The sequence below is a fragment of the Cibotium barometz genome, chromosome 4 (genome assembly GCF_041138505.1).
Source record: "Cibotium barometz isolate CiBa-2024 chromosome 4, ASM4113850v1, whole genome shotgun sequence".
NCBI lineage: Eukaryota > Viridiplantae > Streptophyta > Polypodiopsida > Cyatheales > Cibotiaceae > Cibotium > Cibotium barometz.
The window spans coordinates 23,812,396-23,956,574 of NC_141049.1; the positions used below are offsets into that span (position 1 = coordinate 23,812,396).

At 42.4% G+C, this 144,179-nt stretch overlaps 3 protein-coding genes across 6 annotated transcripts; 2 read left to right on the plus strand and 1 right to left on the minus strand.

Moving 5' to 3' along the window:
• Positions 1 to 680: 680 nt before the first annotated feature.
• Positions 681 to 4,534, plus strand: LOC147639059 (uncharacterized). The gene is made up of 2 exons (XM_086786962.1): positions 681 to 1,653; positions 1,757 to 4,534. Exons 1-2 carry the CDS (start codon positions 1,264 to 1,266, stop codon positions 4,208 to 4,210), a joined length of 2,844 nt encoding a protein of 947 aa, XP_086643088.1. The 5' UTR covers positions 681 to 1,263; the 3' UTR covers positions 4,211 to 4,534.
• Positions 4,535 to 28,794: 24,260 nt separating this feature from the next.
• Positions 28,795 to 30,787, plus strand: LOC147639060 ((R)-mandelonitrile beta-glucosyltransferase-like). Of its 2 annotated transcripts, none has more exons than XM_086786909.1 (2): positions 28,795 to 29,460; positions 29,598 to 30,787. In XM_086786909.1, exons 1-2 carry the CDS (start codon positions 28,914 to 28,916, stop codon positions 30,515 to 30,517), a joined length of 1,467 nt encoding a protein of 488 aa, XP_086643035.1. In that variant the 5' UTR covers positions 28,795 to 28,913; the 3' UTR covers positions 30,518 to 30,787. The 2 variants fall into 2 exon arrangements, with proteins under 2 accessions (XP_086643035.1, XP_086643027.1); XM_086786901.1 differs by having other exon boundaries at positions 28,799 to 29,460; positions 29,592 to 30,787.
• Positions 30,788 to 38,092: 7,305 nt separating this feature from the next.
• Positions 38,093 to 75,441, minus strand: LOC147639061 (putative phospholipase A2 homolog 1). Of its 3 annotated transcripts, none has more exons than XM_086786939.1 (5): positions 75,289 to 75,441; positions 75,170 to 75,209; positions 39,348 to 39,467; positions 39,070 to 39,259; positions 38,093 to 38,914 (listed from the first exon to the last, which is right to left on the minus strand). In XM_086786939.1, the coding sequence occupies exons 1-4, from the start codon at positions 75,379 to 75,381 to the stop codon at positions 39,081 to 39,083; spliced, it is 432 nt and encodes a 143-aa protein (XP_086643065.1). In that variant the 5' UTR covers positions 75,382 to 75,441; the 3' UTR covers positions 38,093 to 38,914; positions 39,070 to 39,080. The 3 variants fall into 3 exon arrangements, with proteins under 3 accessions (XP_086643065.1, XP_086643058.1, XP_086643050.1); XM_086786932.1 differs by having other exon boundaries at positions 38,093 to 38,893; positions 75,289 to 75,440; XM_086786924.1 differs by having other exon boundaries at positions 38,093 to 39,259; positions 75,289 to 75,440.
• Positions 75,442 to 144,179: the final 68,738 nt, after the last annotated feature.

The following is a 144,179-nucleotide window of genomic DNA, read 5'->3' on the forward strand; positions in this document are numbered from 1 at the left end:
GCATTAAGCTCCATTAGGTGTGGACTAGAGTGGGATAGTTAACTTACACTAACACACTCACACACTTCACACAAGTGTTCGGGAAACTATTTCACCTAAAACTTATACAATTCAGGTTTCTAATATTAATTTTATCATTTCGATTCCCAAAATGGGCTTCAAATTTTAGGCTTGAATTATTATGATTCTTCTCTTAAGTCCCAAGTTTGAACAACTAGTCCCGGTAAGGATGAAGGCCTTGAGGCTTTGCTCGGTGCTGGTGTGGTGCCAGTTCCAATGCCGGTGCGTGCTCGAAAAAACCACATTTTTCAACCAATGAAAATAAGGACAACACTTAAATCTATCCAATTTTTGTTTCCAAAATCTCTACTAAATGCTGGTTTTACAAGTAAAATATTTAAAAAATCATTCCTTAAAATAAAGGCTACTTAAAATCTCATCCACTTTCTCTTAATTTTGGCCAGTAAAAATACACTAGAATGCCCTCCCATGGGGTCACAAAACCCCTTAGTGATGGGATCAACCGTGGAAACCTGGCCTCGTCTCACGGGCAAGGCCAACGAGGGTTGTTAGATCTTCGGCACCTTTTTGTAACAAAAATGCAAACTTGGGCCAATTTGGAAAGTAGACCAGCACAGGCTTAAGAAGGATTCGAACCTAGGTTGCCACGTGATCCCTTTATATGCATTCATGCTCTAGACTGACGACCGTTAAGCCTTAAGCTTATCCCCCGGGGGCAGTCCAACCGACCGATAGCTATCCTCCGGCCAAGATCGGTCAGGACAGCCCTAAATTGCGAAGCCCGATGGGTCTTTATTAACCCGCGGGAAATAAGATTGCCTTTTTTTTCCCTTCATGTGCCGACAACCTGAATCCTGACTTGAACAACTAGTGCTCGTAAGGATAAGGGCCCTGGGGCCTGCACGGTGTGTCGACTGGCTCTAGGTAGGGCCATGCAAAAAAGGCTTTTATCTCTGCTTGACCATAGTTAAGGTCTTATCAGCCAACTGTGGACACAGTCCGTCCCTCAGCACGGGGTCTTTAGGCCCCGGTCCCCTACAAGTTGGAATGTTGTAAGTCGTTGAGAGTCTTCTGCTCCCTGCACGAGTGAAGACCGGTCACCGCCCTGCGGTAGCATCATGCTTAACTATTAGCTTGCTGAGAGAGAGAGAGACAGAGACAGAGAGAGAGAGGAGATTCTTAGGGTTAGGAGATATTAAGTTGAAACTGCTGGAATTTTAGATCAAGCTGCAAGCCTTACGGATGGCAAAGCGCATGTGGATGTTGATGCTGGCATGCACGGCGATGCAGAGCTGCTGCCTAATTTGTTGCAGCGCCGTAGCGGTTAATAATACAGTGGGCAACAGCGGTGATCGGCGTTGCAAGGAGACTCAGAGACAGGCACTGCTGGAGATTTGCCACAACGTGGGCTTCTACAACCTGGATGCAACCTTGTGTAACGACACGAGGAGCGGCACGGACTGCTGCGACTGGCCAGCCGTCTCGTGCAACACGGCTGGTCTCGTCGTGTCGCTAGACCTGAGCTCGCTAGATTATATATACGGGCCCGATCCTGAAAAGAGCTTCAGCTTCAACGCAAGCCTTGCATCCGTCCCTTGGCCTGTGCCGCTGGCCAAGCTCGGGTCTCTGCAGGTGATAAAATTAGTGTAATTATGATAAATTGTGCCGTCATGTTTGTCCTCCCCCACTACTCACCCTTATCTTCTTCTTCGTGTTGCAATTGATGATAATCTAGGTGTTTAGAGCTTCGGATGCGAATTTTCAAATTCCTCTGCCCCCGGAAATTGGATTGCTTTCTGAGTCCCTCACCACACTTGACCTTTCCTCGAGTGATTTACGCCCTCCTCTGCCTTGGCCAGCGCTCGGAAACCTTTCCAAGCTCACCCACCTCGACCTCTCCGGCCAGGATATCCTTTCTGGGGCCGAGCTTTCATGGCATCTTTGCAACCTAACACACTTGCAGTACCTCGACCTTAGTCAGAATGGAATCGGAGGCTCCATCCCATCTTGTCTAAGCAACTCGCTCCCGCAACTCTCTGTTCTACGTCTGTTTTCCAACCAGTTGTTGGGCGGCATTCCAGACGGGTGGAACTCAAGCTCCCTCCTCCTACTAGATCTGTCTTACAACTTTCTCTCTGGCAACATCCCGCATTCGCTTGGAGAGAACATGCATGCTCTGCAAGGACTGGGTCTACAGAACAACCACCTCACAGGCAGCATACCAGAAAACATCGGCCATCTGCTGCAGCTCACTGAACTCTTTCTAGGAACCAATGCACTCACAGGCCACATCCCAGTAAGCATCTGCAACCTCACCCAACTGTTGAATCTGGAATTGTCAGAAAACTTCCTGAGTGGCACAATTCCTAGAGAATTGGGCAGAGATTTTCATAATCTAGTGCAGGTGACCAACCCGATTGGAAACCTCTCTTCCAGCCCCTTGCTAGGTCCAGCTACATCTGACTGGGAATGGGGAATCCATTTCCACTCAAACAGTCTAACAGGTGATTTACCCTGGTCCCTGCTTACATGTGGCATTGAAATTCTGGACGTTTCATGGAATCACCTGAGCGGAAGAGTGGTTGCAGATGAGTACAAGACTGGCAATACCTCCAACCTTTATTCCTTGAGTCTCTCCTCCAATAGGATGACAAGCGATATGCTTTCTTGGATTTCACATTTTACTTCTCTCCAAGAGCTAGACCTGTCTTCTAACTATCTCACAGGCCCTATTCCTTCTTGGCTGTGGCATCTGGCTGCCCTCTCAAACATCAATCTTTCTATGAACAGGTTCAGTGGAGGTTTAGCCCTTGCAAGAATGTGTACAATGCCTTTTGTGGATGTTCTAGATGTTTCCCACAACCAGTTGGAAGTTCTCATGAACAGCTTTGAGGGCGCCTCATACAACATGAGCTGTAGACATTCCCTCGAAGAGCTGGATGTCCACTCAAACAATATATCTGGGGAAATCCCTTGGCCTTTCCTTACCAATATCACAGGGGCGGTCTCTCTCTTTTTTTCTCATAATAGCTTCACGGGTGCTATTCCGGAAACCATTGGGAGTATAAAGATTTACGAGATGGATCTTTCTCACAACAATCTCACAGGAAGGATTCCCTCGTCGCTAGGGAACACAAGCTTTGCTTATTTGCATCTTTCCGATAATGCGTTCTCAGGTGAGATACCATCAACTCTTTGCTCGCCCGTTGATCTGGCAAATGCGAAAAGTATTAAGCTGGACAGCAACCTTCTGAGCGGCCCCATTCCGGAGGGGATGGGAAGCTGCAAGCTGCTGGTAGTGTTGGACTTGGCTCATAACATGCTGGAGGATAGGCTTCCAGCGTGGATTCAGCAGATGCAATATCTGCGTGTACTGAGTCTGGGTTCTAATCGGTTTTCTGGCCCTTTTCCCAGCACTGTGTGGAACACAACCCAGCTTCAGATCTTGGACCTCTGTTGCAACAATTTCTCTGGAAGCATTCCTGCCGGGAGCCTCGCGCTCTTGAATGGCTTCCGCCACAACTCCAGAACTGTCAACCAGCCTTCTAGTTCTGACACCCTCTACAATGAGAGCATCACGATAAATGCCAAAAGCGAAAGCCTTCCATTCACATACATCCTCACAGCCACCGTGTCTCTGGATCTTTCCAACAATGCCCTTGTGGGCAGCATCCCTCCAGAGCTGTCCTCCCTCAGTGGCTTGGTCTTCTTGAACCTGTCCAACAACCACTTCACAGGACCCATTCCGGAAAGCATGACCAACCTAACACAGTTGAACTCATTAGATGTATCAGGCAATGATTTGGTGGGAGAAATACCGGTGGCCTTGTGCTCCCTCACATTTCTCAGTTTTGTGGACGTTTCTCACAACCAACTGACGGGCCCCATCCCTCAGTGCAACCAGTGGAACACTTTCACACAGAAGCAGTTTCTTGGCAATGAGGGGCTGTGCGGGCCTCCTCTCCCAGCTGCATCCTCCTGCCTAAACAGCACAGGAAACTCGACCAGTACTACTCACTCATCCTCGGCTGAAGGTACAGATGGTGGGGATAATTTTCTTGACACCTTCATCCCAATCTTCGTAGGCTTCTGCATCAGCTTTCCAATCTGTTTGGCCATTACCATGCTTTGGCGGCCTGTAAGTCATCCTATCTCCAAAGCCTCTAGGTGGATTCTTGGATATGCCTAAGTAGCCTAACTGCAGATTTGCCTTGAGTTGTTGTAATGGCACTCCTGTGTATGGTTCACACCCATGCTCATTTACCTACGTGCACATAGGTTCATGCACCCGATACCTATCACTGCATAACAACCTACTTCACCTATATATAGACACCAGGTTTTAGAAAAAAAAAATCCTCAACCATATGTAGATCCTCCTCATTACAAGGGGAGGCAGTACTGGAAAATTTGAGAAAGTTGGTTCCTTTTAACCGGTCAAGTTCCCTTCTTTCTAAATTGTAGCAAGCAAATAATATTTTTCCTATAAATTACAATGACTTATTCCTTTCAATTGGAGTTTGCAAAAGTATACATAAGAAAGCTCACAAAGAGTTTTGAACTTATATGACCATGTGGCATGTAAGCTCGTTGTATCATCCTTGATAACGCTCTTTCAAAGATGAATAAACTTGTATGCAGGCCTTGAACCCCAAACTAACCAAAATGGCTAGACTCCTCAAACTAACCAAAATGGCTAGACCACTGACATATCATCATTAACAACAAGTGCAAAATTACCTTAAGTTTTAGATAATACATTCATGTCAGGCTGAGGACAATAAACATAAAATTGCTTATCTCGTTTCTAACAAAACTTTCAATTGTTGTCACATCATCAATTTTCTTCTCGAACATGTGACTTAAAGTAGTTAGTCCTCTCAATATGTCTGCTATAAAATGCAAGCAATAAACACACTCAAAGTCGGATATTTCATTATAAATATGCAATGCATCTTGCTACTCCTTGCACATGGTAGAGAAGGAAGGCTAAATTTCAAAAGCAAATTTGGAACTTTCACTATCAAACCTCCAAGGCTCGATGGGCAACTTGCAAGCCGTTGTGGAATCTAGATCGTGCCCCCTCCATCAATGGGGGGCACACCCTTGGTGCTGCATCGTTCTCCCAACACAATGGGGGACCATTTTCCAGCTTCTCCAACATGCTGTCAATCCTTCAAGAAATAGGCCATATGATTCCTTCCTGGCTCTACAACACAAGCACCTTCCACTGCTGGAGGGCTCCGATTTGACACAGCAACTTCTTCAAATGCAATGCATGCAACAACAGAGCATGCACCCTCGCAGGCCTCCTTTGAGGCTACATTTGCCACCACAGCGCCTCTGATGAGGGAGGACTCCTTCCTGGCTCTACAACACAAGCTTCCTCCACTGCTGGAGGGCTCCAATTTGACACAGCAACGTCTTCAAATGCAATGCATACAACAACAGAGCATGCATCCTCGCAGGCCCCCTTCGTGGCTACATTTGCCACCACGACGCCTCTATCGAATGAGGCCTCGCTTCTGTTGGTTTTTTTGGCTTCTTCTCGCCTGGTCACACGCGCCCTTCATTTGGCTCTTACACGCAACTTAGTCATGCCGTCTGCTGGCAACTCCTAGTGGGTGGGCTACTCAAAAATTGGCTGCCCTCCTGTGTATCGATGCCCCTGCAACCTCTTCTACAGACACCGTCTCGGCACCCTGCAGACACCATCCAGCCTCCACACTCCCCTGCGGTGTTCCTGCTGAAGGGTTTCTGTGCATCATCGGTCCAACCGAGGTCTCTACGACATGTCCACAGAGGTGGACCCAAACCCCTACATGCTTTAGGTGATATGTTCCCCTTTCTTGCTAATAAGCTGTTTTCTGGGTTCATCTTTTGGTCCCCCATCATCCTGCATCCACGGTCGAGCTTCTCTACAACTGATGCCCATCGATCTCTGTTTTTCAGAACAAGGGGGGAATCTACTCTAATTGGTGAGATCCACTCTAGCTCTTACTTTGTTTCTTCTTTTGGGTTTACTTCTCTGTTCGGTTTCATCGTTTCCTGTATTACAGAATCACCGACTCTGCTCCACCCAGTCCCCACTCGGACACCCATCTCAGCTAACCCCCCTCCACCATCCGCAGGTAAGCCGTGTAACCAGCCTGCATCTTCTGATGCTATTGCTTCATGGTATTATGTGTGCCGACCGCTGCGAGCTCCACTCGCGCTCGGCACGCATCGTCTCTGGCATTCCGTTCCTTCAAATATACAAAGTCGGGGGAATATCTGGAGTACTCTTCTGCGCATCGACTTGACCGCGCTTCCACAAGCAAACTGCGCGCGAAGATGAAGCTGTTGCTGGCTCTACATTTAAACCACTGTTTGGTTTTAGACAGACGGGAGTGTTGAAGTATGCTTCACACCCACACCCATGGACATATATGCACCCAACACCACTTTGTATCACCCATCTCCAGCTCTATACATTGGTAACAATTGCTGCATTCGCAAGTTCATGATGAGGAGTTTGCACAAAAATATGATGTTAAAATAACCTTCAAGTTCCAAAATATACTCCTTGTATTAACAACTCTCAAAACAATGAACTTGTGTCTTTATCAATTCCATTGATTATATTATTTTTAAATCTAGTAGAACGATTTAAATAAAATAATAGATACGTTTTATACTTTATTATACTTTATTTTGTTATACGTCTGAGTTATTTGCTTATATTATTTAATGCTTTGATGTAGGAATCATCTATCTTTGAGAGAGAATAATACGGCAAACTTGTGCACCATTTTCGAGTGATTCAAGATTCTAAAATACATAATCTTCTTACTTTCTTGTTTAAAAATGGTATTTTTATTTGGTTTTAATTGTATGGTCTTTTGAATAGATGGATAGATTCATGTTAGAGACACACTACAACAAATAGGGAGGTATAGCCGTGTTTCTATCCATGTGGGAATCAAAGGATTTAGAGATGGAAAAAATCATGTTTCCTTATAAACACAATTGCTAACATGCTACAAGTTTGTAGGATGAGTCGTGTTCCAATTATGTTTATGACCGTGTTTATAACCACATTTTAACTGCAAAAACAAAAAAAAACACCAAAACTACATTTAATATCCAAAATACAAAAAGTACATTTATGACATATAGGATATATACAAAAAGAGGAACCATATTCTCAACCATGTGTTGTAAATTAAAAAACCTATCCTACAGTGCACTATTCATCTTCATCCTCAAGCTCGCCTTCATCATCATCATCATCATGCTCCTCATCATCATCATGCTATATAAAATAGAAAAGAAATGAATTGCATAGAGAACTACAATGTTTTTAGAAAATAAAAAAGAGAATATGAAAGAATATTAAATTCACCTCAATAGGAGCTTGAACTATTGCCCCTTTTCAAGAAGCCATTGCCATGTTTCTTTTTCATCATTGATGATAACCATATTCTTAGTGAGTGGTTAGTTTGTGCTTTCTAGAAAAACAATTAATCATCTTAAACAATTTGTAAATGTAACCACTCCATAGGTTAACATGGTTTCACCCGCCCAACCTACTGTAAGGCGCACTTTGCTATCTTACTTACTCTAATGAACACTTGTCCTTTGTAAGGCGATGTTGTACAACAACAATGGAACATATAAAGCGGTCTTACCTTGTGCTTAATGTCAAATTAGGAAATTCTAAAGACTCCGTGTACATATTTGCTTAAGACTAATAATAGAGGTCGGACTATTTTTAAGTTTGATCGGCCTATGTGAAAACTAGTCACTTATATATAAGTCATTTTTATAATAAGCAATGGAAAATCATTCCCTTGTAATGGAGATCTAGTCACTTATATAGAAGTCATTTTTGAATAAGCAATGGAAAATCATTCCCTTGCAATAGAATACTTTTGGGCTCTTCTCTATTTTTACTTGCATGTATGCTATTGGGTCTGACTTACTTGATGGATGCATGCTAGATAAGTTTGTTTCTAGGTTTTCCTCTTGCATTAGCTTCTTCTTCTTCCCTTGCTTTTGTGAGAGAGAACCATCATGAAGGCTATTGCCTCCATCTAGGCATAGAGAGTTCTTCCTTCACCTAATTGGCAAAGGAGCATTTCAATGTAATAACGAAAATGAGGACGTGAATGGATGAGCTAGCACATCCACATCATGAAGTTGTAATTAATAGCTCTAAGGCAAGGCCCAACGGTACATGATTTAACAAGGCTAAGGTAAGCTCTTGATTTGAACATATTTGGCACTACCCAGGCCTATCTGCCGAGGTCTAGCCTAGGGCTTGGCTCTTTTGATCCATCCATTCCAAGGCTATTGAGATTACTCAATAATGTCTAGTGTTGATTAGGAGGCCACACTCCAAAAAACATACGGTTTTAGAGTCTTGGATGTCTTTAGGTTGTTGTTTTTAGGTTGTTGCTTTTTATTTCATTTCGAAGCTTGTTGCATGAAGGCATTCTATTTTCATCTCTTACAAGAGTGAAATCCCGATTTCATTGGTGATTTGCACAAGTTTAGAGCCCAAAAAAGGCTTAGATTTCATGCATTAAGCAAAGAAATAGCTTAGCAATTGTGACTAGGAGTGGAATCCACTTCAAAAACATAAGCATTAAGCTCCATTAGGTGTGAACTAGAGTGGATAGTTAATTATGTTCATGCCTTTCATAAAATTTTATGCGTTATCGAATTAGTAGCCTTTCATAAAATTTTATGCGTTATCGAATTAGTAGCTTAGAAGTATGCAAATCCAACAAAAAAACAATAAAAAACACTTAATTACTTGTATAACCATCATTACCTAGGATTAGGATCCTTAATTGTCTCTCATCAAGTTCGAAAACTCCAAAAGCCAGGCTAAACATCTCTCACAAACCCACACAAAAAGACGTGAGCCTCAAGATGTGAACTTAGACACTCGAGCCTGAATACATGAGTCTAGAGGCATGAACCTAGATATGTAAGCCTGTAGTAGGCGTGAGCTTACAGACGTGAACCTACATACGTGAGCATATAGACATAAGTTTGGAGACATGAACTTGGGCGCATGAGCTTGCAAAACAATAGCATGCTTACAGACGTGAGTCTAGAGATGTGAGCTTGTAAAAAAAAAAAACATGTCCAAAACTAGTTTAAGACCTGCTCCAAAAGCACTAAAGACCTGCTCCAAAAGCACTAGTTTAAGACCTGCTCCAAAAGCACTAAAGACCTTTGATGTGAACATGATTTAGAATAATTATTGGTGGAAATGATAGTAGTACAATCGACTAATAGCGCATTAAACCACAATTTCTCAAAAGCCTGATAAGCCTTTGATCCCAACAAATGAATCAGCACTCAACAAAGTGCTCCCTTGTTAATAAGTAGGCTAGACTTCTTTGGATTCACTTCAAGCGAGGAGATTTGGAAAGAAATGAGCCAACAAAATAAAGACGTGTGGAGGAAAAATGGAACACCTAGAAACAGGGGCGTTCATGATCCTTCAAGCTTCAGATTTACAAATTGGTTTTATAAATATCACTATAAACTTTATGAAAAGGACACTAGCCAACCGTCTTTTTGGGCGAAGCTCCAGCGAAGGAGTGAGAGAGGGACTAGGAACCTCAAGGTTCGCTCCCTTAAGAAGTAGTCAAACCATGTCACGCCATAATGTTTCAAACATGTGGTGTCGACCCTCAGTCAAGTGAACCACGACCACAACCATGACCAACAAGCAGCCCAAGGTAGCCTAACAACCATCGTTATGCTAATACCCTAAAACAAAGGGTTTCGTACAACCCACCACCTTACATTCCACCACCACCATATGAATACACAAAAGACATGCTTAGGATGGCATTTAAAATGGGAAGGGGGTTATTATGACGACAAACATAGCACCTAGAGGCTCAGAGTTGGGCGAAGCCAATCCACATCTCAAGGATGATGACCAAATTTGATGAAACTAGAGATCCTATTCCATACGTGGAGAAGTTCGATCAGATTTGCGAGGCTATGGGATGGATTGATGATCTCGTCGAGATTTGGTCGTTCAAAATTTGCCTTAAAGGCAAATAAGGCTATTGTGGTCTCTAAACCCACTTGAAAAGGCGAGTCACTATGAGGTCTTGAGACACACTTTCATTGTGGGATTGTCCAATGCAGGCAAGCATTGCATAAATCTATAACGTCAAGTAGGAGGAGGGAGAAAAAATGTGGGATTACATTTCTAGAACCAAGTGCAGCACCCACAAAAGACAGGATGATTTATCGTCATTTAGCCTGAAGAGTAAGAGTATTCATGACCACCTCTACCAATCTAGACACTATATCTTTGATGAGTGGTACGTCAAGGAAATAGACCTTGTAGATAATCTATAGTCGTCCACCCGAACAAAGAGATCGGGTGCATATCATCCAAAGCCTTCGGCCAAGGGTGTCCAACTAGCACTAGCTAATTGGACTAAGACTCTAGCACTAGCTAGATTCTTAGTCAAGTACATAAGCATGGACAAGTTAGCAGAGAATCTGCTAATTTTTTTAGGCTAGAAATAGTGGTAGGGCTAGTCCCAGCAACCTCAAGTCCAGCCCACACTTATTCCCATGAAGAGATATGGTTGGTGCGCAATTTGCTACCAAAATCATACAAGTACAAAGTGTCTAATGTTGAGGCCTACATAGCAACAATTTTATGCTCACTAGCACCACGAGAACCATGACATAGCTCATTGTTGGTACTAGGGAATCCTAGGTGGGTGAACTTCAACACCATGACATATGCTCACACCAAGGAAACCATTGTTACTACCAATGAATCCTAGTTAGGTGGACTTCGACACCATGACATATTCTCCCTTGCAAAGGAACCCATTGGCCTTGCCACCCCTACGACACTCCTTAGTAGGCATAAGCTCCAATGCCTATCTATCAAAACCCTTTACACCGAGAGGTGTGTATAGACCCCCTTAGTTGCCATATCCACCTCCGATACTATCACCTTAACTCATTCCCCCACATGAACCAAGAACCCATACCTGCATAACAATACTTGGTGCCTCTTCCTTCCCGCACACATAGAGAAATCCATGAACACGAGAGCTGAGTCTTACTAACCAACAAGATGCATATGAGCAACAACAATATGACCCCTATGGGTGTTCTAAACAAGATTCTTGCATAGGCTATGTTAGAGAAAGAGAGACCCACAAACCCGCAAGGAAAATTAACCCATATATTATGAAAACCTTCCAAAGAAACTCAAGGCGTACCCCAACCCCATGTTAGAGAAAGAGAGAATGAAGTAAGCCCAAGAGCTTGTGAGAAAGGTGCAGACTGAACTAGAGCTAGTGCTAAAGCAAGTGGTTGAGTACAAACTACTAATCCCACCTAAGTATATCCTAGACCCTATCCTAGAGCTAATCATAGAAAAACCTAGCAAGGGAACCTTTGAGTTTTCCATAGGTGTCAGTCAGACCCATAACCATTCTTAAGAGGCCACAAATAGAACTAGCTTCAGAGCCTCTACCTCTGGAACCAATCCAACATGTCCCACATTACTAGATGTGGACTAGTGGGAGGTGAAAGTTGGCATTCCATGGGTCATCATTTGTTAATGTGATTTTTCCTTCGAGGTGGTTGGGGATGACCTTATTTCATCCCCCCTTCATAGGTGCCACCTCCTAAGAAAGGATCACAATGAACATAACTTGCACATTGGTAGGTCCTAGCCCACTTATTGCTCTGAGAATGAGTATGAACGCTAGTGAGAGTGAGTAGACCCAGCAAGTGTGAGTATCACTGCATGGGACATAGCTGGCTCACAACCTTCTTGTCCTTAGAAGTTTGAGTTCTGATAAGTTCTCTTTTGCAAGGAAATTCCCAACTTTGGAGAGACTTATCGGATTGGGTGAATAGGAACTTAAGAGTCCACATATCTGAACCTAAATCTAAAGAGGAGAAGGATGAGCCATGCCCCATTGAGCACCCTCCCTGCATAAAACCAAAACCAAAGGACAACCAAAAGTGCTCATGAACAAGAAGTTGGAGCGTTCATGATTGAGAAACTAATCATATTTATTATATACACAAAGGCAACAAATCCTTGAAGATAAACATGATGAAGACATGGAAGAATCATCCCATGAGTTGAGGCATTCTTGCCAATGACACAACTATCCAAATCGCTTTGGTCACAACATGTGTAAATATTGCAACAAGTTTTTTGGATAATGAAGATAAGAACCAGGACTACGAGCCTCTCTGAGAGCTTGACGACTCTGAGGATTAGATCCATGTTACACTCTTTCACAAAATCTTGGAACAAGGTTTGCACAACTCTGAGGATTGGATCTAATCCTCAAAGGATTGCAAACTCTTTAGATCCATGTTACACTCTTTCACAAATCTTGGAACAAGGTTTGCCCAACTTTGAGGAGTGGATCGATGTCTTGGCAAACCATGGATACTCCTCCACAAAATCTTGGAGCAAGGTTTGCACAACTAGATGGGACGAGAATAACCTCCCCATTCACTTAGTGCAGCGTCCCTTTGGAGCCCATAGCTCTCCTTAATCTAGCTGGAAACATTCCTTACGTGAGAGATGTGTATGATTCTACTAGGTGTTTTCCCTTCATAATTCTTACAAGCAGGTCACATCGAGTGACTCCTCAATGCCTCAACGACATTTCATGACCTCGATTATGAAGGTAATTTCTCTATCTTTTTCATAACTTCTAATCTAACCTATTCTCCCAAGTTAACTTGTTCTAATATAATTTGGTTTCATTTTGGAAAGAACCCGCAAGCTCGGGTCCACTTTGCCTCCCACTTTCCAGTGTTTGATCCTTCTCTACTTAGACCAGTTCTATAGACTCGGCCTAGCCTCGTTCAATCCCATGGTCTAGCCTTTTGACCACACTGGAGGGGATGTGTACTCACACCCCGTAATCAAAATTATCCTTTAACTCACGTATACCACTTAATAGAGTTCACACACGCACTCCTCTAAAAGCAAATCCTTTTTTATGAAAGCACTCCTCTAAAAGCAAATCCTTTTTTATGAAAGCACTCCTCTAAAAACAAGCCCTTTTTATGAAAGCACTTCTCTAAAACAAATCCTTTTTATGAAAGCAACTTCATCTTTCCCCAACACGCACTCCTCTAAAAATAAATCCTTTTTATGAAAGCAACTTCATCTGTCCAACACGCACTCCTCTAAAAAAAATCTTTTGTCCAAAAATAATCACAAGCACATAACACTAAATAACAAATCACATTATCACAAGCACCTAACACTAAATAACAAATCACATTATCACAACATCATCACATATCTCCTTGCACCATGACTATGGTCCTCAGACAAGACAGTACACATTGCTAAGACCAATCACTCCTAGATCTCTGTGTGCAAACTAGAGCATGGAGGAGCCCATATGTCTCACATCCACCACAGTCATGAAATCCCACTATCCTAGGAGCTGCTTCTACCAGTTGTCACCTATCCTATAAGCTAGCACACTTCAATAGCTAGCATACAGGGGCCATGTATGTCTAGTATCATCATGCATACTTAGCCACCAGGCACACAACCCTACCGAATCAATCCTAAGTTGCTTCCTTATCCATGACACCAATTATGCAAGGAGCACGCCCTCGTTTGATGGAGAGGGGTCAAGGTCTTGGATGATCTCCTTCATGCAAGATGCACCCCCATGAACAACATCCACACAGTAATCCATGAGCCTGCATGGTACCTTCATAAGATTCCACAAATAAACAACACATATATAACACATGAATACACTATCCAAGAAATTATTCCAAGACATGATTTCAAGTAATATGCATCATACACATAAGTGAAGCATGTAAACCATCGCAAGTTTGACAAGAAATCACATGAATACAATGTCCAAACAATTGTTCCAAGACATGATTTCAAGTAACATGCATCATACGCATAACCAAAGCAGTGTAAACCATTGCAAGTTCGACGGTCACAACTCTCTAGTCAATACTATGGTGGATAAGTCAAATTCATCTAGCCACACGTATCTTGGAAAGGTCTTCTTACGTGGTCATAACTGGATTTCTAAAGAGCTCACAACTCTTTTCCTCTGTGATCTTCTAAGGTCATTATCATCTCTGTGTAAGGTCAAATTAAGATCCTTTTTTATTCATTCTCAATCTAAGTCTATATCCTTAGAAATATTCTCAAGTTGGAAAATTTTATGTTGAATTTAACTGTGTCTATTTTCTAGTTTCTTCCTAGAATTGGACCGTTTTCCCACTAATTTCTAGCGAGATAAAAAAATGAACCTAAACAAGGTTTATTGGTGACAAACAAGTTTAACATGGGCTTTTTGTTCCTCATATCTAAGGTCAGGATTTACGCATCTCTAGGGTAATATTTTATTGATATGTACCCTTAATTTATGAGGTAATAAGTGGCTCTCTCTCTCTCTAAACTCTAGCATAATTAGTAATCTAATTTAACCCTACAAATCAATTAGATAAGCCACTTTAAAATATAATTAGTAATCTAATTTAACCCTACAAATCAATTAGATAAGCCACTTTAAAATATAATCTCCTTTATAATGATTTATTTATTTTAAACCCTCAAATTACTATTGAATCTACATGTGCATGTGCATCAAGGTTTTCTCTTTCGACAATATTTGATTCAATCTTAAGAGTAATTCTCCTAATTCTAAGGTAGGGTCAATTCTCTTGGCCTAACCAAGTTTAGTGTTTTTTTACTATGTTTTTTTTGTTTTTTTTGCATCATAACCAACTTGTTGTTTTCTTTTATTTATAGATAGATTCATGTACATGATATCTATCTTAGTCCCAAGCTGTATATGGTTTTGACAAAGTCTCTCTGAGTAATGATCATTTCTATCATATTTTATTGGCTTTCGGATCTCTTTATACTTCACTGGTTTAGGGTTTTCTTAGGTTGTTTGGTGATGCTTATTATAAGCTCTAATACATTATTGTTGCTTATGTTCATAGAAGTGTTCTATCTGTTTAGGGTTTCAAGAAGTGTTCTATCTGTTTAGGGTTTCATAGGAGATAAGATGTGTTTAGGGTTAGTAATAATTTTGATGGACATTTTCATTATAGGAGAGATAATAAGGGTAACTGGATCTGCAACAATCAATAGACTGAGTTTTTCATGTGTTTAGGGTTAGCATTAATGTTCATTCTTAATGTATTTAGGGTTAGTATTAATGTTGATTGTTAATGTACATGGATTTTATTACAACAGAAGAGACAACCTACGATGAGAGGAGTGGCTCGGCTTATGCTTTATGACATATTGATGTAGGGTTTTTTTATGTTTTGTCTTTATGTTTATTTTCATAAGAGCAAGGTTGTGAGCAACAAGGCAATGTAAATCAAAGCAGTGTTGCTATTTATTTCTTATTATTTTAATCTTTATTTGTTAACTGGATCTGCAATCAATAGACCAAGTTTTTCATGTTTTTAGGGTTAGCACTAATGTTTATTGTTAATGTGTTTATGGTTAGTATTAATGTTGATTGTTAATGTACATGGATTTTATTACAACAGAAGAGACAACCTACGATGAGAGGAGTGGCTCAGCTTATGCTTTATGACATTGATGTAGGGTTTGTTTATGTTTTGTCTTGATGTTTATTTTCATAGGAGCAAGGTTTTTAGCAACAAGGTTATGTAAATCAAAGCAATAGGTTTCTATTTATTTCTGATTGTTTTAATCTTTATTTGATGTGCTTACAATCTTAACACATATATTTATTAATCATGTGAGCAACAAGGTTATGTAAATCAAAGCAGTAGGTTGCTATTTATTTCTTATTATTTTAATCTTTATTTGTTTCTTACAATCTTAACACAGATATTTATTAATCATGCAGTCTAACTTTATTAATTTGGTGCTTTGTTTTTTATTATAGATGTCTTCAAGGAGGAGTAATATCAATAGTATTCACACTGTAGAGGTGTTTAATAGGAGAGATGATGAAGGTAACTAGATCCTTGATCAGTATAGTAAGTTAAATTGGATAATGCGAGTAAGTAATCGTAGGAGTTTCAAGGTCAAGCTCAAAGATGTAACAGACCCCAACAAACAATAGAAAGGTAGAATCATAGAGTTTAGGAGATGCACCAATGGTATTATTACATTCAGCATTTTATATGCACAAAGAGATTTGAGTGCATCATGACTACTTCAATGCAAGACATAAGCCTAACAGTAAATTTATATCTCTGTGCTTTGTGTTCTTGTGCTTTCAGTCCATGGTTATTAGATAGAGTTTTAATACAAGCATGTTTGTTGCTTCCAACTTTATATCCATCTACTCTACACCATGAATGGTAGAATATAGAGTGTTTAAGTGGAAAGCTAAATGTTTTACATGTAGAGATAGGTGCCTTGATCTATGACAACAAGAGTGCAAGTGAATTGGCATCTCAGAATGTTTACTTTTATGATTTATTTTATGTTGTAGAGAGACATAGTTTGGAGTACATTCCACTACCACCGTTGTTTATCTAGGAATGGTATAATCCTAGCCTAGACATGTCAGAAGCATGTAGGGTCAAGATAAAAACTGATGTTCATGGTGCCATGAAACCCTCCACATGCTCTAGAGATGTGCATCTAAGTTGGTTTATTCGCACATTTGTTTGAATCATGTGAAGTAGTGAAGAAAACTAAGATGACTTACCAATGCAAGTGCCCATCTGAGGATTAGATGACTTAGTTACTAGGTGAGTCATGGCATCTCAAGAGAACTCACCACTTAGTTACTAGGTGAGTCATGGCATCTCAAGAGAACTCACCACGATGATATCATTGAGTGCAGAATCACTGTGTCAGATGTTACCTTTAGGTAAAATTGCACTTATATTGATTTTTGATATTTTTTACTTCACAAGTACTTATGTTTTTTACTTCACAAGTACTTATGTTGATTGTTGTTGTTGTTTTTATGTTTTTATGTTGGTTGTTGCTTGTCTTTTATAACAAGTACTTCATTGCAAGACAAACTTTGTGCATTCGCTTTAGGTATAGGAGGTGGCAACTTCTAGGGGGGGAGTGAATCAGCTTGGACCAAGACATGCGAGATGTCACCCATATGGTTATTCTTTGGGAGGGCCATGACCCTTTCAGCGTTAATGTAAAGAGTCATTGGCCCCTTAGTTTTCTGAGGCAAGAAATCCAATTGATGTCCAATGATCCCCCTTGTAACTTCTATTTTAAGTTGGGGATGGTAGGAATGTTGAGAGTTAGAGTGAACATTGCAAACATACAAGTAATGTGTTGCTCCACACATCCTTGAGATTGTGGAGTCAATGTAATTCTTATTCTTCCAAGTGAATATAAGAAGTTGTTTCTCTAAAAGTGTTGTTTCTCTAAAAGTGTTGTAAATTTAATTTTAGTTCATTTTAATGAAGTGTTGTGGTTTTTCAAGTCTAATGTGTTTCAAACCCATGAATATGTAAGAAAATAATGATAAGTATAAGTAAGTACGAATGTAAATTTAAGTATAAGTATATATTTAAGTGTAAATAATAATATAATTAACTATGCTAAAATAGAAGTATGATTTATTATATTTTAATGAAGTGTCATTGACTTTTAAGTCACTAGATATAAGTAGATGTAAGTATAAAACTAAATACAACTTTAAGTATATATTTAAGTGCAAATAATAATATAAGTAACTATGTAAATAATATGATATAATAATAATATTATGATGTAGCATGAAAAAGAATTATGATTTATGATTTATTATATTTTAATGAAGTGTCCTTTATTTACAAGAGTATAAACATAAAGTATTAAAATAAATATAAGTTTATAGCTTTTTAGAAGTACAATAATAAACATAAGTATAAATTTATTTAAAATATTATTGATTTGAGTGTAAGTATAAATTTGAGTATAAGTTAAATCATACTCATTTATACTATCTATTCTCTAGCTCTCCCCCCACTACCCATCATGGCCGTCTCCCCTACTTTCGCCCACGTGGATTAGCAGCACTTGCTATGCTCACCTTGGGGACTAGATCTACCCCAGGTTTTGCAAGAGTTTAGACCTTGAGGCTGCCATTACCACCTTAGACCCAGACTCCACCTTGTTAGCTTTATTTTGCATAGCAATCAACGAATTTACCTACTCTATCCCAAACTCCACCTTGAGTTGGATTTCTTTGTAGTTCCTCTTTGGCATGAAGAGTGGATCCAACCACGAGAAGGCGGTGAACAAAGCTCTAGCGGACATCTCTGCATTACCGCTATCACGACCTCCTATGAAGAGCACATCCCACTCGATCTCATTGATTGGGATATTACTTTTGCTATCTACATCTTGAACTCTAATGTTCAAGAGCCTGAGGATGATGGCATCCTTGTTCTCCCACTGGTAGAATACATAGACAAAGACCCAGAGGAGACCGCTCTAGACCCTGTCATTGAGGCTGCAGAGAGCTCTCGCGTGACACTTACATCCATCCAGCCTCACAAAACCCAAAGTCACGACCCACCACTAGCTTCATTAAGTGCCATCGCCATTGAAGGGGTGGAGTACCTCCTCATGCAGGATGTGTTGGAGCTCTTGGAGTTGAGGAAGGAGGAACTCTACATTATAGTTATGCGAGATGTCATTGAGGAGTTTGTGGACTTTGATTTCCAAGAAGCCCTACTCTACAGGTAGATGACGTAGGATGATATGATGATATTAGTGTAGCTGACATCTCTGCTGTCATCGCTGTCCAGAAGTAGATTGAGGATGCAGCTATATGAGATTTCAGATGAAGAGGCACCCTTGTAAAAGGAGCTCGACAAAGTAGAGAAGGTAACTTTATTTTACCAGAGGCTCCCCAAATTTGATATATGGGGCCTGTATGGCATGTAAACCCCACACATATGATGCCATGCCCATTAGAGGCCTGTAAGGGCTCTGTCCGAAGGCTCGCGTGAGAATGCCTGGTTATAATCCCACACATATGATGCCATGCCCACCATCAGAGGCCTGTAAGGGCTCTGTCCGAAGGCTCGCGTGAGAATGCCTGGTTATAATCCCACACATATGATGCCATGCCCATCAGAGGCCTATAAGGGCTCTGTTCGAAGGCTCGCGTGAGAATGCCTGGTTATAATCCCACACATATGATGCCATGCCCACCATCAGAGGCCTGTAAGGGCTCTGTCCGAAGGCTCGCGTGAGAATTCCTCGTTATTATAACCAGGCATTCTCACGCGAGCCTTCGGACAGAGCCCTTACAGGCCTCATGGGCATGGCATCATATGTGTGGGGTATTGTATAACCAAGCATTCTCACTTGAGCCTTCAGATAAAGCCCTTACAGGCCTCTGATGGGCATGGCATCATATGTGTGGGGTATTGTATAACCAAGCATTCTCATGATGCGAGCCTTCGGACGATAGAGCCCACCATCAGAGCCCTTATAGGCCTCTGATGGTGGGCATGGCATCATATTTGTGGGGTCTACATGCCATACAGGCCCCATAAATCAAATTTGGGGCCATTCTATAAAAAACATCTTCCTATCCCATGCATTGCATGATCAATGTTGACATTAGTTTTTATTAGTGAGCAGAAAATTATGTATCTTGATGAATTTGCATCGAGGCAGAGTGGAAGGTCTAGGGGCCAAGGAAGGGTTTATGACTTTGCGTTAAAGGAGTATATTGGCAAACTTGCCAATGATGTTATAGTCTTCCATAAGAGTTTCTCTCCACGGTATGCAGATAACTTTTTGAAGCTGAAAGCACTTACAAAGGGTTCTTCATTCAAATTTATTCGATTAATTCAAGTTTGGAAAAAGTTGTTCTACTTTGACACTCAAAGTTGTTTTATTTGTTCTCGACTCAAAGGTGGGGCCCCTTACATTCTATGGTGGCCCATGGCATTGTTGTGGGGGTACAAGATCCCACCGTCATCAGGGCAGAGCTTGAAGGGTTCAATGTTTTGATTCCAGCCATCAAGGCTATGATGCTTCATAATTTCATATAAGTATTTTTCAAAAATTTATGTTGTAGAAAGTGTTTAGAATGCTTTGTTAGGAAATCTAATGTGTTTTGAAAAAAAATTGTGTTATAAAGGAATTTTTTGGGTTTTGGTCATTTTCAGGTAGTTGCCATTTTCGTGGGTGAGTTTTGATTAGGTTAGAGGTGGAATTAGGAGAAGTTTTGTATGAGAGTTTTTCCATTTTGTATGTAGAACAACTTTGCTCACGTGAAAATTTTGTGATTCGCATTATTTCACGTCCGTTTGGTGACTCCAAAGTGGTTTTTGAGTGGTTTTGTGCTAAAAATGTGCCTAGGTTTACATGTTGAGACATTGCAAGTCCTAAACGGAGGTCAAGGGCAAAGATTTAGCCTCGGACGAACAAATACAAAGTCGAAGAGGAGGATGGAACATTCGAGAGATGAGCTATCGAGCATCCTCATCGGGTCATTGAGTGCGAGTGGCGCACCATGAGAAAGGGCCGATTTTTCGATATTAAAAAAAACGTAATCTCATGGGACTGATGACCGCGTGTGAAGAAGGCTTCTTGAACACACTACATTGCCAAAAATATGGGACGCGGTTCGAGAAAGCCCAAAAAGGGCTACTTTTGGCTTTTCGTATGGGAAGAAGAGGAACTTAGGAAAACCGAAGAAGAAGAAGATTGTGAGTGCGAGAGAGAGTGTGTGTGAGTGTAAGTGCAAGTTTTTCATGAGAGTAAAAGTGCGAGTGAGATAGCTTGGGGGTGATCGGCAGGTGGTTCAAGCTCTTTCTTCCAAGAGTGCTTCATATCAAATTGTTGTAACTTTCTTGATTATATACAGAGTTGTTCTCTTTTTGCCTTGAAAATTTGTGCAAATTCTATTTTCTTTGAATTGTATTGTGATTTTTTAGCCGAAGCCTTACAAAGATGGCTTCAGAGTCTACAGAGCCTAGTAGTAAGAAGCCTAGGATATAGCCATGATGCCTATGTAACCTTTGATGACTATGTTTTAATGACTGTAAATTTCTATGCTATGAATAGAAATTTGGGTTGCGGAGTTTTTTGTTTAATACATGTGTTGTAATGTATTTTATTAGTCGACTCAAGAAAATAAATTCAAATTACACACGTAACTTAAATGAAAATTGTAGCCATTTGAAGACACAAATAAAGCAACAAATTGTATAAACTCAAATTAAAAGAGACTTATTTACACCACAAGATAAGAACAAAAACTTTGTATATTTCATTAAGCTTTACATAGCTTTTGAGAATTACATTTATCTGAAATATATACAAATATAACTAAAGATACTGGCCTAGAGGATCTCTCCACTGTCACATGTGTTGCACCAACCGCATGTCCTTTTTAATGATGGTGACCCTCTTCGGATCGAAAGCTACAAAGACCGTGTCACCAAAAAAATCCGCTTTGTATGCCTCTGCAGCCTCCTAGAGTGCCCCCAAGGCCTGAGCTATCCATCTCGTAGTAGTGGGCTTGATGCTGCGAGAACCCAGAACCTCATGTCATGATGAAGTTGTAGATCCTGCATGATCTCTTGCACCACATGTTGGAAGGACAACTTTGGCAAGAGTCGTTTGGTATTACCTAATCTCACAGAGAGCCACACTGCCAGGCCTCCACCTAGGCTTGCAATGTTACTACACGGGCGATGGTTGGAGGGGGGGGTACTCCACGTCCCACCTTGGGGGACTAGACTCTCTTTGTAGTGTTCTTGGTGTGAGCCATGCTCTTGGAGAGGTGACGGAGAGAAATGAAAGATGAGAAATGAGGTGATATGAGGGTCACTTCCATATTTATAGATGGAAATTTATTTTTTAAAAACATTTGTCTAATATATAAATATGATAATTTTTAATTTTAAAAAATACTTTTGCTTATCAAAATGAGCTCAAATTTTATGTGTACATAGAATTATAATAAACCACCTCTTACATAAAATATCAGCCCCATGAGAGGCCTGTAGGGTCCTTGTTCGAAGGCTCACGTGAGAGACCTACTTAAAAAAAATAAGGCCTCCACAACGAGCCTTCGGCAGATAGGGGCCATACAGGCCTCTCATGGGTCTAATATTTTATCTAGGCTATGTAAACCTTATGATATATGCACAAGAAAAAATTTCAACCTATTCTGATCATTACACACCATGCATCAAGCTTTTCTTGAAAAAAACACTATTATCGTATAAAAACACTTGCACATGGACTTGCTTGCACATGCACATGGACTTGCTTGCACATGCACATGCATGCTCATGATGTAAGCCACATGATCTATGCATAGAATAAATTTCAGCCCATTATGATCACTGCACACCATGCATCGATTTTTTCTTGAAAAAATTATAAATATACACATGCACATTCGAATAAAAAAGCACCTACACATGCACATGCAATTTTTTTCCCATGAAAATATAAGAATACACACTGACATTGAAAATGAAGAAAACCTAATATATCCAAATCAATGGGCAAATTCGATACATCACATCAAGGACACAACATTGGAAATAAAGAAAACTTAAAATATCCAAATCCAGTACATCGCGCATCAAGTACAACTAGTTAAGTAGAACCGAACCAAAAAAATGATACATGAGAATTTACATAGCTCTTCAAACCATGCCATGGTTAAGGTTGAATGCATAACTATTGTTCCTACCAATAAGATAGAGATCCGAGGGCTTGAGTGTGATGTGACGGGCATGGATGGCTATAACAACTAACCATCCTGCATGAGGTCCACCAAGTATCTTTTAGTCACCTCTTGAAGAGCAAGCAACGCTTGGGCTGACCATCATTCTACATTACGTGCTTGATCTCTTGAAAAGTACCTGTAGTGATTTTCCCTTTGTAGATCTTGCAATATTTCTCGCACCAACCCCGAGAAAGGTGCCTTGGGTAATCAACTCAGGACTCTTCTAGAACCTCTTAATTTCACGAAGAGCGGCAGTGCCTGGTCTCCATCTTCTCTTCTTATGCGTTGGTGGACAAACATTACTAGCGGGAGTAGCTTGACCTTCATCATTGTCGGTGTTAGTATGTTCACTAGATTCAGATGAACAAACTGGTGTCTTGGTAGGCATGTTGTCTTTGCTTAGTATATGCGCCATACTCACAAGCTAGAAGGAATGGAGGAATGGAGAGAAATTAAAGAAGTGCCTTCATTTATAAATGAAACTTACTATAAGTTATTGACACTTACTTTTGAAGAATATCAACACTTTGAAAAAGTTATCCATGTTGACTTTAGCAAATACTTGTTTTGAAAAAGTTATCCATGTTGACTTTAACAAACACCTATTTCTTTAAAACATTAGATTGCTTCAGTAGTCTCATAAACATAAAACAACTATTTCATTTTAACATTGGATTGCTCCAATACTCTCATAAACATAAAATGTTATTTCTTAATTACAATTCTAAATCACTTCCACATCACCACTTTGTATTCAATGTTTTCATTTGCTACCGACTCTCTCTTGGGTTGTCAACCATTCTGTATGATGTTCTCTAGCCATGCTATTTTCATATCTTGCTTTCTTCACTTCATATATTGCCCTGCAAAATAGCTTTTGTATAATTGGATTTAGACTTTAATAATTTATCCTCATACCTTATCTCTATTCTCCTATATCACCATTGGAGCCTCATAGGATCTCACCAAACTTCCTTGTTCAGCAAAGTATGGACCATGAGCCTCAAGTATGTGTTGCATTCAAAAACACAAGATCTACAGTTAATAAACTCAAAATATTACATTCACATTTTAATTATAAAAACAAAATATTACATTCACATTTTAATTATAAAAACAAAATATTACATTCACATTTTAATTATAAAAACAAAATGGAGACCACTCTGACCATATAGTGTGTAATGCAATTTGAAGTCCATGCCTTTGTCATTAAGTTATGAAAGTTTACAACTGCCTTTGGCATCATTAGAATTGAATGTCATCTTTTGTAAAAGTGGTGCCAATTTATCAAGTGCAATCTACACATTTGTCTTTGCTATCCACATCCATCTCCCATTGCTCCAATCATGAACAGCCATGTGTAGTTTTTTCCATGCTTTATACTTCTCCGGTTGTTTTACAAGCAACTTACCATCTTCATCTCATGGTGGAGATAAGAATTTCCTAGCCTTTGCTCCCCCAAAACACGGTTTGCATGACAAATTTTCACTCTTTCCTGACTTTTTCTCATCCTTTTTTATTTCTACTTGGCCCTGGTGTGATCTAACATCAGATAAGACTTGTTCTATCTTCTTGTATATTGCATCAGCATCTGAAGCATGCTGCATCTTGTAGGCAAAACACACACACCAAATTTTCTATTATACTTACTATGCAATGCAAGGTGTAAAAGTGGACCCTTGTTAAGGGTATTTCTAAAATAGGATCCCACTTAGGATCTAATGGCACCAACATTCCATTCCTTTCAACATATTGGTCACGTGTTGGAGCACCATATTACCCTATCCTTGCAATCCATTGTTTCTTCCCATCCTTGCCTTTCTTTCTAGATTGCATGTAATATAAGCAAGGGAACTCAGTTGATGTTGAATTTGAAAAACCAAACACACATTTTAACAACTTCACTCTCATTCAAGCTTCAAAACAAATTGAAGCTTACCTCTACACTCTTTGGTGATAGACATCTTGTAGAAGTTCACCATTGTTGCTTGTAGCTTACATACATCCAATATAAAGTTATTGTCTACATTTGAAGGGCACTTCCTTTGATCCAGACTTAAGCATCTGTGTTTGTTCCAAATGTATTGGCTCACCAATTGTATCTAAGAATTTTGCATTAAGATCTTTCCATGCCTACTTCACATGGAACGGTTTAGGCACGGGTACCACCCATCTTTTGTTAATAACAACCTTAAACCCTACATCCAATTGCTTATAAATCAGAGCATAGGCGTTAGAGCTAATCCCTCACATATGCCTTGAGCATCTGTAGCTGTGAAGGTATTGCTTACTTTCTTCAAGCGTACTCTTGCAGCATCATCACCAATGGTTTTGAATCAATGTAGACTTCATAAGGACCTTTGCAATTGCATCATCAACCTCTTCACTTGGATTGTTGGAAAACATATTCTTCATGTTTGCACATTATGCATAGACCCACCGATTATATTTCCCACTCCCTTTGTTAACTGATAAAGTGGTTTGAGCAACCTCACATACATGCTTCTTTGGTTTTCATTGAGAGTGTTGAACAACAGCCTTTGCAAGCATTGCTACCATCTTTTTGTTGTCTTTCTCCAAACCTTGCATTTTTCCATGTAGTTCTTCATTGTCTACCTCGACAACATGCACCACATTTTTCACATAACATGCATCGCATCTTGTAGAGTGTGATTCTCTCTCTCCTTTTCACTTAGTTATTTTGCAAGCTCCTTGATCCTTGCATCCATGCCCATCATGGTGCGCTGAACACATGTGTAAACACTATGAGCTTGCATTGCTAGCCTCCTAGTGTATCCCAATAACCCTATATTGCCTTCACCACACACATACTTAATGAAAGATGTAAGCCCACTAAATTGTGGAGGACTTTGGGTAATTGGATTGGGTGGATAAATACACCCCTTAACCCAAAGAGCGACATGTTTTTTTCCTGCATTTCTCTCTTATTGTATTAGCTCTGGTTGCTTTTCACTTGTTGTCATTCTCTTGTATAGTGGTGTATACTCAAGTCCCAATTAGAAGTGAATGTCTCTCTTCTTGCTGTCATTCTCTTGTATAGTGGTGTATACTCAAGTCCCAATTAGAAGTGAATGTCTCTCTTCTTGTTCCGGGCTACATCCTAAAATTAGCATTTGGACAAAACATAGTTATTAACCAAAAATTAGCTTTGGACAAAACACAATTGTTAACAAAAAAATAGCTTTTATACATTTGTACAACTCAAAAATTTAACAAATAACACAACTTTAACCAGAAATAATGAATCTACATATCCATAACTATATTAATGATATATATATAGACCTCCCTCTCTCACCTTGAGTAAGACAAAACTCTTCTCAACTTCTTTATCAAAATCTTCTGGAGCTGCCAATGAGCTCGGTCATCCTCGTCAGTTTTTCGTGCTTATCTATTTCATATCCCGCTATTAACACGGCTTATCTGTTTCATATCCCGCTAAACACAACCAATTTCAATTGCTGAAAAGCAAAGAAATAATTATTTTCCTCATGTTTACTTAAGGAAATAAGGCAACAAATTCTTCTTTCTATATTTATTTCAGACTGCACTGACTTTAAAAAACTACGTTATTCAATATTAATGTGCCTCTTTAACAAAAGCTCTTGTGGAGAATTATTGCAGGCTCTTCTGAAACGAAGAAGCAACGATCTGATCTGTCTGTCTGCCAGTGCCTGAAATTCCCTACTGCTAAAAACGACAAGCTTATTAAGGCTTCGATAACCATACACATCAGCAATGGTGACATTGACGTCTCAAATTGGGAGCCACTTGAAGAATTTAAACGCATGGAGTGTGTCAAGGGATTATTTGCACTAGAGAAAGGTGGCACACTCAATTATCTGCACTTCCAAATCATGGCCCCATCTTTGATAAATATAGGGAAACTAATTAAGAGGTATATGCAATGGGATTTGTTTAAGCCATAAGGAGGTTTGGTTATGTGTAGAGCACTTCATCAGGTACGTATGCATACTTTTGAAGGTATGCTAGGGTATTGTATGAAAGATATACACAAGAACCATTTCAAGTTCTTTTGTCACAATGTTTCATCCGAAGAAATAACTCATGGGCATGAGTTATATGCTTTGTATGGTCAAGGTGATCTAAAGGATAAGGTTTGCTTGACACCAGTTAACATGTTCATAGAGCATGCCTATGTATTCAGGGAAAATTACATTACTAATAAATTAGGCGCGACACTTGAAAACACTCTACTTCGAATGTTACAAGGTGGAAAATATTATCCCCCTGCATCATGGATAATACCAAAAACCAATAACGGCATGGAGAGGAAAAGAGCTTTTGCTATTTGGAAAGTCATGAAAACAGCACACTTGACGCAATGTCTTGATGTAGAAGATACTTAAGTCTATGGAAATGATAGAGAAGTTGACGATTTGAGAAGCGATTATCGCAATCAACAGTATGAGGAAGAAACTAGCTGGCAACACCCGATCGTGGTTGATGGTGAGGACCATGAGAAGAAAAAGACTTTAGCAATGCATACTTTTTAGTGTAGCAAAAAACAGCCAAGTTCAGACAAGTAATTGTTGATGGACAAGACTTTGTGCCTCTATTGCCTACTACTTGAAAATACATTGGGTTGCCAAAAGAAGATGCTTGCTTTTTATAGACTTCTAGTCTCTCTTGTGCGTTTGGATGTCGAAATACACTTTCTTTACCTGTTTGCATATACTTACATTTGCCTTGTAAGTTGCAGTTTGTGAGGTTTGCTCATGCACAAAGCACTGAATATAATATATTTTCTTAATGAAACCTTTGCATTGGTCATTTAAACCTTTGCTAAATTTACGATATATTCTCGTCTTCATGGTTTCCCACTTCTTTTTTTGAAACAATAATTATATAGATTAATATTATCAGAAGATGCCCTTTATAAAAAGTCCTTTTCTCCTACTAACACATCCCTTCTCTTAATTACATCAAGTAAAGACTTTGAAGCCAAATAGACCACAAGAAAATTCAGAAACCTTCTATTTCACTGTTGAGTAATCTGCGGATCAGGTCTCACTTTTTATCCTCCCAGACAAAGGAAGACTGCTCCCATGAGATGTGATACCCTAGTTGCATACAAGCAACAATCATGACCTTAGAAGTGTAGGCCTTAGGGGATTGCTTCTCCAAGACCTCTTCTCTTGTCTAGATTTTCATCACTGGCCTAGTCCCCAAGGGGTTCTCAATGCCACAAAAGTATAGACTGGTTACTTCTCTTTCAAGTACCACCTCCTTGTTTTTGGCCCAAACTTAGGTTGTTTTCACAAAAGTATAGACTGGTTACTTCTCTTTCAAGTACCACCTCCTTGTTTTTGGCCCAAACTTAGGTTGTTTTGCTTTCACATCAAAACCTCAATATTCTTGTTACATCATGACAATTGTTAGGGGGACCTAGTATGTACAAGAGTCTCCTCAACCATAGAACATATCGTCTAATCCCAGCTTGTAGGGCCTAAATTAACTGTACCATAGCATCATCATTCAATTTATTAACATAATATACTAACTGGCATATATGTACACATTTAAACATCAATTCTAGTACATATACCCCAAGTCTAGTCTCTTTCTGAAAAATTATATTGTTTCTAGAATTCCATATCTCCTAGAGGCAAGATTATGTTAAAGACCAAGTCAACAGCCCTATTAGTAGCTACCAATCTACCAAGGACCCATGAGGCAGAATTGGGAAATGTGTCTCAAGAACACGGTTTCCCACTTCTTATTTGAACCTGTCTTAAATTTATCTTAACAGAAACTTCACTTCTTCGGCTAATATGCACGGGCAAAACGAAAATAAATTATTGACACCAAACAAAATGTGCTTGCCTTTATTCTGATAGAGAGTTTGCCTTTATTGTGATTGGTTGGGAAAAACATCATCACGTGTGTGTGCAAAGGTCCGTGGTGACTCCGCACAGATCTGGGCCATTGACTTGAGTGTTGGGCGGCGGAGCTCAGGGGAAGGTTGGGCGAACACGAAACTTGGTTCTTATCTGCTTGCTGAATAGATATATTGGCCGGCTGTGGCCACGAACCCATCGCCGGTCCCTTCTCCCTCACCTGTCTCTAATTAAGCCCAGCACCGAATCAGCTTCTCTTCTCTGGTAGTGAGACATGGATGCTCCTATAGTCCGGGCCTTTGCTAGTAGTAGTAACAGTACCCATGCTTTGGTTCTTCCGATGCCTGCACAAGGGCACATCAATCCCATGCTTAATTTCTCCTTCCAGCTTGCGGTGCGTGGGTTTATCATCACCTTTGTCAACACAGAGAAAGCTCACAACCGCATGCAGCTCGACAATATTACTCAATCCCAATCTGAGTCTGAGCGCCATAATGCTCCTCTTGGCGTGGACATTCGATTTGCAACTATCCCTGATGGATCCCAAGAGCCCTTGCCCGGACAAAGCGACCAGTTCCCGATTAGCAGCATAGTTCAAATCTTGCAGGGCATTGCATCGCAGCAAGGGTTGCTCGAGGAGATGATAATCAACTCTAGAGCTACACCAAACCCCATCACTTGCGTTATTGCGGATTCATTCTTTCCTTGGACGCAAGGTTTAGCTAATAAGCTAGGGATTAAGAGGGTGCTTTTTTGGACTTCTAATGCAGTGACATTGGCTGCTGCAGTGGAGCTGAAAAGCGGGAAATTGCAAATCACAGGCAAATATTATCACAACTCCATTTAAATTTTTTCCCCAAAAAAGGAAAAAAACTAAATTCGTCTAACATCACAACTGGGTGGACATCTGCATAGATGAGTAGATTGATGAGGTTTGTTCGTGTAAATGCAGATGCAGATGCGGATGCGGATGCGGATGACCCCAATATTGAAGTGTCCAGTGAAAATGTGACAGCTGGAGTTCCACTGAAGTCATCGGATTTTTTGGCTGCTTTACCATTTCGTGACCCAGAGCGTCTGAGAATTTTCAAGGAGAGGTTGGATGGTGTGGAGGGTACAGCTTGCATTGTGCTCAACACGTTTGAAGCGCTGGAGGCCCCTAGCCTTGAGGCCTCCGCTCCTTCTTCATGTGAAACAAAAGTGCTGTGCGTAGGGCCCCTCTTGCCACCTGGCAGCTTCAACGACAGCGCAACCTTGATCAGCGCCAGCTTCTACCCAGAAGAAAGCATGTGCATCCCATGGCTTGACCAACAAGCGGTGGGTTCTGTGCTCTACATCTCCTTTGGCAGCATTGCTTCGTTGTCCACACAACAACTTCAAGAGCTTGCGCTCGGCATCGAAGACAGCAAGCAGCCGTTCCTGTGGGTTGCACGATGCAGCCGTGAGCTCTTCCCGGAAGGCTTCCTCGACCGCACACATGGTCGTGGCCTTGTAGTTAACTGGGCTGCTCAGATCCAGGTGTTGGGGCACGTGGCAGTTGGTGGCTTCTTGACGCATTGCGGGTGGAACTCCACCGTGGAGAGCATTCACATGGGGGTTCCCATGCTGTGCTATCCGATGTTAGCTGACCAGCATCTTAACACATTAATTCTAACAAAGGTTTGGAAGCTTGGGATTGGCATGCAGAAAGGGAAAGAAGACGATGTGATAAGAAGGGTTGAGGTCCAAAGGGCTATCACTGCACTCATGCACTCAGAAGAGCTCCGCCTAAAAGCCGCCACATGGAAGGCTGCCGCTCGTCGTGCAGTAGAACAAGGTGGTTCATCCTACTCCGCACTTGAAACTCTCATCCACGACCTCACAAAGGAACAACTATAAGATTGATCAATTATGCCACGTTTTTGCCAAATGTGTTTAATGGGTGTACAGGTCTTTGCTTGTCAAGCTATTTCTATTGTGATTGCAGCGAAGGACTTATAGAAAAGAAAAAAACTTGGGCATGCGCGCTCGGCCCAACTAAATGATTGTAGGATGAGTGATGGCCCAAATTAAGGGGCCTAGTGGCAATCTCCTTGTTCAATCTTTGGCCCTTCAAATATTGTAATGTTTTTTAGTAGTTGCTTTTTTTTTCCTCCTTATTTATATAAATGGCTTGCGTAGTAATGGTAGACACACATCTCTTTAATTTCCTCAAGTCAAAGTTAGAGGAGAAGACGTGTGTTATTCTGGCTTCTACTTTCTTGGTGTCCTTTACTTAGCCAACCCACTTTACAAGCTAGTTCAAAGAATCTTAGGATTGTAATTTGAGTCTTAATAAGAAGTTTGCAATTTGTCTTTTCTCACAATTAGTTGTAAAAAGGTTGCACCTTGCAAGTGATCAAAACTATGCCCACAGGTTTCCACTTCCCCTTTAAGCCCGGAATTGAGTTGAAGGCAAATAATTATTTATATGTTATATCGCATATTCACAACCCTTATCATGGCTGCATATTGTTACATTAATTATTTAATCAATACAATGATCCTAGCATTAAACCTTAGATTACGGTGTGTTTTGAGGGAAGTATGCACGTGCATTTTATATTATGCACACATGTGTACCCACCCCAATATCAAGCTTGGTAAGAGACTTATAGACCACCAAGCAAAGCTCACGAGCTTCACCTTCTCATATAGAATGTTTGCTTGCTAAGTGGTCCTCCCGTGCTAGTTCTCACATTAAGGTGGCTCTAATTACCCTAGGTGGTGTAATCTAGTAAAGAAATAGCTTGTGTGGTTAGTAAACAAATCCAAGTCATTCACTTACAATGCCTAGACTTGCACAAAGATAATAAAAGGAAGAAGGGAGGAAAAGATTATGTGATCTAAAAGAGGGAATTGCCTTCCTAAACCTAAGCAACACCTTCCTAAACTATAAGGAATGGCATGTCCACACACACTTGCATAAGGGAGAAAGAAAGTGGAGAGAACACTCAGTTCTATTGCACAAATGGAAAGATTATTACAACATGAGAAATTTAATGTATGTATTCCATTTCTCATTAGGCTACACAAGAATATGTGACTCAAAGGTGCTTATTTGTTGGTTTTAGATCCTTTACACATAGTTCGCCTCATTTATTTGTTTTTCGCATGATACAAGCTTGATACCCAAGATATCTAGACATCCTTTAGACACTTATAACATGATACAATCTTGACGCCCAAGATATCTAGACATTCTTATATTAACATGAAAGATGCTTTTACAACATAATAGCGTGATACAATCTTGACACCCAACATATCTAGACATTCTTATATTAACATGAAAGATGCTTTTATAACATAATAGCATGATGATAATTTTCTCGACATAATAAAGCTAAGCATTTCAAAAACATCCTTGGCACTTATATAGATCCTCATTAATGGAAAGCTTCATGTTAATTAAAGCATAAGACCTTACATCACGCAAAAGATATCAACTTCACATCCTTCAAATGTGTGGCATATTATTCGGAATCCATGAATTTCATCATTGCTTTCTTTATCTCCTCTCTGCTTAAAATCTCATTAACCCCTTTTTCTCTCTCAAACCCACTCACCACACTTTGATTCAATCAAGGGTTGGTCTACACAACATGGATACCCCCATGAAGAAGCTCTTTACTATACGGAGTTCCACCTACATGGTGTCAAAAAGTGAGTTACAACTAAGGGATAGCCAATTTTTTTGGAAAGCAAGGAAGCACACTTTTTACATGACATCAAATTTTATATTTAAAAAAATCACGTTAAAGTGAGCACTTATAAAAAATCATGTTAAAGTGAGCATTGATATAAAAATATGTAACATACACATTGTAAATATATCACATTAAGCACAATGTGACATGCATTGCAAATATAGTTCAGTTAGTTCATTATGATTCCATTTAGCTGTTATATTTTATTGCTACGAAGTTGTTACTGCAAATTAAGCACCTTTTACTTAGAAAATGAGAAACTGAATTCAAAATTGAAATCTTAAGCACGGATTTCCCTCGATAGGGAAGGGATTTTTCTACAATTGAAAGGAGTAATCGAAGTGGCCTAAATTGTGTTGTACAGTTTTGAAATTTGGTAGCTTTGAACCAAAATTAGCAACATTCTGAACATCTAAACAATAGACGGAAAGAGCCCATAGAATCATGAGGCAATCCCAAACAATTTCACTAAAAAAATCTCAGCGGCCCGAAAGACGCTCCCAAACACGTGCGGTGGGCCCCTCCATGACCCCCACTTGAGTGACATACGATGCCTACGAATGCCTCCTCTCAAACACCCAAGAGCTCGTACAACCCTTTTAGACCCCCTCCTGGATAGGTGGTGTGCGTAACCTCCCCTTGCCACCTCCACTCTAACGTATATAGCCATATTTGGTAGTGATTTGTGTGAACACACTAGCACTAGCCGGGGTGCTTTTTCCCTCTTTAGGAGGTTTTTCTCCCCGTGCTAGTATACACCCATCTTGGGGTATACTTATCATATTTGAACACCACACATTCATAAACGATATCATCTCATTGTGTGCTCCCTTGACCTCCTTCTCCACTGCGCATGCGTATGTGTGTGTGTGTGTGTGTGTGTGTGTGTGTGTGTGAGCATTCCTGTAACCCTATTTCCAACATTTGGTATCAAAGCATATGCTCATGTCCTTGTGTTGTTGCCTACTCTTCTCACCAGGCAACTCTGTCTTCTTGAACCGGATCAAGGAACCCTTCTGGGAAAGAAAAGAAAGTGGACCCAAAAGTGTGTAGTACTACGCTCCAATTTTTTGGTCAGATTTCCATTCCAAGCGCGTTTTGAGGGTCGTTTGCGTGGTTTTTTGTTTTGTACAAAGATCTTCGGGGAGCAGATTTATAGTATTCTTTATTAAATTCTAGAGTAGTATTGTCATATCTACTACATATGGGTGTACAGATACACGGGAGAGCATCAATAGTAGACACTCACCACACTCGAGCTACACTTCAACGACATCGATCTCTACATCTTACGAGTAAAATTTCTTTATAGTATTCTTTATCAAATTCTAGAGTAGTATTGTCATATCTACTACATATGGGTGTACAGATACACGGGAGAGCATCAATAGTAGACACTCACCACACTCGAGCTACACTTCAACGACATCGATCTCTACATCTTACGAGTAAAATTTCTACTCACTTTACACTGCATTTCTTTTATACATCTTACATGTCTCCATTGTGAGCAGCCACCTTGGTTGCATCAAAGACGCACTTAACACTTTGAAGGTTGTGTGATTACTTACTTAGGTATTATTTGAAATGGAAAACTATGATGTATTTTGAATGTTATCTGGCAAAGGATAAGCTTGACGGGACCAACAATCTGTTGTGGTCCTACATGATGTATGTATTTGTAGCCAAAGTGCTATGGAATGTTGTGGTTGGTACTAAGAAACCTCTTGGTTCCTCTGATGAATATGATGCAAAAGGCGCATTTGCCGACATGGACTCCGTTTCACATGGTGCATTACCACAGGATAGCATACCTCTTATGAAGAAACAAGCAGAGTGGGATGGAAGAGATACGTAGGCACATGCGTTGCTTGCTTTGTCAGTCAAGAAGAGTATCATTCCTCACATTCGGTCACCCAAGACTACTAAACATGCTTTGGATGCACGTGCATCATTGTACCAAGTACATAATGAAGCACGTATTACTTATTTACTCAAGCAATTAGCATCAGAGCATATGAATGAGAGAGACTCTATGGATAATTTTCTTACAAAAATCAAAGATTTTAAGGACCAATTGGTCAATGTTAATGAAGTTTATCCTAACAGTTCATTGGTGCCTACTGTCTTGAATACGTTACCTGACTTCTTGTATCAAAGTTTTTCTTCTACCACATCAAACTCATGATTGATGATTGAAAGGCAATCCAAATGCCTTGAAGTTTCAGGAGTTGGTTTCTATTCTCTTGCACAATAAGAGTAATCCAAGCAAAACAAATTTTTCATACATATAAGAGATCAAAAAGTGAATGGAGGAAGAGAAAAAAAGAAAGACTCAGGCATGGTTGTAGAGTTGATGTGTTAGCATCTAATGCAGAAAGCAAAGAATCTACAAACCATGCATATGATGATTGGGCTTTCATGATACAATACAGTTTTGACCATTCACACAAAGATGTATGCATAGCTATTATAAATGTATACGTCTAGTATTTTGATAGTGGTTCTAGTATTTTGATAGTGGTTCTAGTAAGAACATTTCTCATCGCAATTATTCTCATTACTTGAATCTGCTCCATAGAGAAACATTGTTACATGTGCAAAACAACTCCTCATATCATGTAAAAGGATTTGGTAAAATTATTCTCACTGCTATAAATGGTGAAACAATCGCGCTCTCAGATGTATTATATCTACTAAGAATCAAGAAGAACTTGTTATCTATCTTTGTCATTAATAAGGCTTAGTGGTTCAGTTTGTGGATGACATATATATTATTCATGATTATAGCGATAATACGATTATTTCTTCTAGTACTTTATCTCATAGTCTTTATAAGCTAGATGCATATGAAAGACAAAAGCATGCTATATGTATAGTCTTTACCACAAAGACAAGGGTGATGCTAAGCTTTGGCATGCATGCTTTTGTCTCTTCAACTTTGGCAGTTTGTTGCGTTTGCATAAGCATGCATGTGTGCTTGTGTGTATATATGTGCATGAATCTATACACATGTATGTGTGCATACGCACATATTTGCATGTGTGTGTGGGTGTGTGCAAGTGTGTAAGTATACGAGTGTGTATGTGCATCATGTGCACTTGTGTGCGCGCACATATATGGGTGTGTGTAGACGCATGTGCATGTGATTAGGTGTGTTGATTTTGTGTACACACATGAGAGTATGTGCGCGTGCTCTTATATATATACACGTGTGTGTCTGTGTACGTGTGCACAAGTGTAGGTTACGCATCTATGTGCCTGTGTATGAATGCACGTGTATGTATGCATGTGTATGTGTATATGTGTATACATACACGAGCTTATGTATGCATGTGTACATGTATATGTGCAAGTATGTCTGTGTGCAAGCTCGAGTGTTCATGCACGTGTATGTGTGTACATGTGTGGTACAAGTGTGCGTGCAAGCATGCAAGAGTGTATATACGTGCATCATGTGCATGTGTGCAAGTATTGTACATACATGTACATCATTTGTGCACATGATGTACATACATGTGTGCACACGTGGGTGTGTGTACACGCACATGCATGTATGTATCAATTTTATCTGCACGTACAAGTGTTTGTGTCAATTGTGTTATTTTTAATGTGTCCATGAGTGAAAGTGTGTGTATATGCATGCATGTGTGTGTCAAGTGTGTGCACGCTAACTATGTGTATCCACGTGCGTGCGAGTGTGTGCCTTCATGTGTCAATAGTGTGTACACACACGTCTCTGTGAGTACACTCTCATCTATTAAAACCTTAATGAAGGTGACACATTATCCTCACATTGAGACTGTGTAACGACTCTATAAGTGCACGAGTATGATTGTGCTGACAATAATTAGTATACCATGTGTGGTTATATATACATGTGCCTATATATATATATATATATATATATATATATATATATATATATATATATGTGCACGTGTATGTGCCTATGTGCACATACGCAAGAGAGTGCACGTACGTAAGAGTGTGCATGCATCTATGTGTACGCATGTATGTGTATGCATATACGTGCACTTGTGTGTACATGTGTACATACATACAACATGTGTGTAAACTTGAGTGTGTAGACACTTGTATCTGTGTTGTGCATGTGTATTGCACGTACAAGTGTTTGTGTCAATTGTGTTATTTTTAATGTGTCCATGAGTGAAAGTGTGTGTATATGCATGCATGTGTGTGTCAAGTGTGTGCACGCTAACTATGTGTATCCACGTGCGTGCGAGTGTGTGCCTTCATGTGTCAATAGTGTGTACACACACGTCTCTGTGAGTACACTCTCATCTATTAAAACCTTAATGAAGGTGACACATTATCCTCACATTGAGACTGTGTAACGACTCTATAAGTGCACGAGTATGATTGTGCTGACAATAATTAGTATACCATGTGTGGTTATATATACATGTGCCTATATATATATATATATATATGTGCACGTGTATGTGCCTATGCGCACGTGTATGTGCCTATGTGCACATACGCAAGAGAGTGCACGTACGTAAGAGTGTGCATGCATCTATGTGTACGCATGTATGTGTATGCATATACGTGCACTTGTGTGTACATGTGTACATACATACAACATGTGTGTAAACTTGAGTGTGTAGACACTTGTATCTGTGTTGTGCATGTGTATGCACGTGAGTGTGCTTCATGTGCACATGTACAAGTGTGCACACATGTTTGTGGATGATTGGATGTGTATTGATTCTATGTGCACTTATGTGAGTGTGAATCAATGTATATACATAATCGTGTGAATGTGCATATAACTATGTACGTGCCTATGCGTGTATATGAGTGCATGAATGCATGCAAGTGTGTGTACGCGCACAAGTGTACATGTGTCTGCGTGTGGATACACATACACATACACATGTATGTGTATGTGTATGTGTTGGTGTGTGGGTACACATGTGTATGTGTACATGTATGTAAAATTTTTGTTAAGAAAATATTTTTCGAAAATAGAAATGGTTATTGCTTTTACTTTTTTTTTCATTTGTGGGGATGTGTGGTGAGGTGTGCTCACTTATTATAATCCTCAAATAGATACACCTTACATATAATAATGGGATGCTCTATTTCTAAACAATGATGATAGCAAGAAAAGTGACGTTTTCATCATTTAAGTAACCTCCCTATAGCACTGCCCTCTCTTTACACTTAAATTTGAATTTGAAATGGAAATAAAGCTTGTCTTTCACTCTTTAACTCTCCCTTCTTACACATGGTAAAATGAGATGGCCACATAATGGCACGTGGGTGAATGATATGGCAAGGGAAAAATAGTGAGTAATAGTGCAGGATGCAAGCAAGCACTTTGTACATATTAATTTTATATTTCTAAATATATAAGAACTATCCTTGGTTTATCTTTCCAAATATCCTATTTGAATGAACTTTTCAATTGATTTCCTTTTTAGATCAAAGTACAACATTTAACCTTTACTTTATTGATGTTGCCTACTACGATGTCCTAGTTTGTTAACACTTTCAAGGGAAAAAAAACTATATGGACATATCTTTAATGGCAGTTGCTTGTCCTAGTTAAATATATCGTCTCCGATGAGTAAGTTACCAACGGAGGTATGGTATTTTCATTTAAAAAACATCACGGAGCATCTCTAACACAAGGTTCGGACCATATCTAGTAATCGCAGGCGCTGTAAATCAGGATAATTGGAGGAATGTATCCCACACTTATCGGCCATGATGGGCAGATAATAATTTCTAAACGGTATTGAAGGTACAGCCTGCATTCTGGCGAACACATTTGAAGAGATGGAAGCCCCTAGCCTCAAAGCATGTACATGCCAAACCCATGTGTGAATTACGTGGGACCAATCACACCACTTGCCCTTGACAACAATGCAACCCTAAGCACAAGCTTCTACCAAGTGGCGGCAAGAAGACACTTCCTGCCTCCACTGGCCTGACAAACAAGAGACGGGTTCCATGCTCTACATCTCATTTGGTAGTACAGCATCCTTGGCACCACATCAGCTTAGAGAGTTGGCTGCTGGCATTGAGGAAAGCAAGCAGCCATTCCTATGGGGAGCACGAGATTAGAGCAGTTGGTTCCCCGAAGAGTTCCTTGAACAAGCACGTAGCCGTGGCCTAATCATTGAGTGGGCCCCACAAATCCGAGTGATGGGCCACATGGCAGTTGACACACTGGTGGATGGAACTCCACATTGGAGAGCATTCACATGGGCGTTCCCATGCTGTGCTACCCTGTCTTTGGAGATCAACATTTCAATGTGTTGGTTATAACAGAGGTCGGTCCCACTGCTAAGTGCTTACGCCTCCGTTGTCACATCAAGAATGACTCTTTCCAAAGCAATATTGGATGACCCTCCTTATTGAAGTGCACGGTCAGAAGCTGCCTTCAATGCAGTCGCTCTTTGTCGAAGGCTCTCATGCATGAGAGCCGTGACAACCTTTTGGACGACCTCCTCCTGCACCATGCCGTGGTCTCTCTTTTGGATAGTACCCCTTGCTTCCATAATCAGTTTTTGGCCTTTAAGGTTGCAAATTTCAAAAGAAGGATTTTATGCTTTAAAATTGACCATGAAATTCAGTTTCTGCAAGTGTTGTGAGAACCATTGGTACAAAATAATGGAGTAACTAATAATTGAAATATTTAATTAAATATACAAATCAATTGTAGGATACACCCACATCAGCTACACCATGGAAGGACGACCACCCAATTGGGTAAACATGATGGCCATATCCATACCCTGAGTCATCAGAGGTATAGCAACCTCGTATGGACATTTCCTTGAGAAGCCTTTCCTGCCAGACTTTTCTACCTTCCGCATGCACTTTTTGAATTTTTCATGACAATTAATATGCAACATGCCTGCCAATAATGATCATATCCATTAATTAGAACCTTAAATCTTGCATTTATTCTTTTCCATCCCTAGGATAATGGTGGCTGTGCTGACCTTTTTTCTCCACGCATGTATCATGCTGTTTACAGCAATTATCCAGTTCATCACATGGTTTTTCACCAGCACATCCTGTCCAACCAACTCCACAAAACTTGCCATAACGTATTCCAAGAGCTGCAAACCAGCATAGCAGTTAGAAAGAGTAACTTAGAAGTCAATGCATTCTATTTAAAATATCCAAGACAAAAAATAAATAAATAAAATTTGAACTGTCAAGCCCATTATGCTTGGCATCCATAATTAAAATGACAAAAGAAAATAGGCACAAATAGATATAGTTGGATGTTTTTAAAGGCAAACGAGAGGAAAATCTCTCTACAGGGGCATTACTGGCTGAAGAGACAGAGATTAAAATCTGCAAGGGGCCAAAATGGCCTATGAGACCAAGGTACAATGTATATGCAATCTGTCATAGAAGATGCATGAAGTATCCCTAAAAGCCGTAACAATAAAGAAATACAAGACGAACAAGGCAGATTATGTAACAAAGCATATGCCTGACTAATTCAATGCTTGACCTTTACAGCTACAACGAGCTGGTTGGCATGATCTGATGGCTGCAAGCTCACCGTGTGTCAAAGTAATGGGGTTACAAAGGTGGCTCAGAACCTCGTCTTTCAATAGAAGAGATGATGATCCCCCTGTGTGTCCATAAAACATGTCCACAACCCTCCTCTACACTCTGTGGTCTCCTCAAGGTTGGCTCCACAAAAATTGGATCTGTGGGATGCTGTAGATCTCCAAGATGTCCCTAGACACGTCACCTATCTATCTCACAGTCTTAATGAGGAAACCTTAGGGCAGAGATCATTATTGGGTGTCCTTGTGTCTCCTTGCCATTATCTGACTCTCTAGCTTGATGCTGCCAAACATTCTAGAAAAAGAACAGTGAGAGAAAGATAGATAGATGTATTTATCGCCTTTTGAGGCCAATTATGGCTTATGCGACCCAATTAAAAATTACAAAACTTTCCAAATTTATTAAAAGACGAAAAAAATGACAACTAGCCCACGATGACTAGGTACTGATGCCTTGATCTGTGTGTGTGGGATATGAACCTCTCACCACAAGAAATAGGTTTGTAAGCTTCCCCTTCCTTCCAAGAGGCTATGGCTATCTTCATCTCATCTTTCCATGGAGCTACATATTTCTTAACTCTTGTTTCATTGCCATCAATTCTTGTTACACTTCTACAATCCAACCTAGGCAATGCATTTCCTTGAGGCAGAGCACAGTAGCTCCAACATGCAACACCATCGCACCCACATCAGGAAAATCGTATCACACATCCACATGGCGTGCAAAATGTTGTGCATCCACGTGGCTTGCTGTAAACCGGCGGCCTTCAGCCTTCAAACGAAACCAAAGGGCGGTGCAGAGCCAGAGTGCTCCTGCAAACAGCACACGAACACCGATTGGCCCCAAAACCTAGTGGCGCCCTTTGCGGTATTTCTTTAATTGATTATAAGAGCTTTGATTACAATAAGGCTGGAAACTCAGCCGTCATAGTAGAACTCCTGAAGCCTGCAAAGACCCTGCATCATGGCTTCTTGTCCACTCGGCATCCACAAAACAATCGCTCCATCCTAGCCGCCCAGCCTGCGAATACCATCTCTCCTCTTGTGGGGGCCCGACTATCTCAAAGAAATCTCTTGCGACTCTGTCCCCGGCCTAAGTCCAGAATAAAGCTCTGGCATGGTATTTGTACTTGACCCTCCTCTCCTCAATGGATCTAATCTCCATGAGGGCGGCAGCAAGCTGACTCTCCATCCATGGGCTATATGGGGAACGCTCCTAAAGCCGTTGCAAAGAGGCCAGACCCCTCCTCAGACTCCGCTCCTGCTCTTGAAATCCCTCCAATCTGCTCTAGGCTGCCTTCTCCAAGAAACCGTTGATCTCCCCTAGGCCAACATCCAATGTGCACGTAGCAGAGCCTGAGGTAAAGTCCAGTCTCACCTAAATCTGCTCTTATCCTGCTGCAAATCTTAAGAGTCTTAAATGAGGCTATCCGGAATCCTAGAGCTCGCATGCCTGTCACTCATGCCTCCAGGGGTCCTCTAGGGACAGAATAACCGAGGCCACCAAGGCAAAGGTGGACGTGGGGGAGCTTCCATGTCCGGTACCTCCACATCCGTCACTCCTTCGCCCGTCCCATCCGGCTCCACCTCAGGCGGTTCCAACTTCCAATCAAAGAGGCCAAGGGAGGAGAGCTCTCCGGTAATGAGGCAAACCACCATCGGTGCAAACATTAACAACCTCACCTATGTGAAAGCGAAGATGAAAGCCACGAATGAGGAGATTACATGCACGGTGATAGACTACAATCTCTCCTTCAATGTGCTCAAGGTTCCACAATGGCACAAAATGGTGAAGGCAATTGCAAAGGTGGAGCCATCCCATGGTGAATGGCATGGTATTGTCAGAATACGCAGCAGAGATGATGACCAGATCTGGGAACACGAGCAAAAACGCAGGCAGAAAAACAGCACAAGAGAGAGAGAGAGATGTAGGCGTGTAACTCTGCTCTGATATACACAAGAAGATCCCGAATATGATACAAATAAGGTATGGGGGCTGGGGGCCTATTTATATGCCCCCAGGTAGGCAGTCGGCCAGCAGCAGATCAAGCCCACGACTGCATACATCCAGTCGGCCAGCATAACAGAGGTCCACGACTGATGTCAAGGCAATCGGCCAGCTACTGATCCTCCAGCCGCCTCAGGGCTGCCTCCCAAGCCTCAGAAAAATGGGAAAAAATAGGGGAAAAATGCGGGGAGTGAGGAAAAATGATAAAACACCTCATAAGGGCGGGCACACCCACAACAAAGGCCCTGGTGTATAAAACTGGACAGGAGATGACTTCTAACACCCCCTCTCAGCTCCTGGCTGTGAAACCAACCACAGGGAGCTGGGGTGCCGCCTGAGCAAATCCTGAGAGAGCGACTTCGTGAAGAGGTCCACCGTACTGTCCTCCGTCGAACAGAACTCCAGCAAGATGTCATCAACAACGATCTGTTCACGAACAAAGTGCCTCTGGATGACCGTGGGTTCCTCCAGTGGAAGCCCAAACCTGCAATGCAACCTCTGCATCCGCACCACCTCACAAGCAGCATCACTAGCAGCCCGGTACTCTGTCTCTCTCCGCGACAAGGCAAAAGATGACTGCCTCTTACTGCTCCGGAAAACTGCTCCTGGGCTTGAAGTAGATCCCTTCGTGTCCGAATCTCCTCCCCAAACCGAGTCACTCCATCCAACAATCCCCCTCCTGTGTACAAGAGTCCCTGATCCTTCGCATGTCGCAGAAACCACAGGAAACGCAATCCTGCCTCCAAAAGAGACATCCGCAACCATGAGCTCAACTGCCTCATCAGGAAGCTCCCGTCCAATCCGGTGTCCATCAACCAGATCAATGAACCCTACAGCTTCTGAGTCACAGAGACATCACACTGCTCACAAGGATCAACACCTGTTATGGTGCACAAACAAGTCCTGGAAACCTGATGAAACCTATCAACCACCCCCTCTGAATCCGGAACCACAAAGCCTGGAGAAACCACCTCCTTCTGCAAGTAAGCACCTGTCACCTGCCTGGCTTTCTGAAAGGTCCCCGTGGAAAGAACATCCTCAACTACTGGAAGTTCTATGTCCCGAACACTACGAGACATCAAAGCGTAAGTGACCTGTTCATCTTCCTCTGACTGACGAACACAAGAACTACCAACATCAGTACTGGAAAGTTCCTGCCATCTGCTGCCATCTACTGGCAAGCTATCCACCACCTGGTCTCGAAAAGCCCACACCTGCAGCGTATCCACACTTAAGTGGCCATTACCAGACTGCCACTCATCACAAACCTGAGGACCTAGGAGAGAGAGTGCTGAAAGCCTGTAAACTCCATTCTCCACTCCACCTTCCCAAACCACTTGGCCTGTTGCTTTGTCCCGGAGAGCAACAAAATGCTCATCAAACTCCACCCGTACGCCAGTCTTGCAAACCTGATGCACTGACAACAGATGAAAGCCAAGTGCCGGAACATACAACACCTGGGAGGAATGCTTCCCCCCTCTGCCATCGGGAACTATCTCCATGTCGACGAGTTCAAGTTGACAATGGACACTCTTAAGAGTGTCCACAAGAAGCGAGATCTAGATGAGGAGGCCATATATGCCGATCTCTACAGGTAGCTAGAGAAGATTGACTGTCGAGTTTCTCGTACTCATAGAGGTTACGCAGCTAGAGGTGGCACACGAGTAGGAGGTCGCGGATGCATTGTTCGGTGCCTTACTTCCACCCTGACGGCTACATATGTGAGACGTGGCTCTGGTTTGACTTCAAGGAGCACTTTAGCACTTGTTGTTGAAGAAGAGGATACTCCTATTGCAGGCATCAGAGAGCCCAAGTACGATGACAAGGGCAATGTCCTTAGCGAGGGGATTTTGGGTTGGCCTCTGATGATGGAAGCACCTCTAGCAAGGGCATTCCTTCCCCTAGTGATTTCTCTGAGGAGGAGGACTAGAGTCTAGAATCTAGTCTCTAGAGTCTAGACTTTAGACATTTTTGTACTTAGTGTTGTGACTAGTCAGTGGTCACAACACACTTTTTTGTATTTCCTATTGTAGGCCGTGGACCACGACTCTTATTTATGGCATGTTCAATGTTCATTGTTCATGACTCTTGAGTTTTTGTACTAGTTTATGTCACATAACAAATTACAACTTCTCTAGAATTTGCATCTCTAAATGTGTACAAATATCTTTTTTTCAAGTGTTTTTTATAGTGGATCGTACCTCAATCAAACTTATTTTTCAAAATTAAAAAGTCCCGTACCAGTATCATTTTTTCATACCTTCGTTTCGTACAACTATGTCATTGATCACAAGAGGTACCTATAAGAGGGGGGAAGAGGTACTGCAACAGAAGTATGCATGAACACAAAAAGCAGCATCTCAAGGTTGGAGGCCACCTTCTCCTTATCCTGGTCTCTGTGGGCTGAGCCTCCAAGCTCCATCCTAGCCAATGGCCATAGATGGGTGAGTGCGTCGGTGATGCAAAGATTGTGAAGATGATGACATAGCTCAACTGCTTGATCTTGGATGGCGGCAGTTACCGACTCTAAGTCCCACTCCGTCCCTAGGGCTGCACTCAAAGGGAAAGAGAAGATTATCGCCCCATTCTCTGGCATAGAGGATATGGAGTGGTGAAAAACCACACATATCCGAATAGATGCTACTGTCTCCTCAAACATATATGTCCCTTCCGTCGGAGGACAACGGAAGAAGTTATAATCCACATGTTGCCCTAAGATCTTGGGGCGCCCACCTGGAGACTCTAGCGGGCGAGCCCTCACCAAGGAGGCGGTGATGGTCATCTCAACCGGCTCAGGGAAACGGTGAATCAAGCGGCGAACGGAACTCGTCAGCTGCCTCCACCGGGTCGGGGGCTGCTAGGGGGGAGACAGGAGTGCTCTAGAGGGAGGGGGGAGGGGGGAGGGCAAGCTCCGATACGGAGGACGGGGCTAAATATGCAAGCCGAGCGGGGCGTGCAGTGACAGACTCAACCACGTGTCCAAGAGATAAAAATATAAAGAGAGAGAGGGGAGAGAGGGGATCTTGCACAGTACACCACATTGAGCGGGGAACAGGCCCCGCCCCCTTTCAGGAATTTATTCAAAAACAATCCATGGGCACGCTGGCCAGGATCCATACAATCAATGAATACAAAACAAACAAATATGCCGATGTAGGATATCCAAGTCGATGTCAATGTCGATGTCAGGGCACGAGATCTCTAATGTTGTGCACACCACGAGGATGACCCACAAGTATCTCTCACCGGGCTAGTACCAAATCCAAGTGATTCATCGCTCTTACTAGTTAGTAGTTAGCATATTAGTATTCATTTCAGTAGTGACCACTAATTAGTCACATATTCAACTCGTAGTTACTAGCGGCTAACCTTGCACTTTCACGATTTATGCTCAAACATTTATGATGTATATTATTTTGTGTGGCTATTGGCATTTGTACTAAGATTTCAAATTCAACAGGACTTCATGTTGTATCCTCGCTGCTCATTTTACGTTTATAGAGAATATATGTTTGAATTTTAATTGTTTTTTGCGCAATTCTATGTATCGGTATTGCTAAATTATGAATGGTTTATAATATGATTTTTTTTATTAGATATACATTATTTTAAAAAAGTGAACTACTTATCTCGATGCATACTTTACGTACTCGTACGCATACCATACCGTACCGCATCGTACCTAAAGTACGCAACCACTATGTAAAGCTCAATAGTTTAAGTTTAGTGTTCAAAAGGTCACATTCAAGCGACATTTCATTGTTTCACAACTTTTGGGGTTCTCGGCATCTAGTGGCTCCGAGAGCACGTGCCCATTCCTAATTGGCAATAGGACACCTTCACAATTGTTGACTATTTACCTGAGCATATCATAACTTGCAAGGATAGGAGCATTCAAGGAATCCCTCTCATTTCACATGTACAAGCCCAAAGAGCTCTCAGAAAAGAAGCTGTGTGCATTGATTTATGTTCGCGTCCAACAGTTTGATGTTCAACCAGCAACACCCTTAGAAAAGAAGTTGGTGGGTCTCCTTCCAAAGTTCCAAGACATCACGTTGAGAGACGACCTCCCACCCAAGCTCCCAATGAATGCAAGTCCAATGAATCCAAATCCAAATCCAAGTCCAAGTCCAGATGCAAGTCCAAGTCCAAGTCCAAATCTAAGTCCAAGTCCAAGTCCAAGTTTCAGATCCAAATTCAAGTCTAAGTCTAGATCCAAGTCCAAGTTCCATAACCAAGTTCCATGTTCATGTCCAAGCTTCATGCCCAACCTATATGTCCAAGTTCCATGTTCATGTCCAAGCTCTATGTCCAAGTCCAAGAAACACTCGCTCATCCCATGAATAATCTCCACAACTCCTATAGCCTTGTCCATGAAGAAAACCATGGAAAAGCTCTTTCTCACAAGAAAACTAATATAAAACCAGTTTTAATGGTTTTTTGGGCGATAAAAACATTCCAAAAGTAGTTTTCAGGGTTTTTGGAGCAGTTTTAGGGTTTCTGAAATTTGTCCGTACAGTTAAACTCGGACTGTGAAAGTAAACTTGGACCGATTCTAGTTTACTTTCAGAGTCCGAGTTTTACTTTCCAGGCAGAGCATTGTAATTTCTGCACAGCAAAAGTAAACTCGGACTATGAAACCAAACTCAGACTGGTCCAAGTTTACTTTACCAAGCGTTGTGGTTTCTGTCCAGCAAAAGTAAACTCGGACTAATCCGAGTTTAATTTATTAGTTGCTTTGACAATGCATTCATGTTTTTGTAGAGAGTCTAAATTGGATTGTGTACCTTCAATTTAGATTCCAAAAGAAATTCGTGACAAAGTATACACATCTATGTGTAATCTCTTGCACACCATCATAGAAGAAGAGTTCGAGATACAGTACAGTTAGCTTCTAGGGCGGTATTCAGCACACAACAATATCGTGCGGTATGTAACAAAAGTAGATGTGTAATCTCTTGCACACCATCACAGAAGAAGACTTCGAGATACAGTACAGTTAGCTTCTAGGGCGGTATTCACGACAACAATATCGTACGGTATGTAACAAAAAGATGGTGTGGTCACAATTGTATATTGAGAAGGAGGTGGCCTAAATTTGGACGATTGTTTCATTATGGAAATGTCGACACCACCAACTTGGTGGGAAGATTATGGACAGGGGAATGTCTCAGGCATCTTTGTCTCCAGGGGAGGACGTCCCGAGAACGGCGGAACAACCACTTCCTCTCGGGGACGGGCTTGGCATGGGACACCCAGAACGCGCTTTTTTGGCTATTTTTTTCACCTTTTTTCGCTTGTTTTTTCACCGTTTTTTTTTTTGCTTTTTCTTGCTGTTTATCACCATTGCTTCTGCCCGTTTTTTCCCATTGGTGGTTACGCCCGTTTTCTCCCGTTGGCACTGTGGCCTGCCGTCACCCATGGGGATTGTGCTTGGAGCCGCCTATAAGGCTTGAGCTCTCCACCAGGCATCGTCTCGTTATTTATAACGGGATGCTACAGTGGCCGGGATCAGGAGGACTGACATGCTTCCCACATGGGGGTCATACACGGACCGGAGGCACGGTGGTAGACTACATTATGGGGTCTTTGGAGGCATCACAGCTTGTCACCTCATTCTCCATTCCACCTCGTCCTATTGGGGCAGATCATACATACTTGGCATTTTCACTAGCCGGATCACCAGTACCACCAGCCCCCCACATACCGACGCCACACACTACCATCTACTTCACACATGACATGGCAGACATATACACTGGCAGAGTAGAGGATGGGCTCCTACTCATGGATCCCCTGGCATCTATGGATACCATTACAGCCCAGCTCGCATCACTCCTACACACGGCTGCATTACAGAGCTTCCCACATCGTGTACACTCAGGAGAGCCTGCGAGACCTGGGACTATGCCCCAGAACAGATGGTATGATGACGAGTGCAGAGCCCTATACTCACGACTCCGCATACAGAGAGCCTTGGGAGCCATCACAGAGCAGGAGTCGAGGAGAGAGATGAGGAGACTTACTCGCCGCAAAAGGCGGGCCTTCGCAGAGATGCAGGAGCTAGAGATCTTTCATTTCTTCATGAGTAGAGATAGCCCTGTCTCATGGCGGCACTTCAGAGAGCCCCGGACCCCGACACCTATTGCAGACCCACAGACATGGCACACATATGCAGAGGGTCTATACCATGCCCCACAGCAGCCACCTATACCTCAGCCACAGGAGCCTCGACCTACCACAGCTAGCTTCTTTACCCACTCGATGGTACAGGAAGCTATCCGCCGCCTACAGCATGGACGGGCCGCCGACCATATGGGCCTGCAGGGTGAGCATCTCATATATGCAGTAGATTCTTTAGCTCCTTTTCTTGCACACCTGTTTAACAGGGCACTAGCAGAGGGTTTGCCTGCGGAGTGGACGATGCACACCATTGTGCCGATTCACAAAACAGGGGATATGCTCGATCCGAGCAACTACAGGACGGTTATGGTTGGCCACGTGCTGGCCAAACTCTATGGTGCAGTGCTGGAGCAGGAGCTTAGCTTATATGCTGAGCGAGCAGGTTTACGCTCATCAGGGCAGGCAGGCTTCAGGAGAGCTTTCTCTACCACTGACCATGTATTCACTTTGAGATGTATGATTGATCAGGCCAGAGTGAGGAAGAGAAAGCTCTATTGCTGCTTTGTGGATTTCCGCAAGGCATTTGACACAGTACCACGAGAGAGGCTCTTTCAGCGCCTGCAGTCTCTTGGCATACCAGCAGATATGACATGGGGCATCTATGCATTATATGAGCAGGTTTTTGGGCGAGTCAGATGTCCAGGAGGTATGTCCGAGACTATTGCTAGCACCATTGGTGTGAAGCAAGGATGCCCACTTTCCCCCACGCTATTTGGGTTATACATTGATGAGGTGGCTGACTTCATTACACGGGGAGGCGGAGATGGAGTTGATTTAGCAGGTACCTCAGTACATATTATGCTCTATGCTGATGATATTGTATTAGTGTCTGAGTCCCCAGGTGGTCTACAGCAGCATCTAAATGCACTCCATGATTTCTGCACACAGAGGGGTCTTACTGTGAACCTTGGGAAAACCAAGGTTATGGTCTTTCATACATCGAGACAGGGCAGGAGTCAGCTGACATTCACTCTCGCAGGATGCCAGGTGGAGGTGGTGACATCATACGTGTACCTAGGGGTTACCTTCTCTGCAGCAGCCACACGCTTTACCATGGGTTCAGCAGCCAGAGCTAGATTGACACGGGGATATGCAGCATTGGCTATGCTAGAGAGACAGTGCCACCAGGCGCATTTTCAGGAGCCCCGGACGAAGGGGTGGCTATTTGACACATTAGTCACACCGGCATTGATGTATGGAGCAGCAGTATGGGCGCCAGGCCTTGCTACCCATTGGTGGACACAGATAGAGAGACCACAGGCCCTCATGATGGCACGCATGATACGCAGCAAACCGTCAGTACCTCATGACATTATCCGAGCAGAGTTTGCTGCGCCTCCTATGATGGTAGAGGCCATATTTCAGACTATATGCCTGCTAGACAGATTCAGAGAGATGCCACAGGACAGATTATCATACAGAGCTTTTCAGGCATCTAGACAGTTGGCTGAGGCAGGAGACAGAGGATCATGGTATGCACAGGTCACACATTGGTTCTCACAGCATGGCCTAGACATGGATCATCTACCACCATTCCAGTATGACAGGGATGCACCACATATCCGTCTCTCTCATAGTGAGAGGAACAGAGTATTGAGACAGGATCTATGGCAGCTCTATACACGAGAGACATGGATATCGCCTACACAGCCTCTTCCACCGAAGATGCTATACTACAAAGATCACTTCATGAGTATCACTGATGATGGATTTATAGAGAGGCCTAGATACATGGAGGGCTTTTTACCACACGGCTCCCGAGTGGCTATTGGTCAGCTCAGAGTTTCATCACACCGATTGGAGATTGAGACTGGCAGAGCAGCACGGATCCCCCGAGAGGAGAGGGTATGCAGATTGTGCAGAGAGGAGGTGGAGAGTGAGGAGCATTATGTATGCAGATGCAGAGCATATACAGCCATCAGAGAGAGATATCCCATTTTATTCAGAGAGCCACATTCCCTACGCCAGATCTTTGAGGCAGCAGACCAGCGCATACTGGGGAGATACATTCTAGACATACAGCGCCACAGAGAGACATTATTACAGGCTCAGACAGCTCCAGAGGGGGGGCGACAGACACAGATTACTACATTTTTTCAGAGATCCATACCCCTCCCAGCCCCTACACGGCAGGGAATTACTCTCCAGAGAGCAGAGACACTTAGAGCCCGCAGGAGACAGAGGACACCTGGCTTTCGGACACCACGCCTATACCAGAGAGAGATGACAGAGATCAGAGCTCAGTTTCACAGAGAGGGTGCGGAGCGACTGGCTCGCTTCAGAGCACACCCAGGCATGTTCTTCAGGGAGCTGTGGACACCCCCTTCACTGATGTATACCATTTTATACCCCCAGTATGGTACAGGATGGAGCTAGCTAGGTTGCATATCATGATTGTATACTCCATGCATATAGCTTTGCATTCTCCTAGTAATAGAGCTCCATCCCCTGCACACCCAGATTCAGCTTTTTTTATTCAGTACTTTTTCATTTTGTTGGGATGACAGAATATACCCCATACATGTACTCCGATTTGTCTCATAGGCCGAGTTCGGTCTTTTGGAAGACGTTAATAAAATCTTTCTTTCTTTCTTTCTTTCTCTCTCTCCCACTCTCTCACTCTTGGCCAGCCGCCTAGGCTCTATAAGGCTTAAGCAGCAAGCTCTCTCTCTCTCTCTCTCTCTCTCTCTCTCTCTCTCTCTCTCTCAACCCGCAAGCGTTCTCTAGGCTCTAGGCTCTTAACTTTTAAGCCTTAAGCCTTAAGAGCTCTCTCTCTCTCTCTCTCTCTCTCTCTCTCTCTCTCAACTTTCACCCTCTCTCATGGCATCTTCTTCATCACAAGCAACCTTCGGCTCCGCACGTCGTGGTGGTGCTAGAAGAACCGACGGTTGGTCATGGTGGGAAGAGGTTAATGCCAACCGCCCTAGAAGTGGAGAAGGTTCATGCCCGTGGTCTTGCAAGCTTTGCTCCTATAGGCGGACGAGTGGGTCAGACAAAGTGAGAACCCACCTTATGCATGAGTCCGGGCACGAGGTTCGATTTTGTATGGGAATCACATCAAAGAAGAGAAGGAAGCTTCTTGAGCGCATTGCCGAGCATGAGGCTTTGAGGGCTGCAAGGCCAACACGTGTGGCTATGGATCCTGTAGCATTTGTGACACCATCCGAGGAGTCTGTTTCAGGGTCTGGGGGTGCATCTACCACATCTACACCACGGCCACATGGTGTAGGTTCCTTTATGATGCCCACACCCGCGCGGCGACAGAGTACACTTGAGGGAAGTTGGGATCCTAAGAATAAGAAAGAGGTTGATACACTTGTGGCTCGCTTCTTCTTCCATGACCATATTGCTTTCCATACTACTAGGTAACTTATACTTGTACCAAGACCTGTACTTGTTGTACTAGGTGCCTCATGTTTCTTATTTGTGTAAACTTAAAATTTGCTAAATTAAGTTCAAAGTTTTCTTTAAGTTTTGTGCAGAGCAAGAACAAAGCATGTTTATGTCAGAATATGCAGCGAAGATGAAGACAAGATCTGAAAACACTAGAGCAAGTGCACTGCAGAAAAAAACATAGAAAGAGAGAGAGAGAGAGAGAGAGAGAGGAGAGAGAGAGAGAGAGAGAGAGAAAAAAAGAGAGGAGAGAGAGAGAGAGAGAGAGACATCGCCAGCGCCATCGCCATCGCCAGCGCCAGCGCCAGCGCCATTGCCATCGCCAGCGCCATTGCCATCGCCATCGCCAGCGCCATCGCCATCGCCATCGCCATCGGTGGTCATCCCGATCTCACAATGGACCTGCTCTTTTTGTCGCCAGAGCCGTTCCTGCAAGCTCTCCGCTAAGCACCCGCCGCCATCCAGAAGGGAGAAGGTCCTCGGCCTGCATCACTTCCACGACCACCCCATCAACTTGCTGTCCTTGTTACGCCGGGAAGGTAGGTGCGCTCAAACTCGTTCTGTGAATCCCCTGCTGGCATGGCGTCTTCGCCGGTTCTGAGTTTCCACCAGGAGACTCCTCCACCACCTCTTCGCCAGTTTGTGATTCCTGACCGTGTTATGGATGGAGCGGACTCCTCGAGCCGTATTTTCAGGGAACGAGCAGTTGTTGGGCGCATCACAGGTCGCTCCATCACCCGTGCTGCCTTGCGTGACCATTTGCAGTCTGCTATGGGTACCCACCAGGGTCGTGTGCTGGAGGTCTCCTATCTCGGACGCGGGATCTTCATGGCCTTACTCTCCGATGCAGCCTCTGTGGCTGCCATTTGCGCAGTGGTCCCTATCCTAGCTGGGGGGCGTGCTTTGTATATCTTGCCTTGGTACCCTTCCTTCACTGAGGACGAGTTCGAGGCCAGGCAGATTGCTCCACGCTTTCCGCTCACGCTCTCTCTGCCTTCGTTGCCCCGTCAGTTCGTACAGGAGGACTTTGTCATTGCCTTAGCCTCTGACTTGGGGATTGTTGTTCCAGGCTCCGTCCGTTTATCAGCAGGTCCTCCTCGTGTGCAGCTTTTTGCTTCCTCTGCCATTCCGGACTCTATTCTTGTTACTGGCAGAGGATCTTGTCGTTTTACTCAGCGTCTCCTCGTCACTGGCCGACCTGGTCAGTGTCTTCGGTGCCATGAGATGGGGCACCTGGCTAGGCAGTGTCCCACTCTCCCGTCGCCTCGTCAGCAGCGTCCTACCACTGTCCAGCCGGAGCGCAAGGGGAAGACTCCTATGCAGCCAGATGTTCCTTCTTCGAGTCGTCCACCACCCCTTTCCGCTCCTGCTCCAGTCGACGAGTGGAGGCCCGTTCAGCGCAGTCATAGTTTCCAGCAGAGGGAGCGGCGTGTTCCTCCAGTTCCGCCTTCTCAGCTAATCCCTGCGGCTAGACCTCTTTCACCGGCTCTCTCTTCAGTTCAGGGCACTCAGTTTTCTCAAGGTCTCGGTCAGCAGACTCCTCCTGCAGCGGCAGGTCTTCTGACCCCCCCCTCCCCTCGGTTGCCTTCGCCTCGGGCTTCCCAGCTGGCTGCCATGCAGGTTGATGCCCCCCCCCCTGCTCCTCTAGCTCTTCCTGCGCCCCCGGTCTCCATCCCGCCCCCTTCGCTTCCTCTTCCACCTCCACTGCCTCCTCCTCTGCCTTCCAGAGTGCCTCGTGCATTTCTAGACTTCAGCCCGCCAGCTTGGGGTGCAGCGCGTGCAGAATGCAGCGGCCATGGCTTAGGCCCTTTCCTGATCAGACTCTATGTCTTGCAGCCATCAGCGAGAGTAAGTGCTGGTTTGCAGTTTGTTGGGGGCCCTTCAGGTCCGATGCACTCTTTTGTCTTACCCTTCGGAGGCTCTGAGGTTTGGTCAGAAGAGAGTGTGTTGCAGTTTGTTCGCTCCCATACTTTGTCACAGTTGCAGGGTTGGCTTGGTGCCCGTCTTGACGCCGACTGGCTCTCTTCTCTGTTCCCACGCTGCTGTGGCGCGTTAGAGTGGTTGGATGCCGAGTCCTGCTTCTGCTTGCCAGTGGTTATATGTTTACAGGACTCCTTCTCGATGCCATCCTCTATGCAGATTTGGGGCATCAAGCGGGTGGCTTCAGTCTTGCGATGTGCGCAGACTGTGGTTAGCCAGTGGCTCGGGGATGTTCGCTTCTTTGCAGAGGGGATGAGGATTCCTTGTTTACCTCCACAGGATGATGCTTTGGAGATGACAGCCTCTTCCAAGAGGCAGAGATTGTGATGCAGTCACTTTTGCTGGCTATATTACATGATGTTTTTTGATGCAGTCATTTTTGCTGGCCATATTACATGATGTTTTTTGGTGCAGTCATTTTTGCTGTCGCTATTACATGATGTTTTTTGATGCCATGATTATAGTTGTACATGCTCTTTCACGGGATGTATTGCTTCGGTCAGCTTGTTGGCTGTACATGCTCTTTCATGGGATGTATTGCTTCGGTCAGCTTGTTGGCTGTACATGCTCTTTCATGGGATGTATTGCTTCGGTCAGCTTGTTGGCTGTTCACTGTTGTGGTTGCCTTATACCTTTGGTTTGGGGTCTGCTGACTCCTTGCTCGTGGGTGTTTGATTTGGATATACAGTTTTTTCCTCCTCCTTGGTGCTATGCATATCCTCTCTTGGAATGTTAATGGTTTATGCACTTCGAGGATAGTTGGGAACAGAGCTTCCCGACTAAAGCGGGAGATTGCTAGCGCCACTTCGCCATCTGTAGACATCTTGCTGCTTCAGGAGCATAAGCTGGCGCATCCCTTTGGTCACCTCCTGGGCTCTGGGTCCCGCTCTTACTGGTCGCCGGCCATTGGGGACTCCGGTCACAGTTGTGGTGTTTGCATTTCCGTTAGCTCATCCTTTGTGGCTTCGGTACTTCGGCATGGTATTCTGGTACCTGGCAGAGCGATGTATGTGATTGTGAGGATTGCGGATTCTCGGATTGGCTTCTTGTCGATCTATGCCCCGACTCTTGCCAGAGCTCGTTCAGCTTTCTGGAGCCTCTTAGTGGATGCATTGTGTCCTTTGCTTTCCTCGGTAGATTCATGGGTTGTTGGAGGTGACTTTAACAACATTGAGTCTGCCCGTGACTTCCAGGCAGAGGTCGCCCCTGTGTTGACCTCTATCGCACCTTCAGAGCAGGATGCCTGGGAGAGGTTTCTTCTATGCATTCGAGCTGTTGACGCGTGGTATACGCCTTCTTTTGCCCACTTGCCTTGCTCCTTGGCCTTTTCTTGGGGTCTTCGCCGTCAGCAGGGCCGATTACTGGAGAGACTGGATAGATTTTATGTTGGCAATTGGGCCTCCTTCCTGGGCGGCTCCACTTGCATCTGGCCTGGCACCTCGATGTCGGATCATAGCCCTGTCTCATTGACTATTTCTTTTGAGCGGCCTCATGCAGTCCGCCGAGGGTCTCGCATTCCGGACAGGCTACTCTCTGGTAGCGATCTTTCTGCTTCGGTTGCTCAGATCTGGGGAGCCGATCCCACTTCGCAGTCCTCTGCAGTGCAGTTCCTACATGCTGAGTTCCTTGCCACCTGTATCAGAGAGTCTAGTTTTTCTTGCCGGGCGGCCGCCTCCGCTTGTCGTCGTGAGGTGGCCCAGCGTGAGCGATCTCTGCTTGCACCATTAGCATCGGTGCAGCGTCTCTTGCAGTCCCATCCAGGAGATGCACATTATGCTGGTATACATGCACAGTTGCTTGATGAGATCCGGTCAGTTCAAGAGAGGAGGTCTGAGTTTTCTGGTCACGCAACTGCGGCTCGTTGGGTAGCGCTCGGTGACCGAATGAACAAAGACTTCTTTGCATCACATAGAGAGCGACCTTGTGGGACTGCTCTTCGTGCAGTCTTGGATGACCATGGGCATTTACAGACTCACCCAGATAGAGTCCTGGAGATTGCTACAGTCTATTATGCTGATCTATTCAGTGCTGATCCGTTGACAGATGACATTCAGGCGGCCAGAGCTACTGTATGGTCCCACACGCGACGTTCAGTCACTGCGGACATGTCTCGTTCCCTTTGCTCTTTGTTCACAGTCCAGGAGTTACGCGAGGCGGTAGAGGCTCTTGACCCTGCTTCTTGTCCGGGGGATGATGGCCTCTCTAGACAGTTCTTCATTACTCATTGGGATGCAGTTTCAGGGCCCTTGCTGAGAGGGCTTCAGGAGATTTATGATTCTGGGACCATGCCTCAGTCTCTTTGCTCTGGGCTCATATCTCTTATACCTAAGGGGGGGGATGGCACGCTCCTGCGACAGTGGCGCCCCATTACTCTCCTTCCTACGGTATATAAGATATTAGCTTCCATGCTGGCAGTGCGAGTGAGGCCCTTTCTTCCAGACATCATTCATGGATCACAGACTGCTTTTATCCAGGATAGATGTATCCTGGATAATATCTTTTGCTACCATCAGGCGGTAGAGTGGGCTCAGTCTACTGGCACTCCCCTAGCATTGCTTTTTCTTGACTTTGAGAAAGCATTCGATAGGGTGGATTGGTCCTTCCTAGAGGGTACTCTTGCTCGCATGGGGTTTCCGCAGCAGTGGATCACCGGAGTATCTGCACTTTACAGATCAGCAGCCAGTGCAGTGACTATTGGGGGTTTTGTTGGCAGATCTTTTGACATCTCTCGCTCTGTGAGACAGGGATGCCCCCTTGCAGTCTTTCTGTACTTATTTGTGGGAGAGGCACTTTCTGACTTTCTTCATGCCCGGCAGAGAGATATACAGGGAGTCACCTTGCCACTTACAGGCGAGCGTGACCTGATTGATCAGGAGTATGCTGATGATACTTTGCTCATGGTCCGTTATGCCATTGCTGTCCTTGATGTGACGCGTTCAGTTCTTGATGTTTATTGCTTGGCCAGTGGTGCTCGCATTAACTGGCACAAGTCATATGGTATGCTGGTTGGCTCTGAGGATGTCCCGTCTTGGGGTGTGGCAGAGGGGTTTACATGGTTGCAGCGGGGTCAGTCCTGTCGCTATCTGGGTTTTCAGGTGGGACTGGATATCTCTCCCCAGCAGCAGTTTGCGCCGGTTTTGCAGTCGCTTCGCAGAAAGCTCTGCCACTGGTCTTCCCAGCACTTGTCTCTTGCAGGGCGGGTCCTTGTGGCCAATCAGGTACTGTTGGCATCTGTTTGGTACATTGCTTCCTGCTGGATGCTTCATACGGGAGTGATGCGGCAGGTTCGCCGCCTGATTCGCAACTTCCTGTGGAGTGGCCATGATGGCACTGTTGACACTAGAGCTAGAGTCCGTTGGGAGACGATTATCCGGCCCATTGCAGAGGGGGGCCTTGGCATTATTGATCCAGAGATGCAGTGTCGTGCTTTGCTTACCAAGTTCATTGTCCGCGCCTTGTTTCCGGGCAATGAAACTTGGAAGCTTCTTTTCAGATCGGTTTTGCACACAGTGACCCCGCAGTTGGGAACCCGCGATGGTCATTCTTGGGCTGCGTGTATACGCTATATTTTTTCAGATTCTCCTCTGCGTACTGCCCATCTGTCACCCTTCATGCGCTCCATTTTACAGATATGGATCTCCATGAGACAGGGCATGCATAGACGTTCTCCTGCCTCTCTGCCAGAGATTGAGCGTCAGCCCTTGATCTGGAATCCCCATGTGTTGGATACTGAGGGTCGCCAGCTTGGCCAGAGGACCCACATTGACTGGGCGGCTTGGGATAGCGGCCCGGCTGCTTCGATGCATGCTTGGTCACAGACGCGGCAGCTGCCGGCAGATTTTATTGGGGAGGAGTTCTCCATAGGCAGGGGTATTCTGCCTCGGATTGCAGAGATTGATGCAGCTATTCCAGAGCTTTGGGATCGTGCCATTCGGGGTTTACATGAGATGCCTGAGCACTCAGGATGGTTATGCATGTTTGGCACTGCAGGTACACCCTTTCTTGTTTGGAGCTCTCATTGTTATTGGCCTATGGTTTTTATCCCTATGGGCATGCCAGATGCTTTTGGCCATGTCAGATTACAGTTTCATGGTTTGGGCTGTCTAGAGGAGCTGCGTCAGGCTGACTGGACTCCCATCCGTGTTGTTGGCTCTTTCAGGAAAAGACGGGAGGTGGACCCGTCTTTTCACATTGGTATGGCTGCCCGTTGGCGATTATGGATCTGGGAGGGACGGCCTCTTTCGCAGCTGACTTGGGACCCCGGGGAATGGGAGTGGCCTGCTGTGGAGACCGGCGCTAGGCATACTTCCTTTTTCGGGTATACTGTTCGGATTGGGAGGCACTGCTTGCTTCGACGACAGTTACATAGACCTACGCGTTCGGGCACTTGGCTACATGCAGGTCTCTCTCATGCCTTCCTGGCACAGTACTGGGTATCTATTTGGAGGCTGAGGATTGCTCGGCGGATCACTCTTTTTTTTTGGTTGACTGCTCATGCTGGTCTTGCTGTCGGCACTTGGGGTGCCTTGATGGGCCATGATCCCATTTGTATATGCTGTGATCACCAGGTTCAGGAGTCTCAGACCCACTGCCTCTGGTCGTGTCCTATGGCTTCCTCTGTTTGGCGAGCAGTGGCTCTTCTCCTCAGCAGAGCTGGTCAGCATGCAGGTTTCCTCAGTTGGGGGTCTGTGTTATGGCTCCTTCCTTGGCCGGGACCTCATGTGTTCTTTGAGGGTGAGGGCACTGATGCTGTGCTTATGCTTACGGCGACGGGGTATCGGAGGGGGTACCTCAGTATGATTCCTCCTGACGCCTTGCACATGGAGCATTGGCAGAGGGATGATGTTTTTATGGTGATTGCCGCGATTGCGATGTGGAACATTTGGAGAGCTCGTTGTCTCCATGTCCTTAGTCACACGCGGCAATCGACACGTGATACTCTTGTCCTGATTTGGCTCGATCTTATCCGTGCACTGCGTTCCACGTATGATGATTCCTGTCGGCCTTCACAGACAGCTCAGGACAGACTCCAGGCCTTCATTCGTCGTTGGGGGCGCACGGGTCTCTTCTTCAGGATTGTTGGAGGACATGCTAGATGGGAGTACTCTCCCCCACAGTGGTTCATATTGCACACATCACATCATCCACCGTGATGTAGCACCGACTGCTCACAGGCTTCACGCCTCCCACTGCACAGTTTGTATGCCCCCTCAGTAGGCCACCTCTGGCACTTTGGGGTTTTTTCATACCCAGTATTATAGCTCTGTGTTTCCTCAAAAAAAAAAAAAAGAGAGAGAGAGAGAGAGAGAGAGAGAGAAAGAAAGAAAGATTTTATTAACGTCTTCCAAAAGACCGAACTCGGCCTATGAGAGAGAGAGAGAGAGAAGCGTATAACTCTGCTATATACACAAGAGAAAAATCCCGAAATCTGAATACAAAGTGTGGGGGACCAAGGGGCCATTTTATATGGCCCCCATCAGCCAGTCGGCCAGTAGAAAAGACAGCCGACCACCCCCTGAATGTACCTGACCAGAAGCACTCCAGTCGGCTGCTATAAATCATGTCGGTTGCTATAAATCAGTCGGCCAGCAGCAATTGAGTCGGCCAGCTCCTAACAATCATGCTGGATACCACACAGAGGCAGGTGGGCAGCCGATAGCCCTCCACACAACAAGAAAAAATGAAAAAAATAGGGAGAGTGGGGAAAAATGAGAAAACGATAAATCAGGCGGGCACACCCACAACAAAGGCCCTGGTGTAAATATGCAGACAGGAGATGACTGCTAAGACCCCCTCTCAGCTCCTGGATGTGAAGCCAACCCCAATGAGCTGGAGTGCCGCCAGACATAGCCTGAGGTAGAGACTTCGTGAAGAGGTCCGCCACATTGTCCTTCGTCGAACAGTAAAGAAGCAAGATGTCACCAGCCAAGATCTTCTCACAAACAAAGTGATATTGTATCTCTATGTGCTTGGTCCGGGCATGGAAGACCGGGTTCCGAGCAATAGCTATACAGCTCTGGTTATCGCACTAGATAACTATGGACTCCTTCTGTGGAAACCCAATCTCGCCAAGCAGCCTCCGCAACCACACAACCTCACAAGCGGTGTGCAATTGACGAAAATGAAAGAACGGACTGTGGCATTGACATGATCCCATAACTGTGCCTGTGCCTCGCGTTCCTTCCGAATAGAGGGTAATTCCCCTTCCTCTAACTCCAGCCGTGGAACCCCAACAACAATGAAATCAGCAAGGTCGTAAGACTCCAAAACAAATTCCATATGCCGTAGTTGTTCTCGTCCAACTGACGGTCCATTGAGAATGTGGGGAGTGTTGGGATCTTCACATGCTTCTCAGCCATTCTCAAGTAAATCTACCCTTACGGGGGTGTAACTTGCAAGTGGCTATCCAGCAAATCAGCCCGCCTTCCTCTTGCTTCTCCTCTTCCCGTACGGCCCAAAACAGTCCTCCAATCAGCAACACAAACAGCCCCTCTCTTGCTCACACAGTTCCCAAGATCTTCCAAGAGCCTAGAGCTCTGATACCATGTCAGAATATGCAGCGGAGATGAAGACCAGATCTGAAAACACTAGAGCAAGTGCACTGCAGAAAAAAAACACAGAAATAGAGAGAGAGAGAGAGAGAGAGAGAGAGAGAGAGAGAGAGAGGCGTATAACTCTGCTATATACACGAGCAAAATCCCGAAATCTGAATACAAAGTGTGGGGGGCCAAGGGGCCATTTTATATGGCCCCCATCAGCCAGTCGACCCCTAGAAAAGACAGCTGATTGCCCCCTGAATGTACCCGACCAGCAGCACTCCAGTCGGCTGCTATAAATCCCGTCGGCCAGCAGCAACTGAGTCGGCCAACTCCTAACAGTCATGTTGGATACCATATAGAGGCAAGCGGGCAGCCGACAGCCCTCCACACAACAAGAAAAAATGGGAAAAATAGGAAAAAAAATATGGACTGGGAAAAAATGAGAAAACACCTAAATCAGGCGGGCACACCCACAACAGAGGCCCTGGTGTAAATATAAAGACAGGAGATGACTGCTAACAATTTATGCTAGCCATGCTCAGGAAGTTTTCTTAGTGTGGTTGTTTTTCCGTGTGTGGTAGTGCTAACCGCACACTCAGAACTTCTGAGAGCCAGTGAAGGTTAGACACACTAGGGAATCTGGGAGCAAAGCTTATCTAGGAGAACCAGGCGAAGTTCCCTCCGCGGTGTACCCCTTTGCCTATGTTAGTACGGGCGTGCCTGTTGGTGCACAGTCCCGGAAGACCAGTGAAAGGCAGGTGTGCACCCAGTGAAGGAAGGAGTGTGCCTGTGACTTGGGACTTCTTCGACTGTCCAAACTTCATCGACAAGTACCCAATTTGTTTGAGTTGTATTCACTCCATGTGAGAAGAAATCTGGCCTATTGGCCCGTGACACTTGTACATATAAATACTCCAAGAAATACAAATGTATTGAGGGGGGGCCCTTTCCGGCCCCAGTGCTAGTGTCTAAGTGTTATTGCTCATTTTCAATATTAATGTTGCTAATAATGTCCATTGTGTCAGAATACGCAACAGAGATGATGACCAGATCTGGGAACACGAGCAAAAGCAATGCAGAAAACACAAAGAAGATCCCGGAATGAGAGAGAGAGAGAGAGAGAGAGAGAGAGAGGCGTGTAACTCTGCTCTATATACACAAAAAAGATCCCGGACTGATACAATATGTGGCAAGGGCTGTGGGGCCATTTTATATGGCCCCCATACAGCAGTCGGCCAGCTGTAGGGCAGCCAACAGGACCACAAACTCCACAACCAACCATCATCACCAGTCGGCCAGCAGTAGGGTGTCGGCCAGCTCATCTGGGAGGTCGTGGACCTGAAGCAACAAAACCAGCCATCACCAGCATGTCCAAATGCAGTCGGCCAACTTCAGGTGTTCTCCTTCCACCACGGGGCTGCCACCCAAGCCACAGAAAAATAGGGAAAAATGGGAAAAAAAATACCAGGAGTGAGGAAAAATGAGAGAACACCTACAAGGGCGGGCACACCCACAACAAAGGCCCTGGTGTCAACATAAAGACAGGAGATGACTTCTAACACCCCCTCTTAGCTCCTAGCTGTGAAACCAACCACAAGGAGCTGGGGTGCCGCCTAAGCAAATCCTGAGATAGCGACTTCGTGAAGAGGTCCACCGTACTGTCCTCTGTCGAACAGAACTCTAGCAAGATGTCATCAGCAACGATCTGTTCACGAACAAAGTGCCTCTGGATGACCAATGGTTCCTCCAGTGGAAGCCCAATCCTGCAATGCAACCTCTGCATCCTCACCACCTCATAAGCCGCATCACGAGCAGCCCGGTACTCTGCCTCTGTCGTCAACAAGGCAAAAGATGACTGCCTCTTACTGCTCCATAAAACTGCTCCTGGGCCTGAAGTAGATCTCCTCGTGTCCGGATCTCCTCCCCAAACTGAGTCACTCCAACCGTGGAGTCGGACTCCATCAATCAATTCCCCTCCTCTGTAAAAGAGTCCATTATCCTTCGCATGCCACAGAAACCACAGGATACGCAATCCTGCCTCCCAAAGAGTCATCTGCAACCATGAGCTTAACTGTCTCATCAGGAAGCTCACGTCCAATCCGGTGTCCATCAACCAAATCAATGAACCATTCTGCTTTCGAGTCAAAGAGGCATCACACTGCTCACAAGGATCAACACCTGTTACGGTGCAAAGCCAACTCCTAGAAACCTGCTGAAGACCACGCAAGGCCTTCTGAAACCTGTCAACCACCCCCTCTAAATCCGGAACCACAAAGCCTGGAGAATGCACCTCCTTCTGCAAGTAATCAACTGCCACCTGCCTGGCTTTCCGAAAGGTCCCCGTGGAAAGAACATCCTCATCTACAGGAGTTTCTTTGTCTCGAATACTATGAGACATCAGAGCATAAGTTACCTGTTCAATTTCCTCTGACTAACGAACACAAGAACTACCAACATCAGTACTGGAAAGTTCCTGCCAACTGCTGCCATCAACTGGCAAGCTATCCACCATCTGGTCCCGGAAAGCCTGCACCTACAGCGTATCCACACTTAAGTGGCCATTACCAGACTACCACTCATCACAAATCTGAGGACCTGGGAGAGAGAGTGCTGAAAGCTTGTAAACTCCATTCTCCGCTCCGCCTTCCCAAACCACCTGGCCTGCTGCTTTGTCCCGAAGAGCAACAAAATGCTCATCAAACTCCGCCCGTACGCCAGTCTTGCAAACCTGATGCGCTGACAACAGATAAAAACCAAGTGACGAAACATACAACACCTGGGAGGAATGCTTCCCCCCTCTGCCATCGGGAACTATCTCCATCCAGCCCTCACTGTGAACGGGAATAGTGGATGTATCCCCAGTAAGAATGTGACCAGAATACCTGCAGAGATCCTGTAAATCTGAACGGGAAGGAGTCGTGTACCTGGAAGCACCACTATCTAGAATCCACTCCCGAGTATCCGCTGCGGAGACTCCTCCAACCTCCTCCCTGCCTGAAGAAAATGAAACATCGGTGTCCATCACCTCCAGGTGCACAAAAGCCGGAGTCTTCATGATTGCTGCTAAGGAATCTTTACCCTTCTCGGTCTTCCGCTTGGAACACTGCCTCCAATAGTGGCCTTTCTCACCACAATCATTACAAGTCCTCTCTGCCTTTAGTTTCTCGTGGTCAGTAACAGACTTCTTCTCAGAAGGCTTCTCCGATGAAGCCTTCCCTTTGCCCGTGTTACGGCCTTTCAACCGTTGGCCAGTTAAGGCCTCCGAGCCTCCACCCTGAGGAGGGTTCGTGAATCGTTCCTCCTGGTCAAGGACTGTCAAATCCCCATAGGATCTCCTCATAGAACCCTCTTGGTACGAGACTTGAAACCTGCAAACAAACCAAACAAACAAGGAGGGGGTGCAGGCCTGACTCACCTCCCAACCATGACAGCTGTGGGCAAGCCCACAGACTTGGCTGTCCCCACCGAGCCACGAGCTGCTAACTAGATGGACGTACCGACCAATCTCTACCTCGTGACGTCCCATACCGCCACGAAGCTACCCTCGCGGACCTCGAGACTGTTGTCGGCCTCGGCTGCATAAAGCAGGTGCACGTCTGCACTAGATCCAAGCTCCTGACCATAGAGCTCTCACAAATCACGCGAGACTCTCTATGACTAATGACTACCCTTGGCCACCCTTTTATAGGCTCTTGGCCGGTCATCGGGCGTCTACACTTGGACGCCCGCCCGTCCATACTTAGGTACCTGCTCGTTAATCTATCCCTGCCTAGCTCCAAGCTTCCCCAAACCTCGAAGCTAGTCTTGTGTTCGTGTGCACGCACACGATAGATACACACTGTGCACATGACAAGGACCATGGGCACAAGCTCCTCCCACGTGATGGTGCTAAGCCTGCCACCACTGGTAATCAAAGACGAGTAAAATGCTGAGTATTGAGAGGGCAAATGCGACAGCAACGTTATGGCCATGTCCTCTGACAATATCTCCTTCCCAGCCTGAAGAACTTCCTGCTGAAGAGCCTGCAGCTTGTTAATATGCTCCCGCATTGTCAATGACCTTGCAAGGCTCATAACCCGCATCTATACTTCCAAGGAAATCCTCTTCATGGGCGATACCCTATTGTAAAGAGAGGCCAAATGCTGCCATATACCTCTGGCCAGTGTCATATGCTTTACATGATTGATTACCTGCGGTGTGCAGTTGAGGAAGATAAACGAACGGACCCTGGCGTTGACACAATCCCACATCTGTGCCTATGCCTGTGCCTCCCAGTCCTTTCGGATCAACGGTAACTCCCCTTCCTATACTTCCGGCCGTGGAACCCCAACAACGACGAATTCAACGAGGTCGTAAGACTCCAGAACAAATTCCATCATAACCTTCCATATGCCGTAGTTGTTCCCATCCAACTGACGGTCCACCGGGAACATGGGGAGTGTAGGGATCTTCACATGCCTCTCGGCCATCTCTAACAGATCTGCCATTGCGGGGATGTACTCTGAAAAAGGGTGGGTGGGTGGGAACAAAGAAGAACTTACACCTCCAAGTAGCTGTCCAGCAAATTAGCCCGCCGTCCTCTTGCTTCTCCTCTTCCCAAACAATCTCGTACAGTCCACCAATTAGCAACACAACAGTCCCCCTCTTGCTCACATAAATCCCGAGAACTATGAAGAGCCTATGGCTCTGATACCATGTCAGAATACGCAGCGGAGATGATGAACAGATCTGGGAACACAAGAGCAAACGCAATGCAGAAAACAATAGCACAAGAGAGAGAGATAGAGGCGTGTAACTCTGCTCTATATACACAAAGAAGATCCCGGAATGATACAATATGTGGCAAGGGCTGTGGGGCTATTTTATATGGCCCCCATACAGCAGTCGGCCTGCTGTAGGACAGTCGACAGGACCACAAACTCCACGACTAGCCATCATCACCAGTCCGCCAGCAAAAGGGTGTCGGCCAGCTCATCTGGGAGGTCGTGGACCTGAAGCAACAAAACCAACCATCACCAACATGTCCAAATGCAGTCGGCCAACTTCAGGTGTCCTCCTTCCACCACGGGGCTGCCACCCAAGCCACAAAAAAATAGGGAAAAATGGGAAAAAAATACGGGGAGTGAGGAAAAATGAGAGAACACCTACAAGAGTGGGCACACCCACAACAAAGGCCCTGGTGTCAACATAAAGACAGGAGATGACTTCTAACACATTGATGGTATTAGTTAAGTGCTCTAAAAATGTGTATTTTGTCTTCCGATTTGTAGACCTCCTGTAGGGAGCGGTTACATTGGTATCAAAACCGGTCGTCTCTCTTCCTCAAGAGAAGACACAGTGTTTTGAGATCGGAAGCAAGTACGGACACCTGACTCAATGGACAGCCAAGGCAATCCTTTGGAGGTGCCGGATTCTAGAGGTCAATCAAGTGCTTCAGGTGATTCTGAAGCATTGCTTGGTAAGCACAAGCCTCTTGACAAGGAGACCTAGCATCTCAACGGTTGAGGTCTTTTATACACAAGGAAGAGGTATCAGTCACTTCTCGCCATGCATCTACTCCTCATGGGACAGGAGGCAACAAGTATGTGCATGTTGGAGCTAGTGGGCGACATGATGGCCTTGTGCATGGAGAGAGTGGTCGGCATGCAAGCCGAAAGACTTTGCCCATTGAGTTGTCTCATGGTGAGACATTGCATCATTTGGGAAGGTCACATGCATCTAGGCCACAGATTCATAATGCACATGCCACCGTGCCTCTTGAAACATCTTTGCTTGCCCATGAAGCCCATGCAGAGAGGGCTGCCCCGTTGGATAGGGGGAAGAGAAAAAGAGAAGAACATGTACCACATCCCAAGAAGCTCAAGGAGTTCAAGGCAGGGGACAAGTCCGTGAAATTTGATGCCTTTCATGGAGAGTATGATGCCTCTAAGGTGTTGGCTTTTGTGGCACAGTTTGACATTGCTTTTAGTTATGAGGACTTCACTGAGAAGTCCAAAATTCATCATGCAAGCATGTTTTTGAAGGGGACAGCTGCCCATTGGTGGATCATTGAAAAGACCACCAAAGATCCCATTTGCACTTGGAAAGAGTTTAAGGACAGATTTTATGCCCAATTCTTGCCTCCTAATGCGGAGCAAACTCTCACCCAAAAGTGGGATAGACTTGGGCAAAAAGATAATGAACGTGTGCAACAGTAAGTCAATAAGTTTTGGAAAGTGTTGCGTGAGGTAACTCCCTTTATGCAACTCTCCAAAGATGAAAGGAAGAGGAAGTTTCGCTCCAGATTGCAACCAGCTTATCGTTCGGGCATTGAATTGCACCCGAAACACACTGTTCAACAGCTCATAGCATCTGCTCTTGCTACGGAGCAATTGGTGCTTAAAATTAAGCAAGATCAAGGAGGTTCCAAAGGCAAAGAGAGGGCTGTCCCAAACCCCATCCAAAGACACTGCATCAAAGAAGAACAAGTTTGGCTTGATCCCCGAGCAAAGGAAGCAATATGCCAAAGAGGAGAAATGCTTTTCTTGTGGAAGTAAAGAGCACATGTTTAGGCAATGCCCTCCCTGCAAGCCAAAGCATGAAGACAAGCCACCAAAGGCAAATGTGCATGCCATACCCGATGTGCAGGGTACCACCAAGCATGATGGCAAAGAGAGAGTGGTATGCAAAGCTTGGGGACAAATCAAGGATCAGCCTGCCTTATTCATGTTTGATGATTATGCAACAGATAATTTCATCTCTACACAGATGGCAGCCGCCTTGGGCATAGAGATTAGGGACATGGGACCCCAAATTGAAGCAGAGGCTACTTTTGTTGGCAAAGAGGTGTAGGTCACGCCTCTTATTGGAAAGTTGCACATTCACATACAGGGATATTTGGATCATGAGCATTTCTTGATTGCCCCACTCAATGGATGTGATGTCAGAGTCACATAGGGACGGGGGACGGGGACACATTGCCTCTAAGAAGAGGAACCGCCTTGAAGTGCAAAGGGCAAGTGATTTGGTTTTTGTGAGCGCTAACTTGCGCATGCTATGTGCGACAGCAACAGGGAAGGCGGATCCCTTCACCAAATGGGAGATGACACTGCACGATCCTGCAGCTCAGGAGCATCTTGAGGAGGTAGAGGAGGAGCTATAGCCTGAGGGGGAGGAGGAGGCTTCAAATGGCATCGACGACTTCGACTTCCAAGCCTCCCGCCAGGCTAGCACTTCAGGAGCTTGAGGCTTGACTCTTGAGCCTTGAGCCATCTCACCTTTTTTGTGCCCACTGCCAATGGCCATGATCTATTGTGATCTATCTAGTATCCCTATTTTGTACCCACTCTTTTTTGTAACCCTCACTGCCCATGAGGCATGTACTTATCTCTTTGTATCTATCAGACTATCAATCACATAATCAGTGTGCCATCGATGTTTTATTAGCGCATTTTGCTCAAAATGACTTGTTTTTTTGTCTATTCGGTGTAAAATTTTGTTCAAAGTGTGTCTCTATATATATGTCATGCATACAACTCCTAAATTGCTTTTAAAAAAGAGGTTTTTTTTTGTCGTTCCCGACCCCGTCCCCGGGATGGCACTTCCCCGTCCCCGTCACGCTCCAAAGTTGCTCCAAGCAACTAGAGCCCTGGCTAAGGATGCGAATAGCCAAGCGCTGCAACTCCGGCCCATCTGATCCGTAATCCTCCCACCAAAGAGGAGACCCAATCTTGAGGCGGTCAAGCTGTGCATCTAAACATCCAAAAGATCCCTGCCGCGTTCTGTACTGAGATAGCTGGTCTCTGATCTTCCGCCTGATGGTAGGGTCAGGCTCTCTGATTTGGGTTCCTCTCCACCTCCATTCGCGTCGGTTGCTCTCGTGCTCTCACCACATCATGAGGATCAACGGCAACATGTCGCCCTCTCTTTGCCGCCTCGGCCGCCTCATAAACCTTGAGCTTCTCAAGAAGCTCCGCTCGCTTCTCAGGAGTAACGCGTGCGCAAAATTGCACTTGATGACCGGCCTCGTGCAAAAAGTGAGCTCGCACTTTGTTGGCGCCGCCACTTCTCTTGTAGAAACAAAGCTTGCAATTCCATGCCCTTGAACCACCGCCCACTCCACGACTAGCGTAGTGGACCTCACCCCACCATGACCATGTGTGCACCGCCGGCCTCCTTTGTGAAGAGCCCGCAACGGAAGATGTGGCGGCGGCGCCTTCACCTTGAGATGCCATGAATGATGATAGTGTGAGAGAGAGGGAAGAAGGGTGCAATAGAGAGTTGCAAGTATTGCTTGACTCTTGAGGCTTGCAAGTCTCAAGAGGTATGGATCATGGAACTTGGAGAGAGAGAGAGAGAGAGAGAGAGAGAGAGAGATGGCTTGGAGAGAGAGAGAGAGAGAGAGATGGCTTGGAAGTTGGCACAACTTGGAACTTTGAAGTTTGGATTTGGAAGCTTGAGGCTTGAGAAATGAGTGTGGGTGCAATAGAGAGAGTGCCTTTTTTTATAGCTGGAAATCTGCCCGTTTCTGCCCGTTTCTGGCCGTTGGAGACGTCCCCTCACCGCGTCCCCTGCCCATCCCGCGTTTCGAGAACGCGTCCCCGTGTTGCACGGCGTCCCTTGCGCGTCCCACCCGTCCCCGGCCGTCCCCGTCTCCGGCGTCCCCGCGTCCCGCGTCCCTACGGCCCGTCCCCGCGTCCCCGTGTGACTCTGTGTGATGTATTACTTGGCAAGCCTTGGCATCATCGGCTTGAGCCTCGCAAAGAGTATAAAACCAATAGGATCACATTTATGCATAGAGGCCGCATGCATGTTATTGATGCGAGCAAGGAAGGGGATTCCATCCCAGTTGTATCTCACATCCAGATTAATAAGGCAATGAAAAAGAGTCTTTCCGCGCACCTGGTTTTTGTTCGTGAAAAAATTGAACAAAGTAATGTGAATATGGATGTATTGACTCAAGATAGACTGAATTTTCTTAATGCATATAAGGATTGTTTTGCCGATGCATTGCCAGGAGAACTACCACCTAAGAGGCCTCAGGACTTGTGCCAAGTAGTTCCCCACCTAGCAAACCCGCATATCGTGTGAGTGCATCAAGTGCGTAGCTTTCTGGGGTTGTGTTTATACTATAGGCGATTCATGAGGCATTTTGCCAAGATTGCTTCGCCATTGCATGATCTTACAAAGAAGAAAGACACCTTCAAATGGACCTCGCATGAGCAAGATGCCTTTTTGCAACTCAAAAATGCTATCATTTGTGGACCCGTGTTGATTGTTCCCAATTTGCAAAAGCCATTCACGGTGGAATTGTATAGGGACTGTCTTAAATCAAGAGGATCATGCAGTTGCTTATGAGAGCCACCAATTGCATGATGCCCAGATCCATTTGGACATTTATGAAAAAGAGCTCTTGGCTGTAATTCATGCCTTAAAGATATGGAAGTGTTATCTTCTTGGGATTGAATTTGTAGTCAAGACTACCCTCAGCTTTTGCAGGCATATCTTGAGGCTTTTCAGATGAGGACAACTATTTAGAAGCCTGAGGAGATGTCACCATTTGGTCCATCTTCATTTTTGGAGCCACTTCTATGAGACTGTCACTCCATAGAGCGGCCAGATTTGTGCCATGTTCACATGGGGCTAGGCTGCTGTCCCATGTGAAAGGGCCAGTCTTTTGGTGTCACATGGATGGGAGCCACACTCGTGCCACCCATGTGTGACTAGTACTGCGTCACATGGACGAGAACCAGTTTCATGCCACCTGTGTGTGACCTGCTTTGTGCTGTATGGACGGGAGCCTGTTGGTGCCACCCGTATACGGCCAAGATGGCGTCTTACTTATGGGATTGTCACTCCATAGGAAGACCAAGACATATATTCATATTTCTGTCGCGCCGGTTTTGTGCCCGACGGGAACTTTTTGTACAAGTTTCATGAAAGGGAGATTTCGTCCATTACATGTGCACATGCATTTATGACTGCATGCATAAACTTGTTTTCGCATAATTTGTTTGCGTGTGTTTGCCTGTTTTGCCATGCCAGTACACTGGACAGGGGCGCCCCCAGTGTACCGTGGGAGTGCAGCTTGCTGACACATTGGTGTGGCGTGTGAATAGGTGGTAAGTATTACCATTTTGGTCCTTTTTAAAATGTAAAATCCATAAGCTATGGTTAACTTTAATATTTATAAGCTCATGTATTCACTCACATTTGAAAGAGAGACTGGACCCTGCTATACCAGATTGTACTTAATGTACCAAGACATGTCCTTGTTGTACCAAGTGCCTCATGTTTCTTATTTGTGTAAACTTAAAATTTGCTAAATTAAGTTCAAAGTTTTCTCTAAGTTTTGTGCAAAGCAGGAACAAAGCAAGTTTATGCTAGCCATGCTCAAAAAGTTTTCCTAGTGTGGTTAGTTTTTCCCTGTGTGGTGGTACTAACCGCACCCTTAGAACTTCTGAGAGCCAGTGAAGGTTAGACACACTAGGGAATCTGGAAACAAAGCTTATCTAGGAGAACCAGGCGGAGTTCCCTCCACGGTGTACCCCTTTGCCTGTGTTAGTGCGGACGTGCCTATTGGTGCACGGCCAGTGAAGGGGGGAGTGTGACTGTGACTTGGGACTTCTTCGACTCTCCAGACTTCATCGACAAGTACCCAATTTGTTTGAGTTGTATTCACTCCATGTGAGGAGAAATCTGGCCTATTGGCCCGTGACATTTGTACATAAAAATACTCCAAGAAATACAAATGTATTGAGGGGGGGACCGATCCTTTCCAGCCCCATGCTGGTGTCAAGTGTTATTAGTCATTTTCAATATTAATGTTGCTAATAATGTCCATTGATGGTATTAGTTAAGTGTTCTAAAAATGTGTATTTTGTCTTCTGATTTATAGGCCTCCTGTAGGGAGCGGTTACACCTTAGGCTTAGTTCTGAGGTAGCCCTATGGGCTGGCTCCTTCTCCACATGAAAATCCTACATGCTCTATAAATGTCCACCGTCCAATTGCAAACCACATACACATACCATCCAACATCATTCCACGGGAGACTCATAGTACGGACTGGTACTGCTTCATGGAATCATGTGCAGAACAATTCACACCTACCTCGGACACGTAGAGTAAAAACCTGGCTAACTCGCTAACTCGTCCTAGACAGGGCTCACATGGGACCAGTTTCCACTCCTAGTCCTCCAATTTCTTGTTCAGATATGTCTACGTGGCATCCAAGTGCGAGATGCACGTGACATCCCCTTCTGCTTAACTTGACGCTTAACTTGACGGAAGCTACATAGCCTCCAAATAGTCCGTCAATAAAGCCGGATAGTCTTTGAAGAATTCTTTATCAAGCCAAACCGCTTCGTGGATCCCTCGGTCCTGAAACTTCGTAAGGAACTGTCTGTCTTCGGCTGGAGCAATGCTTGAAGCAGTGTAAAAGGATCTATTCTGGAACCATCACTTCAGCTTCATCAACTATATCTGGTTCCGCTTCGTCTTTTACTTCTAAAGGGATTGGACCTACATATGGTTTTAGCCAACTGACATGGAACACATCGTGCATAGTCCAACTCGGAGGTAGCTTCAACTTCATTGAAACCTCATTAATCTTTCTTTGGATAGGAGAAGGCCCAAAGCTCTTGAAAAACAACTTTGAGTATCGCTTGCCCACATGTTTCAGTCCTTGCTTCATGATCCAAAGATAAACCCAATCAAGAGGGACATATGTGGGAAGCACTTCATGGATGTATAGTGGCCCCTTTTCTACATGCAAATCCTACATGCTCTATAGATGTCCGGCATCCACTTTTGCAAGCCAAAAACACAGATCATCTGACATCATTCCAAAGGGAGACTCATAGTACAGACTGGTACTGCTTCATGTGCAGGACAATGCACACCTGACCTCGAACATAGAGTGAAACCCTGGCTGACTCGTCTCGGAGTGGGCTCACATGGGACTAGTTTCCACTCCAAGTTATGCACCTTCTTGTTTAGATATGTAAACATCCAAGTGCGGGATGCACATGACACCTTTCTAGGTGATTGCCAATGCCAACAATTTAGCCATAGTAGTTGTCCTCCAGCACAGGAAGGACACCCAGTGGCTTATTATAGCCAGAAATTAAATGACGCAAAAAAGAATTATTCTGTATATAACAAAGAGTTATTGGGGATGATGACAACTCTTAAGCATTGGAAACCTTTCCTTTACGGGAGGGAGTTCACTGTTAAGATAGATCATTGGGCACTTAAATGGTTGCAAACCATGCCTAGTGCCCAATGGAGTGATAGACAAACCAAATGGAGTCAGATCTTTCAACAGTTTCTAGGTATGATTGAATACATTCTTAGCAAAAATAACCCTGATGCCGATGCTCTAAGTCGTAAAGGCAGGGCACCATCTAAAATTTGCAGGAGTCCACTGTGCTCAAAATCCAAAAAAAGATCCCGACAATATGAAGGCTATAGATTGGTCCTTCCGTCAGAACCAGGTCACTATACCATCCATGATGCCTAGTTATTTTACAAGAACCGACAGTGCATACTAAGGGAAAAGCAAAAGGCACTTCTTCATGATGCCCATGACTCTCTCGTCGAAGGTCATCAAGGTATCAACAATACATTGGAGAAGCTGGAGCGATTATTCTATTGGCCCAAAATGAGATGGGATGTCTATCAACATGTCCAAGCATGCCAAATATGGCAGAAGGTGAGGGTTCCTCATACGATTGCTTCAACCTTTACTGGTTCCGGAAGACCCTTTCCAAGACATCAGTATGGACTTTGTTGGACTTCTTGCTGTTGCATTTGGATCTCGGAACACACAGTGCATGACCATTGTGGACTGAATCAGTAAGTTTTGCATGTTGATCCCATGCAAGCAAACAGCCACAACCGAAGACATCACTCACCGGTTCATTCGCCATAAGGCACCCCATCATGGGGGCTGCCTTGCATGTGGATCTAAGGACCCTATGCCACCTTGCCTAGGCATGTCAGCTAGCATAGCTAGCCTAGCTAGCACATTCAGCAGGACAGCAATCATCCAGGCAAGCATGGAGAGCAAAGGCAGCCAGTCGGCAGCCTCTAGAGGCCTCCAACCATCAATCGGCCAGCATGGCTTGCAAACAAGCTACAGTCGGCTAGTATAAAGTTCCCCTTTTGGAGATTGGTCCTAAGTAGTCAGTAGCCCTTTTGGGAAGGCCTATGGCCAAGCATAAATGTAACCTTTTTCTATGTACATAATACCTTATACGTAAAAACCTCTCTCTCTCTCTCTCTCTCTCTTCTTTCATGTGTTTTGCGTTAATGTTCCTACAGGGTGCGTATGGGTTGTGATTAACCCCATCAAGGCTTTGCACTATGCCATGGGTATGTTACATCCTCTACAGATCCCAATCCCAAGAGGTAAATGGAATAGTATTACGAATTTTACCTACAAAATTGACAATGAAGGCAACTGAATTGACACAACAGTTTGTTGAGCAGCTTTTCAGGTTGTATGGATTGCCTTTTGATATAGTTAGTGATAGACACCCAAAGTTTTCTCGATGTCTCTGATAGCTAGTTTTCCAGAGATTGGAGACTACGTTGAGTATGAGTTCCTCTCATCGTCCTCAATCTGATGTGCTAACAAAGAGGGTGAATCGGGTTTTGGAGGAGATGCTTTATGCATACGTCTCCAAGAGACCATCAGATTGGGAGAAGTACATTCCGATGGTCGAGTTTGCCTATAAACAGTGCTAAGCATGTGGCTACTGGTTAGTCTATTTTTGTTGATGTATGGAAACCAGCCTAGATCTCCATGAACAATTGGACTTAAGGATATTCATATGGATGTGGCTAGAGATATGCAAGAAATGCTAGTCAATGCACGAGAGGCTATCAGAAGTGCACAAGATCATGCACGGTTTTATGCTGATAGGGAACATTCACCGAGGGAGTTCACCAAGGAAATGCTAGTTTATTCGACAATGCCCAAGAGTTCAGAGGCATTACATACGGGGAAGGTTGGAAAGTTATTCCCTAGGTATTGTGGATCTTGCACGATCTTGAAAAAGATTGGTGACGTTGCTTATAGACTAGAGTTGCATCCAAATGTTAAAGTTCAACTAGTCTTTCATGTCAGTCGACTAAAACAGATGCTGGGAGCTAAGGATAAACTTATTACCCCTCAGGAACTTGTTGAGGTTGAGGACTTATCCTATGTTCCACATGAACTTGAGAGAATTATAGATTTAAGGGAAAGACAACTTAGGAACAAGTTGATCCTTGAATATAAGATTAAGTGGAAAGATAGGACAGAGGAGGACTCGACTTGGGTGTTGGAAGCTAGTTTGGGTAAGCGCTTTCCTAATTTCATTTAGGAGTAAATGTTTGAAGAGAGGAAGAATATTATATACCTGGACACTAATGTACGGATTAGGGATCTAATCCAACGGGGTTAGGGAGCCCCAAGATTAGGTATTAGCAGGTTGATACTTGGCTAGGGTTCTTGGATTGATAAAACAAGCTTAATGGCCTTCTATACCAAGTTAGCTATTTATAGCATAGTTATCACTATATAAGTGAGAACTTGGGTTATTATGAGATATAGTTGTGTAGATGCAACACTAGAGGTCTAGCTTGGACCAAAAGAGCATATATGCTCATGCCACACACATACCAAGTACGTAGGTTGGCAAGGCCTACGGGCAGGCTTGAGTCGGGCACGGGCCTATGGGGTTGTAGCCTTAGATCAAGGGAGATCGGCGGATACCGATCGCGGTTGGGAGGTGAGCTAGCCTGCTACCTCATGATTTGGTTGGTTTTCAACTGCGTTCAGGGAAGATTTAGGAAAGGACTTCAAAGTTTTGACACCACAACTATGATAAACCTTGTTTTGGTGCCTCCAAAAAGTGTGTTGATTAGCAAATATGCTCACCATTAGAGCATATTCAAAGAGTAATATAAAAGTAAAAGAAAAATAAAATCATTTTTTTCGTTTGAAGAAAAGAATATTGAATACCAAAATTCAAATCGGATGTTACATTTGTTTGCATTTTATGACCATCTTTGATGCATAATAAAATGAGGAAATTTATGTATGTGAATATGTATATAATTCCTTGATTTATTTAATGAAGGAAACAAAGCAAGGCATAAGGCTTACAGTTGCACTGCACTTCTGCGCAGGTGTTACTGCAAGCTGCCTGTAAAAGCAAAAGGGCCACGAGATGGTTAGCGACTGTGTGTGATATTTTTTGTAGAGGCAGAGGAACAAAAGATCACCTGTCGATCGGCGCTTTCCGATTGGGATCCAGAAATCCCTAACAAGAGAACGAGCAGAACGAGACCCCTTGTGGAGAGGATGATGCTGCCCATAGTCGCCACAAAAGAAGAGCTAAAAGAAAAATGTCATGCAAGGCAAACAGCTAAATGGAGGTCAAAGGTAAAATATATATATCAGCCTTTTAGAAAGAATTATTCACAAACTATTCACAGGAAAAATTATTCACTCACCTTTTAGAAAGAGGACAACCATAATAAAACCATATATTTTTTTATTTTTCATAACAAAAATTCCTACGGATTCACATTTAGTAGAAACATAATAAAAATGTCATTTTTTTATATTTCAAGTGATTACAATATCAATTTTTTTTTTTAGAATAAAAGAATATATTCTAGCTTATGGATGTTCTCATCATTGTCACTATCATCACCTTCAATATCAATAGGAATGTCTTTCTCTTTTTCTATTTCTTTACCTGGTCTTTGTGTTTGCTCTTCTTCCATCACCTTCAATATCATCACCTTCAATATCAATAGGAATGTCTTTCTTTTTTCTATTTCTTTACCTGGTCTTTGTGTTTGCTCTTCTTCCATTATTTCAATTGTTTGCTTATTTGTCTTATATAAATTCTCTACTATTTCATCCTCATTAAAGGCATACCTCAAATCGTCAACTTCATTCTCGTTTCTTTTCCATCTATTCATGAACCAATCTAATCTTGGATGTGAAGCATCGAAATTCTGTTTATTAATAAAAATGTCAAAGATATCTTTCATTGTTATGTTGGATGGATATACCATTGTCCTCCATAAAGCATCAACTTTTTGAAGCTCCATTCCTCTTCCTTGATATGGTGTTATCCAATTAGAAGATGGGTAGTACTTTCCTGTCTTGATCATTTTATGAATGGTGGTGCAGAAATTATTGCCTAAAGGATGCTTTAAATAGAACTTCAACATCAATGCTCTATCAAAAATGTTTGTCGGAGTAAGACAAACTTTGTTCTACAAATCATATGCACTATATTGCATGTAAATTTCTATTCCCATTGAAATATCTTCAGCACTAATATTATGTGACACATTTTTAATGAGGCTTATCAAGATCTTTCATACAATAGCCTATCATACCATGAATTGTGTGCATGTTCTTCTGTCTTAATGCTCTACACATTACAATTCCACCAATGAGATTATTCTTATCCCATCCAAGATACTTTTTGATGAGCTTATTAACTGCAATTATTAACTTTGCATGAATTCTAATGACTATTTGATAGTGTAAATGGAAAATTGTGCCTCCTCTTTCCAATGAGCAACTACCAGCAAAGGCATTCTTTAGTGATAAAATCATGAAGATGATTTAGTAATGCTTCATCAATGTCACTACCACCTAATGATATTGTCACACTTAGCTCAAGCACTTTCAAGTTGACATTGGATTGATCTAACATTGCATCTTCATTAGACAACTTCTTAGGTCTACCACGATTTTTCTTAGAAGACCGTATTAGGTAAAGTGGAAAAAATCCCATTCTCACATTGAAAAATTGTATGCATTTAATCTAGAATCTACCTTCTTCAACCTAGTATAAAAAATTTAAAAATGGTTTGCTTTATCAAGTGATGCTAGATCGAACCTAGTAGCTTGATCTTAGAAATAGAAAGGTTTCAAGATTTTTCAGATCCACCACTTGAAGGTATCCTTATATACACAACCACTACAAATTAACATTATTAAGGATAGAAAGAGTCTCCTTGGAGTAGGATGCACTTTGTGAACATTACAATTATGAATTTTCATTTTGATGAAGCTAATTCTACTAAAGAAATAATAAAACTTTTGCATTAACAACCAAAAGATAGCTGGATAAAAGGAGTCCCCTTAAAGTAGGATGCACATTGTGGATGCATAAGAGGAGTCTCCTTAGACTAGGATGCACTCCATCTATGAATTTATTTATTGTGTTAAAAATTGTTCAATGCATTGCAAAGATACACAATTGAACAGTCTGCTCCCAAAGTTGGCCAAATTACAAAGATCCTCTATATTTTGTTATAATAGAGACCATATTCAAAGACCATTTACATTCAATTATAAAATGAAGTAACAAAATGTGCTAGTATCATGGGGGTGTAATTTTGATTTTAAGGGGTTCTAGCTCCACCACATGGTAGAGCTAGAATTTTGAGCTAGCTCTACCATGTGGAGCTACAACACATTGAGGAGGATTTAAAGATTTTAAGATCCACCACTTGGCCATTCTACAGTCCATAAGAAACCAAGATATAACATTTGATTGATCTAGACCCCCAATTACAAACATTGATACAAGAGATTGTATATTGAGAGTCCCCTTAGAGTAGGATGCACTCTCCAATTTTAAAGCTTCATTGTAATGAACAAGATTTTATAAATTGAGGTGGTGAAGGTATTATACTTATATATACAATCGTTGTGCAGATTAACATTATCAAAGATAGAAAGAGTCTCCTTGAGTAGGATGCACTTTGTCAAAATTACGGTTAAAAGATTTCATTTTGATGAAGCTTATTCTACTAAAGAGTCCCCTTAAAGTATGATGCACTTTGTCAATAGATAAAAGGAGACTCCTTAGAGTAGGATGCACTCCATCTATGACTCCATTATAATAAAACATTGTAAATGAAAATGAATTTATTTTTTTATGTTAAAATATGTTCAATGCCTTGCAAAAGGCACACAATTGAACAGCACGCTCGCGAAGATGGCCAGATTACAAAGACCCTTTATATTTTATTATAATAGAGACCATTTACATTCAATTACAAAAGGGAGTAACAAAATGTACTAGTGTCATGGGGGTGTATTGGTTGAATGAGGTATTAAGCTTCTTTTTAAGCATGTTCATTTTGTGTACTCACAAGGTTACACACTTAGATTATTCTCTCAATTATTATCTTGATTATCATCTTCATTGTTGAACACATTGTAGTAGCTATCATCGAGTTTCAATCTATTCTTGTTGTTGTACAAAACATGGAGACCCCAAAAGAAATGAACTTTTTTGAAGAAAACTCGTGTAGTTATTTATCTGAAATGGACAATGCTGCGAGATATTTGCCTTGTTGCTCATATTGAGGTGTCTAGCTAGCATGGCTAGCAGTCCAACGTCAAACACTTTATCTCTTCACTTTACATCTAGCACTTGTCTATTATAGAGCTGAAAAGGATTTCTTGATCCATGACTTATCCATTGTAGATCTTGTTCCACCACTTGGACATTAAAGAGCTAGACTTCAGTGGATGCAAGCTCCACCAAAACGGTAGATATAGACTCAAAATTCTAGTCGTATTTTATGACTTCCAAAGGTTTAGGTCTACCACACATGGATACTAGCTCCACCATGTGGTAAGGCCAAAATTCCATGAAGAGACCATGGCTGCTACCTCCACCACATGGTGGAGCTAGAGCTCAATAAGATACCACATGGTGGAGCTAGCTAGCTCCATGAAATTATACAGCTAGACTTCAATGGATGGTGGATCCACCACATGGTAAATATAGATATAGAATGCTAGCTCTACCACGTGGAGCAAGAACGCATTGAAAGAACCAAGATCTACCATTTGTTCAATCTAGACCCCCAGGTAAAAACATTGATACAAGAGATTGTATATTGAGAGTCCCCTTAGACTAGGATGCACTCTCCAATTTTAAGACTGCATTGTAATGAACAAAGACTAAATAATTTGAAACAAGAATTTATAATTTGACATGGTGAAAGTTTCCTTATATACACAACTACTACAAATTAACATTACTAAAGATAGAAAGAGTCTCCTTGCAGTAGGATGACCTTTGTCAAAATGATAGTTAAAAGTCTTCACCTACTCTTACTAAAAAAAATAATTTGCAAAGTTTGACCAAAAGATAAAAGGATAAAAGGAGTCCCCTTAGAGGATGCACTCCATTTATGACTCAATTATAATAAGACATTGTAAATGAACATGAATTTATTGCTTGTGCTAGAATTTGTTCAATGCTTTGCAAAGGCAAACATTTGAACAGTATGCTCCATAAGAGGCCTGATTACAATATCATATTTCAATATATGGCTTTTTATTACATTAAAAAAAGACCAAAATACTTGCATCCTCTACATTTGATTATATTATGGACAAACAAAATGAGCTTCATGGTGGTGTATTACTTTCATGATGCCTCCTCTTGTTGCTTTGCTTGATTTTCACTCTCTGCTTGCCTCTCTGCCTCAGCTTCAGCCTCCTCTCTTTGCTTTCTTTGAATTTCAAGTTGTTCCTGCCTCTCTGCCTCAGCATCAGCCTCCTGCTGTTGCTTCCACACCTCTGCCTTTTTCCTATTCTCTACTTCCAATTTCTCTTCTTCAAGCCATTTCTTCATCACATCATCTGAGAATTGGTTAGGTTTTTCTTCAAAGGCATTATCCCATGTATACTCTTGCCGATCTTCATTCTGTAGCCATAAAAACAACCAATTTCTTAAATCTTCTTTCAAAAAACTATACCTTTCCTTGGAAGGTTGTTGGTATAATTCTCGGACTATTAACCAGGTTCCTCGTTCATTCTTAAACACCTTATAGTAGCTATCATCAATTATCAATGTATTTTTCTTGTTGTACAAAGGATGGAGACCCCAAAAGGTCTCAAGCTTTTTAAAGAAAACTTGTCTATTCTGCACAACCCATGGGGATTTTGAACAATGCTCTTGTGAGATAACACCTGCAAACTTGGGCTTTTGTTGTGGAAATACTGTGTCAATTATTCCAGAGAGCTTAGTTCTCCTACATGCGCTCCAAATAAAAACATAAAAGAATTGAATACACCAATCTAAGAACTCATGTGCATCCTTGTGACATAGGACATAACGATATTGGTTAATTGGGTATTTTACCAACTCGTTGCTGTAAGGAGGATCCTTCTCCTCATATTGGGTTTCGACAACATGGCACAACAAACCATTAAGGTTTAGAATAATAGCCCTCCTATCATCCTCTTTGCATAGGGGTACGCATATTGGGTCTGACGAATACCATGTCAGTATGATAACCCCCTCAGAGGGATGCACAAAGCGCAACCTTGTATCAATTTCCCGTAGACGGTCAAGACGGCGCTGAACCAACTGTCTTCGTACACTCTGGATTTTCTTGGACATGTGACGTACTAATGCTCTGTGACGAAGAAGTCGCCTCTGCCAATTAGAATCAATCACATGACCTGGAAAAAAATGAGCATGCTTAATGATAAAGGTTGGCATGTGGGGGAAGGCATGTTACAACTACTTTTATGCAAAGATAGATTTTAAACAATCACAAAACAAATGTGACTATGCACACTAACATTAAACTATATACTGTTCTAAAATGTTGACTTTTGTTGCATTACAAAATGACCCAAGATGCAAAGACTCTTTCCATTTGATTCTAAAAAGACACGACAAAATGTGCTAGTAGATATCAGAATGTGGTGAAATTAGAATGCATTGATCTAGATCAACCACGTGGTAGAGCTAGAATGCACTGTTCTAGCCCAACCATGTGGTAGGGCTAGAATATTTTGTTCTACCATGTGATAGAGCTATACCAAAGTATTCTAGCTCAATCCCATGGCAAAATTAGAAATAATATTTGAAGTCCAGCTCTAGCACGTGGTAGAGCTGTATCAAAATATTTTAGATAGACCCCATGGTAGAACTAGAATGGTTTGAAGTCCAACTCAACCATGTGTGGTGATTTGGAAGAGCTAGAATGCATTGATCTAGCTCTACCATATGGTAGAGCTAGAACGCTTTCAGGTCTAGCTCTACCATGTCGTGGAGGTAGAATGCTTTGAAGTCTAGCTCTACCATGAGGTGGAGCTAGAAGGCATTGATCTAGCTCTACCATAGTCCATATATGTAGGAATTAAAATCATAAGACAAAGATCAAGCTTCCATACATTTTCAAATTAGGAGGCCCCTTATAGTAGAGTACACTCCAACATTTATAAAATTATTTGAAGAGTAATACATTTGCCACTACTTTAAAAATAAGACAAAATTTCTTGTCAATTCATGATTACAAAAAGATAAAAATCCTCCAAAAAAAATACAATCCTTGGTGACAAATGGCTTCTTTAAGTGAATACTCCTTGGAACAATATCCTTGAAATAAATCTGCAAGAAACCATCATAAATTAAGTTTCTTCATTGTGAATACACAATTGTTGTATAAAATCATGTATTTAGTTATAATTATTATTTATGTTGGGTAGTACCTTAGTTATTTCTATCCCGTTGGAGAAGATTGTACTCATTTAACACCTTGTTTATGAAAGCCCTTGCATTGGCTGCCTTCAACTGCGTTGTGGTAGAACCCAATTTTCTAGCTAGAGAAATCAATTGTGATCCCCTCATGCTAGCAATACTGACTCGTTCTTTTGCCATAATTTCTATTATCTCTTCTCTTTTGTTTTCATATTGTCTTGCTAATACCTCTTGATTGTCGACATACTTTTGTATAATCTCTGATAGTGGTAGCCTATCAGTGTAGATTGTCTTCTGTGACCAATTTAAATTGCGATTTCTCCAAAAATCTACCACACCTCTGTATTCATTTTCATTGGATACTGGAGGTTGTCCGTAGCGATTAGAGCCAATGATCTCACGCACATCTTCACTCTCATCAAGCTGCAATAGGTAAGGGAGCAGTTCATCAATGAGAATATTGTCGACCATCTTTTCTTCATCAAACTTTGCAGGATATATACAATTATTATCAGGAGAAGCACATCCCTTGTATGGAGAGTCATCAATAAGAACCGTTCTACGAGCATCACAATCAAAACATGAAGCAATTTTTGACAATGGCTTGAACATTGCCTGAACTGTTGGATTATCAGGTCTAGCTATTTTACCACTTTTATCCTTCTCACAAGCCTCTTGAGCCCAAACTACAAAAAAAGGCAATATCTCTCCTGCTCTGTCTTGTAATATTCTTAATATTTGAAGAACATTACTCTCTGTCGCTGTTGACCAGATCCCAACATTAATATTTTTTAATAAAATCTTCAAGAATTGGATACATCCTGGCCTTAGTACAATATATCGTTTTGAATCCATTTGAATAGTTTCATGTATTGAAGATGGTTGTTGTTGACAACGTTTCAGTAGTAGACCATTCAGGTCCAACACAATTGTCAACACTGATTTCTTGGAGATAGCAGTGTCGGTACTTCTTGGTACTTCTTCTTCAGGCTGGAAACTCTCACCCATTGCTTCATTTGTTGGAGATTTAGGTACCCCAATTTCATTGTCAGCATTTGTCTTTAAACCTTCTGGATGGACATCACTGAATGTGTGGGAGAAGCTCTCATCCACAGTTTGATTGTGGCATTCCGTAGCTACTTCACTTGGTGCTACTATCTCAATTTCGGGATCTAAAAGAAAAAAAAGTAACATTGACTCAACAATCTTTCAAACTAAAAGAATTTACAATTGTAACACTCACTCTTAACACATGTTTATTGGTGCAATCTAAAAGGAAATCATGTTTGGATACCAATTATCAATTCTAGTTACTCACTCTAGAATTGGAGGGTTTAAAATGGATTTCCAAATACACCCATTATTCTAGCTCTACCGTTTGGTAGAGCCAGTTTACAAGGGAGCTCTTGTTGGAAGTAGGCCTTGAGATCCACTCTTGAGCTCCAAGAGTAGGTGGAGGTGAGAAACACAAAACCGCTCAACTATATGGTAAAGCTAAAATTTTAGATATTGTAGATTTTTCATATGGTAGAGCTGAAATTTATAAGTCTTGCTTTACCACGTGGTTGAGTTGGGGATCAAGATAGCTTCTTTATGGGTGGAGCCAGTAGACTTCCATAGGTTCTAGGTCTAGACTTCAATGGGTTCTAGCTCCTCGCACGTGACAAGAACCAAGGAGCTAGAATTGCATTTGAACTAGCTCTACCATGTGGTGGAGCTAGAAATGCATTGGCCTAGCTCTACCATATGGTAGATCTAGACTTAAATGGATGCTCTGCAAAAACTGTCTTTGGGGGGGTGCATTGGCCTAGCTCCACCACTTTGAAGAGGTAGCTAGACTTTAATGGGTTCTTGGTCCACCACTTTGAAGAGCTAGCTAGCTCCACCAAATTGTAGACCTATTGAAATCTAGATCTACCACAGGGTAGGATTGAAGTAAATGAGAGGATCTCCAGCTCTATCATCTTAGATTTATAAGCAAGATTTTCAGATTCACCAACTGGCCATTGTGCGACCACTAAGTAGGCTTTCCAAATTCACCAATTGGTTATGTAAAAAGTGAATTTGTCAATGAACATGTTAGGATCCATAACTTGGTGATTCTAGATTCCAAAGCCCAATTTGGAGAGAGCTACAAAAATACTACTAAAAAATGAACCAAGGATATAACAAGTCAAAACATCACCAAATCAAAGTATTGAAGATACAAGGAAAGCCCATTAAGAAGTTACATACTGTCTTCAAAATCCAAAAAATCTTGAGCTGAACGAACTTCACCATGGCTCGATCTTTCCGTGGTATTCCTTGGATTGTTAGTAATAGGCGGTACTGGTTGCTCATTTCTTGACTTTGTAAAGTCAAGAAGCCTTGTTCCCATCTTTCTTTGATCTTCAATACTCTCCACTAGGCAAATCACTTCCTTATTTAGTGCTAGTCCTAGCTCGATGATGTAGCCATTACTGAAAAGATCAACAAGCTTGCAGCCTTCTCTGCAATATTTTTGAATACATTGCTTGATCAAAAGATTCTTCTTGATTCTTAGAAACTCAATGTCTGGGATAGTTTTAACATCTTCATTATCTATATCAAGAAGTCCAGTATCCAATATTGTCGCTTGTGTACCTGGATCAGGAACATCTGCTAGTCCTTGAAAGGCATCTCCCTTGCTGAAAAACACTAAGGATGTGAAGAACTCTATTGCACCAATGCATCGATTGTCACGTCGAAAATGCAATGCCCCATTATACTGTTCCTTTGCTATGCCACTTAAATTTTTTAAAGCATTTTGCAAGTGAATAAAATCTGTAATATTTAGAAAGGTAAGCAACACATATTGGGATGGCAAAGATCTACCAGCTGCTGTAATGATCATAATGCCGTTCAAAAGATTGCAAAATGATTCCACATCCCAATGCATATTTCTTCCCAAATCTTCAGTGTTATCCAGAACACATAACCCAATGGAAATTGGATTGTTGAGGTGGCGCTTCAAGTAGTAACTCCCGTCGAATGGAAGACTCACAGCATAAATACACCAAGGAAGATCCAAGGACAAGGTTGAACTTTCTTTGCTAAGGCTGATATTCCACTCCACATATTGCCTTGCTTCTACTGGAAAATCAATCTTCTTTGATCCAACCTGTAGCTTTGACTTTATATACATATCACATAACTTCAAAAGAACTGAGTATACAACCTCATTGATGCTATAGGTGATAGTCAATTCTGACCAATCTTGACATTGTTTGTCCTTGTTCAGAGTGTTGAACTCTACAAGCAATGCATCTTGAATAATTTTATCTTGCTTGAGCTGCTTGATACGCTCTGGCATGTCAATCACATCTACATCCTTAGTACCCTTTGAAAGAACAATTTTTCCAGACTTGATTTCTGATTGTATTTGTTTGACTTCTTGTTCATCTAGCCCAGCAAGACATCTGAAAACTGTGGCAGTTGGTTTCTTGTTTTGCTTCTCCATGATTTCAAGCCAGCCTTTGAAAACTTCATCAGAGTAAATGACCATGTGAGACTGCTTTGAAATGAAAGATGCTCCCACCGTAATTCTAGCCATTCGTAAAAATTTCTGCAAAGAAATAAAAGAAAAAAGATCAAAATCAAGTATTTTTTTCAAAACATATAATTATAAGAGAGCAAGGGATATGGACATACATCCCAGTCTACACGAGATGATGAGCCCTCTGTTACTCCAGATGCTGGCCTTGACGGAGAATTATTGAAGATCCACTGACTCCTCAAGTGCTGCAAGACATCATAGTATGGTTGTTTGACATATAATGATTGGGCCTCTTCATTAGCTATAGCAGATATGGCCGTCGCAACTTGTGGCTCTGGATCTACAACAATTCGAGCCTTCCTTTTTTCATACACTTGTATCAGGTCTTGAGCACGACCATCTTTCTCCATTTCTTGATACCGTAAGAATTTTGCAGCATAGATGGAATGTTGGCCATCAATAATCCAATATGAATACTCAGTGAGTTTCTCCTCTGTTACCTCACTTAGTTTCATTGGAATTCCTTTCTTCTTGCCAGCATTCTTTACAGGCATTAAGTATGCACACGCTCCTGGCCTATTTGCACTTGCACCAAAAAATAACACGTATTCATCCACACGGTGAGGTTCTATTTGACGGGAGTTATAGTGATCAGGAGCTAGCCAGCATTGATCTACAGGGATCTCATACTCTTTGTACTTGAATGGAAAATACTTAGAGTATTTTTCCATACCCCCTGTATCACTCTTTTGTGCCTTTTGCACCTCATTTTCCAAAACTTTGGAATCCACAAATCTTATTTTTGTTGAATTTTCCAAGCCTGTTTTCTCTACTGCAGATTTAAGAACTGCTTCATCTACATCCATAATACTTGTACTGCTTTTTGCCTTTTTTTGAACTGGATTTTTAGAGGGCGTTTTCTCTTTTTTTTTTGTTTGCCTTTCACACAATAAGCAATGGAAGCTTGCAACTCTTCAAGAGTTATTTCTTGACTTGCACAATCTAACTTCCACCCTCGAGAGAACATAGTATCTTGTTTATCTCTTACTAATTGTTCAATAATGAATGCCTTGGGATCTAGTTGATACTCATGGTTCCCAGGTACCCCAATATTTATGCATTCAATATCAGGATGAGAATCAACTACAGAAATATAAGATAGAGTCATTGGTCCTAGATCCTCAAAAGTATCCACGCCCACATCACTAGCAACAAATAGATGAATTTTGTTAAATTGTGAACCCTGAAGACCCCAAATATCTAAGTACCACTGTCGTTGTTGATCAGCAGAGGCAAAGTTAACACTGTCCGGAACTTCCATCACTTTTCTTTTCTGAGACATCTTTCACCTACAACAAAAACCATTGTCAATTGTTAATTATAGTTATTGTATTCTTACACTTAAAAAAAACCTAAAATATCATATTCAAAAATCACAATATATATCCATGAAAACAATATGAAGGAGATGAAGAGTATTTCCATCTTGGAGATCTCAATACATTTGTTAGTCTTGCTCTACCACATGGTAGAGCTAGATAAATGCATTCTAGCTGGACTTCAAAGTATTCTAGTGCTGGTTTTTCAATGGATATTATCTCTACCGGGTGGCAGAGCAAGATTAATAAACGTATTGACCAGAATGCTTTGAAATGTAGCTCTACCATGTGGTGGAGCTAGAATGCATTCTTATAGCTCTACCATGTGGTAGAGCTAGAATTCAATGAATGTAACCGGTTGAGCTTGAATGTAACTGTGGTAGAGCTGTATTCTACCTAAACCTTACTGTAGAGATAGAATGCTTTGAGGTCCAGCTCTATCATGTGGTGGTTCTAGAATTGCATTTGAGGTCTAGCTCTACCATGTGGAGGAGCTAGAATCGTAGAGGTAGAAAGCTTTGAGGGCTAGATCTACCATGTGGTAGAGCAAGAATGCATCGATCTAGCTGTCTTCCATACACATCAACAAAACCAATTACTCCAAGAAAAGACCTACTTCTCATGACAAGAATCAAGGAGCTAGAATTGCATTTGATCTAGCTCTACCACGTGGTAGAGCTGTATTTTGCCTAGACCACATTGTAGAGCTAGAATGCTTGAGGTCCAGCTCCACCATGTGGTGGAGCTAGAATGCATTCTTCTAGCTCTACCATGTGGTAGAGCTAGACTTCAATGAATGTACTCGCTGAGGTTGAATGTAACTGTGGTAGAGCTGTATTCTACCTAAACCACATTATAGAGATAGAATTCCTTGAGGTCTAGCTCTACCATGTGGTGGAGCTATTATTGCATTTGAGGTCTAGCTCTACCATGTGGTGGAGCTAGAATCGTAGATGTAGAAAGCTTTGAGGTCTAGCTCTACCATGTGGTGGAGCTAGAATCGTAGAGGTAGAAAGCTTTGAGGTCTAGCTCAACCTTGTGGTAGAGCTGTATTCTATCTAGACTACATCGTAGAGCTAGAATGCTTTGAGGTCCAGCTCTACCATGTGGTGGAGCTAGAATGCATTCTTCTAGCTCTACCATGTGGTAGATCTAGACTTCAATGAATGTAACCGGCTGAGGTTGAATGTAACTGTGGTAGAGCTAGACCTCAAAGCTTTCTACCTGTACGATTCTAGCTCCACCACATGGTAGAGCTAGACCTCAAATGCAATTCTAGCTCCAACACATGGTAGAGCTAGACCTCAAGGAATTCTATCTTAATTACTCCATCTTGGAGCTCTGAATTATACATCTATTAGTCTTGCTCTACCACATGGTAAAGCTAGATAAATGCATTCTAGCTGGACTTCATAGTATTCTAGTGCTGGTTTTTCAATGGATATTATCTCTACCAGGTGGCAGAGCCAGATTAATAAATGTATTGACCAGAATGCTTTGAAATGTAGCTCTACCATGTGGTGGAGCTAGAATGCATTCTTATAGCTCTACCATGTGGTAGAGCTAGACTTCAATGAATGTAACCTGCTGAGGTTGAATGTAACTGTGGTAGAGCTGTATTCTACCTAAACCACATTGTAGAGATAGAATGCTTTGAGGTCTAGCTCTACCCGGTGGTGGAGGTAGAATTGCATTTGAGGTCTAGCTTTACCATGTGGTGGAGCTAGAGTCAAAGAGGTAGAAAGCTTTGAGGTCCAGCTCTACCATGTGGTAGAGCAAGAATGCATCGATCTAGTTGTGTTCCATACACATCAACAAAACCAATTACTCCAAGAAGAGACCTACTTCACATGACACTAACCAAGGAGCTAGAACTGCATTTGATCTAGCTCTACCACGTGGTATTGCTGTATTCTACCTAGACCACATCGTAGGGTTAGAATGCTTTGAGGTCCAGCTCTACCATGTGGTGGAGCTAGAATTGCATTCTTCTAGCTCGACCATTTGGTAGAGCTAAGCTTCAACGAATGTAACTGGCTAGGGTTGAATGTAACTGTGGTAGAGCTGTATTCTACCTAAACCACATTGTAGAGATAGAATGCTTTGAGGTCTAGCTCTACAATGTGGTGGAGTTAGAATTGCGTTTGAGGTCTAGCTCTACCATGTGGTAGAGCAAGAATGCATCGATCTAGCTGTGTTCCATACACATCAACAAAACCAATTACTCCAAGAAGAGACCTACTTCACACAACAAGAACCAAGGAGCTAGAATTACATTTGATCTAGCTCTACCAAGTGGTAGAAATGTATTCTATCTAGACCACATCCAAGAGCTAGAATGCTTTGAGGTCAAGCTCCACCATGTGGTGTAGCTAGAATGCATTCTTCTAGCTCTACCATGTGGTAGAGCTAGACTTCAATGAATGTAACCGGCTGAGGTTAAATGTAACTGTGGTAGAGCTGTATTCTATCTAAACCACATTGTAGAGATAGAATGCTTTGAGGTCTAGCTCTACCATGTGGTGAAGCTAGAATTGCATTTGAGGTCTAGCTCTACCATGTGGTGGAGCTAGAAGTGCATTTGAGGTATAAAGCTTTAAGGTATAATTGCATTTGTTCCATACACATCAACAAAACCAATTACTCCAAAAAGAGACCTACTTCACATGACAAGAACCAAGGAGCTAGAATTGCATTTGATCTAGCTCTACCACGTGGTAGAGCTGTATTCTACCTAGACCACATCGTAGAGCTAGAATGCTTTGAGGTCCAGCTCCACCATGTGGTGGAGCTAGAATGCATTCTTCTACCTCTACCATGTGGTAGAGCTAGACTTTAATGAATGTAACCGGCTGAGGTTGAATGTGACATTGGTAGAGTTGTATTCTACCTAAACCACATTGTAGAGATAGAGTATTTTGAGATCTAGCTCTACCATGTGGTAGAGCTAGAATTGCAATTGAGGTCTAGCTCTACCATGTGGTGGAGCTAGAATCGGTGAGGTAGAAAGCTTCGAGGTCTTGCTCTACCATGTGGTAGAGCAAGAATGCATCGATCTAGCTGTGTTCCATACACATCAACAAAACCAATTACTCCAAGAAGAGACCTACTTCGCACAACAAGAACCAAGGAGCTAGAATTGCATTTGATCTAGCTCGACCACGTGGTATTGCTGTATTCTACCTAGACCACATCATAGGGTTAGAATGCTTTGAGGTCTAGCTCTACCATGTGGTGGAGCTAGAATTGCATTCTTCTAGCTCTACCATGTGGTAGAGCTAAGCTTCAACGAATGTAACCGGCTGAGGTTGAATGTAACTGTGGTAGAGCTGTATTCTACCTAAACCACATTGTAGAGATAGAATGTTTTGAGGTCTAGCTCTACCATGTGGTGGAGCTAGAATTGCATTTGAGGTCTAGCTCTACCAGGTGGTGGAGCTAAAGTCGTAGAGGTAGAAAGCTTTGAGGTCTAGCTGTACCATTTGGTAGAGCATAATGCATCAATCTACCTGTGTTCCATACACATACACAAAACCAATTACTCCAAGAAGAAACCTACTTCACATGACAAGATCCAAGGAGCTAGAATTGCATTTGATCTAGCTCTACCATGAGGTAGAGCTGTATTCTACCTAGGCCACATCGTAGAGCTAGAATGCTTTAAGGTCCAGCTCTACCATGTGGTGGAGCTAGAATTGCATTTGAGGTCTAGCTCTACCATGTGGTGGAGCTAGACTTCAACGAATGTAACCGGCTAGGGTTGAATGTAACTGTGGTAGAGCTGTATTCTACCTAAACCACATTGTAGAGATAGAATGCTTTGAGGTCTAGCTCTACAATGTGGTGGAGTTAGAATTGCATTTGAGGTCTAGCTCTACCATGTGGTGGAGCTAGAATCGTAGAGGTAGAAAGCTTTGAGGTCTAGCTCTAGCATGTGGTAGAGCAAGAATGCATCGATCTAGCTGTGTTCCATACACATCAACAAAACCAATTACTCCAAGAAGAGACCTACTTCACACAACAAGAACCAAGGAGCTAGAATTGCATTTGATCTAGCTCTACCACGTGGTTGAAATGTATTCTACCTAGACCACATCAAAGAGCTAGAATGCTTTGAGGTCAAGCTCCACCATGTGGTGTAGCTAGAATGCATTCTTCTAGCTCTACCATGTGGTAGAGCTAGACTTCAATGAATGTAACCGGCTGAGGTTAAATGTAACTGTGGTAGAGCTGTATTCTACCTAAACCACATTGTAGAGATAGAATGCTTTGAGGTCTAGCTCTACCATGTGGTGAAGCTAGAATTGCATTTGAGGTCTAGCTCTACCATGTGGTGGAGCTAGAAGTGCATTTGAGGTATAAAGCTTTAAGGTATAATTGCATTTGTTCCATACACATCAACAAAACCAATTACTCCAAAAAGAGACCTACTTCACATGACAAGAACCAAGGAGCTAGAATTGCATTTGATCTAGCTCTACCATGTGGTAGAGCTGTATTCTACCTAGACCACATCGTAGAGCTAGAATGCTTTGAGGTCCAGCTCCACCATGTGGTGGAGCTAGAATGCATTCTTCTACCTCTACCATGTGGTAGAGCTAGACTTTAATGAATGTAACCGGCTGAGGTTGAATGTGACATTGGTAGAGTTGTATTCTACCTAAACCACATTGTAGAGATAGAGTATTTTGAGATCTAGCTCTACCATGTGGTAGAGCTAGAATTGTAATTGAGGTCTAGCTCTACCATGTGGTGGAGCTAGAATCGGTGAGGTAGAAAGCTTCGAGGTCTTGCTCTACCATGTGGTAGAGCAAGAATGCATCGATCTAGCTGTGTTCCATACACATCAACAAAACCAATTACTCCAAGAAGAGACCTACTTCGCACAACAAGAACCAAGGAGCTAGAATTGCATTTGATCTAGCTCGACCACGTGGTATTGCTGTATTCTACCTAGACCACATCGTAGGGTTAGAATGCTTTGAGGTCTAGCTCTACCATGTGGTGGAGCTAGAATTGCATTCTTCTAGCTCTACCATGTGGTAGAGCTAAGCTTCAACGAATGTAACCGGCTGAGGTTGAATGTAACTGTGGTAGAGCTGTATCCTACCTAAACCACATTGTAGAGATAGAATGCTTTGAGGTCTAGCTCTACCATGTGGTGGAGCTAGAATTGCATTTGAGGTCTAGCTCTACCAGGTGGTGGAGCTAAAGTCGTAGAGGTAGAAAGCTTTGAGGTCTAGCTGTACCATGTGGTAGAGCATAATGCATCAATCTACCTGTGTTCCATACACATACACAAAACCAATTACTCCAAGAAGAGACCTACTTCACATGACAAGATCCAAGGAGCTAGTATTGCATTTGATCTAGAATTGCATTTGAGGTCTAGCTGTATTCTACCTAGGCCACATCGTAGAGCTAGAATGCTTTAAGGTCCAGCTCTACCATGTGGTGGAGCTAGAATTGCATTTGAGGTCTAGCTCTACCATGTGGTAGAGCTAGACTTCAACGAATGTAACCGGCTAGGGTTGAATGTAACTGTGGTAGAGCTGTATTCTACCTAAACCACATTGTAGAGATAGAATGCTTTGAGGTCTAGCTCTACAATGTGGTGGAGTTAGAATTGCATTTGAGGTCTAGCTCTACCATGTGGTGGAGCTAGAATCGTAGAGGTAGAAAGCTTTGAGGTCTAGCTCTAGCATGTGGTAGAGCAAGAATGCATCGATCTAGCTGTGTTCCATACACATCAACAAAACCAATTACTCCAAGAAGAGACCTACTTCACACAACAAGAACCAAGGAGCTAGAATTGCATTTGATCTAGCTCTACCACGTGGTAGAAATGTATTCTACCTAGACAACATCAAAGAGGTAGAATGCTTTGAGGTCAAGCTCCACCATGTGGTGGAGCTGGAATGCATTCTTCTAGCTCTACCATGTGGTAGAGCTAGACTTCAATGAATGTAACCGGCTGAGGTTGAATGTAACTGTGATAGAGCTGTATTCTATCTAAACCACATTGTAGAGATAGAATGCTTTGAGGTCTAGCTCTACCATGTGGTGAAGCTAGAATTGCATTTGAGGTCTAGCTCTACCATGTGGTGGAGCTAGAAGTGCATTTGAGGTATAAAGCTTTAAGGTATAATTGCATTTGTTCCATACACATCAACAAAACCAATTACTCCAAAAAGAGACCTACTTCACATGACAAGAACCAAGGAGCTAGAATTGCATTTGATCTAGCTCTACCACGTGGTAGAGCTGTATTCTACCTAGACCACATCGTAGAGCTAGAATGCTTTGAGGTCCAGCTCCACCATGTGGTGGAGCTAGAATGCATTCTTCTACCTCTACCATGTGGTAGAGCTAGACTTTAATGAATGTAACCGGCTGAGGTTGAATGTGACATTGGTAGAGTTGTATTCTACCTAAACCACATTGTAGAGATAGAGTATTTTGAGATCTAGCTCTACCATGTGGTAGAGCTAGAATTGTAATTGAGGTCTAGCTCTACCATGTGGTGGAGCTAGAATCGGTGAGGTAGAAAGCTTCGAGGTCTTGCTCTACCATGTGGTAGAGCAAGAATGCATCGATCTAGCTGTGTTCCATACACATCAACAAAACCAATTACTCCAAGAAGAGACCTACTTCGCACAACAAGAACCAAGGAGCTAGAATTGCATTTGATCTAGCTCGACCACGTGGTATTGCTGTATTCTACCTAGACCACATCGTAGGGTTAGAATGCTTTGAGGTCTAGCTCTACCATGTGGTGGAGCTAGAATTGCATTCTTCTAGCTCTACCATGTGGTAGAGCTAAGCTTCAACGAATGTAACCGGCTGAGGTTGAATGTAACTGTGGTAGAGCTGTATCCTACCTAAACCACATTGTAGAGATAGAATGCTTTGAGGTCTAGCTCTACCATGTGGTGGAGCTAGAATTGCATTTGAGGTCTAGCTCTACCAGGTGGTGGAGCTAAAGTCGTAGAGGTAGAAAGCTTTGAGGTCTAGCTGTACCATGTGGTAGAGCATAATGCATCAATCTACCTGTGTTCCATACACATACACAAAACCAATTACTCCAAGAAGAGACCTACTTCACATGACAAGATCCAAGGAGCTAGTATTGCATTTGATCTAGAATTGCATTTGAGGTCTAGCTGTATTCTACCTAGGCCACATCGTAGAGCTAGAATGCTTTAAGGTCCAGCTCTACCATGTGGTGGAGCTAGAATTGCATTTGAGGTCTAGCTCTACCATGTGGTAGAGCTAGACTTCAACGAATGTAACCGGCTAGGGTTGAATGTAACTGTGGTAGAGCTGTATTCTACCTAAACCACATTGTAGAGATAGAATGCTTTGAGGTCTAGCTCTACAATGTGGTGGAGTTAGAATTGCATTTGAGGTCTAGCTCTACCATGTGGTGGAGCTAGAATCGTAGAGGTAGAAAGCTTTGAGGTCTAGCTCTACCATGTGGTAGAGCAAGAATGCATCGATCTAGCTGTGTTCCATACACATCAACAAAACCAATTACTCCAAGAAGAGACCTACTTCACACAACAAGAACCAAGGAGCTAGAATTGCATTTGATCTAGCTCTACCACGTGGTAGAAATGTATTCTACCTAGACAACATCAAAGAGGTAGAATGCTTTGAGGTCAAGCTCCACCATGTGGTGGAGCTGGAATGCATTCTTCTAGCTCTACCATGTGGTAGAGCTAGACTTCAATGAATGTAACCGGCTGAGGTTGAATGTAACTGTGATAGAGCTGTATTCTATCTAAACCACATTGTAGAGATAGAATGCTTTGAGGTCTAGCTCTACCATGTGGTGAAGCTAGAATTGCATTTGAGGTCTAGCTCTACCATGTGGTGGAGCTAGAAGTGCATTTGAGGTATAAAGCTTTAAGGTATAATTGCATTTGTTCCATACACATCAACAAAACCAATTACTCCAAAAAGAGACCTACTTCACATGACAAGAACCAAGGAGCTAGAATTGCATTTGATCTAGCTCTACCACGTGGTAGAGCTGTATTCTACCTAGACCACATCGTAGAGCTAGAATGCTTTGAGGTCCAGCTCCACCATGTGGTGGAGCTAGAATGCATTCTTCTACCTCTACCATGTGGTAGAGCTAGACTTTAATGAATGTAACCGGCTGAGGTTGAATGTGACATTGGTAGAGTTGTATTCTACCTAAACCACATTGTAGAGATAGAGTATTTTGAGATCTAGCTCTACCATGTGGTAGAGCTAGAATTGTAATTGAGGTCTAGCTCTACCATGTGGTGGAGCTAGAATCGGTGAGGTAGAAAGCTTCGAGGTCTTGCTCTACCATGTGGTAGAGCAAGAATGCATCGATCTAGCTGTGTTCCATACACATCAACAAAACCAATTACTCCAAGAAGAGACCTACTTCGCACAACAAGAACCAAGGAGCTAGAATTGCATTTGATCTAGCTCGACCACGTGGTATTGCTGTATTCTACCTAGACCACATCGTAGGGTTAGAATGCTTTGAGGTCTAGCTCTACCATGTGGTGGAGCTAGAATTGCATTCTTCTAGCTCTACCATGTGGTAGAGCTAAGCTTCAACGAATGTAACCGGCTGAGGTTGAATGTAACTGTGGTAGAGCTGTATCCTACCTAAACCACATTGTAGAGATAGAATGCTTTGAGGTCTAGCTCTACCATGTGGTGGAGCTAGAATTGCATTTGAGGTCTAGCTCTACCAGGTGGTGGAGCTAAAGTCGTAGAGGTAGAAAGCTTTGAGGTCTAGCTGTACCATGTGGTAGAGCATAATGCATCAATCTACCTGTGTTCCATACACATACACAAAACCAATTACTCCAAGAAGAGACCTACTTCACATGACAAGATCCAAGGAGCTAGAATTGCATTTGATCTAGCTCTACCATGAGGTAGAGCTGTATTCTACCTAGGCCACATCGTAGAGCTAGAATGCTTTAAGGTCCAGCTCTACCATGTGGTGGAGCTAGAATTGCATTTGAGGTCTAGCTCTACCATGTGGTAGAGCTAGACTTCAACGAATGTAACCGGCTAGGGTTGAATGTAACTGTGGTAGAGCTGTATTCTACCTAAACCACATTGTAGAGATAGAATGCTTTGAGGTCTAGCTCTACAATGTGGTGGAGTTAGAATTGCATTTGAGGTCTAGCTCTACCATGTGGTGGAGCTAGAATCGTAGAGGTAGAAAGCTTTGAGGTCTAGCTCTACCATGTGGTAGAGCAAGAATGCATCGATCTAGCTGTGTTCCATACACATCAACAAAACCAATTACTCCAAGAAGAGACCTACTTCACACAACAAGAACCAAGGAGCTAGAATTGCATTTGATCTAGCTCTACCACGTGGTAGAAATGTATTCTACCTAGACAACATCAAAGAGGTAGAATGCTTTGAGGTCAAGCTCCACCATGTGGTGGAGCTGGAATGCATTCTTCTAGCTCTACCATGTGGTAGAGCTAGACTTCAATGAATGTAACCGGCTGAGGTTGAATGTAACTGTGATAGACCTGTATTCTATCTAAACCACATTGTAGAGATAGAATGCTTTGAGGTCTAGCTCTACCATGTGGTGAAGCTAGAATTGCATTTGAGGTCTAGCGCTACCATGTGGTAGAGCTAGAAGTGCATTTGAGATATAAAGCTTTAAGGGATAATTGCATTTGTTCCATACACATCAACAAAACCAATTACTCCAAAAAGAGACCTACTTCACATGACAAGAACCAAGGAGCTAGAATTGTATTTGATCTAGCTCTACCACGTGGTAGAGCTGTATTCTACCTAGACCACATCGTAGAGCTAGAATGCTTTGAGGTCCAGCTCCACCATGTGGTGGAGCTAGAATGCATTCTTCTACCTCTACCATGTGGTAGAGCTAGACTTTAATGAATGTAACCGGCTGAGGTTGAATGTGACATTGGTAGAGCTGTATTCTACCTAAACCACATTGTAGAGATAGAGTATTTTGAGATCTAGCTCTACCATGTGGTAGAGCTAGAATTGCAATTGAGGTCTAGCTCTACCATGTGGTGGAGCTAGAATCGGTGAGGTAGAAAGCTTCGAGGTCTTGCTCTACCATGTGGTAGAGCAAGAATGCATCGATCTAGCTGTGTTCCATACACATCAACAAAACCAATTACTCCAAGGAGAGACCTACTTCGCACAACAAGAACCAAGGAGCTAGAATTGCATTTGATCTAGCTCTACCACGTGGTATTGCTGTATTCTACCTAGACCACATCGTAGGGTTAGAATGCTTTGAGGTCTAGCTCTACCATGTGGTGAAGCTAGAATTGCATTCTTCTAGCTCTACCATGTGGTAGAGCTAAGCTTCAACAAATGTAACCGATGTAACTATGGTAGAGCTGTATTCTACCTAAACCACATTGTAGAGATAGAATGCTTTGAGGTCTAGCTCTACCATGTGGTGGAGCTAGAATTGCATTTGAGGTCTAGCTCTACTAGGTGGTGGAGCTAAAGTCGTAGAGGTAGAAAGCTTTGAGGTCTAGCTCTACCATGTGGTAGAGCAGAATGCATCAATCTACCTGTGTTCCATACACATACACAAAACCAATTACTCCAAGAAGAGACCTACTTCACATGACAAGATCCAAGGAGCTAGAATTGCATTTGATCTAGCTCTACCATGAGGTAGAGCTATATTCTACCTAGGCCACATCGTAGAGCTAGAATGCTTTAAGGTCCAGCTCTACCATGTGGTGGAGCTAGAATTGCATTTGAGGTCTAGCTCTACCATGTGGTAGAGCTAGACTTCAACGAATGTAACCGGCTAGGGTTGAATGTAACTGTGGTAGAGCTGTATTCTACCTAAACCACATTGTAGAGATAGAATGCTTTGAGGTCTAGCTCTACAATGTGGTGGAGTTAGAATTGCATTTGAGGTCTAGCTCTACCATGTGGTGGAGCTAGAATCGTAGAGGTAGAAAGCTTTATGGTCTAGCTCTACCATGTGGTAGAGCAAGAATGCATCGATCTAGCTCTACCACATGGTAGAGCTGTATTCTACCTAAACCACATTGTAGAGATAGAATGCTTTGAGGTCTAGCTCTACCATGTGGTGGAGCTAGAATTGCATTTGAGGTCTAGCTCTACCAGGTGGTGGAGCTAAAGTCGTAGAGGTAGAAAGCTTTGAGGTCTAGCTCTACCATGTGGTAGAGCAGAATGCATCAATCTACCTGTGTTCCATACACATACACAAAACCAATTACTCCAAGAAGAGACCTACTTCACATGACAAGATCCAAGGAGCTAGAATTGCATTTGATCTAGCTCCACCATGAGGTAGAGCTGTATTCTACCTAGGCCACATCGTAGAGCTAGAATGCTTTAAGGTCCAGCTCTACCATGTGGTGGAGCTAGAATTGCATTTGAGGTCTAGCTCTACCATGTGGTAGAGCTAGACTTCAACGAATGTAACCGGCTAGGGTTGAATGTAACTGTGGTAGAGCTGTATTCTACCTAAACCACATTGTAGAGATAGAATGCTTTGAGGTCTAGCTCTACAATGTGGTGGAGTTAGAATTGCATTTGAGGTCTAGCTCTACCATGTGGTGGAGCTAGAATCGTAGAGGTAGAAAGCTTTGAGGTCTAGCTCTACCATGTGGTAGAGCAAGAATGCATCGATCTAGCTGTGTTCCATACACATCAACAAAACCAATTACTCCAAGAAGAGACCTACTTCACACAACAAGAACCAAGGAGCTAGAATTGCATTTGATCTAGCTCTACCACGTGGTAGAAATGTATTCTACCTAGACAAAATCAAAGAGCTAGAATGCTTTGAGGTCAAGCTCCACCATGTGGTGGAGCTAGAATGCATTCTTCTAGCTCTACCATGTGGTAGAGCTAGACTTCAATGAATGTAACCGGCTGAGGTTGAATGTAACTATGATGGAGCTGTATTCTATCTAAACCACATTGTAGAGATAGAATGCTTTGAGGTCTAGCTCTACCATGTGGTGAAGCTAGAATTGCATTTGAGGTCTAGCTCTGCCATGTGGTGGAGCTAGAATTGTATTTGAGGTATAAAGCTTTAAGGTCTGGCTCTACCATGTGGTAGAGCAAGAATGCATCGATCTAGCTGTGTTCTATACACATCAACAAAACCAATTACTCCGAAAAGAGATCTACTTCACATGACAAGAACCAAGGAGCTAGAATTGCATTTGATCTAGCTCTACCACGTGGTAGAGCTGTATTCTACCTAGACCACATCGTAGTGCTAGAATGCTTTGAGGTCCAGCTCCACCATGTGGTGGAGCTAGAATGCATTCTTCTACCTCTACCATGTGGTAGAGCTAGACTTTAATGAATGTAACCGGCTGAGGTTGAATGTGACATTGGTAGAGCTGTATTCTACCTAAACCACATTGTAGAGATAGAGTATTTTGAGATCTAGCTCTACCATGTGGTAGAGCTAGAATTGCAATTGAGGTCTAGCTCCACCATGTGGTGGAGCTAGAATCGTTGAGGTAGAAAGCTTCGAGGTCTAGCTCTACCATGTGGTGGAGCAAGAATGCATCGATCTAGCTGTGTTCTATACACATCAACAAAACCAATTACTCCAAGAAGAGACCTACTTCGCACAACAAGAACCAAGGAGCTAGAATTGCATTTGATCTAGCTCTACCACGTGGTATTGCTGTATTCTACCTAGACCACATCGTAGGGTTAGAATGCTTTGAGGTCTAGCTCTACCATGTGGTGGAGCTGGAATTGCATTCTTCTAGCTCTACCATGTGGTAGAGCTAAGCTTCAACGAATGTAACCGGCTGAGGTTGAATGTAACTGTGGTAGAGCTGTATTCTACCTAAACCACATTGTAGAGATAGAATGCTTTGAGGTCTAGCTCTACCATGTGGTGGAGCTAGAATTGCATTTGAGGTCTAGCTCTACCAGGTGGTGGAGCTAAAGTCGTAGAGGTAGAAAGCTTTGAGGTCTAGCTCTACCATGTGGTAGAGTAGAATGCATCAATCTACCTGTGTTCCATACACATACACAAAACCAATTACTCCAAGAAGAGACCTACTTCACATGACAAGATCCAAGGAGCTAGAATTGCATTTGATCTAGAATTGCATTTGAGGTCTAGCTCTACCATGTGGTAGAGCTAGACTTCAACGAATGTAACCGGCTAGGGTTGAATGTAACTGTGGTAGAGCTGAATTGCATTTGAGGTCTAGCTCTACCATGTGGTAGAGCTAGACTTCAACGAATGTAACCGGCTAGGGTTGAATGTAACTGTGGTAGAGCTGTATTCTACCTAAACCACATTGTAGAGATAGAATGCTTTGAGGTCTAGCTCTACAATGTGGTGGAGTTAGAATGGCATTTGAGGTCTAGCTCTACCATGTGGTGGAGCTAGAATCGTAGAGGTAGAAAGCTTTGAGGTCTAGCTCTACCATGTGGTAGAGCAAGAATGCACCGATCTAGCTGTGTTCCATACACATTAACAAAACCAATTACTCCAAGAAGAGACCTAATTCACACAACAAGAACCAAGGAGCTAGAATTGCATTTGATCTAGCTCTACCACGTGGTTGAAATGTATTCTACCTAGACCACATCAAAGAGCTAGAATGCTTTGAGGTCTCAAGCACCACCATGTGGTGGAGCTAGAATGCATTCTTCTAGCTCTACCATGTGGTAGAGCTAGACTTCAATGAATGTAACCGGCTGAGGTTAAATGTAACTGTCTCAGAGCTATATTCTATCTAAACCACATTGTAGAGATAGAATGCTTTGAGGTCTAGCTCTACCATGTGGTGAAGCTAGAATTGCATTTGAGGTCTAGCTCTACCATGTGGTGGAGCTAGAATTGCATTTGAGATATAAAGCTTTAAGGTCTGGCTCTACCATGTGGTAGAGCAAGAATGCATCGATCTAGCTGTGTTCTATACACATCAACAAAACCAATTACTCCGAAAAGAGACCTACTTCACATGACAAGAACCAAGGAGCTAGAATTGCATTTGATCTAGCTCTACCACGTGGTAGAGCTGTATTCTACCTAGACCACATCGTAGAGCTAGAATGCTTTGAGGTCCAGCTCCACCATGTGGTGGAGCTAGAATGCATTCTTCTACCTCTACCATGTGGTAGAGCTAGACTTTAATGAATGTAACCGGCTGAGGTTGAATGTGACATTGGTAGAGCTGTATTCTATCTAAACCACATTGTAGAGATAGAGTAATTTGAGATCTAGCTCTACCATGTGGTGGAGCTAGAATCGTTGAGGTAGAAAACTTCGAGGTCTAGCTCTACCATGTGGTAGAGCAAGAATGCATCGATCTAGCTGTGTTCCATACACATCAATCCAAGAAGAGACATACTTCACATGACAAGAACCAAGGAGCTAGAATTGCATTTGATCTAGCTCTACCATGTGGTAGAGCAGAATGCATCAATCTACGTGTGTTCCATACACATACACAAAACCAATTACTCCAAGAAGAGACCTACTTCACATGACAAGATCCAAGGAGTTAGAATTGCATTTGATCTAGCTCTACCATGAGGTAGAGCTGTATTCTACCTAGGCCACATCGTAGAGCTAGAATGCTTTAAGGTCCAGCTCTACCATGTGGTGGAGCTAGAATTGCATTTGAGGTCTAGCTCTACCATGTGGTAGAGCTAGAATTGCACTTGAGGTCTAAAGCTTTAAGGTCTAGCTCTACCATGTGGTAGAGCAAGAATGCATCGATCTAGCTGTGTTCCATACACATCAACAAAACCAATTACTCCAAAAAGAGACCTACTTCACATGACAAGAACCAAGGAGCTAGAATTGCATTTGATCTAGCTCTACCACGTGGTAGAGCTGTATTCTACCTAGACCACATCGTAGAGCTAGAATGCTTTGAGGTCCAGCTTCACCATGTGGTGGAGCTAGAATGCATTCTTCTACCTCTACCATGTGGTAGAGCTAGACTTTAATAAATGTAACCGGCTGAGGTACAATGTGACATTGGTAGAGCTGTATTCTACCTAAACCACATTGTAGAGATAGAGTAATTTGAGATCTAGCTCTACCATGTGGTGGAGCTAGAATTGCAATTGAGGTCTAGCTCTACCATGTGGTGGAGCTAGAATCGTTGAGGTAGAAAACTTCGAGGTCTAGCTCTACCATGTGGTAGAGCAAGAATGCATCGATCTAGCTGTGTTCCATACACATCAACAAAACCAATTAATCCAAGAAGAGACATACTTCACATGACAAGAACCAAGGAGCTAGAATTGCATTTGATCTAGCTCTACCACGTGGTAGAGCTGTATTCTACCTAGACTACTTCGTAGAACTGAATGCTTTGAGGTCCAGCTCTATCATGTGGTGGTTCTAGAATTGCATTTGAGGTCAGATAGCTCTACCATGTGGTAGAACTGTATTCTATCTAGACTACATCGTAGAGCTAGATTGCTTTGAGGTCCAGCTCCACCATGTGGTGGAGCTAGAATGCATTCTTCTAGCTCTACCATGTGGTAGAGCTAGACTTCAATGAATGTAACCGGCTGAGGTTGAATGTAACTGTGGTAGAGCTAGACCTCAAAGCTTTCTACCTCTACGATTCTAGCTCCACCACATGGTAGAGCTAGACCTTAAATGCAATTCTAGCTCCACCACATGGTAAAGCTAGACCTCAAAGCATTCTATCTCAATTACTCCATCTTGGAGCTCTCAATACATTTATTAGTCTTAATCTACCACATGGTAGAGCTAGATAAATGCATTCTAGCTGGACTTTAAAGTATTCTAGTGCTGGTTTTTCAATGGATATTATCTCTACCGGGTGGCAGAGCAAGATTAATAAACGTATTGACCAGAATGCTTTGAAATGTAGCTCTACCATGTGGTGGAGCTAGAATGCATTCTTCTAGCTCTACCATGTGGTAGAGCTAGAATTCAATGAATGTAACCGGTTGAGCTTGAATGTAACTGTGGTAGAGCTGTATTCTACCTAAACCTTACTGTAGAGATAGAATGCTTTGAGGTCCAGCTCTATCATGTGGTGGTTCTAGAATTGCATTTGAGGTCTAGCTCTACCATGTGGAGGAGCTAGAATCGTAGAGGTAGAAAGCTTTGAGGGCTAGATCTACCATGTGGTAGAGCAAGAATGCATCGATCTAGCTGTCTTCCATACACATCAACAAAACCAATTACTCCAAGAAAAGACCTACTTCTCATGACAAGAATCAAGGAGCTAGAATTGCATTTGATCTAGCTCTACCACGTGGTAGAGCTGTATTTTGCCTAGACCACATCGTAGAGCTAGAATGCTTGAGGTCCAGCTCCACCATGTGGTGGATCTAGAATGCATTCTTCTAGCTCTACCATGTGGTAGAGCTAGACTTCAATGAATGTACTCGCTGAGGTTGAATGTAACTGTGGTAGAGCTGTATTCTACCTAAACCACATTATAGAGATAGAATTCCTTGAGGTCTAGCTCTACCATGTGGTGGAGCTATTATTGCATTTGAGGTCTAGCTCTACCATGTGGTGGAGCTAGAATCGTAGATGTAGAAAGCTTTGAGGTCTAGCTCTACCATGTGGTGGAGCTAGAATCGTAGAGGTAGAAAGCTTTGAGGTCTAGCTCAACCTTGTGGTAGAGCTGTATTCTATCTAGACTACATCGTAGAGCTAGAATGCTTTGAGGTTCAGCTCTACCATGTGGTGGAGCTAGAATGCATTCTTCTAGCTCTACCATGTGGTAGATCTAGACTTCAATGAATGTAACCGGCTGAGGTTGAATGTAACTGTGGTAGAGCTAGACCTCAAAGCTTTCTACCTGTACGATTCTAGCTCCACCACATGGTAGAGCTAGACCTCAAATGCAATTCTAGCTCCAACACATGGTAGAGCTAGACCTCAAGGAATTCTATCTTAATTACTCCATCTTGGAGCTCTGAATTATACATCTATTAGTCTTGCTCTACCACATGGTAAAGCTAGATAAATGCATTCTAGCTGGACTTCATAGTATTCTAGTGCTGGTTTTTCAATGGATATTATCTCTACCAGGTGGCAGAGCCAGATTAATAAATGTATTGACCAGAATGCTTTGAAATGTAGCTCTACCATGTGGTGGAGCTAGAATGCATTCTTATAGCTCTACCATGTGGTAGAGCTAGACTTCAATGAATGTAACCTGCTGAGGTTGAATGTAACTGTGGTAGAGCTGTATTCTACCTAAACCACATTGTAGAGATAGAATGCTTTGAGGTCTAGCTCTACCCGGTGGTGGAGGTAGAATTGCATTTGAGGTCTAGCTTTACCATGTGGTGGAGCTAGAGTCAAAGAGGTAGAAAGCTTTGAGGTCCAGCTCTACCATGTGGTAGAGCAAGAATGCATCGATCTAGCTGTGTTCCATACACATCAACAAAACCAATTACTCCAAGAAGAGACCTACTTCACATGACACTAACCAAGGAGCTAGAACTGCATTTGATCTAGCTCTACCACGTGGTATTGCTGTATTCTACCTAGACGACATCGTAGGGTTAGAATGCTTTGAGGTCCAGCTCTACCATGTGGTGGAGCTAGAATTGCATTCTTCTAGCTCGACCATTTGGTAGAGCTAAGCTTCAACGAATGTAACTGGCTAGGGTTGAATGTAACTGTGGTAGAGCTGTATTCTACCTAAACCACATTGTAGAGATAGAATGCTTTGAGGTCTAGCTCTACAATGTGGTGGAGTTAGAATTGCGTTTGAGGTCTAGCTCTACCATGTGGTAGAGCAAGAATGCATCGATCTAGCTGTGTTCCATACACATCAACAAAACCAATTACTCCAAGAAGAGACCTACTTCACACAACAAGAACTAAGGAGCTAGAATTGCATTTGATCTAGCTCTACCAAGTGGTAGAAATGTATTCTATCTAGACCACATCCAAGAGCTAGAATGCTTTGAGGTCAAGCTCCACCATGTGGTGTAGCTAGAATGCATTCTTCTAGCTCTACCATGTGGTAGAGCTAGACTTCAATGAATGTAACCGACTGAGGTTAAATGTAACTGTGGTAGAGCTGTATTCTATCTAAACCACATTGTAGAGATAGAATGCTTTGAGGTCTAGCTCTACCATGTGGTGAAGCTAGAATTGCATTTGAGGTCTAGCTCTACCATGTGGTGGAGCTAGAAGTGCATTTGAGGTATAAAGCTTTAAGGTATAATTGCATTTGTTCCATACACATCAACAAAACCAATTACTCCAAAAAGAGACCTACTTCACATGACAAGAACCAAGGAGCTAGAATTGCATTTGATCTAGCTCTACCACGTGGTAGAGCTGTATTCTACCTAGACCACATCGTAGAGCTAGAATGCTTTGAGGTCCAGCTCCACCATGTGGTGGAGCTAGAATGCATTCTTCTACCTCTACCATGTGGTAGAGCTAGACTTTAATGAATGTAACCGGCTGAGGTTGAATGTGACATTGGTAGAGTTGTATTCTACCTAAACCACATTGTAGAGATAGAGTATTTTGAGATCTAGCTCTACCATGTGGTAGAGCTAGAATTGTAATTGAGGTCTAGCTCTACCATGTGGTGGAGCTAGAATCGGTGAGGTAGAAAGCTTCGAGGTCTTGCTCTACCATGTGGTAGAGCAAGAATGCATCGATCTAGCTGTGTTCCATACACATCAACAAAACCAATTACTCCAAGAAGAGACCTACTTCGCACAACAAGAACCAAGGAGCTAGAATTGCATTTGATCTAGCTCGACCACGTGGTATTGCTGTATTCTACCTAGACCACATCATAGGGTTAGAATGCTTTGAGGTCTAGCTCTACCATGTGGTGGAGCTAGAATTGCATTCTTCTAGCTCTACCATGTGGTAGAGCTAAGCTTCAACGAATGTAACCGGCTGAGGTTGAATGTAACTGTGGTAGAGCTGTATCCTACCTAAACCACATTGTAGAGATAGAATGCTTTGAGGTCTAGCTCTACCATGTGGTGGAGCTAGAATTGCATTTGAGGTCTAGCTCTACCAGGTGGTGGAGCTAAAGTCGTAGAGGTAGAAAGCTTTGAGGTCTAGCTGTACCATTTGGTAGAGCATAATGCATCAATCTACCTGTGTTCCATACACATACACAAAACCAATTACTCCAAGAAGAGACCTACTTCACATGACAAGATCCAAGGAGCTAGAATTGCATTTGATCTAGCTCTACCATGAGGTAGAGCTGTATTCTACCTAGGCCACATCGTAGAGCTAGAATGCTTTAAGGTCCAGCTCTACCATGTGGTGGAGCTAGAATTGCATTTGAGGTCTAGCTCTACCATGTGGTAGAGCTAGACTTCAACGAATGTAACCGGCTAGGGTTGAATGTAACTGTGGTAGAGCTGTATTCTACCTAAACCACACTGTAGAGATAGAATGCTTTGAGGTCTAGCTCTACAATGTGGTGGAGTTAGAATTGCATTTGAGGTCTAGCTCTACCATGTGGTGGAGCTAGAATCGTAGAGGTAGAAAGCTTTGAGGTCTAGCTCTAGCATGTGGTAGAGCAAGAATGCATCGATCTAGCTGTGTTCCATACACATCAACAAAACCAATTACTCCAAGAAGAGACCTACTTCACACAACAAGAACCAAGGAGCTAGAATTGCATTTGATCTAGCTCTACCACGTGGTAGAAATGTATTCTACCTAGAACACATCAAAGAGCTAGAATGCTTTGAGGTCAAGCTCCACCATGTGGTGTAGCTAGAATGCATTCTTCTAGCTCTACCATGTGGTAGAGCTAGACTTCAATGAATGTAACCGGCTGAGGTTAAATGTAACTGTGGTAGAGCTGTATTCTACCTAAACCACATTGTAGAGATAGAATGCTTTGAGGTCTAGCTCTACCATGTGGTGAAGCTAGAATTGCATTTGAGGTCTAGCTCTACCATGTGGTGGAGCTAGAAGTGCATTTGAGGTATAAAGCTTTAAGGTATAATTGCATTTGTTCCATACACATCAACAAAACCAATTACTCCAAAAAGAGACCTACTTCACATGACAAGAACCAAGGAGCTAGAATTGCATTTGATCTAGCTCTACCACGTGGTAGAGCTGTATTCTACCTAGACCACATCATAGAGCTAGAATGCTTTGAGGTCCAGCTCCACCATGTGGTGGAGCTAGAATGCATTCTTCTACCTCTACCATGTGGTAGAGCTAGACTTTAATGAATGTAACCGGCTGAGGTTGAATGTGACATTGGTAGAGTTGTATTCTACCTAAACCACATTGTAGAGATAGAGTATTTTGAGATCTAGCTCTACCATGTGGTAGAGCTAGAATTGTAATTGAGGTCTAGCTCTACCATGTGGTGGAGCTAGAATCGGTGAGGTAGAAAGCTTCGAGGTCTTGCTCTACCATGTGGTAGAGCAAGAATGCATCGATCTAGCTGTGTTCCATACACATCAACAAAACCAATTACTCCAAGAAGAGACCTACTTCGCACAACAAGAACCAAGGAGCTAGAATTGCATTTGATCTAGCTCGACCACGTGGTATTGCTGTATTCTACCTAGACCACATCGTAGGGTTAGAATGCTTTGAGGTCTAGCTCTACCATGTGGTGGAGCTAGAATTGCATTCTTCTAGCTCTACCATGTGGTAGAGCTAAGCTTCAACGAATGTAACCGGCTGAGGTTGAATGTAACTGTGGTAGAGCTGTATCCTACCTAAACCACATTGTAGAGATAGAATGCTTTGAGGTCTAGCTCTACCATGTGGTGGAGCTAGAATTGCATTTGAGGTCTAGCTCTACCAGGTGGTGGAGCTAAAGTCGTAGAGGTAGAAAGCTTTGAGGTCTAGCTGTACCATGTGGTAGAGCATAATGCATCAATCTACCTGTGTTCCATACACATACACAAAACCAATTACTCCAAGAAGAGACCTACTTCACATGACAAGATCCAAGGAGCTAGAATTGCATTTGATCTAGCTCTACCATGAGGTAGAGCTGTATTCTACCTAGGCCACATCGTAGAGCTAGAATGCTTTAAGGTCCAGCTCTACCATGTGGTGGAGCTAGAATTGCATTTGAGGTCTAGCTCTACCATGTGGTAGAGCTAGACTTCAACGAATGTAACCGGCTAGGGTTGAATGTAACTGTGGTAGAGCTGTATTCTACCTAAACCACATTGTAGAGATAGAATGCTTTGAGGTCTAGCTCTACAATGTGGTGGAGTTAGAATTGCATTTGAGGTCTAGCTCTACCATGTGGTGGAGCTAGAATCGTAGAGGTAGAAAGCTTTGAGGTCTAGCTCTACCATGTGGTAGAGCAAGAATGCATCGATCTAGCTGTGTTCCATACACATCAACAAAACCAATTACTCCAAGAAGAGACCTACTTCACACAACAAGAACCAAGGAGCTAGAATTGCATTTGATCTAGCTCTACCACGTGGTAGAAATGTATTCTACCTAGACAACATCAAAGAGGTAGAATGCTTTGAGGTCAAGCTCCACCATGTGGTGGAGCTGGAATGCATTCTTCTAGCTCTACCATGTGGTAGAGCTAGACTTCAATGAATGTAACCGGCTGAGGTTGAATGTAACTGTGATAGAGCTGTATTCTATCTAAACCACATTGTAGAGATAGAATGCTTTGAGGTCTAGCTCTACCATGTGGTGAAGCTAGAATTGCATTTGAGGTCTAGCTCTACCATGTGGTGGAGCTAGAAGTGCATTTGAGGTATAAAGCTTTAAGGTATAATTGCATTTGTTCCATACACATCAACAAAACCAATTACTCCAAAAAGAGACCTACTTCACATGACAAGAACCAAGGAGCTAGAATTGCATTTGATCTAGCTCTACCACGTGGTAGAGCTGTATTCTACCTAGACCACATCGTAGAGCTAGAATTCTTTGAGGTCCAGCTCCACCATGTGGTGGAGCTAGAATGCATTCTTCTACCTCTACCATGTGGTAGAGCTAGACTTTAATGAATGTAACCGGCTGAGGTTGAATGTGACATTGGTAGAGTTGTATTCTACCTAAACCACATTGTAGAGATAGAGTATTTTGAGATCTAGCTCTACCATGTGGTAGAGCTAGAATTGTAATTGAGGTCTAGCTCTACCATGTGGTGGAGCTAGAATCGGTGAGGTAGAAAGCTTCGAGGTCTTGCTCTACCATGTGGTAGAGCAAGAATGCATCGATCTAGCTGTGTTCCATACACATCAACAAAACCAATTACTCCAAGAAGAGACCTACTTCGCACAACAAGAACCAAGGAGCTAGAATTGCATTTGATCTAGCTCGACCACGTGGTATTGCTGTATTCTACCTAGACCACATCGTAGGGTTAGAATGCTTTGAGGTCTAGCTCTACCATGTGGTGGAGCTAGAATTGCATTCTTCTAGCTCTACCATGTGGTAGAGCTAAGCTTCAACGAATGTAACCGGCTGAGGTTGAATGTAACTGTGGTAGAGCTGTATCCTACCTAAACCACATTGTAGAGATAGAATGCTTTGAGGTCTAGCTCTACCAGGTGGTGGAGCTAAAGTCGTAGAGGTAGAAAGCTTTGAGGTCTAGCTGTACCATGTGGTAGAGCATAATGCATCAATCTACCTGTGTTCCATACACATACACAAAACCAATTACTCCAAGAAGAGACCTACTTCACATGACAAGATCCAAGGAGCTAGAATTGCATTTGATCTAGCTCTACCATGAGGTAGAGCTGTATTCTACCTAGGCCACATCGTAGAGCTAGAATGCTTTAAGGTCCAGCTCTACCATGTGGTGGAGCTAGAATTGCATTTGAGGTCTAGCTCTACCATGTGGTAGAGCTAGACTTCAACGAATGTAACCGGCTAGGGTTGAATGTAACTGTGGTAGAGCTGTATTCTACCTAAACCACATTGTAGAGATAGAATGCTTTGAGGTCTAGCTCTACAATGTGGTGGAGTTAGAATTGCATTTGAGGTCTAGCTCTACCATGTGGTGGAGCTAGAATCGTAGAGGTAGAAAGCTTTGAGGTCTAGCTCTACCATGTGGTAGAGCAAGAATGCATCGATCTAGCAGTGTTCCATACACATCAACAAAACCAATTACTCCAAGAAGAGACCTACTTCACACAACAAGAACCAAGGAGCTAGAATTGCATTTGATCTAGCTCTACCACGTGGTAGAAATGTATTCTACCTAGACCACATCAAAGAGCTAGAATGCTTTGAGGTCAAGCTCCACCATGTGGTGTAGCTAGAATGCATTCTTCTAGCTCTACCATGTGGTAGAGCTAGACTTCAATGAATGTAACCGGCTGAGGTTAAATGTAACTGTGGTAGAGCTGTATTCTATCTAAACCACATTGTAGAGATAGAATGCTTTGAGGTCTAGCTCTACCATGTGGTGAAGCTAGAATTGCATTTGAGGTCTAGCTCTACCATGTGGTGGAGCTAGAAGTGCATTTGAGGTATAAAGCTTTAAGGTATAATTGCATTTGTTCCATACACATCAACAAAACCAATTACTCCAAAAAGAGACCTACTTCACATGACAAGAACCAAGGAGCTAGAATTGCATTTGATCTAGCTCTACCACGTGGTAGAGCTGTATTCTACCTAGACCACATCGTAGAGCTAGAATGCTTTGAGGTCCAGCTCCACCATGTGGTGGAGCTAGAATGCATTCTTCTACCTCTACCATGTGGTAGAGCTAGACTTTAATGAATGTAACCGGCTGAGGTTGAATGTGACATTGGTAGAGTTGTATTCTACCTAAACCACATTGTAGAGATAGAGTATTTTGAGATCTAGCTCTACCATGTGGTAGAGCTAGAATTGTAATTGAGGTCTAGCTCTACCATGTGGTGGAGCTAGAATCGGTGAGGTAGAAAGCTTCGAGGTCTTGCTCTACCATGTGGTAGAGCAAGAATGCATCGATCTAGCTGTGTTCCATACACATCAACAAAACCAATTACTCCAAGAAGAGACCTACTTCGCACAACAAGAACCAAGGAGCTAGAATTGCATTTGATCTAGCTCGACCACGTGGTATTGCTGTATTCTACCTAGACCACATCGTAGGGTTAGAATGCTTTGAGGTCTAGCTCTACCATGTGGTGGAGCTAGAATTGCATTCTTCTAGCTCTACCATGTGGTAGAGCTAAGCTTCAACGAATGTAACCGGCTGAGGTTGAATGTAACTGTGGTAGAGCTGTATCCTACCTAAACCACATTGTAGAGATAGAATGCTTTGAGGTCTAGCTCTACCATGTGGTGGAGCTAGAATTGCATTTGAGGTCTAGCTCTACCAGGTGGTGGAGCTAAAGTCGTAGAGGTAGAAAGCTTTGAGGTCTAGCTGTACCATGTGGTAGAGCATAATGCATCAATCTACCTGTGTTCCATACACATACACAAAACCAATTACTCCAAGAAGAGACCTACTTCACATGACAAGATCCAAGGAGCTAGAATTGCATTTGATCTAGCTCTACCATGAGGTAGAGCTGTATTCTACCTAGGCCACATCGTAGAGCTAGAATGCTTTAAGGTCCAGCTCTACCATGTGGTGGAGCTAGAATTGCATTTGAGGTCTAGCTCTACCATGTGGTAGAGCTAGACTTCAACGAATGTAACCGGCTAGGGTTGAATGTAACTGTGGTAGAGCTGTATTCTACCTAAACCACATTGTAGAGATAGAATGCTTTGAGGTCTAGCTCTACAATGTGGTGGAGTTAGAATTGCATTTGAGGTCTAGCTCTACCATGTGGTGGAGCTAGAATCGTAGAGGTAGAAAGCTTTGAGGTCTAGCTCTAGCATGTGGTAGAGCAAGAATGCATCGATCTAGCTGTGTTCCATACACATCAACAAAACCAATTACTCCAAGAAGAGACCTACTTCACACAACAAGAACCAAGGAGCTAGAATTGCATTTGATCTAGCTCTACCACGTGGTAGAAATGTATTCTACCTAGACAACATCAAAGAGGTAGAATGCTTTGAGGTCAAGCTCCACCATGTGGTGGAGCTGGAATGCATTCTTCTAGCTCTACCATGTGGTAGAGCTAGACTTCAATGAATGTAACCGGCTGAGGTTGAATGTAAGTGTGATAGACCTGTATTCTATCTAAACCACATTGTAGAGATAGAATGCTTTGAGGTCTAGCTCTACCATGTGGTGAAGCTAGAATTGCATTTGAGGTCTAGCTCTACCATGTGGTGGAGCTAGAAGTGCATTTGAGGTATAAAGCTTTAAGGTATAATTGCATTTGTTCCATACACATCAACAAAACCAATTACTCCAAAAAGAGACCTACTTCACATGACAAGAACCAAGGAGCTAGAATTGCTCCACCATGTGGTGGAGCTAGAATGCATTCTTCTACCTCTACCATGTGGTAGAGCTAGACTTTAATGAATGTAACCGGCTGAGGTTGAATGTGACATTGGTAGAGTTGTATTCTACCTAAACCACATTGTAGAGATAGAGTATTTTGAGATCTAGCTCTACCATGTGGTAGTGCTAGAATTGTAATTGAGGTCTAGCTCTACCATGTGGTGGAGCTAGAATCGGTGAGGTAGAAAGCTTCGAGGTCTTGCTCTACCATGTGGTAGAGCAAGAATGCATCGATCTAGCTGTGTTCCATACACATCAACAAAACCAATTACTCCAAGAAGAGACCTACTTCGCACAACAAGAACCAAGGAGCTAGAATTGCATTTGATCTAGCTCGACCACGTGGTATTGCTGTATTCTACCTAGACCACATCGTAGGGTTAGAATGCTTTGAGGTCTAGCTCTACCATGTGGTGGAGCTAGAATTGCATTCTTCTAGCTCTACCATGTGGTAGAGCTAAGCTTCAACGAATGTAACCGGCTGAGGTTGAATGTAACTGTGGTAGAGCTGTATCCTACCTAAACCACATTGTAGAGATAGAATGTTTTGAGGTCTAGCTCTACCATGTGGTGGAGCTAGAATTGCATTTGAGGTCTAGCTCTACCAGGTGGTGGAGCTAAAGTCGTAGAGGTAGAAAGCTTTGAGGTCTAGCTGTACCATGTGGTAGAGCATAATGCATCAATCTACCTGTGTTCCATACACATACACAAAACCAATTACTCCAAGAAGAGACCTACTTCACATGACAAGATCCAAGGAGCTAAAATTGCATTTGATCTAGCTCTACCATGAGGTAAAGCTGTATTCTACCTAGGCCACATCGTAGAGCTAGAATGCTTTAAGGTCCAGCTCTACCATGTGGTGGAGCTAGAATTGCATTTGAGGTCTAGCTCTACCATGTGGTAGAGCTAGACTTCAACGAATGTAACCGGCTAGGGTTGAATGTAACTGTGGTAGAGCTGTATTCTACCTAAACCACATTGTAGAGATAGAATGCTTTGAGGTCTAGCTCTACAATGTGGTGGAGTTAGAATTGCATTTGAGGTCTAGCTCTACCATGTGGTGGAGCTAGAATCGTAGAGGTAGAAAGCTTTGAGGTCTAGCTCTACCATGTGGTAGAGCAAGAATGCATCGATCTAGCTGTGTTCCATACACATCAACAAAACCAATTACTCCAAGAAGAGACCTACTTCACACAACAAGAACCAAGGAGCTAGAATTGCATTTGATCTAGCTCTACCACGTGGTAGAAATGTATTCTACCTAGACAACATCAAAGAGCTAGAATGCTTTGAGGTCAAGCTCCACCATGTGGTGGAGCTGGAATGCATTCTTCTAGCTCTACCATGTGGTAGAGCTAGACTTCAATGAATGTAACCGGCTGAGGTTGAATGTAACTGTGATAGACCTGTATTCTATCTAAACCACATTGTAGAGATAGAATGCTTTGAGGTCTAGCTCTACCATGTGGTGAAGCTAGAATTGCATTTGAGGTCTAGCGCTACCATGTGGTGGAGCTAGAATTGCATTTGAGATATAAAGCTTTAAGGGATAATTGCATTTGTTCCATACACATCAACAAAACCAATTACTCCAAAAAGAGACCTACTTCACATGACAAGAACCAAGGAGCTAGAATTGTATTTGATCTAGCTCTACCACGTGGTAGAGCTGTATTCTACCTAGACCACATCGTAGAGCTAGAATGCTTTGAGGTCCAGCTCCACCATGTGGTGGAGCTAGAATGCATTCTTCTACCTCTACCATGTGGTAGAGCTAGACTTTAATGAATGTAACCGGCTGAGGTTGAATGTGACATTGGTAGAGCTGTATTCTACCTAAACCACATTGTAGAGATAGAGTATTTTGAGATCTAGCTCTACCATGTGGTAGAGCTAGAATTGCAATTGAGGTCTAGCTCTACCATGTGGTGGAGCTAGAATCGGTGAGGTAGAAAGCTTCGAGGTCTTGCTCTACCATGTGGTAGAGCAAGAATGCATCGATCTAGCTGTGTTCCATACACATCAACAAAACCAATTACTCCAAGGAGAGACCTACTTCGCACAACAAGAACCAAGGAGCTAGAATTGCATTTGATCTAGCTCTACCACGTGGTATTGCTGTATTCTACCTAGACCACATCGTAGGGTTAGAATGCTTTGAGGTCTAGCTCTACCATGTGGTGGAGCTAGAATTGCATTCTTCTAGCTCTACCATGTGGTAGAGCTAAGCTTCAACGAATGTAACCGATGTAACTATGGTAGAGCTGTATTCTACCTAAACCACATTGTAGAGATAGAATGCTTTGAGGTCTAGCTCTACCATGTGGTGGAGCTAGAATTGCATTTGAGGTCTAGCTCTACTAGGTGGTGGAGCTAAAGTCGTAGAGGTAGAAAGCTTTGAGGTCTAGCTCTACCATGTGGTAGAGCAGAATGCATCAATCTACCTGTGTTCCATACACATACACAAAACCAATTACTCCAAGAAGAGACCTACTTCACATGACAAGATCCAACGAGCTAGAATTGCATTTGATCTAGCTCTACCATGAGGTAGAGCTATATTCTACCTAGGCCACATCGTAGAGCTAGAATGCTTTAAGGTCCAGCTCTACCATGTGGTGGAGCTAGAATTGCATTTGAGGTCTAGCTCTACCATGTGGTAGAGCTAGACTTCAACGAATGTAACCGGCTAGGGTTGAATGTAACTGTGGTAGAGCTGTATTCTACCTAAACCACATTGTAGAGATAGAATGCTTTGAGGTCTAGCTCTACATGGTGGTGGAGTTAGAATTGCATTTGAGGTCTAGCTCTACCATGTGGTGGAGCTAGAATCGTAGAGGTAGAAAGCTTTGAGGTCTAGCTCTACCATGTGGTAGAGCAAGAATGCATCGATCTAGCTCTACCACGTGGTAGAGCTGTATTCTACCTAAACCACATTGTAGAGATAGAATGCTTTGAGGTCTAGCTCTACCATGTGGTGGAGCTAGAATTGCATTTGAGGTCTAGCTCTACCAGGTGGTGGAGCTAAAGTCGTAGAGGTAGAAAGCTTTGAGGTCTAGCTCTACCATGTGGTAGAGCAGAATGCATCAATCTACCTGTGTTCCATACACATACACAAAACCAATTACTCCAAGAAGAGACCTACTTCACATGACAAGATCCAAGGAGCTAGAATTGCATTTGATCTAGCTCTACCATGAGGTAGAGCTGTATTCTACCTAGGTCACATCGTAGAGCTAGAATGCTTTAAGGTCTAGCTCTACCATGTGGTGGAGCTAGAATTGCATTTGAGGTCTAGCTCTACCATGTGGTAGAGCTAGACTTCAACGAATGTAACCAGCTAAGGTTGAATGTAACTGTGGTAGAGCTGTATTCTACCTAAACCACATTGTAGAGATAGAATGCTTTGAGGTCTAGCTCTACAATGTGGTGGAGTTAGAATTGCATTTGAGGTCTAGCTCTACCATGTGGTGGAGCTAGAATCGTAGAGGTAGAAAGCTTTGAGGTCTAGCTCTACCATGTGGTAGAGCAAGAATGCATCGATCTAGCTGTGTTCCATACACATCAACAAAACCAATTACTCCAAGAAGAGACCTACTTCACACAACAAGAACCAAGGAGCTAGAATTGCATTTGATCTAGCTCTACCACGTGGTAGAAATGTATTCTACCTAGACAAAATCAAAGAGCTAGAATGCTTTGAGGTCAAGCTCCACCATGTGGTGGAGCTAGAATGCATTCTTCTAGCTCTACCATGTGGTAGAGCTAGACTTCAATGAATGTAACCGGCTGAGGTTGAATGTAACTATGATGGAGCTGTATTCTATCTAAACCACATTGTAGAGATAGAATGCTTTGAGGTCTAGCTCTACCATGTGGTGAAGCTAGAATTGCATTTGAGGTCTAGCTCTGCCATGTGGTGGAGCTAGAATTGCATTTGAGGTATAAAGCTTTAAGGTCTGGCTCTACCATGTGGTAGAGCAAGAATGCATCGATCTAGCTGTGTTCTATACACATCAACAAAACCAATTACTCCGAAAAGAGATCTACTTCACATGACAAGAACCAAGGAGCTAGAATTGCATTTGATCTAGCTCTACCACGTGGTAGAGCTGTATTCTACCTAGACCACATCGTAGAGCTAGAATGCTTTGAGGTCCAGCTCCACCATGTGGTGGAGCTAGAATGCATTCTTCTACCTCTACCATGTGGTAGAGCTAGACTTTAATGAATGTAACCGGCTGAGGTTGAATGTGACATTGGTAGAGCTGTATTCTACCTAAACCACATTGTAGAGATAGAGTATTTTGAGATCTAGCTCTACCATGTGGTAGAGCTAGAATTGCAATTGAGGTCTAGCTCCACCATGTGGTGGAGCTAGAATCGTTGAGGTAGAAAGCTTCGAGGTCTAGCTCTACCATGTGGTGGAGCAAGAATGCATCGATCTAGCTGTGTTCTATACACATCAACAAAACCAATTACTCCAAGAAGAGACCTACTTCGCACAACAAGAACCAAGGAGCTAGAATTGCATTTGATCTAGCTCTACCACGTGGTATTGCTGTATTCTACCTAGACCACATCGTAGGGTTAGAATGCTTTGAGGTCTAGCTCTACCATGTGGTGGAGCTGGAATTGCATTCTTCTAGCTCTACCATGTGGTAGAGCTAAGCTTCAACGAATGTAACCGGCTGAGGTTGAATGTAACTGTGGTAGAGCTGTATTCTACCTAAACCACATTGTAGAGATAGAATGCTTTGAGGTCTAGCTCTACCATGTGGTGGAGCTAGAATTGCATTTGAGGTCTAGCTCTACCAGGTGGTGGAGCTAAAGTCGTAGAGGTAGAAAGCTTTGAGGTCTAGCTGTACCATTTGGTAGAGCATAATGCATCAATCTACTTGTGTTCCATACACATACACAAAACCAATTACTCCAAGAAGAGACCTACTTCACATGACAAGATCCAAGGAGCTAGAATTGCATTTGATCTAGAATTGCATTTGAGGTGTAGCTCTACCATGTGGTAGAGCTAGACTTCAACGAATGTAACCGGCTAGGGTTGAATGTAACTGTGGTAGAGCTGAATTGCATTTGAGGTCTAGCTCTACCATGTGGTAGAGCTAGACTTCAACGAATGTAACCGGCTAGGGTTGAATGTAACTGTGGTAGAGCTGTATTCTACCTAAACCACATTGTAGAGATAGAATGCTTTGAGGTCTAGCTCTACAATGTGGTGGAGTTAGAATTGCATTTGAGGTCTAGCTCTACCATGTGGTGGAGCTAGAATCGTAGAGGTAGAAAGCTTTGAGGTCTAGCTCTACCATGTGGTAGAGCAAGAATGCATCGATCTAGCTGTGTTCCATACACATTAACAAAACCAATTACTCCAAGAAGAGACCTAATTCACACAACAAGAACCAAGGAGCTAGAATTGCATTTGATCTAGCTCTACCACGTGGTTGAAATGTATTCTACCTAGACCACATCAAAGAGCTAGAATGCTTTGAGGTCTCAAGCTCCACCATGTGGTGGAGCTAGAATGCATTCTTCTAGCTCTACCATGTGGTAGAGCTAGACTTCAATGAATGTAACCGGCTAAGGTTAAATGTAACTGTCTCAGAGCTATATTCTATCTAAACCACATTGTAGAGATAGAATGCTTTGAGGTCTAGCTCTACCATGTGGTGAAGCTAGAATTGCATTTGAGGTCTAGCTCTACCATGTGGTGGAGCTAGAATTGCATTTGAGATATAAAGCTTTAAGGTCTGGCTCTACCATGTGGTAGAGCAAGAATGCATCGATCTAGCTGTGTTCTATACACATCAACAAAACCAATTACTCCGAAAAGAGACCTACTTCACATGACAAGAACCAAGGAGCTAGAATTGCATTTGATCTAGCTCTACCACGTGGTAGAGCTGTATTCTACCTAGACCACATCGTAGAGCTAGAATGCTTTGAGGTCCAGCTCCACCATGTGGTGGAGCTAGAATGCATTCTTCTACCTCTACCATGTGGTAGAGCTAGACTTTAATGAATGTAACCGGCTGAGGTTGAATGTGACATTGGTAGAGCTGTATTCTATCTAAACCACATTGTAGAGATAGAGTAATTTGAGATCTAGCTCTACCATGTGGTGGAGCTAGAATCGTTGAGGTAGAAAACTTCGAGGTCTAGCTCTACCATGTGGTAGAGCAAGAATGCATCGATCTAGCTGTGTTCCATACACATCAATCCAAGAAGAGACATACTTCACATGACAAGAACCAAGGAGCTAGAATTGCATTTGATCTAGCTCTACCATGTGGTAGAGCAGAATGCATCAATCTACGTGTGTTCCATACACATACACAAAACCAATTACTCCAAGAAGAGACCTACTTCACATGACAAGATCCAAGGAGTTAGAATTGCATTTGATCTAGCTCTACCATGAGGTAGAGCTGTATTCTACCTAGGCCACATCGTAGAGCTAGAATGCTTTAAGGTCCAGCTCTACCATGTGGTGGAGCTAGAATTGCATTTGAGGTCTAGCTCTACCATGTGGTAGAGCTAGAATTGCACTTGAGGTCTAAAGCTTTAAGGTCTAGCTCTACCATGTGGTAGAGCAAGAATGCATCGATCTAGCTGTGTTCCATACACATCAACAAAACCAATTACTCCAAAAAGATACCTACTTCACATGACAAGAACCAAGGAGCTAGAATTGCATTTGATCTAGCTCTACCACGTGGTAGAGCTGTATTCTACCTAGACCACATCATAGAGCTAGAATGCTTTGAGGTCCAGCTTCACCATGTGGTGGAGCTAGAATGCATTCTTCTACCTCTACCATGTGGTAGAGCTAGACTTTAATAAATGTAACCGGCTGAGGTACAATGTGACATTGGTAGAGCTGTATTCTACCTAAACCACATTGTAGAGATATAGTAATTTGAGATCTAGCTCTACCATGTGGTGGAGCTAGAATTGCAATTGAGGTCTAGCTCTACCATGTGGTGGAGCTAGAATCGTTGAGGTAGAAAACTTCGAGGTCTAGCTCTACCATGTGGTAGAGCAAGAATGCATCGATCTAGCTGTGTTCCATACACATCAACAAAACCAATTAATCCAAGAAGAGACATACTTCACATGACAAGAACCAAGGAGCTAGAATTGCATTTGATCTAGCTCAACCACGTGGTAGAGCTGTATTCTACCTAGACTACTTCGTAGAACTGAATGCTTTGAGGTCCAGCTCTATCATGTGGTGGTTCTAGAATTGCATTTGAGGTCAGATAGCTCTACCATGTGGTAGAACTATATTCTATCTAGACTACATCGTAGAGCTAGATTGCTTTGAGGTCCAGCTCCACCATGTGGTGGAGCTAGAATGCATTCTTCTAGCTCTACCATGTGGTAGAGCTAGACTTCAATGAATGTAACCGGCTGAGGTTGAATGTAACTGTGGTAGAGCTAGACCTCAAAGCTTTCTACCTCTACGATTCTAGCTCCACCACATGGTAGAGCTAGACCTTAAATGCAATTCTAGCTCCACCACATGGTAAAGCTAGACCTCAAAGCATTCTATCTCAATTACTCCATCTTGGAGCTCTCAATACATTTATTAGTCTTAATCTACCACATGGTAGAGCTAGATAAATGCATTCTAGCTGGACTTTAAAGTATTCTAGTGCTGGTTTTTCAATGGATATTATCTCTACCAGGTGGCAGAGCAAGATTAATAAATGTATTGACCAGAATGCTTTGAAATCTAGCTCTACCATGTGGTGGAGCTAGAATGCATTCTTCTATCTCTACCATGTGGTAGAGCTAGACTTCAATGAATGTAACCGGCTGAGGTTGAATGTGACATTGGTAGAGCTGTATTCTACTTAAACCTCATTGTAGAGATAGAATGCTTTGAGGTCTAGCTCTACCATGTGGTGGAGCTAGAATTGCAATTGAGGTCTAGCTCTACCATGTGGTGGAGCTAGAATCGTAGAGGTAGAAAGCTTTGAGGTCTAGCTCTACCATGTGGTAGAACAAGAGTGCATCGATCTAGCTGTGTTCCATACACATCAACAAAACCAATTACTCCAAGAAGAGACATACTTCACATGACAATAACCAAGGCGCTAGAATTGCATTTGATCTAGCTCTACCACGTGGTAGAGCTGTATTCTACCAAGACCACTTCGTAGAACTGAATGCTTTGAGATCCAGCTCTACCATGTGGTGGTTCTAGAATTGCATTTGAGGTCTAGCTCTACCATGTGGTATAACTGTATTCTATCTAGACTACATCGTAGAGCTAGATTGCTTTGAGGTCTAGCTCTACCATGTGGTGGAGCTAGAATGCATTCTTCTAGCTCTACCATGTGGTAGAGCTAGACTTCAAAGAATGTAACCGGCTGAGGTTGAATGTAACTGTGGTAGAGCTAGACCATAAAGCTTTCTACCTCTACAATTCTAGCTCCACCACATGGTAGAGCTAGACCTCAAGTGCAATTCTAGCTCCACCACATGGTAGAGCTAGAACTCAAAGCATTCTATCTCAATTACTCCATCTTGGAGCACTCAATACATTTATTAGTCTTGCTCTACCACATGGTAGAGCTAGATAAATGCATTCTAGCTGGACTACCTCAAAGTATTCTAGTGCTGGTTTTTCAATGGATATTATCTCTACCAGGTGGCAGAGCAAGATTAATGAATGTATTGACCAGAATGCTATGAAATCTAGCTCTACCATGTGGTGGAGCTAGAATGCATTCTTCTAGCTCTACCATGTGGTAGAGCTAGACTTCAATGAATGTAACCGGCTGAGGTTGAATGTAACTATGGTAGAGCTAGACCTCAAAGCTTTCTACCTCTACGATTCTAGCTCCACCACATGGTAGAGCTGGACCTCAAATGCAATTCTAGCTCCACCACATGGTAAAGCTAGACCTCAAAGCATTCTATCTCAATTACTCCATCTTGGAGCTCTCAATACATTTATTAGTCTTGCTCTACCACATGGTAGAGCTAGATAAATGCATTCTAGCTAGACTTCAAAGTAATTCAGTGCTGGTTTTTCAATGGATATTATCTCTACCAGGTGGCAGAGCAAGATTAATAAATGTATTGACCAGAATGCTTTGAAATCTAGCTCTACCATGTGGTGGAGCTAGAATGCATTCTTCTAGCTTTACCATGTGGCAGAGCTAGACTTCAATGAATGTAGCCGGCTGAGGTTGAATGTGACATTGGTAGAGCTGTATTCTACCTAAACCACAATGTGGAGATAGAATGCTTCGAGGTGTAGCTCTACCATGTGGTGCATATAGAGTTATCATACATGAGATCTTATGCATCGAGCTCTCTTGTATTCTAAGAGGTCTCATGCATGAGATCCCTCTTGCATTGTAAGAGCTCTCATGCATTAATAGCTCTCATATGCATAGATCTCTCATATCATGCATGAGAGCTATAGAGATTTTGGTTTTGCACTAGAGCTCTCATGCAAAGAGCTAGGTCTTACATTAAGAGCTCTCATACATAAAGCTCCCATGCATAGAGCTTGGTCTTGCATTAGAGCACTCATTCATAGAGATAGGTATTACATTAAGATCTCTCATACATAGAGCTTGCATGCATAGAGCTATATCTTGCATTATTATAAGAGTTCCCATGGATAGATCTCATGTATAGAGTGAAAGAGCTCTCATGCATAGAGCTAGGTCTTGCATTCAAAGCTCTCATACATTGATCTCACATGCATAGAGTTAGATCTTGCATTATTATGAGAGCTCTCTTACATACATCTCATGCATAGAGCTATAATATCTTGCATTATTATAAGAGCTCTCTTACATACATCTCATGCATAGAGCTATAATATCTTGCATTATTATAAGAGCTCCCATGGATAGATCTCATGTATAGAGTGAAAGAGATCTCATGCATAGAGCTAAGTCTTGCATTAAGAGCTCTCATACATAGAGATCGCATGCATAGAGTTAGATCTTGCATTAATTATTATAAGAGCTCTCATACATAGAGCTATATCTTGCATTATTATAAGAGCTCCCATGGATAGATCTCATGTAAAAAGTAAAAGAGTTCTCATGCATAGTCTCATGCTTAGAGAGTAAGAGCATTAGGAGCTACATCTTGCATTATTATGAGAGCTCTCTTGCATAGATCTCATGCTTAGAGTGTAAGAGCAGGAAAGTACAATTTCAAGCAAGGAGAGAGGGGAGAAGCTATGCTATGAATAGAGGTACGATACTAGATGGATGGTTTTTCATTTCAAGTAATCTTGCACTAGTTTAAGTCATTTCAACTCCAGCTCTACCATGTGGTAGAGCTAGAATGCATTTTTTCAGCTCTAGCATGTGGTAGAGTATTCAAATTATCCCGCCCAATTTTAAATTCAAATTATCCCGCCCTTAAAGAATTTAAAATGGTCTTGCTATTTTTCAAGTTTTCCTTGACGTCCATGTCACTTATGTAATACAAACCTACTTTCCCATCTTGACAACTAGCACTTGGACATCACCGCGAGTCCATTATCAAATTCAACAATACAACAAGGTACACATATTTTTGTCTCATATTAAATTATCTATGATTAGATTTAAAGTTTTGACCACATTGACATAGAGTAGAAAATAAAAGCATGCAAGAATTCAAAAACTCAGGAATGGTTGAAGAGAAAAACCTGAAAAGAAAATCAGGAATGGACCTACGTAGACAAGTTTATGCTGGCTGTCTCTGCGGTGCTATAGAAGATGTGGCCTGTAACTATGCAATGTCTTGTATATGCTGTGTAGGAGAGTGGGCCTGCTCACACCTAAAGAAAACCAAGCATGAGATTTATGGCCTGTTTATTGCCCTCTATCTTTTTTATTGTCTGATTCAGAAGAGAAAATCAGAAAATTAGAGTTTGAGACGCCCATATACCTGCTAGAATCCAGATTGCATGGCTTGCATGGCTGTGGAGGGACGGATAAGCTTAGTTAAATAACCCCGGTTGTACATATAATCATCCAGCGGATAGAGCTGCTGAAGGGGCTAGAAGATGCGCATAAGGGGGGCTGCAGAGAAAGAGCCGCCCAGAGAGAACAAGGGGGGCTGCAGAGAAAGAGCCGCCCAGAGAGAACACAAACGTGCTTAGAAGATCCAAAAATTACAAATATTAAGGTTTCATTGTCTATTCTAATCCAACCTTGAATGATGGTCCAGGAGATATCTTAGGTCACAGGTCTCGAAACGGCTGCCGGCGTCGATCCAGACCCCGGTCTGGAGGGCGAGGTGCGATTCGGTGGCCACCGCTGGAGGCGCACACAGGGATCGACGATGATAGTGCCCTCCACAGCCCGGATCCGCTTCCAGCAGTAGTCGTCCAGCAGCGCCCACGAATGTGAGCCGTTTGTTGCTTTGCTTTGCTAGAGCCGCCCAGAACCTCAGCAGTTCTGTGTGCTAGAGCCGCCCAGAAGCGTCTGTTGCTTTGATTTCTACTCAGCAGTTCTGTGTGTAGAGAGAGACGGATACGCAGAGAGAGACCGATATGTTCGCCACGTAGAGAGAGAGAGAGCCGCCCAGAAACGTTAGCCACGTAGAGAGAGAGAGAAAGCCGCCCAGAACGTGCAGGATAAGGTTGAGGATAGATTTTCATAAAATTAGCAATGGTAACCTAAAATTAGCATTTTTCTACTGTGATGTGATAAGGTTGCAGCGATTAGTTTTAAAATTGAAACTTTAATTTTGTTAATTAGAGTTTCTAAAAGGTGATCCAAACCATTGGATCACCTTGCCTTAAGTGTCAATGTAAAGGGGGTTTCTAAAAGTTATCAAACAACTCTAAATGTTGAAATTTGTTTCTTGTTCCATCAAATTTGTTCATGCATGTGGCAATATGTGTTAGTTTTGCATGTGGGTTTCTAATTATGTGGACTACCTACATGCCCAACCCCTTCCTACGGGTTTAATATTTGAAGCATACCTTCAGTGTAATCCCCGAGAGGTGTTATATATGGGTGAAAAATTACCATGTCTCATGTGGTTGCATTAAGGGTGCTCGATTGTTTGGCATGGGTGACCTAGCAAACACAATTATGCTTGCACTACAAGTGTATCTGGGGACATATAAGATTTCTATAATTGATTTAGTGAACCTGGAGCTCCGATTGAAACTAGATAAGTTTAAGGAGGCGAGGGTTAAGTTTTTTTGGGATTTATGCTCGTAGGCACTTATTCCAACTCACCGTGCCTATAGGCACTTATTCCAACTCACGGGTTGCAAAAAAGGGTTGTGATAACCCTTGTAAAGCATAAGAATAATTATAACAATAAGGTGAGGCTTGTGTCGAATATGATGTTTTTGAGGTCGTGTTGGGCATGGGTCAAGTTGATACGTGGCCCCATCTCACCTTCTAAATCTAGAACCACCAACAAATTTATGCTTATGTGTGTATTAATTGATGATCAAGAGCCTCAGGTTAACAGGTATTGAGACTGAACATTGCCCTAGTTTTGATCATTATTTGGTATAATAGATATTTATAACTTCTTCAACTTACCTTTTTCAAGCCTCGTTAGGTCTTTTTTTAATTGTAATGTGAAAAGACCCTAGTGTTTGTGGAAGTGGCACGTGGGAATAGCCCCTTTTTTCTAGATCCTTGGTTCTCATCATGTGAAGTAGGTCTCTTCTTGGAGTAATTAGTTTTATTGACCTGCATTAGCTCCACCACATGGTAGAGCTAGACCTCAAATAATTCCAGCTCTATGATGTGGTCTAGGTAGAATACAGCTCTACCACGTGGTAGAGCAAGATCAAATGCAATTCTAGCTCCTTGGTTCTTGTCATGTGAAGTAGGTCTCTTCTTGGAGTAATTGGTTTTGTTAATCTGCATGGTACACAGTTAGATCGATGCATTCTAGCTCCACCACATGGTAGAGCTAGACCTTAAATGCAATTCTAGCTCCACCACATGGTAGAGCTAGACCTCAAAGTATTTGATCTAGCTCTACCACGTGGTAGAGCTGTATTCTACCTAGACCACATCGTAGAACTTTAAGGTCTAGCTCTACCATGTGGTAGAGCTAGACTGCATCAATCTAGCTGTACCATAAACCACGTTGTAGACCTAGAATGCCTAGAGGTCTAGCTCTACCATGTGGTGGAGCTAGAATACATTGAACTAGCTATACTATCTGGTAACTATATCATGTGGTGGAGGTAGAATGCATCAATGTAACTATATCATATAACGGAGCTAGAGTTCATTGATCTAGCTCTACCATGTGGTAGAGCTATATCAAAATAATCTATCTAGACACCATGGTATCGCTAGAATGCTTTGAAGTCTAACTCCACCACATAGTAGAGATAGTCTTCAATGGGTTCTATCTCTACCATATGATAGAGCTAGTTCTAGCTCTAGTTCTAGCTCGGCCACATGGTAGAGCTATACTTCATGGTAGAGTTTGATGTAGGTTTCAATCTAAAAAAAATTGCTTGCTAGATTTGATTACTAGTTTAACAAGTCCAACATGATTATGTGCAGGATGGATTTCCAATCTGGAGGGAGGGTCTACATGATGTTGAACAATGATTCTGTTGGTATTGGCTGCGTGTGTAGAATTGATCCAAGTTCCACTTGTAGTGGAACAAAGATTGGTCAAGGAAATGTGTCATTACTTGTGGAGGAATGCTTGAAGGATGTGGAACTACCATTCCCTACAATGGATACCATTTATCTAAAAAATGCATTATGGAGTAATGTTCGTTGGCCAAAAATGCTTTTAAGGCCTTTCACAAGGGAGCTAGAATTTGGAGAGTGGAGTGAAAGATGTAGTGATGCAGATCAAGAAGAGTCTGTGGAACCTCCAATTATAGATGCAATACCGATAACATCTCCAGAACTTGACATGCAAATCCGACAATCTTGGAAGAATGAGATGGTTCTTTTAAAGGATGAGAGCATGATGCAAACTATCAATCAAGGGACTATCTTATATGTGTTTCCATTTGAATGTGTCAACTTTCAACAACTTGGTGATGATTGTGTGGGTGTGGCTATTGAAAGTGCAAATGTATTTCAAACTATGCCGCAAGTGGATAGTATCACCCTAGTTAAATGGCCTATTAAACAGCTGACAATGCTGGATGGGAGCCCATTGCAACGCTATGTTCCGCTTAACGGCATGCATGTTGAACATGCTGATGTATGTAATGAGGATAATGATGGAGATGTAACTAATGAGGTTATTGTTGCCCAAACCTCTGCAAAAAGACGCTACACTTTCATAAACAGGATTCCAAAGCAGAGACCACAACCAGCTTCTGCATTATATATGTCACGTGAATCAGTTCAAAGGATTTCATCCATTGATTGTTGTGCAAAAAAATGTTGTCAGCTAATCGATCGTGATGTACTAATGAGGATATGACAAGACTTTTGGGGACAATCTCAGGAGTCTCGTACAAATTATGTATATGATGTGCTTTCTACAGCTTGGCATCGTGATTCAGCTCAAAAAATTAAATATGAATTTAGGTTAAATGGGGTGATTGTTTGTTGCAGAGCATGGTATGAGATGCATGGTATACCAAAGACATCCTTTTACCGTTACAGGGAAAAGTTTGAGTCCGGTGTGTGTCAATATCTGCATGGAAACACAGGGGTGTTGAGGAGAGGCCTACAACATGCTAGTGAGGCAAGAGCAGTACTTGATGAATTTGTGAACATGAACTCCGAGCCTGCGCCACACAAAAGTAGAACAATGTTAGATGGCTCAAGGGAAACCAGGTTGTCGATTCCATCAATATTCAAGCAAGTTGACATTTTAAATGAAATCAACGCAACACTTGAGCAGTTGGGACATGAGAAGAGGCTATCAAAGTCATCGTTTAGTAGAATTTGGAATAAAGAGTATCCACAAGTGTCCCTAACAAAGGCAAGTGAGTTCTCCAAGTGCACCTTGTGTAGTGGTCTCAAGGCAAAACTAGAAGCCAAACCTAGTCTAGAAGAAAGAGCAAGGCTCCTCAGTGAAAGAGATATTCACATGCGACAACAACAAAGTTGCAGGAGCTTATACTATGCATGGCGCATATTTTCGGAAACCCAACCACAAAAGTATGTATGCATCATCCATGACAAGATGGATCAAAAGAAAACAGCCATTCCCAGACTACGGGTCCTTCCCAAGGGTGTGGATTCGGGATATAATTTACCAATTGCATTGATTGGTATGATCACTCATGGCCATGCAGAAGGTCATTATGGACACTTTATTTTGAATGGTTTATGGCCATCTGATCCCAATCTAACAATTGGCTCAATTGCAAGTTGTTTACATAACTTAGAGAGGATGGATAAGCATCCTCTTGGTGATCTAGTAACAAATGGGCTTCCAAGGAGCAATGTTTCACTTCTACATGCTTTAAATTCAAGGACAGCTTTAGACAACCACAATATGAGTGATGGTAAAGATCCCATTGTTGAACCATGTATAAATCAGGGAGACACAATGAATTGGGTTTCCTCGTTTTGCAAGTTGCCAGAAAACTTGTTGCTACAACTAGATAATTGTGCTGGAGAAAATAAAAATCGGTACTTATTTGCCTATTTGTCATTGCTTGTTGCACGGGGTGCTTTCAAAACTATACAGTTGGGATTTCTAATGGTCGGACATACACATGAGGATATAGATGCCATGTTTAGCAGGTTTTCAGAGAAATTAAGAGTGGGGCAAACCTTTACTTTACCACATTTGATGGATACTTTAAGAACCAGCTCAACTTCTTCTCCAGCTCCCTTCTTGCTTACAGAGGTCCCTGACTTCAAGGCATATTGTGATGGCTACATTTGTGATGGGCAAGAAGCACTTATAGGTCACTCCAAACCACTTCTATTCAGGTTCTTCATGGAAGGAGACACACCGGTAATGCAATTTAAGGCACATGTAGCTATTCGTAATTGGAGTGGAAGTATCCGTCTTTGGAAGACAGACAGTGAAGGTAAACCAAGGTTACCAAAAGGAGATCCACCTCTACTACCAATGGCCGAGCATATAAAGATGCATGCAGAAGTAATATCAGGATTGAAGGGTTACATAAAATTTTGGCAGAATCTAAGTAATGGTTCATTTGTGCCAAGATATTATAGGCCCGTCATAGATTATTGGAGTAATGTAATCGAAGAGCTTGGAAAACCAATACAATCAGAGGTAAGAAAGTACACAGATTTTTGGCCAAAATCTGAAGGGTCCCATCAATTAGATGATATGAATGTTGAACAATTGCAGGCACAAAGATTCTTAGGTATTGAAGAACATAATGATCATTATTGTGGGCTTGCACGGGATAAACCAAGGGAGGCATTTAACCCTATGCTACATGTTCAGCAAGGACACTTTGTTATGCTGCACCCAGATGACACAAACATCTATCCAGTTTGGCTTGCTATGGCTGAATCGGATATTGATGATGAGCCTACATCACCAAATTACAAGAAACTCTTGATTCAATATTGGGGACCTTGTGCAAGGAAGAAAGGTTTGACAGATACTCAAGCTTATGCTGATTGTTGGAAGGGATATTGGCAAATTAATGAGGCAGAACAACAAGTATGGGAAAATGCTGATGCAATTCTTTGGTTGTGGAGACCAAGGAATCCACCACCATACAAAAGAATCAAGATACCAGAAAAGGAAGCCCGTAAAGCAAAAGCATGCTTAGGCTTGGCCTGTGAGGATGAAGCTCATATTGATGGTTCCTTCAATGAGGAGTAGCATTTGTAGATGCAATATTGACAATGTGGATTTTTAGGTTATAACTCTAATATCCAAAAGAGATGTACTTTTGTACTATCTTCTTTTAAATTATTTTTTATTTTCACTTATTGAATGAAATTTTTCTTTGTGTCTCCTACATTTTTTTGATATAATAATGTTTCTATCTTATTTGTTCAATTGTTTCATAAATTTTGTGCAGTGTACAACTCAATTGGTGCAGGTCCTTGATGCAAAGAAACAAATACCACTTTCTTATTAATGGTGTTTATCAACACCACCTTCCTACATGATTATCAAACTCCTTTCAAAATATAATTATTCACAAATACTAATTATAGTACCACTTTTTTGGTTCGAACCGTGATTATCTCAACACTACCTTCCTCCGTTCTATATTAAGAAATTCCACAATAACTATTCCCACATTAAGTGGGAAATTCCCATAATACATGAAACCTCTCAATTTCAAAATTCCCATAATGCGGGATTTTTCCCATAATACCTAATACGGTCTTTTAGGTTCTATGCTTGAAATATCATTGCTTTCATTAGTTGAATTTATAAATTTTCCAGTCATTGTTTCTCTTGCTCTTTTTTTCATTTTTGACATTTCACTACATAATAACAAAAAAAGGAATAAGTTAAAAATTCAAAATACATATAGTCAAATTTTACTGATAATAAGATTTTGTAAAGAAACATTAAGGCCAAGGTTTATTATTCAAGAATTAATAGGGGCATACCAAATTTTTGGCGAGCTGTATGAGACTTCGAAATAACAACGAGCCTGAATACACAAATTTTAAAAAAATAACGTAAAAGCTCTTCTCACACTCATCAACGTAGGCCCCTATTCCAACCATTTAAAATTAAAATTATTAAATTAATTTATAATTTTTAAGAGAAAAAACGCTACCACCATTGGAGAAGATGCTAATGAGGAGCACGCGTTCCTTGGCCGAAGGGGGAGGACATGGCGGGGGACTGGCTATCGCCTAGATCGTCATCTAACGCGCTCCGATAAGGTGGGGGCACCTCCACCCTGAGGTCATCGAAGCCGCCATTGCTGCTACCGCCACCCGAAATTAATGTATTGAATTTTATCTATTTCTCATTATGTGGCCCTATTCACTCTAACCTATTAATTATTTTTTTTGTGAGTGCATATTTTAATAATCTTAGGTAGACTAGGGTTTGAAACTTTAGTAGTAAGGTATAACCTTATTGCAAGATACATTTTTATATAACCAAAGAAATTATAAGATTAAAGGTTTGGTGTTTTTATATAACCAAAGAGATTGTAAGGTTAAAAGTTTGGTGTACGATAAGAAGGTAAAAATTTTGTAATAATGACACGTGTTATTTATTATGAAAGCTTACAAACATAGGCTGTGTAATTACATTTGGGGAGAAGTAAAGCATGATACTAAACAAAACACGCTTCTTCTTATGTGAGACTAACGAACTTGTAGATTTTTTGAATTTATATGCTCTCTCCCATACAGATAGATAAGATGTACTGTAGTCATGTGGTGATTGCGGTTGTTGATTATCATCAATAACTATTAGATTTGACCAACTTCCCAGTGATGTATTGTTGTTTTCTTGGAGTCCATCACCATCATCATTGTCCTCCTCTTCATAATCTATGATGCTTCTTGCATTGATGGGGTCAAGTAGGAGGAGTATCCGCAAAGAAAATCACTTCTATATCTATGCATTGAGTGAGATGCGGGAGTTTCATTACTTTCCAAATTGCCACACATCTTTTTTTGCTCATACCCGACCCAGTTTTTGGAATAATCCATGAGGCTGTCACGTAGCACTTTCCAATAACGAATCATTTTTATAAGAGGGGCTTGTAAAGATGCACCAAGTTTATTAGCTATATAATTATCCATATAGACGTATGTTTTTTCAAAAAGATTGACAAGTGATAAGCACACTTTATTCTTCAAGTCAGCCTGGCCATATAAGGCATATAGATGTCGACCTCTAGTAATTTCCTCAGGAGATATGTTGTGCGAGAAAAATTTAAAGTGTGGTTTGTGCAAATCTTTCATGCAATAACCCACCATCCTTTCGAGGGTATGCATCTTAACCTATCTAAGACCTCTACACATAACCAATGCACCCTCAGGCTTAAACAAATCCCATCTAAATATCTCTTTATGGTTTTTCCTATGCTTATTAGGGATGGTGCCATTAAACTAGCAACCATTTGAAAGTGCAAGTGGTTTAAGGTTCCTCCATTCTCAAGTGCAAAGAGACCTTTTAAACACTCCATCCTCACAAATTCCTCCAAGGGTTCCCAGTGTGATAAGTGAATATCTCTATTGCCTATTGCAATTGTAACAGATGCTTCAAAGAGCTTGGTTTTTTTTCTGGCGAAAAAGAAGGGATTTTGTGTACAGAAGGTTCAAAATTAGCATTTTTTTCATTGTGCATTGGTTTTTTTCCTTTTGTGTCTAGTTTACTCAAACCTTCAGAAAACATGCAAAATGGCAGAGGAATAAATCTTTAATCTTCTTTAATTAAGTAATGAATTAAAAATTTAAAAAGGTAACAAAAATTTATAACACAAATATTTTAATTCTTCGTTATTACTTAATTTCTTTTAATTGCCTTAATTTTTCTCCATTAATTAATTACTTTTTTAAAAAATTATACACAATTTTACTTTTCTCCATTTCTTTCTGAGCAATGATCTAAAATTTAATAAAAATTTTACTTAGCTCCATTTCTTTCTAAGTAGTCATCTAAAATTTATTAGAATACTTTTATCATTTATCATTAATTTATTAAATTTATTTACAATGATTGAAATTGGTGGTGTTGTATATAAAGCATTATCATCAAGTTTCTATATAATTTTAATTAGCTTCATTTGTATCTAATCAATCATGTAAAATTTATTAGAATATTTTGATCATTTGTGTTTAGTTACTCATCTAAAATTTATTACAATACTTTTATCGTTTATAATTACTTTTATTTAGATTAATTAGCTTCATTTGTCTCTAAATAATATCTTAAATTATCTATAATATATTTATCATTTATCATTTATCATTTTTATTAATTTTTAATGTAATTTTACTTGCTTTAACTCTGATCATTCTTTAAAAAATGTTCTGATTTTAAATAAAGGATATAATTTACATTCACTAATTAAAATACTTTTATCGTTTATCAATTTTCAAATTTTAAAAATAGGACATTTTTGCTTTTTTTCTACGTTTATTAATGCTTGCTTTACACACGAGGAACGATAAGAGGGGGGGGGGGGAAGATAACTTATTTATTTTAGCGCTTCTATCATGCTACAAAATAAGCAAGGACATTTTTTATAAGAAATAACAAAATTTATAAAATAAATGAAAAAGCAAAACTTCACAAAAAAAAAAGCCGAAGCACCTGTAATAAAAAATTGGTGGAGCGGAAAGGTAATTATGCAAATACACAGCTACATGCATGTGTTTAAGGGTTTTACACACGTAATCAAATCAGATAAGCAACAACAATGTTTTTTAATCAGTTCGGCTGTAAGAAAATTATATTCTAGGTAATTATGTCGATCAAGACCAGCACGTCTCTTACATTCTATAATTATAGAAAGACATATTAGGTTGCACGGCAAAATATATATATATATATATATATATAGGATTGCAGAAAAAAACAAATACAAGATGATCGTGCTTTGCTCTTGACACACGGAGGCTGCGCCTAAAAGCCTCACATTTAATACATGCGATGGTGACACGTGTTAATTAATTAATCATTGAAATTGTTGTGGGTGCATATTGGGGCTAAATGTTTTTTGGTATTAATTTGTTATGGTGGTAATAGCAATGGATGGTGGGTCGAAGGTATAGGTGAAAGGTTAAATCCTTAGAAATCATTATATTTTTGGGGTTTGACATGTGGCAGAGTGAGGGCCCAAGCTCTCGAATTTTATGGGCACCGTGCAAAAACATGTAAGAGAGGGAGAGAGCGCGAAGAAAGAGAGATGATGACTGACGTTTAGAGAGGGGAGATAAGTGTGGAGGGAGAGATGATGTGTAAGCGTGAGAGATGATGTGTAAGCGTGAGAGAGAGGGAGAGAGAGCATGAAGAGCGTAAGGGCAGACAACCTTGAGAGAGAGGGAGAGAGCGTACAAATAGAGAGATGCCGGGCGAGATCGAGAGAGGGGTAGATGAGCACGGAGAGAGAGATGGCCTGTCAGCTTGAGAGAGAGGGAGAGAGAGCATGAAGAGAGAGGGCACTGTTCACTTCTTAGAGAAATTGGCCGAAACTAAATCCGTCATGTTTCTCCTCTGGATTCTCTATGATTTTAGCCCTTCCTTGATGTTTTTTAAATGGTTTTCTTTTTCTAGATGGCTTAGGCTAACCCAAAGCTATCCAATGATGCCTAGAATGCTTAATCAAACCTAATTATTACCAAAGCTATCCAATGATGCCTAGAATGCTTAATCAAACCTAATTATTACCAAAGATTAATTATAAGATTAAGCTACTTATGCAATTTTTTAGCTACCGTGCAAAAACATGTAAGAGAGGGAGAGAGCGCGAAGAAAGAGAGATGATGACTGACGTTTAGAGAGGGGAGATAAGTGTGGAGGGAGAGATGGTGTGTAAGCGTGAGAGAGAGGGAGAGAGAGCATGAAGAGCATAAGGGCAGACAACCTTGAGAGAGAGGGAGAGAGCGTACAAACAGAGAGATGCCGGGCGAGATCGAGAGAGGGGTAGATGAGCACGGAGAGAGAGATGGCCTGTCAGCTTGAGAGAGAGGGAGAGAGAGCATGAAGAGAGAGGGCACTGTTCACTTCTTAGAGAAATTGGCCGAAACTAAATCCGTCATGTTTCTCCTCTGGATTCTCTGTGATTTTAGCCCTTCCTTGATGTTTTTTAAATGGTTTTCTTTTTCTAGATGGCTTAGGCTAACCCAAAGCTATCCAATGATGCCTAGAATGCTTCATCAAACCTAATTATTACCAAAGATTAATTGTAAGATTAAGCTACTTATGCAAATTTTTAGCTAATTTGAAGGAAATAAGAAATTCATAAACTTAAGAGCAAAATTAGGGTACTTAATTATAGATCCTGCTTTTGATGTAGCTTTCCAAGATCCTCATGCTCCATTGAACTCCATTAGTTGAAGAAAAAAAAAGATCAAACCAACAAACATGCATATCAAAACATACTGCTACGAGTGGATTTACATTTTAACCGGGCAAATCAAGACTCTAGCAAGTGATAGGATGTGGAGTACCCTAAGCTAAATGCATTCTTCGGCAACAATGCCAAAGATGTTAACCAAAATGAATATGCTTCCTTGCACAAGAGAAAGAGAAGAGAAACAAGACTATGCAACGGTCAGTTCAGAATGAAACTAGCAATTAGCCAATCCTAACGAGGGTTAACTCCTCAATGTGAGGCCACTAGGGGATCACTTCACCACCACTTGTGTCACTCAAGTGGAGCTTCCACAAGCTAGGTGAGGAGCAAAGCAAGAAGGAGCTATGGTACTCAATACCTTCATGTGTGCAAGAGTGAGAGAGAGAGAGAGAGAGCAAGGAGAAGAGGCAAGCAATGAGAATCTCACTTTCATGTACACACCACAATCCAGCAAGCAAGCATAGACATATACAAACTTACCACCATAGCCACAAGAGAGAGAGAGAGAGAGAGAGAGAGAGAGAGAGAGAGAGAGAGGGAGAGGGAGACTCAATTGTGATAATGGGATTGTCCCTTTTCATATTTCATAAGTTACTTATATACATGAGCTTTCTTTTTACAAAATGGCTGGCTGTCCATTCTACAATTGGGGGCTCAAAATTGATTCTTCTAGCTCTATGTACACCTAGGCTCGTTCTCATAACTGGCATTACATAAGTCGTAAGCTTGCAAGTCGTAAGCTCGGTCATCCCATATATCTTTTACATGAAGTGCTTAGCGTAGTTACATCAAAATGAGTTACATGACGCATAACCACGCTTGAAAATAATGTTAACCAGTGTGATTAACAGCTGGTAAGGCAAGCAAAGCCATGTGCTAGCATGGTAATGCATTAGAAGATCTAGGATAACAACATGAGTTTATGTTATGAGTATCCCATCACAAATAATGTGCACAATAGAAGTTCATTCTTGATCCTAAATGTGGACATTCATAACTAGCATAATTTTGTTGGAATATTAGACAACATAATGGCTCCCTGCTGCAAAGATATAAATGAGCATTTCCTACATCTTGTGTATTATCTATCTTAAGCTTCTATCCCATCTTTTCAAACAAAGTTGCATTAGGCTTGTCCACAAATATTTAAGCAATGGGTTTCTCCTTGGGTACTGTATTTGTCGCATGGGTAGCTTTTGATATGATCAGAGTGTTCCCATCTTATTCTTCATGTTATCATCTAGTCGCATACGAACATACGATAAATTGCTTCCCAAGTAAGCAGACCACTTACAATCACATGGTCATACAAATGAGGATGATGCACTCCCATTTGAAATTTTTGTAACTCATTACTCATCCTCTCTCTCGATTGGCATCTTTTATTTAGATGGTCCATATGAGCTACAAACTCTCTAAACATTTTAGTTTTCTTTTATGTAATGTTGTTTAGCTGAGTTACAACGCTCCATTATTTTTTCATGCTAGAGAAAATTCAACCATGAGTGCTCTTAAGAGAGTTGAGAGTAGAAGGTAATAGATTCTTGGTGCATGTTCCTTTGTATGTGAACTTCCTATGTGTGAGAGTAGAGAGTGAAAAATCTGTGAGCTAGGGCCCTATTTTATGAGATAATCCATGATCCTAGGAGCCTATTTCATAAAACAATCCATAAGACCAAGTGCCTATTTCATTAAAAAATCCATGAGCATAGCTAGGCATGATCCCATAAGGTAGCCCATAAGACATAAGCCAACATGCATGAGCCCACAATAAACATAAACCTACTAGGCATAACATGAGTTTGGATTCTCACTCAAAAGTGAAACAAGGATGGGATTTAAGCTATCCAACCATGAAACCCAAGCATAACCCAAGCATTTTGGTGTCCAGATAAGGTATTATGCATAATATGCAAACTTCTCACACATAGGCTATAGATCTTATACTACCCATCCATGGCATTCCACACCACCACCCATTAGGAGCTTCTTGCATCCTAGCTATATGCATAGATTACCATCTACATCCAAGGTGGATGTCCCACAAGACCACATAATGTACCTTAATCTCTCTCTCTCTCTCTCTCTCTCTCTCTCTCTCTCTCACACACACACACACACACACACACACACACACATACACACACACACACACGTGCGCGTGCATGCACACATACGCACACACTCACACACTCACTCACACACACACACACGCATGCATGCACGCGCACACACACACACACACATGCGCGCGCACGTGCGTGTACACACACACACACACATTCACACACGCATAGAGTAACACCATAATCCTCTCCTCCCTACATAATGCTCAACACTCATGACACTCCCCTTCTCCTTTGCATAAATCCCAACTCCTACTAAGGTTTCTAAGGTCTAATTGACGTGATTTTTTAAGTTCTACCTCACCTTCTCTACATGTGAGGGTAAGGCCTCTATCCTCCCCTCCCTGCATAATGCCCAACACTCCCTTCTCCTTTGCACACTCTCCTCTTCATGATATCCACCTCTATATCCTCCCCTTCTCCTCTCTACAATGTTTTACCGATGATCTTCTCCTCCCCTTCTCCTCTACACATGATCATTATCTTTTCCTTTGCACATCACCAAAACCCATGACCCCCTCCCTTTTACTTCGTAGTTCAAGAATTCGTAGTTCAAGACCATAAAAAACTCAATGTCATCTCATGCATCCTTTCTTATATATGAGAGAGATCTTTGCAATCCATTATCTGTGTGTGTGTGTGTGTGTGTGTGTGTGTGTGTGTGTGTGAGAGAGAGAGAGAGAGAGAGAGAGAGAGAGAGAGAGAGAGAGAGAGAGAGAGAGAGAGAGCTTCTATGCTCTTTACGCGACAAATAGAGGGGAATCACAAGACCACGAAAGAAAAGAAGGGAGAGAAAGACTTGCTATGCCCTTTTACAAGACAAAGGGATGGGAGTCATAAGCCCATAGAAGCAAAGGAAGAGAGGGGAATCATAAGCAAAATCATAAGCCCATGCAAAGAGAGAGAGAGAGAGAGAGAGAGAGAGAGAGAGAGAGAGAGAGAGAGAGAGAGAGAGCTAGTATGCTTTTTACGACAAGAAGAGGGGAATATGGAAGAAAAGAGGATTGCAAAATAACCTACCATGCGTAGAAATAGCCAAAAATAAGATACCCGAAGATGAGATGTTGTCAATGGGCCCTTGCCCCAATGGAACCACCTAAGCCCACCAAGGTGGAAGGCCATTGATTCGAATCTACCAACAAATGGCATATTTTAGTACCAAACATGACACTTGTAGAATAATAGTCCTGCCAAGTTTCTCTCTAAGGAACATGGTGGTTTAAAATGGTGTGCCCTTTAAAATAATGCAAGCCCAAAATAAATCACCACACACTTGGCATTAAATGTGGGCATCACCACACACTTGGCATTAAATGTAGGCATGTGCTATCCCCTATTATTCACAAAGATATTCACACCATACCTTGAACAGTTTATCCTTAAAAAGTAAAAAGAAGCTGTAAATTGTTTACCTTGTAGGCCAAGCCAAGATAGTTATGGTTCTCCAAGCATAGAAGTGCACTTGTTCTCCCTCACAAACAACAAAAACAAGGGCGGGTATTAAGTTGTTGGAGTATTAATCTCTACAAGAAAGCCTCACTATCTTGTTGCCTTTGCAAATACTCGCTTGCATCCTTGCATTTAATCTTTTCTTATTCCAACCCCATGAAAGAAAGCCTGACTAGTTTGTTGCTCCTTTAAGTACTTGCTTACATCCTTGCATTTGATCTTTTGTTATTCCAACCATGAAATCAAGCCACATTACCAATGAGAAGGACGTCAAGGCTGTCAAGGTGATAATGGATGCGAATGCAGACGCTAAAATGTGGGTGCCAGATGCGGACACCGAATGCGGATGCAGATGCTTTGACACCATGTTGAAAATGGCAAGAGCCAAAGAAGGGCTGCATGCAAGGGGGTCCCACTCGCCTACCACCTAGCCACACAAACCCACCATCATCCTTAAAAGAGTGGATTTGGGACAATGGGGGGGGGATTAATGTGCCATATGAACCCTACATAGAGGAGGAGATGACATGATGTGGGATAAGTGCCATGTGTTAAGCCACCGTGAGGGGAGGAGCAAGGGAAGCATCCAACAAAATACACATGAACTAAAGTATATATATACAATGATATAGAGCTTATATTGAAGATAAACTCGTATTTGATTCATAAGAACATAACTTTTTCCTCATGTGTGGAGGGATTCCCTTATGTGCACATACAAAGGAACCACTGTGAAATAATAGGTATAGGTGGTGATGGTTGCATCATGATTAAACAAATAACCTGAGAATTACCATTTGGTGCAAGGTTCACTACCTTTGATTTGCTTAAATTAACTATTATTGTTGTGGAGTTTACATCCTTCTAGATCACCTTCAATGGATCTTCCATGAATTTTGCAACATTCCTTGAATTTTCTTTGAAGCTTCCCCAACTATTCTTTGAAGCTTGGGAAGTTTTCTTTGAAGCTTCCCCAACCATTCTTCTACTTGTTGGTGAGTTCACATCACCTTCAATGGATCTTCCATGAATTTTGCAACATTCCTTGAATTTTCTTTGAAGCTTCCCCAACTATTCTTTGAAGCTTGGGAAGTTTTCTTTGAAGCTTCCCCAACCATTCTTCTACTTGTTGGTGAGTTCACATCATCTTCAAATAACTTTCTTTCTAACCCTCCCTGTCTTTACTCATAAGAATGCTTGTTTCACTCTGAAAAATTTGAGATTCTATGGCTTGTTTACCAATGACTTCTCCCTCTTTGTTCATGAATCTATGCAGTTCGTTTATAGTTTCTTAAACAATTTTTAAAATTTTGTTCTACTCCTCAAGCTTTTCCCCTAACGTATTCCCCATTGCATAGCACCACCTTCCTATAGCCTGTATTATTTTATAAAGAGCTCTTACAATCAATGCTTTTCCCTCCCTCACCCCCTATTGATTCATTCCTCCTATTACCAACCAAAGATTCTTTATAAAGAGGCAACAATGTGTTTTTATAGGCTCTCACTTCCAACTCGTAAACTGCCTCTTTATATACTCACTCCTTAAAATTTTCCATAACCTATTCACCCTTTCACACCACCTTCTATAGCCTCTAATTTTTTATAAAGAGCTCTTACCACCCATCAATGCTTTTACCTTCCTCACCCACTATTGGTTCATCCCTCCTACTACCAACCAAAGATCTTTTGTAAAGAGGTGAAAATCTGTCTTTATAGGCTCACTTCCAACTTGTAACTACATCTTGACATGTGTCAAGATGGGAGTTAGATCCTTCTAGAAAAGCATCATGGCCGTTAGTGTTGTAGCCAAGGGAAAATTTATTTGACAAGTGTGCTTTGATGAGGGCAAGGAGAAGTTTAGAACAACGTAGCTATTGATGGTTGACATGATGCAAATGGTATGGGGATGGCAAAGGCACTGGAAATTGGATGACGGCAGGTGGAAACATGGTAAGTATAAACTAGGTAATGTGATGGAGCTGTTGAGGTGCTAGAATATGGGCATGCGTAGTCTCAAAAGTAGCTGAAGGGATGGTTAACTGGATTTGGTATGGCGAGCACGAGGCTGAGGTGGCTCTAACTAGTTTTTTATTTTCTTCTCTTAAAACATGGTTGCCTTTATTTTTGAACACGCCCTACCTCTACAAAATAAAACATGGTCGCCTTTATTTTTTCCTCTTAAAACATGGTCGCCTTTATTTTTGAACATGCCCTACCTCTACAAAATAAAACATAACCCTCCTCAAAACCTCACATATTTCCAACCCTTTCCTTCTAAGGGTTATACTTGACTCATAAAAGAAGGAGACAAAAAACTACCTGTGAGCACATTTGTACGCATGTCCCCCTTGAATCTACATATCCATAACTCTATTGCCATATGTACATAGACCTCCCTCTCTCACCTTGAGGAAGACAACCCCAATGACAAATCTTCTTGACTTCTTTATTATCCAAATACTCATATACTTTCCCACCTAAAATCCTAACCTTAAAAAGAGGAAAGAGTTCATAAACACCTCCTCACACATGAGAAATACTCCCAAGCACTACACATGTGCACCATGACTAGAACTCATTAAAAAGGAAACTCCACTGCAAACAAAACAACACATGAAGAATGTGAACCCCAAAACTCAAAGTACCTCTTCTAGATCTTTACTATAATGTAGATATATTAATAATAGTCTAATTATCTAAGTTCTTACTAGGAGCTAAAATAGTAATTGTGAGTATATTATAAATTTAGATAATGTCAAGTTGAAGGCTTTAGATAATTTGAAATTTGAATCCTAATATTAGATAATTTGATTCCATTAATTATTGGTCCCTACTAGCGGCATGGCTGCCACCTCCAAGCCTTACCCAGATTCTAGGCCATGGCTTGGAGATGGCTTGAGACTTGAAGACTTCAGTGCTCACAAATTTAAACTTCACAGAATCTCAAGTGGCAAGTTCGCTCAAGCTTCAACGCTATGCTCTTGAGTCTTGGGAGTTAGGTTGCAGGTGCACCATCATTGTGCTAACATTTTCAAAGTTCAATCTTTTGTTGTGCTCTCAGGTTAAAGGTACACCATTCCCATGCATGTTTCTTTACCTTTCTAATATGTCCTCTTCAACATGTATTCTACCCTGTTGAAATATCTTGCCTGCCCAAATGATGCTTTAAGCCTAGTATGATGCTATAATATTTGCTAAGTACTGATTGAGTCAAAGTAATTGACCATTTCCAAACAGGTACACCATCTTCCCAATTCCCATGCATGACGCTATAATATTCACTAAGTACTCATTGAGTCAAAGTTATAGACCATTTCCAACAGGTACACCGTCATCCCAATTCCCATGCATGTATCGTTACCTTTCTAATATGTCCTCTCCAACATGTATTCTACCCTCTTGAAATCTCCTACACACCTAAATGCGTAGCCTAGTATGATGCTATAATATTTTGACTCGATGAGGACTCAACAAATATTACAGCATCATATTAGGCTCAAAGAGTTTGGGTGAAAAGATGTAGGGGAGAAGAGAGCTTGAGCTCTTGCAAGCATACACACACTCACAAAACCCTAAAAGAGAACACACAAGGTGAGAGGCTGAAAATCTTCTTCTTCACTTAACACTCAACAGGACATATACAAAGATAAGAGTACACACAATATGAAAGGTACTCAACCAAATACATACTATGGTTCTCTGAACCTAACTAAATACATACTATGGTTCTCTGAACCCAACTAAATGAGCTGGCGCTATAACTATGCCAGTCTCTAGAATGGCTGTCGTGCACAGCCTGTCATCCCACTGGTCGTATATCACCCATGATCTCACCAACCATGCCAGTGGTGTAAGTGTGGGGCCTATCCCCCAGGCGGGTCATCAGTGTCCACCGCCTCACTAGATGAGCTCGATATCTCAACACTCCTCCTCGAGCTCAACTCCATCTCATGTACACCAAGCGAAGCCCTGAATATGCAGAGCTTCTCTGTACCCAATGCTTTGGTGAAGACGTCAGCTACCTGATCCTGTGTGCTGACATAAACAAGGTCAACGTCTCCTGCCAAAACCTTCTCTCTGACAAAATGGTAGTGGACCTCTATATGCTTCGTGCGAGCATGAAAAACTAGATTCCTGGCCAACTGTATACTACTAATGTTGTCACAGAAAATGACAACTTGTCTATCCATCCACTACTGATAGACCCAAATCTGCAAGTAGCTTTCTCAACCAAGCTACCTCACATGCTGCCATAGCAGCACCTATGTACTCGGTCTCTGTACTGGATAGAGCAACCGTAGGCTGCTTCTTGCTACTCTAAGTCACAGCAGTACTCCCCAAAGAAAACATGAAGCCACTAGTAGATCTTCTATCTGAGATACTACCAACCCAATCAGCACCCATGTACATATATCTTTGTCCTAGTTTCGTAAAATAGTTCATAATGCAAAGTAGACCTCACATACCTCAGTATGCGTCTCAATGCATCCAAATGCGGCTTTTAAGGAACCTGCATAAACTGACTCACCAGCCCAACAGCATAGCTCAAATCTGGCTTGGTGATCGTCATATAGATCAAGCTTCCTACTATGCGCCTATACAAAGTGGGATCCTCCAAAATCTCTCCTGAATCTGCACTCAACTTGCCATTCTGATCCAATGGCATTGAGATAGGCTTACAGCCTGTCATACCATACTTGGACAACATGTCCAAGCCATACTGTCTCTATAGTAATCCAATACCATGTGGTGACCTAATCACCTCAATGCCCAAGAAATATGTGAGCTCCCCCAGATCCTTCATCTCAAACTTCTATCTAAGCAAGATCTTTACATCAAAGATCTCTGCATATTGGTCCCCCGTAATGATCAGGTCATCTACATAGATGACAACAAGCACAACCCCTCAATCACTGTGTCTCACATACAACGAGAAATCTGCATTGGCTACATGAAAGCCAATAGTGACAAGATATTCAGAAATCTTGTCAGACCATGCTCTTGGTGCTTGTTTTAAGCCATACAAGGCCTTCTTCAACCTACAAACATGCTCGGGGTGACTCACATCCTCATAACTAGGTGGTTGCAACATATACACCTCTTCCTGCAAATCCCCATGCAAGAATGCATTCTTTACATCCATCTGATGTAATGACCATTGCTTTGACGCAGCCAACCACTGCTATTCTAACTCTCACTGTTGCCATCTTGGCAACTAGGCTGAAAGTTTCCTCATAATCAATGCCATATGTCTACGCATATCCTTTGGCTACCAATCTAGCCTTGTACCTGCTTATGCTTCCATCACTGTTATGTTTTATTTTGTACACCCACTTGCATCCAATGGCCTTCTTGCCGTCAGGCAATTGCACTACATCATCCCAAGTCTCATTTCCATATAGTGCATCCATCTCCTCATCCATAGCTTTCTCCCAACACACATTTCCAATAGCCTCATCAATGCATGTGGACTCTACAACCTGCACAACTTTTGCCATGTATGCATAGTGATGTGCCACATAACCATCATAGGTAAACCTCTGCACAGGGTTCTTCACTCTCCCAGATCTTTGCAGGTTTGCATTCATGGCTTCCATAGCCTTATTTATACCACGCCAATAGATGCAAGGGATTCCACAATACCCTTGATCTTCAATGCAGTCATTCACAGACATACTCTTTTTCTCCACAATATGAAGTTCATTCTTCAACTGTATCTTTCGTGCCTTGGTATTCGTTTCATAGAGTTTTACCAAGGTGTCCCACGCCTCCTTGGGGGACTTAGCATACTGTATGTGCCCAATCATGGTGTCCTGTATACTGACAGAGAGCCAATACATAACTTTTCTGGCTCCTTGGTTCCAATCCTTGAACTCTTTCACATCTGCACAGTAGTCGGATTAATCTTTGGGATCTCTGGTGCCTCTTCATGCTCACCTTCTATGTAGTCCCAGTAACCCTTTCCCATTAGGAAATTTGTCAACCTGAACCTCCAAGTGTGGAAGTTGTTCTTATCAAGCTTCTCAGCAACAATCTGGTTTATGCCATCATTTGACATCTTGCCAGACATACAAATTTACTAGAAACAGCACTCTGGTTTGTCCTGCACAAACTACTGTATTTTCTGCACAACGGTACTGTACTGTACACTCAAATGTCACAACCAGTGACCTCAATGTGCATACATACACCCAATGACAATTGTTGACCTCCTTGCAGCACACACAGTGTCTGCACAACCAATCTGTCTTCTTGCAGTTCTTAAAACAAAGTTCTGCAGAGAATCGATGACTTACCCGCAGTGCTCGAAATCACTTGCTTTTTGAAAAACGGTCGTAACATGCCCGAAATGCATTTTCGGCCCGAAAAATGTTGTCTAATAGGACCGTATAGTTGCCCTGTAGCTTTACTCCCGCGAAGAAAAATCCTCAATCAGAGATTGTTTGCCGGTGCCTCCCGTAGAGCTCCCGACAAGGGTGTAGTCGCCAACACAAATAGGGAAGAGAGATGAAGATCTTACCCTCGTACTGCTTCCTGTGCTTCTCTTGCTTGCAGCTCAGCCCTTAGCATGAACAAGGCTCTGATACCATGAAAAGATGCAGGAGAGAAGAGAGCTTGAGCTCTTGCAAGCACACACACACACTCACAAAACCCTAAAAGAGAACACACAAGGTGAGAGGCTGAAAATCTTCTTCTTCTTCACTTAACACTCAACACAACATATACCAAGATAAGAGTACACATAATATGAGAGGTACTCAACCAAATACATACTAGGGTTCTCTATAGTGTGAAACCCACTAAATGAGCT

Coding starts and splice junctions, on each gene's coding strand:
- LOC147639061 (XM_086786939.1), bottom strand. CDS start 75,381: ATGGGCAGCATCATCCTCTCCACAAGGGGTCTCGTTCTGCTCGTTCTC. Junction 75,210..75,288: donor CGGAAAGCGCCGATCGACAG/GTGATCTTTTGT, acceptor TTGCTTTTACAG/GCAGCTTGCAGTAACACCTG. Junction 39,468..75,169: donor CGCAGAAGTGCAGTGCAACT/GTAAGCCTTATG, acceptor GCTGGTTTGCAG/CTCTTGGAATACGTTATGGC.
- LOC147639060 (XM_086786901.1), top strand. CDS start 28,914: ATGGATGCTCCTATAGTCCGGGCCTTTGCTAGTAGTAGTAACAGTACC. Junction 29,461..29,591: donor CGGGAAATTGCAAATCACAG/GCAAATATTATC, acceptor GTGTAAATGCAG/ATGCAGATGCGGATGCGGAT.
- LOC147639059 (XM_086786962.1), top strand. CDS start 1,264: ATGGCAAAGCGCATGTGGATGTTGATGCTGGCATGCACGGCGATGCAG. Junction 1,654..1,756: donor CCAAGCTCGGGTCTCTGCAG/GTGATAAAATTA, acceptor ATGATAATCTAG/GTGTTTAGAGCTTCGGATGC.